This window comes from Suncus etruscus, chromosome X (assembly GCF_024139225.1).
Source record: "Suncus etruscus isolate mSunEtr1 chromosome X, mSunEtr1.pri.cur, whole genome shotgun sequence".
NCBI lineage: Eukaryota > Metazoa > Chordata > Mammalia > Eulipotyphla > Soricidae > Suncus > Suncus etruscus.
In genome coordinates, this window is record NC_064868.1 from 53,304,746 (window position 1) to 53,427,029 (window position 122,284).

General features: G+C 43.3%; 3 protein-coding genes and 1 non-coding gene across 5 annotated transcripts; 2 read left to right on the plus strand and 2 right to left on the minus strand.

Annotated features, from left to right (window-relative positions):
* Positions 1–19,729: 19,729 nt before the first annotated feature.
* PPP1R3F (protein phosphatase 1 regulatory subunit 3F) lies at positions 19,730–44,374 on the minus strand. The gene is made up of 4 exons (XM_049767218.1): positions 43,374–44,374; positions 29,778–29,833; positions 28,229–28,311; positions 19,730–22,244 (listed from the first exon to the last, which is right to left on the minus strand). Exons 1-4 carry the CDS (start codon positions 44,372–44,374, stop codon positions 20,913–20,915), a joined length of 2,472 nt encoding a protein of 823 aa, XP_049623175.1. The 3' UTR covers positions 19,730–20,912.
* On the minus strand, positions 37,076–101,148 carry CCDC22 (coiled-coil domain containing 22). 2 transcript variants are annotated; one of them, XM_049767236.1, is made up of 18 exons: positions 100,965–101,148; positions 99,595–99,772; positions 73,547–73,679; positions 72,660–72,766; positions 72,441–72,507; positions 72,169–72,347; positions 69,922–70,116; positions 69,257–69,319; positions 68,853–68,972; positions 67,730–67,849; positions 67,517–67,633; positions 67,311–67,412; positions 67,118–67,225; positions 66,769–66,864; positions 66,531–66,590; positions 66,359–66,433; positions 65,929–66,058; positions 37,076–37,595 (listed from the first exon to the last, which is right to left on the minus strand). In XM_049767236.1, the coding sequence occupies exons 1-17, from the start codon at positions 101,012–101,014 to the stop codon at positions 65,945–65,947; spliced, it is 1,884 nt and encodes a 627-aa protein (XP_049623193.1). In that variant the 5' UTR covers positions 101,015–101,148; the 3' UTR covers positions 37,076–37,595; positions 65,929–65,944. The 2 variants fall into 2 exon arrangements, with proteins under 2 accessions (XP_049623193.1, XP_049623192.1); XM_049767235.1 differs by lacking the exon at positions 37,076–37,595 and having other exon boundaries at positions 65,758–66,058.
* FOXP3 (forkhead box P3) lies at positions 57,726–64,867 on the plus strand. Its single transcript, XM_049767413.1, has 11 exons — positions 57,726–57,990; positions 58,485–58,589; positions 58,681–58,819; positions 59,204–59,290; positions 59,360–59,465; positions 60,443–60,527; positions 60,668–60,748; positions 62,017–62,167; positions 63,100–63,176; positions 64,268–64,369; positions 64,706–64,867. Exons 1-11 carry the CDS (start codon positions 57,781–57,783, stop codon positions 64,853–64,855), a joined length of 1,293 nt encoding a protein of 430 aa, XP_049623370.1. The 5' UTR covers positions 57,726–57,780; the 3' UTR covers positions 64,856–64,867.
* Positions 101,149–103,741: 2,593 nt separating the features above from the next.
* LOC126000346 (U6 spliceosomal RNA) lies at positions 103,742–103,843 on the plus strand. Its single transcript, XR_007492690.1, has one exon. It is a non-coding gene; the product is annotated as a U6 spliceosomal RNA (small nuclear RNA).
* Positions 103,844–122,284: the final 18,441 nt, after the last annotated feature.

Here is a 122,284-nt window from a genome sequence, read left to right on the forward strand (position 1 = left end):
AAATATCAATGGCAGGGCCGGAGAGATAGCACGGAGGTAGAGTGTTGACCTTGCATGCAGAAGGATGGTGGTTCGAATCCTGGCATCCCATATGGTCCCCCATGCCTGCCAGGGGCGATTTCTGAGCGTAGAGCCAGGAGTAACCCCTGAGTGGTGCTGGGTGTGACCCAAAAACAAAAAGAAAAGAAAATATCAATAGCAATGCAATAATAGTGGGAGACCTCAACACTTCTCTGTCATTCTTTGATAGGTCAACCAGGCTGAAACCCAACAAGAATATACTAGCTCTGAAAACAGAAATGGAAGAAAGTGGACTAGTAGATATAGAGTACTCCATCCCCAGAAAACTAGGTACACATTCTTCTCTAATGCATATGGGTCATTCTCCTGAATAGACTACATGGTGGCCCATAAAACTTATCTCCATAAAGTCAAGAAGATAGAAATTGTATAGACCTCTCAGATCATAAGGCACTGAAATTAGAAATGAACTAAAAAGGGACACAGAAGTAAAACTTTAACACCTGGACATTAAACAGCTCATTATTGAACATACAAGTGGCCAATAGGTATATGAAAAAATGCTTCACATCACTAAACATCGGGAAGATGCAAATCAAATCAACTATGAGGTAACATCTCATGCCACAGAGACTGGCACATATCACAAAGAACAAGAACAACCAGTGCTGGCGGGGATGTGGAGAGAAAGAACTCTCATTCACTACTGGTGGGAATGCCGTCTAATCCAGCATTAATGGAAAACAATATGGAGATTCCTCAAAAAAACCCTAGAATTTGAACTCCTATATGATCTAATTATACCACTCCTAGGGATATACCCTAAGAACACAAAAATGGAATTCAAAAATGCCTTCCTCAGACCGATATTCATTGAAGCACTTTTACTATAGTCAGACTCTGGAAACAACCAAGATGCCCTTCAACAGATGAATGGCTAAAGAAACTGTGCTACATATACACAATGGAATATTATGCAGCCATTAGGAGAGATGAAGTCACGAAATTTTCCTATATATGAATGTACATGTACAATTCTATTATGCTGGGCCTGGAGAGATAGCACAGCGGCGTTTGCCTTGCAAGCAGCCGATCCAGGACCAAAGGTGGTTGGTTCGAATCCCGGTGTCCCATATGGTCCCCCGTGCCTGCCAGGAGCTATTTCTGAGCAGACAGCCAGGAGTAACCCCTGAGCACCACCAGGTGTGGCCCAAAAACCAAAAAAAAAAACCACCAAAAAAACAACAACAACAACAATTCTATTATGCTGAGTGAAATAAGTCAGAAAGAGAGAGATAGACACAGAATGGGCTCACTCATCTATGGGTTTTAAGAAAAATAAAAGACACTATTGTAATAATGCTCAAAGACAAATAGAGATGATAGCTGGAAGGACCCGCTCATAATATGAAGCTCACTACAAAGAGTGGTGAGTGGTGAGTGTAGTCAGAGAAATAACTATACTGACAACTATCTCATAACAATGTTAATGAGTAAGTATAATGCCTGTCTTGAATACGGCAGGGGGAAGGATTGAGGGGCATTGGTGATGGGAATGTTGTACTGGTAAAGGGGGGGGATATTCCTTATATGACTGAAATCCAATTACAATCATGTCTGTAATCAAGGTGCTTAAATAAAGGTATTATTTTTATTTCTTAAAAGTGTTTAATAAAAACTAGGAATTGAGAGGACTAGAACAATAAAACAACAGGGAAGGTGCTTGTCTGGTACATACATCCAACTTGAGTTTAATGTCCAGCACCCTATACAGTTCCCTGAGCCCCATCAGAAGTGACTCTTGAGCAGGAGTAAGCCCTGAGCACTGCCAGATGTGGCCCCAAAACAAAACAAAACCCTAGGACCTGAGTTTCCAATATGCCCCAGTAATTCCACTTCTTGAAACACACCCTAGAAATCCTAAAAACACAATGCAGAAATGACATTTACATTACTTATTCACTGCAGCACTATTTATAATAGGTAAAATTGGGGGGAAAAGTGCCCACAGATAACTGGATAAAAATACCTATGGTAAATACACACAGTGGAATACTACTCAGTGATGACGTTAAATCATGTGTTTTTTGTTTTTTGTTTTTGCCACAATGATGACTCAAAAGAATATCAAGCTGAGTGAAGTTAGTCAGAGAGGACAGTAACGGAATGATCTCATTCATTTGTGGAATATAAAGAAGCAGAAATGAAGAACAAGATAATTAAATTTCAGCAGGAAGTGTGGGAGTTCAGGAAAGAGAACACTACAACAATGGTGGAGGAAATTGGTCACTGTGGAGGGGGTTGCTGGAAGGTGATAAAGTGTTATGTATGAAATCCTATCAGTAATAGTACTGGAAATCACATTGCATATAAGGAGGAAAAAGAGGACTGGAGTGGTGGCAAAAGCAGTAGGGTGTCTGCCTTGCACATGCTAACCTAAGACAGACTAAGGTTCGATCCCCTGGTGTCCCCAAGTCAGGAGCGATTTCTGAGCACATAGCCAGGAGTAACCCCTGAGCATCACTGGGTGTGACCCAAAAACCAAAAACCAAAAAAAAAAAAAAAGGACGATATTCCTACCATAAAGACTGCCTAGGAAGGAAACTGGGGGCATTGGTGGAGAGAAATGAGCACTGCTAAATGGATTGGTGTCGGAACATTGTATGACTGAAACCAAATTTTAACAAACTTTGTAATTCACAGTGCTTCAATAAAAGTAATAAATTTAAAATTCTAAAAAAAAATACTACTATAGGACCAAATAAGTTGCCCCGAGCACTATCAAAAATGATCCTTATGCAAAGAGCCAGAAGCCTTGACCACTGTCATGTGAGTTTCAAACAAAAATATAAAGCTGCAGTTTTCTTTTAACAAAGGAATAGAGATCATATTTGTACAGGTATTTCAATTGGAAAAGGACAGTTTTAGGCAAATGTTAGGACAACTGAATAGCTAAAATATTTATACCAGAGGGAAAAAAAACATTTTCACACACAAGTCTTTTAAAAATATTTATGGCAGCTCTTCATAACCACCAGAAACTGAAAGCAAACAAAATATCTTTCTATAACAAATTGTGATAAACTATACTATATACAGTTGAATGCTACTCAATGTATTTTTAAAATAAATTAAAATTTTTTAAATAAATAATTTTTTATTTTTAAAATAAATAAATAAAATGAACTAAAATATGCTCAAACTGGAAAAAACTCAATGGAATTCTGTTGAGTGATAATGCAGTCCCAGAGAGTACAGGTTATATTACTCCATTTATGTAATTAAAAGGTGGATGAGTTTGGGGCTCACATGCTATATCTGCACTCATGACTAACTTCTGGTGGACTCAGGAAACCATATACTGTGCTAGAAATTAAATAGGGGCCAACAAATACAAAACAAGCACCCTAGTCCTGTATATCTCCAGTCCTACATGATATTCTTGAAAAGTTAAAGTGTACTGATGAAGTGTTGCAGGGGGTTGGGTGGCAGAAAGGGGTGGGTGTAATTATGAAGGGAAAGCACAAGGCAATTCTATCTATACAGGGTAGAACAGTCCAATACTGAATATGGTGATAGTTACTGGATTGGTTATAATATAACCAGACAAGTGCTCTGCCAACTGTACTCTCTCTCTCAAGGCCCTGTGTAACAATTTTAAAATAAAATTGGAGCCTAGTAAGTGGTGCTCAGGGAACCATACAGTGAGAGATTAAACCCAAGCCTCCTGGGGCTGGAGAGATAGTACAGCGGGTAGGGCAACTGCCCTGAATGAAATCCATATAATCCTAACATCTCCAGGAGAATTCCTGAGTTCAGGGCCAGGTGTGACCTAAAATCAAACAAAAAATACTGCAACAGTGTGTGACAAAGTCATCAGGACATCAAAAAGAACAAAAAGGAACCAACCACAATTTAAAAAAAAAACCTAAAATGTGCCTATTAAGGAGTCAGTATATGGAATCAAAGGGAACCTAGGGACAGTCGATTGGAAGTGGAACACTGTGTGCCTTAAAACTTTGCTGTTGACAGTTTCATGCAAACAATTCATGTTCTCAGCCATTGGTGCCACCTCCCATGTCATATTTTTAAATTCCCAATCTAGCATATGAGAATCCTTGTTTTCTATAAAACTATTTAGACATCTGGGGCCAAGAGGTAGGTCACTTACCTTGCACATAGTTGCTCAGCTTCAATCCCTGGCATCCCATATGGTCTCCAGGTCCTACAGGAATGATCCCTGAGTGCAGAGCCAAGAGTCAGCCCTAAATACTACCAGGTGTGGTCCCAAAACCAAAACCAAACAAAAGTAATTAATCTATCTCCCTCCCTTCTTTGTTCTTTACTTTTTAAAATTTTAGGCACCATAATTTACAAACTGTCAACCGCAAAGTTTTAGGCACACAGTGTTTCAATTCCAATCCAATGTTCCTAGGTTCCCTCTGATTCCACATCCTGCCTCCTTAATAAGCACATTTTAGGTTTCTTTATTGTGGTCTGGGTTCTATTTTATTTTTGTTTTTTTCTGATGTCCTGATGACTGTCACACACACTCTGTTGCAGGGCTTACTATACAGTTGAATGCTACTCAGTGAATTAAAAATATTAACTACAAATAAATTCAAGTTGGAAAAACTCAAATTCTGTTGAGTGATGAGTCAATCTCAAGAGAGTACAGATTATATTACTATATAGGATTAGGAGTTGGATGGGTTAGGGGGCTCATACACTACAGTTGTGGTGCTAGGTATCGCAGACAGCAATTCTGCATTGTACCTCTGAGTAAAATCGGTCTAAAACCAATACATTTGCCAAAACTCTATCTTTTCTTTTAAGCTATATCCTGTCCTCTTCTGCATCTTGCTTCTTTCACTTAACACTTGTCCACACGTGGTTTTTTTTTTGTTTGTTTGGTTTCAGTTTTTCTTGTTTTTGCAAGGGCATGTCTCCCAAGTGGTATGCAGGAGTCCTAGGGTCTCTAGTAATTCTTGGAAAACTGGCCTTAGCAAGGGACTGAAGATACAGTGCTGCCCAGGTAGTGCAGTGCCAGGAATTACCCCTGACATGCTTGGGGCTTCCAGGACTGCGCCCAGCAAACTTGGAGGACCATTGCAAAGGACTAAACCTAAGTCTGCTGCATGCAAAGTATGCATCCAGGCACCTTAACCCCTGTGCTCTCTGATCCCCATGTGTGGCTTATACATGCCTCACAGCTGTCCAGTGTAGTGTGGTGTCAATATGACACTGCTTATATATTTTCTGTTCATGTAAAAATGGGTTTAGTTCTTATCTTACATGTAATGTTACTTTTTGGACTTTTCTGTATCCCTCCAAAAAGTTACACATATATACAATAATGTGTACCACAGCCAGTTTAGGATGGTATACAAGTAAATCCAAAGCTTCCTACCCAACTGGTAGGAAAACGACTGAATGCCTTAAATAAAAAGTGAGACCAAACCAGCTCAAGAAACTAGTAACTAAACTTTCATATTATCCAGCAATTTCACTTCTAAACTTCGTTTCTAAATCTCACTCTACTCCAAGGGTCCAAATACTCAACTTAGAAGACTTCTGCACTCATATGTTCATTGCATTCACAATAGCCAAATCTAGAAGCAACCCAAGTGCCCAAGAAAAGATGATTGGATAAACTATGGTGCATAGACACCATGGAGTATAGTATCTTTTGGCCATAAAATATAAAATTTGCTACCATATAGATGGATCTGGAGAATATCATGCTGACTAAAGTTAGTCATAAGGAGGACAAATATAAATCTTACTCATATGTGGGATATGAAGAAATAGGATAGCAAAGGCCCAAGGGCAACAGAAACTGAGAGCTTATCTAAAATAGGAAGCTTACTATAGGAGTAGGAAGGGTGAGGAAGACACTCTGGGACAATCATGAAGAAAGTGGCCCTATGGATAGAGGATGTTGTGGTAGAATAGTTCATGTATAAATTCCTATTAATAACTGCAAACCATGGTGATCAAAGTTAAACAAAGCATTTAGGTACATGGATAAACAACCATTTGGAAAAATGATACTAGTATTGACTGGGGCTCTTACACTGGTCACAGCTCTAATGGTCACAGATGGTCACAATGGAGCAGTGAGATCCTCCAGGGACTCCCCCTTGTCAGGTATGAGAACCAATAGTAAGGAGTTAGTTACACAGGTAACTGGCCATTCCCCCACCCAGAGTTCTAATCTCAGCACTGCCTACCAACCTGACTGCCTTCCAGAAAGGCAGCCTAGGACTCTCTGCAGCAGCCCAAGTCATCCTTTCCCACCAACTGACTTATTTCTCCTCCTGAGCCAAATCTGCTTCACCATTCATGAATATCCCGGCAGACTGGCAGTTAAATTCTGCACGAGAGGAGACTGAATAGGAATTGGACCTGCAAACCTGTGTGAGTAGGCAATGGGTAAATCAACCTTACCGAGTACTGCCTTACAGCCCCCAGACGATACCAAGCTCTCTTCACTCCTCTTTCCTCTCTTCTCCCCCTTCCCTCTCCTTTTCTCTCCCTCCCTCCCTCCCCCACCATGTTACCACAAGTTTCAGTTAGGTTTCTCTGGGTTGTGATTCTGGATTTTACATAAGGTCTTCAAGGGCTCTGAAATTAGGTTTTCTTGGTCATTATATGTGTGAACAGGAACTGGAGAGACAAAATAGCAGACCCTTTCCATCCTCTTAGGGTATTGTCCCCTTCTGTGGCCAGTGTCAGGGAACACAGGTTTCCATATACACAGATAAAATAACCTTTTGTAACATACAAGCAAACCTTATAGGAGTCAGGCCACCTACATTTAGTGTAGAAAGCCCAAATAGGCTCCAAGCCAGTGTCACAGAACATGTTACTCTACTTGACACTGTTTTGTTTGGGGGCCACACCTAATGATGCTCAGAGGCTAGTCCTAGCTCTAGATTCAATTATTCCCGGTGGGGCTTATGGAACTATATGGGTACTGGGGTTTAAACCTCGGTCAGCCACATAGAAGGCAAACATTCTACATGCTGTACTATCACTCTGGCCCCAGAACTGTTTTATTTATGGTCTCTATTTCTGCCTGAGAAATGTACAAGTTGATGAGATTAACAAATACACTTCTATGAGCAATTACCAAGGTCAAGTAGACTGTCAAGTAGACTTTCCAAATCACATTCTCCCTCTCCCTGACTTGTTGACTATGCTAATAATTCCCTTGCTTTTCTTTATAATCTTGCCATTAAATAATAGATTTTGTCTGTTTTGGATTTTTCTGCAAATGGATCCAACTGTTTAATCATATACACTTTACTTACCTCACAGTGTACCATAGTGGAACCCTTCCAAGCTATTCCATATCATTGTATCTTTCATTCTCATTGTACATGGTCCCATTCTTGAATGTTTAATGTATTTCTACTTACTGGTGCATCTGGTTTTTGTAACATATTCTGAATTTAAACTTGATGTTGTGATGACCAGAGGCAAAACACATGCTAGCTGTGGTACTCACAGATCAAGTTGCAGAATTTGCATACACACAACAGTTCTTAAGGTTTGCATTCCAGACGTTGTAGCACATATACATATGCTTGGCAGGGTGAACAATGTTAGTTGAGTCATTCAAGTTATGGTTGGGGGAGTCACAGCAGTACTTATCATAGGTTGCACTTCTTGGCCATGGCATATATTTCTAATTTCTGTGGCCTATCTTTTAGTACCACACCTGCCGTGGGGTTCACACACAGAGAATTGACAATGGTATAACCAGAAATTGCAGGGTGCACCAGGAATCACAGATGACAAAGCTGCTGGGGTCAGGATCACATTCAGTGCATGTGAAAAATCAGAAATTGAATTTGTGACCATATACTTGCAATCCATGTGTTCTATGCACTATTCCTTAGTGCCCTGAATAAGCATTCTATTTTTAAGGGGGGGTTCCAAGCAGTACTTAGAAAACCTAGAGGCAACTACCCATGTTTCTTGGTCATTCAGGTTTGGGGTTCAATGAGAGGGCATAGAGAAGCAGGCTGTTTATTCCCTGAAGTGCTAGGGAAATTAGGGCTACCCAAGCACTACTCAGAAGCCCCGAGGGCTTCTGGGGAGGACCACAAGGTGCCAGGGACTAAATATGGGTCACATGCATGGCATGTGTCTAAACCCTGTACTATTCAGCCCCTTAGTAAATATTGATTTTAATGCAATTAAATGTTTTATAATTATCATTTATGATTAGCATTTTTACTTATACAAATAAGTGATATTTTTCTACCTAGAGTATATAGGAAGAAATTCTATATTAAAATTTATAATTTGGGGAGCCAGAGCAATACCACAGCAGTGTGTTTGCCTTGCACGTGGCTGAGCCAGGATGGACCTCGGTTCAATCCCCGGTATCCCATATGGTCCCCCAAGCCAGGAGCGATTTCTGAGCCCATAGCCAGGAGCATTATCGGGTGTAGTCCAAGAACAAAAAAAAATATAATTTGGGGCAGGATAGTGCAGTGGCAAGGCCTTTCACATGACTGACCTCGGGTTTTATCCCTGGGACCTCATATGGTCCCCTGAGCTTATCAGGAATGATCTCAGGAATAAACCTTGATCACAGATCTGGGGGCTGGTTTCCCAGGCTACAGCCGCCTGCAGTCTACAATTCTCAGTATTCACCATGTCCATGCCTATCCTGGAATGAACGGGTCAGACAGCAGGGACATTGCACAAGAAACCAGATGGAGTCACAGGAGAAGGTACTTAAGAACCAGGGGTGTTGACTGTCTCTTGGATCTTACTAAGTCAGCATCTAGCTTCTGGCTGAGCTGCTTTCCCTGCCACTTTTCTTAGCCAGAGTTAACAAAAAAGGGTAATTCATCTGAGGGGCAGGACTGATGTAGTTATGTTATTAACTTATGTTATATAGTCATTAACTTATGTTAATTAAACCTAAGTGGGTCCCTAATCAAGTCTGGGTAGTTTTTTACAAATGGGAGGAAGGAAAAAGCAAGGAGTGATCTAAGAATCAAATACAGATGTCTACAAGTTCCCCTTTTCTATTTGTTTAGAAAGACCCATGTTTGAGGGGATATGAAATGGTAATCAGCTGATGAAGTAATCTGTCAGTGTAGAGCAGCCAGGGAGGCAATGGTCTCCTGCAGCTGCTAATCGAAGTCACAGGTCAAAGATCATTCCTTAAGCCAGGTCCCACTTGAATAAGTCGATTCATGTGGACAGTCTGGTTGCAAACAGCAGTTCTCTTGTTCTCGTAGCACAAATCTGAAAGGATACAGGATCGGGGGGGGGGGGGGCGGGGACACTCCAAAGCCAAAAAGGAAGGTGTTAGAGGGATATAGGCTTTGCTTACAATATAGACATACAGACATACACAGTTGACCAGTGCCCTAAATAGGCTGAAGCTAGCTGAAGGGCCAACACACTAAGTGCCTTCAGCAGAAGGGCAGTGGGCACTGGTGTCTAGGATGCTGCTCAGTCTTCAACTCACTCCCCTTCACTTCCTGGTTCTGTCCCACCAGAAGGGGGCCTCAGCTAGGTGAGGCTGGGGAATGAATTGGCAGATAATACATGGATTGGGAGCATAGTGGATGCCCTTCACTGGCACCTCCCCTGACCTGGTTACATTAGCAACTTCTGCAACTTTCTCTCATTTCACAGTATAAAACTCCAGTTTCCCCATCTCCAATGCTGAAAAAAAAACATCCTGGGGTTGTTTCCCTTAATAGCTGTCCAGTGAACAAAGATATCTTCCTTAGTTTCATTTCTGTTAATGAATCTGTAACCATTCTGAATATTGAACCATTTAACAGTAACCAGGACTTGGATTGCCAGCACTGGCTTATCTGTCTCCTCACTGCTCATACCGCCAGGTCCAGTACCAGCTCTGGGAAAGTCTTTTGGATAAGAAATCTTCACTACTGTATCCTGCACACACTTGTCAGACATCACTGATGCAATTTTGCTTATCCCACAGGGTTTAGTACCGGCCTTGGGAAAATCTTTTGAGTAAGGACTCTTTGCCACTGTAAAAATACTCTTCCCTTCTTGGGGCATTGCATGGGAGAATATTTAGCAGATATGCCATGTTCAGTTTATCTTGAAAAATGTTGGTAAATACCCCAGAGCAGCCTGATGCACTTCAGAAGGTTGCATATATGCTAATATTCCATTAAATAGCATGGACATTCAGCACAGCAAGAGGGGGCTTACATGGCAATACTGGTTGTTATTTACCCAGTACCCCAGAAAATGTTACCCCACTCACTGTTTTGAGGTCTCACGTTCAGATGCCATTCTGTGGGGGCTGGTTTCCCGGGGTGACAGCTGCCTGCAGCCTGCAGTTTGCAGTACTCACTGTGTTCATGCTGACCCTGGAATGGACGGGTCAGGCAGCAGGAACATTGCACAAGAAACCAGATGGAATCAAGGGATAATGTGCAAAATAATCAGGGGGTGTTAAGCAGCTTCTTGGATCTTACTGAGTCAGCATCTAGCTTCTGGCCGAGCTGCTTTCCTTGCCACTTTTATTAGCCAGATTTAACAAAAAAATAATAATTCACCTGAGGGGCAGGACTGATGTAGTTAAGGGTACTTATGTTAATTAAACCTAAGTGGGTCCCTAATCAAGCCCGGGTTGGTTTTACAAATCCAAGAGTATGAGAAGGGAGAAAAAGTAAGGAGTGATCTAAGATCAAATACAGGTGTCTACACTTGAGCACAGCTGAGTGTGACCCCACAAACAAAAGATAATAATGAACCAATTTTAAAGTTACTTGATTTTGCCATTTGTCTTTAGGTTTTTGATTAATCTAAAGTTATTTTTGTACTTCAATTTCTTTTCAATATAGGTAACCAATTATTTTATTTATCAGAAATCCAATCATTTCCCACTAGTCTCCATTATCTCCCTACTCATTTAATCTGTCTACATAAAGTGACCCTATTTCTATTTCTGCAACCACATATCTTTCACTTGTCTATTTGTCTACTTTTGCAGAAGTATCTTAATTGCGTTTCCTGGCTCTAATTTTGCTCATTAGTACTTCCACATAATTGTAAAATAAACTTACAAATACATCTATTGAAATCATTACTGGATTTGCATTGAACCTATAAAACAATGTATGACAGATTGATAATAGAGAAACCTTTGAGCATTGCTAGGTACAACCCAAAACCGTCTTCCAAAAAAAACAGCATAGATGAAACAACTTGAGACACCCTGTACATCCATTCATTTTTTTAAATGTCTTTCAATAAGATTCTATTGTTTTCCCAATAAGATATTTTCCCAATAAGAAATTTGTTGAATTCATAATCATGGAGTTTTTATTCTTTTTGTTTTGTTTTGTTTTGTTTTTGTATACACACAGGAGTAGTGTAGGTGGTTCCCTAGCAGTGCTCAAGAAACTATGTGATGCCTGGATTGAATACAGAGCTCTCATATGCAAAGCATACATTCAGCCCTAGGAATCAACTCCCTGGCCATCCATATCTTCTTTCCTGGGCCAGAGAACTAATACAGCAGGTAGGGTGCGTGCCTTGCACATGGCCAATTCAGGTTCGATCCTTGGCATCCTATATGGTCCCCTGAATCTACCAGGAGTAATTCCCAAGTGCAGAACCAGAAGTAATCCTTGAACAGCAGTGGGTGTAGCTAAAACCCATATTTTTCTCTCCCCTTGCTAGCAAATAAATTGATACTTTGGGAGGCTGGAGCAATAGTACAGAGAGTAGGATGCTTGCCATGCATGCAGCCAACCAAGGTTGGATCCCCAGTACCAAAATTGTCCTGAGATTATAAGGAAATTCCTTAGCACAGAGCCCAGAGTAATTCCCAAAGATAGCCAGATGTGGCCTAAAAAAACTAAAAAGGGAGAGTGTTTCATGGATTTTGCATCCAAAAATTACTTGAAATTTTTACTAATTCTAATAATTTATCTGTGGATTATCTTAGGTTATCTGCACACAAAATGACATCATCTACAAATGCTATACTTCTATTTTCAATTTTTCAATCTTTTTCTTTTTTTTCCTTTATTGTACTGACTCAGACCTGCAGTCCAGTGCTGAGGATAGATTGTGACAACAGGTATCTTCGATGTTTTTTTCGTTTTTGTTTTTGTGTCACATCCGGCTGTGCTCAAGGATTACTCCTGGTTCTGTGCTCAGAGATCGCTCCTGGCAGGCTCGGGGGACCATATGGGAAGCTGGGATTCGAACCGCAGTTCTTCTGCATGCAAGGCAAACACCTTACCTCCATGCTATCTCTCCGGCCCCAATCTTTGATGTATTTCCAATGTCAAAGTTTTTAACATTGCACCTTTAAGTATGGAGCTCACTGTAAATCTTTGTACTTATGACTTATGTTAAGTTTGCTAAGATTTTAAAAATCATGAATATTGAACATGTTAATTTTTTTCAGTTAGGGGGCCACATCCAACAATGATCACAGCTTACTCATTATATGCTTAGGAATTATTCCTAGTGATACTCCTGGAATCATGTGGTGCCAAGGATAAACTGGGTTTGGTAGCATGCAAGAGTAGGGCTTCCACCTCTGTATTATCTCTCTAGCCCCAGATGTCAAACTTTATCTAGCCCTTTGCCTGCATATTTAAATTATTGTGGTTTTTCTCCTTTAAACTACCAATGATGGGTGGAGTAAAATAAATAAATAAACTGTCAATAAGGGGTAAGAGGTACAGCAGGCAAGGCACTTGCCTTGACATAGCCAGCCTGGCTGGATCCCCAGCACTGCCAAGAGTGATTCCTGATTACCACAAGGTATGGCCCAAACTAAAAAAATAATTAAATTAAGCTATCAATGGGACTAATTATAATAAGCTATCAATGGGGCCAGTTATACTAACCATGCATATTTCAACAATGTAGATGCTGAAAAGGAAAAAACAACTTGATCATATTATACTTTCATAATATATGGGACTTAGGCAGTGGAATAGACCCCAGTTTATTAAAATATATCTTAAAATTTTTTAAGCGGCTGGAGGTAGAGTGCTTGCCTTGCATGCAGTCAGCCCAAGTTTAATCCCCAGTACCCCATATGGTCCTTCAAGAACTCTCAGTAGTGATGATTCCTTAGCACAGAGCATAGCTGGGTATGGACCAAAAGCAAAACAAAAATTTGCTTGAGAAAATATAGACAAAATACAGCAGAGAGGTTACTCACTTTGCATTCAGCTGATCCAACTCCAATCCTTGACACCCTATATTCTCTAAACCCTGTAAAGAGTAATCCCTGAGCTCAGAACCAGGAGTGAACCCTGACGACCCCCACCAGGTGAGGTCCCAAAGACAAAAATGTATATCTAAGGGGCAGTAGAGATAGTATAGTAGGTAAGGCGCTTGTCTTGTATGTAGCTGATTTAGGTTCAATCTCTGGCACCATATATGGTACCCTAAACATCACTAGGTGTGATCACTGATCACAGAGCCAAGAATAAACACTGAACACTGCCGAGTGTAATCCAAATTCCAATAATAATTTCTTCGTTTATATTGAGGTCACAAATGGTAAAAGCCTGACTATATACTGTAACCCCTCAAAATTCATACGTTGAAACCTACTCCCTAGTGTGAAATATTAAGAGATGGGCTTTGGGGAGGTCATCAGGTCAAGAGGGCAAAGTCCTAGTGAATGGGCTTAGTGTCCTTACAAGAAAGTCCAGAGAATTCCTGCCCCTTCCTTATGTGAGGACCAGCAAAAAGACAGCAGTCTATAAACTAGAAATATAGTCCTCCCCATACAATATATCTTTTTAATACCTTGATTTTTTTTGTTTGGTTGTTTTGGGGCCACACACCCAGAAATGCTCAGAGGATACTCCTAGCTCTGCACTCAGAAATTATTCCTGGCAGTACTCGGGAAATCAAATGAAATGTTGAGGACTGACCTGAGGTTGTTAGTATGTAAGGCAAGTGACCTACCTAATGTACTATTCTGGCCCAATACACTGATTTTGAACTACCCAGTTTCCAAAACTATAAGAAATACACTTTTGTTCTTTATTTACCTTTTAACCTATATTATTTTGTTATAGCATCACAAATGGACTAAACCAGGCAGTTTTACTTTGGTTTAGAATATGTGAATTTTCTTTTGATCTATAATCTTTTCTCATTCATCAAATTTTATTATAAAGATTTTTAATCTGAACTATAAAATTAGTAAGAAATGCCCATATCTCTTGACACTTTGAAATTGTACTGTTTTTGCAAAACTGAATTTGTCCTTTGAATGTTTCACCAGCAAAATCATCTGAGCCAGATTAAGTGTGGAAAAGTATTAAGATAGAGGTTCCTCTAAGGGTTATAAGACTACACAAGTTTGGGGCCAGAGTAATAACACAGTAGAAAGAATGTTTGCCTTGTATGTGTCCAATCTGGATTCATATGGTCCCTTGTGCATCGTATACAAAGATATTTTTCTTCCTATTTTTTGGATTTAGAGGTACACTCAGCAGTGCTTAACGGCCACACCTGGTAGTGATCAGAAGAGCATCTACAGTGCTAGGATTTAAACCTGGGTTACAGATGCTGCCACATGCTGGAAAACATCTTAACTTTTGTAACAACTATCTTCCCAACCCCAGGTTTTCCTTAGATTTTTTTTTTGTTTTAGGGGTACACCTGGTAGTACTCAGGGGCTACTCCCAGCTTATGCTTGGGGATAACTCCCTGAATTGCTGAGGGAACCATACAGTGTGAGGAACTGTTCTCATACATCCTGCATATAAAGCATGCACTCCAGTCCTTTAAGCTATCTCCCCAACTCAAGTTTTTCCCCTTTTCAAACCACTTTTTATGAGTTATATCTCTATAGTAATGTATCCATTTTGTTTTGGTTCCACACCCAAAAGTGCTCAGAGATTATTCCTGGCTCTGTGCTCAGGAATCACTCCTTGTGGTGCTTAGGGGATATTTGAGGTGCCAGGAATCAAACCTAGGTCAGACATGTACAAAACACTTTACCCACTATTCTATCTATCCCCAACTGGCCTGTTTTATCTAAAATTTCAACAGAACTGGCATAACGTTATTATTTGAAATAGTAATCAAATAATCACCATCAATGGAAGGCCACCAAGGTGTCTAGACTTTGTTATTTGACAAAATCAGAATCTATACTGAACGAATGGTATTATTAAAAAAATAAAACAATTCTTAACTTTGTATGGGACCACAAAGCCCCTGAATAGACAAAGGAATTCTGAGCAATAAGAACAAAGCAAATTTCATTTGCTTGTCTGTTTCTTTTCTCACTTATTTCCACTCTAGAGAAGCCTGTGTTCTTTCTTGAACACATTTCCTCTTTTTCTATCCACTCACATCTTTTTCAGAAAGTTTTATTCAACACAAACTACCTTGCTTGGCACAGTGGTAGGGCATTTGCCTTGCAAGCAGCTGACCTAGGACGGACCGTGGTTCGATTCCCCCAGTGTCCCATTCGGTCCCCCAAGCCAGGAGCAATTTCTGAGCACATAACCAGGAATAACCTCTGAGCATTACCAGGTGTGATCCAAGAAAAACATAAAAAAATCCTATCTTGCTTCACTTAAGAAAAAAAGACAACAAAACAGCAAGATCAACTAGCAACAAAAAGCTTAGTAAATCTTCTGACAATGATTTACTGACCTCACTGTGAGATAGTAATTTTCACAAATTTTCCTTTGCTGTAATTTAAAATATATTATTTTGTGCCCGCCAGGGGGCAGGCTTCAGAATGGGTGGGAATTTGGAGGCAATTTTACACTGGTAGTGGGACTGGTGTTGGAACATAGAGCAAAAGATACAAATGTATTATGACCAAATGTGTAAACCATGTTGTTTAAATGAAGTAATTTTTAGAAATGTAAAAAATGACCTCTTTGACCTCAAACCCTATTACAAAGCAGCACAAATAAAAATGATAAAATGGTATGAAGACCAATGAAGTAAAATGGAGAACCCAGAGTTTATACTCACACATATGTATAAATGTAATCTATGTATAAAGGAGTTAGACTATACAAAGGAGAAAAGAAAGCCTCTTCAATAAATGGTGCTGGAAAAATGGGGATGCCACAAACCAAATTATAAAAAAAAGAAAAGAAAAAGGAGGATTAAGGCCTTACACATAGCCAACCTTGGTTCAATCCCCAGCACAAAATTGCCCCAAGCACTGCCAGGACTGAGTCATATAAAGAATCAATGTTAAGCCCTTAAGCACTGCTATATTTAGCCCCAGGTTGCAACAATAAAGAAAAATTTAAATAAACATAATAAAGAAACTCGATTTCTATTTAACGTCATGAACAAAAAATGAACTAAAACAGATTAAAGACATACACCCAAAACTATAACATAGAATAGAATATAGGTTATATACTCCAGGCCTTCACCATTAGAGATGTATTTAGAAAACCAATTCCAATGGCAAGAGAAACAAAACATAACAATAAAATAAATGAAACTCTAAAATTTAAAAGCTTTTAGAGAGAAAAACAAGTTATAAGACAAAAAGGTAAACTATCAAATGAAAGATATTTTCATTAAGATACTCTAAAAAGTAGTTGATATTCAAAATATATAAAGAACACAACTCAATGACAAAAAATAATTCCAGTTTTAAAATAGGCAAAAGACCTGATTATACACTTCTGCAAAAAAATTAGGACATAAAAAATTCTGAACACCACTTCTAATTAGGTAAATAAAAAACACATAAAACATGGATGAAAACATCCTACTATCTTTTGATGTAGACTTTAAAAAACATCAAGAATGTGGAGATAGGGGCCAGAGAGATAGCACAGCAGCAGGGCTTTTGCCTTACACACAGCCGACCGAGAACAGACAGACATTCGAATCTTGGCATCCCATACGATCCCCCGACCCTGCCAGGAGTGATTTCTGAATGCAGAGCCAGGAGTAATCCCTGAGCTCCGCTGGGTGTGACACCCCCCCTCCAAAAGAATGTGGAGATAAACAATTTCCAGTACCTCTGTTTGAGGGACTGTAAATGGATACAGCCTCCACAGAAAAATGGTGGAGAATCATTTTAAAAGTAAAACTAGGGTCTGGAGAGATAGTATAGAGGATAGTGCACATGCTTTGCAAACAGACAATCTGGGTTCTATACCCCGAGCCCAATATGGTTGCCTATAACTCCACCAGGAGTCAGGAGTAAGTCCTGGTGTGGCTCAAAAGAAAAATAAAAGTGGACGGCCAGAGAGATAACTCAATGGGCTGAGTATACTCTTTGCATGAAGAAGACCCAGCTTCACTCTACAGCACCACACTGATCCCTGAACAGTTACAGGAGAGATTCCTCCAACCACAGAATTAAGGTAAGGCCCCCAATTTTTTAAATTTTAATTAAAACAATAAAAATGAAACCTAAAAAATTCTTACACAGTAGTACTGCTGCTAGGTTACTCACCCAAAGGATATGAAAACTCTAATTTGAAAAGTTATTATCCCTATATTCATAGCAGCATTATTTACAATAAACAAAGTATAGAATTAATTGAAATGCCCTCCAAAGCATGAACAAAGAATATACAAAGTAGTATATATACCCAATGTAATATTAATTTGAAATTAAAATTATGAAATATGAAACTGGAGGGGCCAGAATGATAGTACAAGAAGGAATCGAGCTTGCCTTACTGGCAGTTGACTCAAGTCCAATCCCCGGCACCCCCATGATTCTCAGAGCACTACCTGGAGTGAATCCTAAGCACAAAGCCATGAGTAAATCCTGAGTACCACCAGCTGGGGTCCAAAAAAACAAAAAGAGAGAAAATAGGAAAAAAGAAACTGGAGTAGATAATACAGCAGATATAGGGTGCTTGCCTTGAGCACAGCCACCCAGGTTCAATCCCAAGCACCCCATATCATCCCCCAAACACTACTAGGAGTGACCCATGAGTACTACCCCTGAGCACTACCAGATGTGGCCCAAACAAAACAAAGAAACTAGGAAAAAACATTAAGAGTGTATTAAACCACTAAATCTCTACTTAAAAAACAACAAAAATTAGGGGCCAGAGCAGTGGCACAAGCGGTAAGGCCTCTGCCTTGCCCGTGCTAACCTCTAGGACGGACCGTGGTTCAATTCCCGGGCATCCCATATGGTCCCCCAAGCCAGGAGCGATTTCTGAGCACATAGCCAGGAGTAACCCCTGAGCATCACTGGGTGTGCCCCCCCCAAAAAAAACCTTAACAAAATTAATATATGAAATTGTACCTTTTATCCACAAAACTGTTAACTCCTGAGATAATCATACCAAATGAAATAAGTTAGTAAAAAACAATTAACAAATGGTTTCACTCACATGTGGAATATGAATTACTAAAGCAAAAAAATTAAAAATAAACCACCAAAACTTAAACCCTAGCTAGACTTGGAAAATGAGGAAAATCATGGTGCTTCCCAGAGAAAAGTGAAGAGAGGTGGGAGAAATGAGAATATTTTGGTAGGGGAATGACACTGGAATTTTGGTGAAGTGGTAACTATCATACATAGATGTGACAGTAAACCCCCAACTAGCAAAATACTGTAATTCATTATTTGTGGGGAGAAACCTGATAAGTAAAATGTGGCTATGTTGATTTTTACTAGTTGTCTTCCATTTCCAGACTTCTGCAATGTTATCCCTTCTCTAAGTCGACTGCTCTCTCTTCCCCTTCATTACCTAGCAGACTCCTTCTCATTTTGCAAACCTTGGCTGAGAAGCCATCCCTCAAAGAGATGTCCAAAGTATAATCTGCATCTGTCCTGGTATTCCTACATCTATCAGTTCAGTGTCCTAACCACACTGCACAGAAATTCTGTGTGTCATATTATCCCCACTGCTTTGTGGGATTCTTTCACTGTGTCCCAAGAGAAGTTGTCAAATAGCACTTAGTAAACTGAACTAAGCTTCTAATCTTTGAATAACTAAGTTATCTAGTTGGGGAAGTAGCACAAGAAACTGAGCACACATTCTGCATGTAGGAAGCCCAGTTCAAGCACAGCACCATATGAGTAGTTCCCAAGCACTGCCAGGTGAGCCCCGCAAACAAAATCAAACTGAAAATCTCTAGCGGTTCTCAAAATATTCCCCCACATATGCTTCTTTGTTCTTCTGATTGGTTTGGAGGCCACACCCGACTATGCTTAGGGATCACACATAGCAGTCTCTGGGGGCCATACAGGGGTACTACAAATGAAACCCAAGTTGGCTTATTGCAAGACAGACACCTTATCCACTGTACTATCTCTTTGGCCCTCATTTTATATTTTAAGATGCTTATTGAGCAGCTATATTGAGGACAAGAAATTCTAGAAGCATAACCAGTAAGAGGGAAAATGAGGTTTTGCAAACCAAATGAAAAGATGTTGGGTCAAGATCATTATGTTAAGAGCCAATAAGTAAGATCTTGGGCTGTTTACTATTAGTATTACAATGTGAATATCATTAGTGACTTGAAGTAGTTAGGTAAAATATCTGAGACTATTTCATAAAAGCATTGGAACACTAGAGAACTTCCCATAGCTGGCACAGTCATTTCAAAAAGTTTTATAAAGTGAAGGAAATGTTTTATTTTGCTATGCAGTTTTCATTTGCATGTGGTAAATATATCTACTCTTTCAAATACCATGTTTGTGAACAACTGTGGTCTGAACTTTTCATAATGCATTAACTCCTTTCTTTTTTTAAGTAAAAACAGGCTTTATTTGAAGGTACTAAGGAAAGGGAGGGAGATGATAAGAAAGGGAGAGTAACACTCTCAAGGAAAAACACGTGCTTCTTCAAAGGGAGAGAGCTCCAGTACACATCTCAGTGTGAAAGTACAAAAGCATGAAAGTACACATCTCAAGAGGGGAGATGTGAGGGACATGTGCTCAGGCACCATGTGCACAGCACTGACACATGGGTTCAGGGAGCACCTGTGCCTCCTGTCTTTATGAGGTCTTTTCTTTCATAGGGGGAAAGGGATCATCCCTGTTGATAACAAGGCTGAGTTTTGGTTTTGTTTTTTTTCAGTAACCTCGAAACTTTATGGCTGATATGCCATCAACAGCCCCACATCCACAACTGACCATATCTACCACTACTGCCACATGTGTAACACCAAACCCTCGAGTGGTTACCACTCTTCCACATTCCCTGGAAGAATATGGAAAAGATCAAAAAACCTCTCCACACACACAATACCCTCCATAAAGGATCACAGACCAAATGGCTTAGGACCATTAAAGTGAGGTAACAGAGCCTCAAGGACATAGTGAAGCAGCAACAGCAGAATGGCCACATCCCACCCCCTACCATGGACCTCCCACAGCACATGACCATCCTGCACACGTGGGCCCACACAGGAGAACACTGCACAAGACATATCATTTCTCATAGAGCTCTATTGTGGCATATAATAATAGGTACTCTATATAAATTAAATTAAAAATAAAGCTCCAGTAGATTGCACAGGTTAGCTGTTAAGAAATATATCTCTGGGTAATTGTGCCCCAAGACCAGCTCATGACCACTCTCCCTCATCCAGAGAATTATACAAAAATAAATACAGGCTCGGGAGGGGGGCTGGAAGGGAGGGCATGCCCAGTTCCATTCTGGAAGTTCTTCTCACTTACACCATCCACCTGTACCCTGTTTCTCTCCAACAATGATGGCATAGGGAGCCCTGTACTGACTGGAGAGCTCAGGGACAGGCAGCCTCCTCTCCAGCTGAGCATTCTGGGAACAAAATATGCTGATCCCACTGTACAGGCCACAACACATATCTGATCACTCTGGGGGGTGTTACAAAGGCTGTTCCCTCCCCAGGTCCCAGAGAGGGGGAAGCCTATTATTGCTTGATCCCACAAGCAGCCCCTATGAGAACCAGGCCAGGAAGAGGCACAGTGCAAGCACCAGGAGAGACATACCACTGTTCAGAGCTACAGGGACCACCACCAGCCCAGCCAGGACCCCCAGAGTCTGGGTCAAGGGCCCTCGAAGCTGTGCTGGTACAATACACATAGATTCAGCAGAGGCTGCTGGGGTATGACTCTTGGAGGGTTCCAGGATTGGGCCAGAAGCCTCTTGATCCTGGGAGCTCCCATGGGGCCTGACCAGTCTTGAAGGACAGACTTCCAGCCCCAGAGGACCAAGGAGGGGAAGGTTTTGGCCCCATGGGACTGAAGTGATTGACTCCTTGCCAGGTTCCGGAACTATGATGCCTGCTCTCTCAGTTGCAAATCCCCTATGATCTTCAGTACCAGCCTCCCCTGGGAAGTTGGTCACCCCAACTATCATCCCAGTCATATTCAAGGAATCAGTGTCCTTGCCCGACCCCTTTTGTTGTGTCTCAGTGAAATGAACCTCTGTACCCAAAACCACAGGGCTATTGCATCTTGCACTCTCAGCCCACGGGAGCCAAACATCTCCCATAGTAGCTACCATAGGATGAGCCCCAGAGAGAATTTCTGGAGGTGATTCCTTGGGAGTGTCTCCTTCAGGGCTAGAAGGTATCAGGAAAAGTCCCTCTTCTCCCTCCCCCTCATCATCAGGATCTTCCGTGTCCTTGATGAGCTCCACACCGCGCCCCAGCCTGGCATAATGCAGGGTGATCTCCTCAGCCAGAGCACTGTTCAGGGCCCGCTCAGGGCCAGGCCACTTTAAGATCAGGTCGCGGTCTGTGAGGATGCCCAAGGGATGGCTGGGGGACAACCCCCCATCACTTAAGCCCTCCCCACCACCTCCTGCCACAGCAGCCCGCAGGCGGCTCAGGTGGGACAAGTAGAGCTGCTCCAGCTCCTGGTCAATGGTGTCCTCCCCAAGCAGCTCCTCCAGTCCACTCATGACTGCCAGACCTGCAGGGGGCTCCTCCAGAATGATCCCGGCTGGGCCATACTTCGGTCCCACTGTATTCTCACTGAAGACTTCCCACGTGGCTGCCACCTGTTGTTGGCAGGATTCCAGGAGAGGCCCGGCTGCCCCCTCACTTGCATCTGGCCCAGAAGCCTGGTCCCTGGGGGAACCACCCAGGCCACAGATAAAGGAGGAAGAGGAGGAGGAGGAGGAGGAGGAAGAGGAAGAGGAGGAAGAAGGGAGAATCCGGATGGCTGGTGTCTGGAGGACCTCTGTGAAAGTCACAGGAGGACTGCTTCTGGGGATGTCATCTTCCTCTTGTGGGTTGCTAGTAACCGGCACTACTTCAGACACCTGGAGCCATGGGGGGGGGTGGGAAAGGAATAAGCAGAGGAAGGGATGGGACAAGAAGAGACACTGAGAACAAGTTGACAGCCCCACCAAGCCCCACTGGCATTTCCAGATTAAAACTCCTTAAAGCACCTTCTTTTATTCTTGAAACTCCAAGGATTATGTTACCTGTATTACACACACAAAAAAAAAACAGATGGAATAAAAAGGAGATTTTAGCACCAGAACAATAGTACAATGGGGTAGAGAGCTTGCTTTGCACAGGTTAGCCTGGGTTCAATTCCCGGCACCCCCATATGGTCCCCTAAACCCTGCCAAGAGTGACTGATTCCTAAGTGTAGAGCCAGGAGTAAGCACTGCTAAGAGTGGTCCCAAAACAAAACTTTTTTAAAGTGGCTAGAGCAACAGCACAGTGGGGCTTGGTGCTTGCTTTGCATGCAGTTGGCCTATGTTCAATCCTCAGCAACCCATATGGTTCCCCAAGCACCACCAGAAGTAATTCCTCAATGCAGAACCAGGAGTGACTCCTGGGCATCGTTGAGTGTGGCGCCTCAAAACTCACATTTTTACACTTAAAAGGCGGGGGTGGGTGTTTCAGGAATTAACAAAGCTGAGGAATTTGGTTGGGCCAACTAAGGGTAAATGATCATCTGTAAATACTTTGTATTGTCTAGAAAACACATCCAGAAAAACCAGATGAATTCAGAAATTTTCTTTTCATTTCTCTGAGGAATATTAGTGTAATATTAATATGATGTGACTGCCCCACACCCACCACCAGAGTGTCAAAACCATCTACCACTGTCCTTATGTTTTTACTCATCCTTTTCCCTATTTTCTCTTTTAAAAAACTGATTTTTTGTCCTTCTCCCCCTCTTCATCTTTTTCCCTCTTCCTTCTTTCTTCCCCTTTCTTCCCTCCTTGCCTGTCTTTCCTTCATTCCTTCCTCTAGAGCAGTGGTCCTCAAACTATGGCCCACGGGCCACATATTGTATTTGTATCTGTTTTGTTTCTTCATTGCAAAATAAGATATATGCAGTGTGCATAAGAATTCGTTCATAAGTTTTGTTTTTACTATAGTCAGACCCTCCAATGGTCTGAGGGACAGTGAACTGGCCCCCTGTTTAAAAAGTCTGAAGACCCCTGCTAGAGTCTAGACCAGGGGTCTTCAAACTACGGCCCGTGGGCCACATATTGTATTTATTCCCATTTTGTTTCTTCACTTCTAAGTAAGATATATGCAGTGTGCATAGAAATTTGTTCATAATTTTTGTTTTTACTATAATCTGGCCCTCTAACAGTCTGAAGGACAGTGAACTGGCCCCCTGTTTAAAAAGTTTGAGGACCCCTGGTCTAGACCCTCTTTCTTCCTCCCCTCCATCTTTCCCTCCCTCATTTTCCTTTTTCTCTAGCTAGCATTCCTCCTCTCATCCTTATCTCCTTGTCTCCTTCCTTCCCTCCTTTCTTTTCTCTTTTAACAGAAAAAATTAAAGATAAATAAATAAATCCATTCTTTACAGAGGGAAAGGAGTTAGCTCAATAGGCTAAGTACAATCTTTGCAATAAGGAAGGCCAAGTTCCATCTCCAGCACCACATGGTCGCCAGAGTACTACCAAGAGCAAACATCTATCATCAAGCCAGAGTAGCCCCTGAGCACCACTAGGTATGGCCCTCAAAACAAAATCAGAAACAAAAAAAAATAAAATGAAAACTGTCTTTCCTGAGCACTGTCTTCTGATGAGGCCTAGAACCTATGAACAATATAATACCAATAAATATATCTAAAACCAAGAACTCCATTTTGAAATGTCATTCTCCACTAATAGGAACCAAAGGAATGTTCACTTCCAGGTTTGGGACAAGGAAAGTACAAGATAAGATCTTGAATACAGTGTCATAAAAGAATGTGAAGAAGTACCCAGAAAATAATGAATATGTGTCTATAAAGCTCTGGAGTACATGTAAAAAGGCTGCTACAGGTCAGAGGGAATTCAGTTTAAGCATAAAAATAGGGCTACCTTGAGGGCCCGAAGCTATAGCTCAGAGGGAGTGGCGTTTGCCTTGCACAAGGCCGACCCGGGTTCGATCCCGGCATCACAGAGATTCTCCAAGTACTATAAGGAGAGGTTCCTGAGCACAGAGCTGGGAGCACAGAGCCCCGAGCTCCACCATGTGTGGCCCCAATACAAAAAATAAAAGATGCAGCCCTGTTTTAAAAAAATAGGGCTACCAGTGTGACTCAACAGTATAACACTGGCCTTGCATGTCTGAAGTCCTGGATTTGGTCCCTGGCATAAAAATGCAGTAAATCTGTTTTTCCTCTCTTTCGTGCATACACATTCTAAGCACCAAAATAAATAAGTACAATATATTGAAACTCATCAAACAGATATAAAATTCAGGAGTTAATAAAATAAAAAATTCTCTAGTCACCTTTAAAGAAAGTCTTATCCTCTCAAAACTGGTGAATGAAAAAGTAAAAGAATTAAACTACATTACAAAAATAAAATTTCAATAGTCTTCTACAAATTATATCTCAGTGTAGCCAAAAGTTGATCTGAGAAAGTTTTTCTTCTAAGAATTCTAGCTAGGGGTTTGGATGTGGCTCACCAGGGGTACACCTAGTAGATGAGCCTTGTCATGTATGATCCTAGATTCCATCCCAGGCAAGAGAAAAATATAAAGTATTCCAGCTAATAAATGAGGAAGGAATAAGAATTAAGAGAATTCATTATATTTAAGATAACTGAATAATATATCATATTAAATTAATGTGATAGGTGGGAATGCCATCTTGTTCAGCTTTTATATAAAAACAATATGGAAAGTCCTCAAAAAACTAGAAATTGAGCAACATAGGATCCAGCTATACCACTCCTAGGGGTATACCCTATGAACACAAAAACACAATACATTAATGCCTTCTGCACACCTATATTCATTGCAGCGCTATTCACAATAGCCAGAATCTGGAAACAACCCAGATGCCCAACAAAAAACTATTGTAAAAATATTAAAAAAACTATTGTACATTTACAGAATGAAATACTATGCAGGCATCAGAAAAAAATGAAGTCATGAAATTTTCCTATACATGGATGGATATGGAAACTATTATGCTTAGTGAAATAAATCAGAAGGAGAGAGACACGCAGAATAGTCTCACTTATCTATGGATTTTAAGAAAAATAAAAGACATTATTGTAATAATACACAGAGACAACAGAGATGAGGGCTGGAAGCCCCAGCCCATGATATGAAGCTTACCACAAAAAGCGGTAAGTTCAGTTAGAGAAATAACTACACTGACAACTACCATGACAGTAGTAGTGAATGAGAAATAGAATGCCTGTCTTGAATAAAAGCAAGGAGTGGGAGAAGAGGGAGATGGAGGGCATTGTGGTGGGAACACTCTACTGGTGAAGGGGGGTGTTATTTTTTTATATATAACTGAAACCCAACTACAAACATGCTTGTAATCATGGTGCTTAAAGATATTTTTAAAAATATTGTGATAAAAGTGAAGGTGAATGAATAAATTAAACAACAGGTCAAATTTAATGGAATAAAACATTTAAAAAGAGTAAGAGAAGTCAGAGTGATATGATAGTACAAAGGCTAAAGCATTTGCCTTGCATGTGGCCAGCCCAGGTTCGATCCCAGTATCCCATATGGTCCCCTGAACTTACCAGAAGTAATTTCTGAGTGCACAAGTAATTTCTGAGTGTCCCAAAAAACAAAAAAATAAAAAATAAATAAAAGAGTAGGAGAGCCAGGAGAGATAGCATAGGGAATAGGGTATTTGCCTTGCATGTGGTTGACCCAGGTTTGATTTCCATCATCCCATATGACCCCCCAAATAAGAAACATGCATCCAAGTAGATATAATTAACCAAATCTAAAGTATGGGTAGTCTGGGATATGTAGGTTTCTTGAATAAATTGCATGCAGGTGTGAAGCCTCATCCCCCACCCATTCTTCCTAGGTAACTTGACCTTACCTGCAAGACCCTGCCCATTTCCTGGGAGGGGTCTTGCGAGGGGTCTTGCAGGTAAGGTCAAGTTACCTAGGAAGAATGGGTGGAGGATGAGGCTTCATAGGTGAAGTTTGGTTTTTTTGGAGGGGGGTTACCGGTGGTGCTCAGAATGTTACTCTAGGCTCTATGCTCAGAAATTATTCCTGACAGGCTTGGGGAGACATAAGGAGTGCCAGGGATCAAACCTGGGCAGCCTAGTGCAAGGCAAATGCCCTACTGGCTGTGCTACTGCGCTGTCCCCTGGGTAAAATATTTTAACTTCTTAAAAGACCCATCAACCAAATTGCTGCTTCCAATTGGATCCTGCATACTATAAAATAAGAATACCTGAGTGCTGACTCAATATTTTATACTACTAAAGAACAACTAATTTTAATTTTCTGAGGAATGATGGCACTATGGGGTTTGGGATTTTAGGAGGGGGGGCTACACCAGGTGGTATTCAGAGCTTACTCCTAGCTCTGAGTTTAGGGATTATTCCTGGCACTCAGGAGGCCATGTGAGGTGCTGGGGATCAAACCTGGGTTGTTCACATGCAAATGTTCTACCCACTGAGTACCCTCTGGTCCCAGCACTGTGGTGGTTTGTTTTAGTTGTTGCTATCTGTGTTGTCTTTTTAAATGGTTCTGAGATACAAATCCAAGTATAAGTGAAATGATAATATCTGGATTTTATTCCAAAAATTACTGCATGGGGAATTAGAAGGAGAAAGATGGAGGCAAAGCAAAAGCAGAAATTAATATGATAAAAATGCTTTAAAGCTTAGTGATGGAAAGATCTGGGTTCACTCTATCCATCTCCTTACTTTTGTATGTTTGAAAAGCTCTAATAAAATGTTAAAATCAGGAGGCCGGAGCAATAGCACAGCAGGTAGAGTGTTTGCCTTGTATGTGTCGGGTTCAATCCCTGGCATCCCATATAGTCCCCCAAGCACTGCCAGGGATTACTCCTGAGCACATAGCCGAGTAACCCGAGTGCTGCCAGGTGTGGCCAAAAAAAAGTTAAAACCTACAAATTACATCTCCAGAATCTCTATAACTCTCTAGCAACACTGGCACCCTGGTCTAGAAAATCACAGTAGCTGCCTCCTCAGGGTGAAACTTCTTACTTCCACCGTTACCTCTGACAGATTCTATTCTTCAGAGTAACCAGTGGAAGCCTGGCTACTGTGATCCTAAATCAGAAGCTGGTCATCCTCTTCTTACTATCCTTTCCCCCTGCCTCCTGTCACAAAAGGTAGTCTGTCCCTGACTCCTCTACCACCTCACCACCTGTAGTCCCTCCCCATTCCTAACTGCTCTTCTGTCCTCACACACCTTTATCATGGCCTTGCCCAGGAGAGTTTCTGCACCTGCCTGGATATTGTTTTCTGTAGTTTCCCATGTGACTCAATCTCTCTACTTTTTCATAGTTCAATCTTGTTTCTTCTAAGGCCTTCCTTCCCTTACTACCAGACACTAATTGTCTACCCTCCCATTCCTAGCCCTTTCTTTTTCCTTAGCATTCATATGTCATCACCTAAAAGACCATTAATTTTAACTATTTTTCTGCTGTAGTGTGTCTCTTGCTACACAAAAGTCAACTCCCTGAAGCAGGGCTCTAGGTCTATTCCCAAACAATCAAATGCAGGACTTCCAAATGCAAAGCATGTGACCCAGCCCTCTGAGCCATATCCCATCCAAGACTGCGTTTCTGGCCATGACTCACTCTTTTGACAAGCAGGGAACTTGACTCTCAGCATTCAAGTTCCTTGTGTGAAGCAATAGTTTAATAAATATTTGATATAGACAAATAACTTTTTTTATGTCCAGGTGGAAAATGTATTCTCTCCCTCATCCACCAGGTTATCCTTTGGGAAACTTCCCTCTGTCCTAGGGGGGGCCTAAAGCAAAAGTTCAGAAGAGTAACCCACACCCACCACCCAAGCAGATGGTGCCACGACCTACTTACCTGAAGTGTCATCTGTGGCCATGGACGGAGAGGGGTGGGGGCCACCAAGGGACCCACTGACTCCTGGATAACAGAACACACAGCTGGAGAGAAGAGAAGGGCAGCATTGGGGTGAGGAAATGGATACACATACCAAGTTTGCTTAAGAGTATCTGATCTTGGGATGGACTCATACATAGTATAGTGGATAGGTCACTTGCTCTGCATGCAGCCAATTCAGGTTCAATCCTCAGCACCCAATATGATCCTGAGACCCACCAGGAATGATCCCTGATCACAGAGCCAGGAGCAAGTTCTGAACACCACCAGATAAGGTTCAAAAATCAAAAACAAATGTTGGCCATGCCTCTAAAACCTCTATGAGTAAAAGGCGTACACCCTAAACACTTGTCATAGTGACTTGGCTTAGGCTTCAGATGATTGGACATTGGCCATTTACGCTGAACCTTGAATCCCATCTATGGAACCATCACGGTATTCTACACCAGCACCAGGAATCTGACTTCTAACAGGGAAGGACTTAATGCTGCCCTGGCATCGACTTGTTCCAGAGTGGGTTCATATGACACCCTGACTACTTGGTAACAGCAACAACCTGATTTCAGGGTAGGGCTCTCTGCATTGCCACCTAATGGTGAGGTGAAACCAAAAGACCTTCCATGTCACACTGACTTCAACATGGGATCTGGACAAAAACCAGGATCTCTAACTATAGAAACCTGACTGTGACAACTATGCTTGTGAAGAACTTTTACTGGGACCACAGAGAAAGACTTTTGGGTTAGACAACTTAGTATGCCCAGAGCCTGTAGTTGGTCTTATGCCAGGATGCTTCTTGGGTAAGAGCTCCCTCTTTTTAAGCTAAAGGTTTTTCCTATTTTCCCCATATTTTGCTTGTGCCTATGCAAAAAAAAACCTACCACACCTTTTTAATTGTATTTTATATCTCTTATCTTTTAAATTGGGGCTCCAGCTTTCTTCATAGAACCTTGGGATGCAAAGTCCTTTATTTTACGAAATATTCCTGCATTTTTCTTTAAAACCAAGAAGAAAGGAATAAAGAAAGTTTGGGGTCAAGGGCCAAGGGCCAAGTGGTATCGGATGCATTGGCAGGGAAATAAATAAGAACAGCACTAAATATCCAAGCCAAATCCAAAGATAATAAAATCAAGGGACTTAAACCTTAATAAAAAAAAACTTAAAGGGGCCTGTTATACTGGCAGTCCATGGGGCAGAGGGTGGTGATATAGGATGCACTCTGGGTCATTGGTGGAGGAAAACTGGCACTGATGATAGAAAGGGCCTTGGTTCGTTGTATATCTGAAATTCAACCATGAAAGACTCTGTAGATCACAATTGTTTCAGTAAAATAAAAAGTTTAATTTTTTTTAAAAAAGAGTCAAAGGCAAAGTTCCTCTTAATTTATAGGGAAGAAGAAATGAAAAAGAGGCTCATAAGCTACAGCATGTCAGGAGGCCCAGAAAAGAGAGTGTAAGAGAGTGAGAGATGATACATGTAAACAAGTACCCACAGCTTGTCAATTGCTTACCCACAGCAGGGGTATTATCATTCGAGCTCTTCATCCTCAGCTCTTCCTCTTGAGATCTGTGGGGCACAAGAGAGAAAGCTTGGATCTAATGTACTGAGGTCAGTTCTGGCACCCATTTGCGCCTTTCTTAGGCTCTGTGTTGACCCACACTTACCTACCAGTTGCTTTTTCTCTTCTGTTACCCCTTTCTATCCTGACTATATATGACTATATATTCATGGATCAAAATTGAGGAAATATAGGAAAGCCAAGAGAAGTCAGAAAATGTCACATATAAGTCAGGGGCAATACCCCTTTAACATTTTAGAAACTTTTATTATAGGCAGTCTATTAAACAGTTTAGATGCTACTAAGTTTCACAGATAGCATTGCATATTTCTCAATTAACAACCTCATTTCATTCATTTGTAAACTTTCTGTTTGTGGGTTTGGGGCCATAGCTGATGATGTCCAGGTCTTACCTGGTGGGCTCGAGGGTGCTGGAGATCGAACCTGTATTGACTGCATTCAAAGCAAGTGCCCTCCTGACAAGAACCCTCATTTGTAAACTTTGGAAAAGGTCGATTAACACTTGGAAGGCAGCATAAAGTATAGGTGCAGCATAAACTATGCAACTATCTGCTGCAATTTTGCAACAGTAAGGCAGCTCCCTTTTGGGGGTTTCTAAACAGTAAATTCAGCAGACCACACTAAGCACTATTTTCTGATGATTTTGGATCATTTATTTTGAGTATATGTCTGGCCTTGGAAGAAACTATCTCTCTTTTTTTTTTTTTTTTTTTTTTTTTTTTTGGTTTTTTGGCTCACACCCGGCAGCACTCAGGGATTACTCCTGACTCTATGCTCAGAAATCACTCCTGGCAGGCTCAGGGGACCATATGGGATGCCGGGATTCGAACCACTGTCCTTCGGCATGCAAGGCAAACGCACTACCTCCTTGCTATCTTTCCGGTCCCGGAAACTATCTTTTCTAAGAAAGGGAGGTGAGCATTGTGGAGCACAGGAAGTAACAACGGGAGGATGGAAGCAAATGGAGACTAGGAAGTCAGTAGAGAAAAGTAAGTAACCTGGGATCAGAAACCTGGTTCCACCACACATCCCCCAACCCCCACCATCAACATGGCAAGCCACTTAACCTCCCTGAACTTGCCTCCTCACCTGAAAATGAAGAACAAGAAACCAGATGTGCATACCATGAACAAATTAGTCAAGAGAAATGAGGTTATCAAGCCCAAACAGCAGAGGCCATCACACAGGTGAAACTGAATCAACTATCTATTTCTTGTTCTTCCTTTTCCAGGCAAGTCAAACCCCCATGTCTGTCTGAGAGGCCTAAGTACATTTTAGTCAGATACTTTCAGGGGCGTCAAATACTTTCAGGGGCAAGGTCAAGAGCCACCTGAAGAAATCCCTGTACTCACACTTACAAATGATTATTAAATGTTTACAGATTAAGGCAAATGAGAACACCATTAAGATGTTAAATCCTGAGTACATCTAAGGGCAACAGCCCAGAACTTTTCCTTCCTCACAGTTCACATTACTAGGAATGGTTGCAACTTTTAAAAGCACATCCACTTCCTTCACATAAACTAGCTGACCTGAATATAATATTTACTGCGGTGCCAGGAAGTATTCTAAGTGGGTCACATATATTAATTTAATCCTCATGACAACTTGTAATCCTCCAAAGCAGGCAGAATTTACTTTTAACCCTATCTTGCAGATGATGAAATCGAAGTCATGTAAATGGTTCACAGGCAGCAAGGATCAAAACCTCAGCCTTACTTCCAGTTCCTGTTTGTGCTCTCTTAACCTACAAGCTACAGTTTTTTTACAGGGAATCTGGCCCTTTCCCCAATCCCTATCTCAACTCCTGTTCAGAATAAAAGGCATTCGTAATAGACAAAATTCATTCCTCTGTTCTCACTCCTCCTGCACTAGGACTTATCTTTGGGACTCCCTTTTGCCACTTACTCCTTTCCAGTGTCCCTGCTAAAAATTATGGCTAAGGGGACACATGACTAGAACGCCATCAGACTAAGGAGTGGCTGGAGTTGTTTTTTATTAACACCCATAAGGAGAAAGTTTGAACCACATATAAGGATATAGAACCTGGAAGCTCTGGAAAGAACCTTCTATCTTGTTTCAGGAGCTAGACCTCAGACAACTCCAGAGGGATCTGAGTCCAAATACAATGGAACCTGGAATGGCTGACTCTGCTAGGTCCACCTCCATTCCTGTGAGTCAGGATTATGGGAATTCAGAACAAACCAGGTGGTCCTATACAAGACCCCTCAGAGAGGATCAAATCCTAGTCTTTGGATGCATGGACCAATTCAGTTTTGCTGATTTCTTCTGCTACTATCGTCCCTTATTAAAGAAATCATCCTTCATAAAGTGATAGGCATGATACCCCTCAGTACAACATTGTACACCAGTGTCTAAAAGAAGGTGAGAGGAAAAAAAAAGAGAATGACTTAGTAAAAGAAAAGGTTCTTGTAGTCGTCCTTGCACCCATGTCTACCCTAAAGGCAGACAGGTGAGGGCAAGAGAGAAGAGCTGGGGACATTGATAGTGGGAACTGTGCACTGGTGTTGTACAGAGCTGTACACTGTATGACTAAACTCATAAAACAACTGTGAATAAAACAACTGTATTTTTTAATTAACAACCTTGTAAGCATTGTATTTTAATAAAGCAAGTTAAAAAAGAGATCATCCTTGGGGCCAGAGTACAGTGGGGAGGGCACTTGCCTTATACATGATTGACCCAGGTTCAATACCCAATATCCCATATGGTCCCCTGAGCACTGCCAGGAGTAATTCCTAAGTGTAGAGTCAGGATAACCACTGAGTACCATTGAGTACGGCAAAAAGAAAAAAGAAAAAGAAAAATCCTCCTCTTCCTAAGAAGCCATTCTTTAAAAAGTCTCTTCACAATTGTCTCTTATTCTGCAAGTATTAGGCATTCTCCATTAATATAGTGGGAAAGTAGACAGCAGACAGTAGAATCAGGAAAACTTGAGTTCAAATATTAATGTTCTCTTTCCAGTGGTGTGCACTTAGTTAATTTTTATTGGTTGGATATCAATCTCTTTGTAAAATAGAATAACAATTGGGGGGGGTTGGGCCACACCCAGTGATACTCAAGAGTTACTCCTGGCTCTGCGCTCAGAAATCACTTCTGGCTCAGGAGATCATATGGGACACTGGGGATTGAACCCAGGTCAGTCCTGGATCAGCCGTGTGCAAGGCAAATGCCCTACCTCTGTGCTATCAATCAATCCGGCCCCACAACAATAACTTTTTTACAAAGCCTCTTCAATGGGGCCGGGAAGGTGGCGCTAGAGGTAAGGTGTCTGCCTTGCAAGCGCTAGCGTAGGACGGACCGAGGTTCGATCCCCCGGTGTCCCATATGGTCCCCCCAAGCCAGGAGCGATTTCTGAGCGCATAGCCAGGAAGTAACCCCTGAGCATCAAATGGGTGTGGCCCAAAAACCAAAAAACCAAAAAAAAAAAAAGAATTACAAAAAGCCTCTTCAAGAAGACCCCCAGAAAGGCCACTCTCTCCCAGGGACAGGCCTACCAAGCCGTCCCCTATCATTATGACCAATGCCAAAATATACAATGAGGCTTTCAGAAGCCACTGAGCTTTCACAAGCCACCTGAGTTCTAGGTAGAAGGGATGGAAAATCAGAAACAGCCACCCCAGCAGTAACAGAACACCACTGTTCAGTTGAGGGAAGAAAACCAAGTAGAGAATAAATCCCTTAACCTCCGAGCATCTTTTCTGTAGTCAAGAAGGGTACAAAGCAGAACATTTCAAAATTGGGTCAAGTAACTTGGCCAATTCCAAAATCAACAAAGTCAACATACAGAGACACACAGGTTACTCTCCCTAACACCTCTTCCCAAGTCAAGAGATGAAAGGAGGCAGCACACACTGTTCACCTCCTCCCCACAGGGGCCCTTTGGCTACAGAGCAAGCTTTTTGAAAACCTTCACAGATCCTTCAAAATAATTATCATTCCATTTTTACAAATAAGGAAACAATGTTTCAAGGAACAGGGTCTCTATGGCCACTATTTACCAAACTGAAAAACATTTCAAGGGCAGAGTTTTTTTGAATAGCATTCAACAGTTATGGTCTGTTAAGAGAAAATAAAGATAAAGGTCCTTAAACTGTCCCACAGAACACAATTCGGGGGCAGTTAAGACTTAAATCAGGAGCCTGTTTAGGGAAATAGAATACAAATGTATACTGACTCATTGATCAGTAACCGAGAAGAGAGGTTCTTAGAAAAATGAGATTAAGAACAAAACTGTTTCAAGTGAACTTTCTATTTTTCAAGAAGAAACCTGACATTTTGGCACCAATTTCAAAAATGTCATGTGGTTAATCTATTCAATGGTAATGTGCAGAAGCAGGCCAGAGAACACAGACCTGGAGAAGCTGGGGTGCACATCCTCTGGACGACTGCAAGAACTTAAGTTAGTGGTGGTGCCCAGAAAAGGCCAGGTCAGTACCATTTTCAGCCCCACCAACCCCATGCCCCCAACATCTTCAGGTGTGAAAATTCCTCCTTGTATCAGGGAAGTTCAATAGCTGCTGACTTCAGACAGCACTCATGAATAGTAGGGTGGGGAGTTCAGAAAGAGGGGTACTACCAAGAAAGATAAAGGTGACTCGCTTGTCAGTAAAGTCTGAAACTCTGCAAAGAACAAGGCCAACTGTCTGTGCATATACATCTACTTTTGGCAAGATTCCAACTCTGAGGCACCTTGTTTTATGAAGCATTACTCTATCTTCCTTGGGGAAGTAAGTCTCTGCTAGGGTAAATCTGGCAAACAAATTCCCCATTCCACCTCAGAGTGAAAGGTTTTCTGAGCTTTTCTAGCAATTATTTTATTAATTTAGCTATGATCTACAAGAAGGACACATGATATCAGAACACAGCACAACCATATTGGTGTCAATATATGTATTAAAACAGTAGCTCTTTGAATGAAGGGACATTTACCTTTACTATGTGTTGTGATATATTCTATTTTCTAGGCCCTTTTCTTTTCTTTGCAAAATGTTTGTTGGAATCCAGTCAATTGATTTCAAATCTCCATAAAAGGTCATGACACATAATTTCAGATAATTCTAACTCTGTTATTTATTAGGCTTGTGATCTAAGGCAAGTTAATCAATCAACCTCTCTAAGACTCAATATCCTTATCTGTCAAAAGGGTATAATGGTGATACCTACCTGAAATAGTGAGTAGGGAATATTTGAGAATCATGTATAGAGTGCTTAACAGAATTCCTCTTCAGATTTCAAATGGGAATATTAGGGCCTTGAAAAGGAAATCAGCTTGACATGTATCATCCAAAGTGGTAGGGCAGTAAAGAACCAGTCATAAGGACCAGAGATAGCACAGTAGGTAAGGCACTTGCATTGCACATGGCTGATCTGGGTTCAATCTCTGACACCATATATAGTGCCCTGAGCAATGTCAGGGATGATAAAGTGCAGTCAGGAATAAACCCTTATCTCTACCACGTGTGGCCCTCCAAAAAAAATAATCAAAAACAAAGAACCAGAGCATGAGAGCAGGATTACTCCGCTCAGATCCCACATGTCAGTTTCATAGCAGTTGGCTTTATGCCCCATGCTACCCTGACAGTCTTATGTGAAACAGATGATTCTCACACTATTTTCTTTCTCCAAAGATTACCCTTGACCCACCCTGTTTCTCCTTTGATAGTTCTTATTTTGCCTAACACTGTTAACCAAGAGAGCAAGCAGGGTCCCATCCATTCATTCAGCTACATATGCGCCTAAAGATCATGGAGGCCTTACTGCAAATGACCCCAGACACAACAGTGAGCAAACCCTACTAGGAAGCTAACAATTTAGTGCAGAGAAAAGACATTTTAAATAAACACTCATAATCATTCTTTCAATGAGTATTTATTGAGCACCCGTTAAATTCAGACTTGGTGGCAGTCCCTGCAGGAATACAGTAGTGAACACAAGCAGACCATGTCCCTACTCCTCATGGAGCTTACAATCTAAAGCAGAGTAGGGGTGCAGGGAAGCCGTATTTGATAATCTCCCAGTGAAATTCTAACTACAAACTGAAGTCAATGCCTTCAGAAGCATAAAGAATGGCCTGGGACAAGGGAGTCTGGCCCAGCCAGACTGCAAGGTCAAGGATGGTTTATAAAGCTTCAAAGGGAAATGAGTGAGAGAGGAATACAAGACTGCTCAGAACACTGTTGGGGCATGATGGATTTCATCTTTAACATAGATTTTTTGCAGCATCATTGGGACATACCCAAGTAGAGACTTCAAGTTTGGAATGAGACTGAAGGGAAGAATAAGGAGAGAGAAGGGCCAGGCATGGATACAAATAAAAAGGAACTCTTATTCACTGCAAGTGGGAATGTAGACTGGTTCAGCCTTTTTGGAAAACAATATGAATATTCCTTTAAAAACTAGAAACTGAGCTTCCATTTGACTCAGCAATAAAACTCCTAGGGACCCAAAAACACAATGAAGAAAAGGCCATCTGTACTCCTATTGCAGCACTATCCATAATATACAGAATCTGGAAACAGCCCGAGTGCCTGAGAACAAATAAGTGTATAAAGTAACTATGGTACATCTACAAGAGAATACTACACAGCTGTTAGGAAAATTGAAGTCATGAAATTGGCTTATAAATGGACGGATATGAAGAGAGTATTATGAGGAACAAAATCAGTCAGAATAAGACACAGAATGATTGCACTAATTTGTGGTATAGAAAAACAGCATAGTGGGGCCAGAGAGATAGCACGGTGGTAGGGCATTTGCCTGGCAAGCAGCCAATCTAGAACAGATGGTGATTCGAATCCCAGCATCCCATATGGTCCCCCAAGCCTGCGAAGAACGATTTCTGAGTGCAAAGCCAGGAGTAACCCCTGAGCACTGCCGGGTGTGATCCAAATGCCCCTCCCAAAACACATAAAAATTATTTAAGAAGAGAGAAGGGCCAGAACATAGTACAGCAGGTAGGACGTTTGCCTTTCACACGGCTAACCCAGGTTCAATCCCTGGCATACCATATGGTTTCCCCGACCCGGCCAGGAGTGATTCCTGAGTATAAAGCCCAGTACCCCTTGAGCGCCACCGAGTGTGGACCAGAAACCAAATTAAAGAGAGAGAAGGACCAGAAGACTAACAGGGTAAAAGGTAAAGCCTAAGAAAACAAAAACAAAACAAAACAAAAAACATCTATGAAGATTTAAGAGAGTACAGTGGGTAAGGCCCTTGTCTCACACCCTGCTAACCCACTTTATCCTTGGCACCCAATATGGCCAGGAATTATCCCTTAGCACTGCTGGGTATGACCCAACCCTAACTACAAAGAAACCCAGATACAGAATCTACGTGGTGGTGGATCAAAGCAAGGAGAGAAATTTCTTTGAGGATGGTTAGCAAAAAAGATAAAGAGGGAAATGAAGGGGTTTATAAGAGCAGAAGAGACAGATAGAAGGGTCAAAGGAGAGCATAGCCACTGGAGTGTATAAAGGTCAAGAGAGGATTCAGCAAGCAGAACCGTTAAAAGCTGCAAGAAGGGGAACTAATGGTATGCAACACTGGATCAACTAACCAAAAAATGACACCCAGAGCACAAGTGGGGGGAAATGGCCCAACAGAGAAGAGGGGCTCCCTCTTCCTTTGTAACAGGAGGGAGGGAAAGAGAGTCTGCAGACTTGAGGACTGCAAGCTGTGGGGAGTTCCATTCTTATGGCTTCTAGTTGGTCTTTTGAAACAGGAAGCCTGAAGATAAAGAACATTTGAGTCATATCAAGAAGACAAATGAGCAGGTCAAAAAAAAAAAGAATGGGGGTCAAATAAAATCTTCCCTTTGTAGCACCACACCTGTTTGACTTTGTGATGTTTTCACATGAACGGTACCTCTAAAGATCAGGGCTATAAGACCCCAGGGTCTGGGGCCAGAGTGATAGCACAGCAGTAGGGTGTTTGCCTTGCACGTGGCTGACTTGGGACAGGCTTAGGGTTCGATCCCCAGGATGGTCCCCTGAGCCTGCCAGGAGTAGTTTCTGAGTACAGAGCCAGAAGTAACCAGAGTGCCGCTAGTATGGCCCAAAAAGTATTAAAAAAAAGATCCCAGGGTCTGAAGAAGCTTGGGTCCAGACTACCTGAGAGTACTCAGAGAGCTGAAGATTCAAAATAAGGATACAGCAATGGGCATAGGTACCAACATTCCAGGTGAGGGAAACAATCACAAAGATCCTGAGGTGCCAAGAGGCAAAGCACTTTGCAAAGTCATAGATATAGGCAACCAGAAGGCAGAGAACAGAATGAAGGGTGATGGGAAAACTAGATTGGGAAGTAGGGAAGGTGTCTAAAGGCCATAGTGAAATTACCTTTGTCCTTACTTTCAGGAGGAAGTCTGAAAGATAAAGCCAAGGTATTATCAGAAGAGCCCCCCCCCCCCACCGACCCCTGGGACTTTGGACTCTCAGAATCTCCATTTATTCATCCAGGAGAAGGGATAAAAACTTTTCACAGGAAATGTCACAAAAACCAGATTTAGGCAGCAAATAATTGCCTTGCACAAAACGGTATGTTCCAGATCTCTTATAAGCAGCCCTCTGTACCTGCCTCTCCCAGCCTCTTCCACCTCATACCCCATAGTATTTTAGCACTAGTCCATGCTCGACCCTTTCCATGCTCGACTCTAGCACTGTGTCCTGTATAGTTTTACCCCCAATGAATGTCACTGGCAAACATCTTGAAACCTAAAGACTTCTCAAAAGGTTGTTTGAACCATCCAGCCTCTGTTATCCCTGAATCATAGTCAAGAGCTTCCAAAGACCTCTACCCTGCTTCCAGCTGATGTGGCTGCAGTCACCACAAAGTGTGCCCACAGTGGCAAATCCAGAATAGACTCCTTCTTTCTTTGGGCCTGAAGGTTAAGACTTAACTCCTGAAGGTCACCACTGTTTCTCCAGAGGGCTGGGTCCCAGGTGGTGGCTGTTCTTCAACAGCGCTCCCAACTCCCCAGAAGCACATAAGGTTTAAAATAAAAATAAGTTGAAATGTACTCGCCAAGAAAGCCACCGACTACAAAGAAAATCTTATCGCTGATCTTGTAATGAGCACCAACTTCCCCTTTACAAGAGCTGAGATCAAAAGATAAGGAAGCTATCAAAAAGCCATCTGCCCACTTAAAATAGTATCACAAATTATGTTAGGAACCACAGACCCAGGGCTAGATACCAAAACAATTGTCTGAAAAGGTTGCTTCAATTTCTCCTTAAAAACCGCCATGAGTTTTAAAAGAAAAACAACCTTTCCACCCACTTTGGCTCTGCAAGTTCTCTGATTTCTCTGTACCCTTCTTTTCGATCTCTTTAAAATGACCAAACTGTCATGTCTTATAGACAAACCCTCCCGAAACAGCCATCTGGGATGACAAGTGACAGAAACAAAGCCAATCAGGGACCCTGGAATTATTTGCTATCTTCCTTGGTTTGGGGTCATTATGGTCACACTAACAGCATACCTATGTAAAAATCTAATAAACCCCATATTTAAGATCCATATACTGTATGCAACTATGATACAGTGAGTGGAGATAAAAAGGAAAAAGGGTTGGAGTAATAACGATAGGGCGTTGCCTTGCATGTGCTGACCTGGGATGGACCCAGGCTTGATTCCCAGTATCACAGATGGCCCCCCAAGCTTGCCAGAAGTGATTTCTGAGCACAGAGCTAAGAGTAACCTCTGAGTGCCACCATGTGTGGTCCAAAAACAAACAAAAAAATAAAAAAGGTAAAAGGAGAGGGCCAGAGATAGTAGTGGGTATGGTGCTTGTCTTGCACAAGGCTTATGCAGGTTTGATCCCCAGCACAGACAGGAGTAAGTCCTGAGCACCTCTGGGTATCACTCAAAAAGCGAAAAAAGAAGTAAAAGAATAGGATAAACTGGAAACATTGGGAATGACATGTGGAATTTTCTCTAAATCCTGCTGGGCCTTCAAGAGGCAGAATAGTTTAAAAAAATTCCCAGGGTGGGGGACGGAGGTGTGGCTACAGGGAATGGCGTTTGCCTGGCACATGGCATTCCATATGGCCCCTGAGCCTGCCAGGAGCGATCGCAGAGCCAGGAGTAACCCAAGCACCACCAGGTATAGCCAAAAAATTTTTTTAATTCTCAGGGGACAGAGCAATAGCATAGTAGAGGTGTTTACCTTGTAAACACAGCTGACCTGGGTTGGATCCCCAGGATCCCATTTGGTCCCTTGAGCCCACCAAGAATGATTCCTGAGTGCAGAGCCAGGGCTCTTGAGTACCACTGGGTGTGGACCAAAAACCAAAATAAAAATTCCCTAGCCCTCAATCAACCCCAAAAAGACCCAGGCATTGTATCTTCTGGTCCTTGTATTGAACCCACAGTCCAACTGGCTGAGAATCACAAGTTCTTCTGAGTACTATCTGAGAGGTCCAGCAAAAATTTTTTGTTTTTGTTTTTGTTTTTGGGCCACACCCGGTAACGCTCAGGGGTTACTCCTGGCTATGTGCTCAGAAGTTGCTCCTGGCTTGGGGGACCATATGGGACACTGGGGGATCGAACCGCGGTCCATCCAAGGCTAGCGCAGGCAAGGCAGGCACCTTACCTTTAGCGCCACCGCCCGGCCCTGCAAAAATTTTTAATAAAAATAACTCCTGGGGTCAGGAGGCTGGAGAGATAATACAGCAGGAAAGGTGCTTGCCTTACATGCAACCAACCTAGGTTGGATCTATGACACTCCAAGCCACATCAAGAGTGATCCCTGAGCAAGGAGCCAGGAGTAAGCAATGGTTACCAGGTATGGCCCAAAATAAACAAAGCAATAGTTAGGACTGGAGCAATAGTATAGCTGGTAGGGGGCTTGCTTTACACACAGCCAACCTTGGTTTGTTGCTTGGCACCCTGTATGGTCTTTCAAAACCTACCAGAATTGATCTCAGAGTGCAGAATAATGAGTAAGTCTTAGGCACCACCAGGTGTGGCCCCAAAGCAAAAACAGGGCTGTACAGTGGGTAGAGTACTTGCTTACACACAGCTATCCCAGGTACAAAATTTTGCATCCCATATGGTCCCCAGAGCACCATCAGAGTAATTCCTAAGTGCAGTCTGGATCTAGGCATTGCTGGGTGTGGAAAAAAAATCAACTGGCTGAAGAGAATGCTTTACATGTAGAGGTGCAGGCTTTGATCCCTAGCACTTTGCACCACACGACTCCCCAAGAACCACCAGGAGCAAACCCCATGCACTGAGCTAAGTAGCCCCTACTAAAACTACCCCCAAACAAAACCTCTATGCAACATGTCCTCTGTAGCCTGACATTCTCTGGCTGAATGATCTTGGGCAAACTAGGGAACTTCTCAATTACCTCAGCCTCTCCAGTATTCAGCAGGCCTGACCATATATAGCACCTTATCACACACATACTCAGAAGCAAAACAATTTGAAGGTCTTAGCAGAGAGATTAGTAAATGCTGGCAACTGTTTCCTTTCACACCTGCCACCAAGCATCAGCTATCTCGCCCATGTTTGCAGCACTCAATCTCACAGTGACTATTTCCTTTTGGGAGGGTATTGGGCCACGCCAGGCAGCCCTCAGGGGTTACTCCTGGCTCTGTGCTCACAAATCACTCCTAGCAGACTCACCATAGAGGATGCTGGGGATCAAACCCAGGTTGACTGCGTACAAGGCAAACATCCTACCTGCTGTGCTGTTGCTCAGACACCACTATTATTTCCCTTTAGAGATGAGAAAACTTAGGCTGACAGGTCTGGTGATAAGCCAAGTAGCGGAGTTTGGAAAGGGAATTCATGGAACTGCTACTCAGGAGTCCCTGAAGAGTAATGCTAGCTATTGCTAGCTACAATTTCTATGACATAATTATGTGTCAGCCTGTGTGCTGAACATATCTACTTCTGAATGGGTTGAAATCACCTGTTTTTACAGATAAGGTACATAGGTACATTACAGTTAAGTACAGGCCAAAAGATGACCGGTCTGGAATTTGAACCTAGGTGCTCTAAGATCAGAATTCACATTATTGTTGGGGGGGGAGGGTGTCACACACAGAAGTGCTCAGAGATTGCTCCTGGCTCTATACTCAGGAATTACTCTCGACAGTGTTCAGGGGTGCTGGGGTCCAAACTCAGGTTTGCTGCAAGGTGAGAACTCTACCAGCTATACAATCTCTGGCCCAGAATCCACATTCTTAATGGTGTAAGGAAAGCTATGTTGTCTGCCTAAGTTTCTTACGCTGTTGTTCACAAATGGGTGCTTGCCTCTTTGCTCACTTGGCCAGGTATGTCTGGTACCACCACCACCCCATCCCATCCCACCCCACAAAGTCCCACCCACATCTCTTAAACCACTCAAAGCCTAAGGCCTTGCTAGGACCATAAACACCTTGTAGCAGAGGATTCTGATCAGGCATATACATAGTCCATTCCCAGTCCCGGACCTCCCAGGAGCAGGGAAATAGATGCATTTCCATTACGTGCACCAAGACTTGATTTCTTCCTGGAAAGAATGCAGTCTAGTCGCAATCTTGGGATAGCACAACTTGATAACAAAACCTTAGGAAAATAGCCTATGGTGAGATGACACAAAGGACCCAAGTCACAAGTGCTGGTGCAAAATAGTTTTCTCTGCCAGAATCACTGCTTGTCTTGGCACCCAAAGACTCAGACCCTTCCCTTCGCAGGCTGAAATTCCATGAGCACCTAACAGTAAACAGAGTGCAGACTTCAAAGGCAGACATGGCTGAATTGCCAAGCTAGGTGCCATCATTTCCTGAACTTGTTTCTTCCTTCTAAGTCCAGTGCCCTGCTCTCAAATGAGATTTCTCTGCCCTCTACTGGCCAGACCTTGGGTCGGCACTACCTGTATTGCTGCCTTTCTCTCTGATTTCAGCATATCAACCCATCAGTCACAGCAAGGTCATGAAACCTCAGAACTATTGCATTTGCAGTTCTGCCTAGAAAACCCTGGACCTCGTGATTATGAATAACTGCTCCACTTTATCATTCAAGGCTCAGTTTAAAAGGGGATCTCCTTCAAGAAGTCCTCCTGGGTTTCTTTTCCAACTCTCCCTCAAGCCCATATGTACATAATTCTTATCATCTAAAACGTCTCTCCTCAAAGACTTGCCTGAACAGCCTAATTCCAGCAGCTATTCGCTACTCAAATTATTGCCTTATTTTATTTCCCTTTCCTCTCTATCACTAACCTCTCATACCCAGAGATCACATCTGCTGGCTTGTTTCTGCAAACTGGCTCTGATATGGTACTGGAGGGCAGGGATGATATGTCTGTCTGGCTCAGGGCCTTACTGTGGAGCTCAGTCAAAGAACAAAGGCAGTAAGAGGCATTAAAAGATTCTAGCACAGGTCTGAGTTCTGTGACCAGACTGTGCCCTCCTCCCTAGCCTATTCACCAGGCCTGAGTGCTTTCTGAGTCGAGAAGCTTGGCCTCGCCCCTAGACACAGCCCTGCATTGACGGAGTTGGCGCTGGTAGACATTACCTGCGCCTCACAGGCTTCATGCAGCTCTTCAGCTGCCTGGCCTCAGCCTCCACTGGACCCTGGCACAAAGGCTGTGGCTCCAGCTGCGGCAGCTGCTGCTGCTGGGGCAGCCCTTCGGCATCAGTGGGTGTGGGAGCAGGTGCGATCCGAAGCAGGACTGTGTAGTTGCGGCCACAGTTGTTGGCCCAGAACGTACCCTCGGGGGTCTCATAGCGCACCACGAAGTCCAGGCGCGCCCCATCGCCCGCACCCTCAGCAAAGGGCAGCTGGAAGGCAAAGCGGTCCGTGCGGCCGCCGTCGTCAGGTGAGGAGGCGGCCGCCTGGCCGGGGCGCAGGCCAAGCCCCTGATCCAGCACGGGATCGCCCGCTCCAGGTCCTCCCACTCCTGCCCCCGGTGGGCTGTGCGGGACGTAGCGCGCCGGGTGGTCGTGGAACGAAGCCCAGCCGTCATGCGAGGCCCGCACGTGCACCGCCTTCTCAAAGGAGCGGTTCAGCACGCGCACCAAGCCGCGCAGCACCGGCGGCCGCCCCCCCGGCACCCACACCCCGGCAGCCCTGGGGACCGCGCCGGGGGGCGGCAGCAAGGCCTCCAGCTCCACCATGACGCGCCCCAAGCGCTCCAGACGGCCCGGGGCCGGGGGCAGCGAAAAGGTGGGCACCAGGTAAAAACCCCCGCCCGCGCTCAAGGGGCGTAGCGGCGAGGCCCCGGAGCCGGCCTCCTCCTCCTCCTCCCCTTCGTCCCCATCCTCGCCATCGTCGTCCTCATCCTCCCCGCCGCCATTCCCATCTGGCCCGGCCGCCGCCGCCATCTTGCCCGCCCCTGGCCCACCCCACGGCCGGTAGCAGCGCAGCTGCGCCAGCGGCAGCCCCAGGGCCTCGTCGGCGAACAGCACTCTCCGCGGGGCCGCCGCTGCCTCGACTGAGGTGCGGGACTCGCCGGCGGCTGGCGAGGGGGGCGCGGGCGGCCGCAGCGGAGGCTCCACAGGGGCCGTGCGCGCCATATCGGCGGCGGCGGCGGCGGCGGCGGCACCGACGGCACCGGCGGGACCGGCGGGGGCAGGGCTTGGAGGTGCCGCTAGCCAATGGGAAGAGCGGGACGAGGGGTCCAGCTCACGGGGGGCGTAGGCAGCGAAATGAAGAGAGATAGATCGGCGAGCCAGTGGAAGGCTGCGCACAGGTGACGTAGACACGGGTCGAGGACTGGAGAAGCTCGATCCTGTGCGGAGGCTCGAGAATGGGCGGCGCAGGAGGTGGGGTGATCGGGAATCAATGAGAGGCCTGCACGAGGAGAATTCGGGCTCGAATAGCTACAGCGGAAGCGTGAACGGGAGTGTTGTGCGGGCGGCAGAGCCCAAGGACTGGCTCGAGGGAATGGGGAGCACTGGGAGTTGACGGAAAAGCCCCAAAGGCGGGAGACCCGCGGGTGGCATTCTTGGTGGGATGGGCGAGAGAAACAGCAAACCTCCAATGGGGAATCACGCGCTCCAAAGAAGGGGTGACGGTAATGAACTGCCGCGAGCCAATGGGGCATCTACTGACTGTACTTGCCTTCAAGGGGAGGAGTGAGCACGGAGGAACTTCCCAGTATGGAAATTTAAAGACCAAATGGACCAGGAAGACTAGCCAAGGTGATTGTCCAATGGGGAAGCGAGAGTGAAAGCATCTGGGTCCAAAAGGGCAGGGCTGGAACTCGATGACCGAATCACAAGGCGAGAGAGCCGGAAGGAAGGACCTGGAGGCGGGATTGTAAAGGGTTTAGCCAATGGGGGCTTTTGGTCGTAGGAGGGCGGGGATGAATAGCCAATAAGGAGAGAAGGACAGTGGACCTTAGGATGCCAGAAGCCTATTAGTAGAGTACACGGTTCTTGGCTTCACTGGCTCCATAACCACCATTTCCCCAAGGCTCTCACTACCCAAATCACCTGACAATTTAGTCTATCTAAGAAAACAAAAAGATGCTCCTGTCCCATGCCAACCTTTGCTAGGGGGGATTATTGACTGTCACATCCTCTGCACTCTCCAGAATTGGCACTTTGAATGAATGACCAAATGAGAAGCTGCTTTTCTGGAAGATTACTGTTTCCTAACTTCAGATCATCAAAACAGGCCCTGACTGTACTCCTCTTGGAGCTGTTTGGCTTTTGGGTAGACATGACATAACCAGAAGTTAAAGCTGTGGCTTCCTAACACAACCCGGCATTCCATATCCCACAAGATTCTCATTTCCCTTCTTTCTGTTCCCCTGCTCTCTACTGTTTCCTCTCCCAGGTCCTCCTACTTCCTACATCTAGTAAACTCCTTTTATTCTTTTGAGATTTCACCTCCCATAGGAACCAAATTGTACCTTCTGCCCACTAAACATGTCCATTCACATACTCCCACTCCATCATGGAAGTATTTTCTGAGCACTTAGCATGTTCAAGCTTCTGACTCAGCATACTTAGGAGGTATCAGTATCCAGTATGGAGTAGGCATCATAAAGGAATGTTTTCATTAATTTCTTCCATACCTATTTGTTCTGTATTGGTGCTGGAGAAATATTACAGTGGATAAGATACTTGCCTTGCTTGCTGCCAACCCGGGTTCACTTCCCAGCACCCTATAAGGTCCTCCATGCCTTTCAAGACTGATCCCCAATGCAGAGTACAGCTAAGTGTACCCCACAATTTTTTGGGTTTTTTTTCAGCCACACCCAGTGACGTTCAGGGGTCACTCCTGGCTATGCGCTAAGAAATCACTCCTGGCCAGGGGGACCATATAGGATGCCAGGGGATCGAACCGCGGTTCATCCTAGGCTAGCACAGGCAAGGCAGACACCTTACTGCTTATGCAACCACTCTGGCCTCACCCCACAATTTTTTTAATTTAAATTGCTCTATTTTGACTTTTCAGTTGCATAGAACCCCAGCTATGTGAGAGAGAGAGAGAGTGAGTGAGTTTCAATTCAAGTGACGGGAAAAAATATAGCAGGAGCTTAAACAATATTGAACTGTATTTGTCTCACCTGAAAGTTCAAGCTGATTAAGTAGTTCAGGACTCCTTCCTGCCAGCTTACTTCAAACAGTCACTGTCCTTGTCTGGCCCCAAGACTTTGAGTCTCATCTTTCGATTCATGTCAATCTACATTCAAAATATTTTCCAAGCCTGCCTTCTCTTCACCCCCCTCCACCAACATTACTATCATCCATGCCTTGCACTAACTCCAATTATCTCTCTTCCATGTCTACTGCTTCCACCCTCAAGCCCCATATTCATCCTACTCAACCATTGGAGGGATCAGATTAAATCCTAAAATAGGTCACATCTTTCCTCTGTTCACAACCCAACTCAGGCCTCATCCTCCATTGCTACCTCATCACTCAGTGAAAAATACAAGACTGTGATGTGATCATACAAGACCCTGCTTAGTTAAATGCACCTAGTCCCCTCTGTGACCTCTCTCTGGCTCACATAGTGCTGCCTGTTAGGGTCCAGTATCTGAAAGATCACACAAAGCAATGAGCTTTGTCTTAAAAGATTTTGCACAAAGAAAAGATTATGCACAAATCAGAAGTCAAGAAAGTGTTGAGTCCTGAAACTGACCAGTCAGAGCCATCCCTTTAAGAAGAGAGGACACCAATCTTGGGTATAGGCTTCCTTTTATACTCTAAAACCACAATCCTACTATTTACTTATGTCTTTTACAATGATTGGTTAGATCCACCTGTAGGGTCTATCATTCATATTTCCTTGGGAACTGTCAAACTACCAATTTCTCTCTGCTTATTTGATAGATTGATACTTTGTTCTAGACATACTTGGGAAGTTTCAGAGTATGTTTTGGAGTAACTGCTAGGTCAGTCCACCCTGTCTGCTTGCACAAAGCCCCATTGCAGAAAGAAGGGGGGCAATGGGGGTGATTGAGAGATTAAAGATAAAGGTACTTCTGCTAAGATGGAGGAACTTATGTTAAGTCTTACCTAAGGGTGGTCTTACACAACCCACACCAAACTCTTGTCCTTGGTATATCTTGAGCAGATAAAGCACACTTCCACATTAAAGACTTTGCATTGACTATCTTTTTTTGTACCACTCCTGGCTCTGTGCTCAGGGATCACTCCTGGTGGGGGCTGAGGGGACCATATGGGGTTTTGGAAATCAAAGCTAGGTTGGCTGTGTGCAAGGCAAACACCCTACCCCTGTCACTCCATCCCTGGCAAAAGCCTTTTTTTCCAGCTGGAATCACACAAGTATCTATAATTCTTGCTTCCTCCTCTAAAGATTTTTCGAAATCAGTCTTATCTGCAGACTTTCACTGAACCCTGTCTATGTATATTCTTGCCTACTCTGCCCTGGAATACTTCTATGTTAGATAATACAGTTCAAAACCAGGAGGCAGTGATCTCTGCCCCTCTTTACACAACTTTCCTCCATCCCCTGCCAGACCTCCCTTTGCACAATTCCTGGTTCACAGAAGCAATAACATTTCCTGTCATCCACTCCAGCCCCACTCAGGTGGGGTCTACTGAGATTCTTTGGACCACCACTGCCACATAGTTTCCTTCCTCCTCTGACCACCCCTCACATGAATCAAGTGACTAGAAGAGAGATAATTTGGAAAAAGTATAAGATATAGCCCATCTCTCTGAGCCTCCCAAGAGGGAACAATGCCTGAGATAGTGAAGGAAGGATCTAGTTTCTAGTTACACACAAAAAAGGAAATATCTAGGGCCATAGACATAGTATAGTGAGTAGGACCCTGCATTCAATCCCTGCAGCACCTCATATAGAACCCCAAGCCACAGCAGACTAAGCACAAGCCTAAGCACAGAGCCAACAGTAAGTCCTGCTGTAGATGTGGCCCAAAAACAAAACTCAAAGTATAGGAAATGTTCAGACTAAAGACTACAGGCACAAGGGAATTAACCTTGTTACCATTGATAATGCCCCTAAAGTTGGCTCTCCAGGGCTCCATCCAAACAGGTACCCCCTTCCTCCCAGCCACATGCTACTACATTGGTGAAACCTTTGCTATTCACAAAGAGCCCTTTGGGCCCCAAGTTGAGGTCCTCTTTTCAACTCACTGTCTCTCCAGGCCAGTTTTAGGTCTCAGCTTTGTCCCACCCTCAAAAGCCTCAACCAGTGAAAGTTTTGTTTTGAACTGTGTAGGAAGGGTTGGGTCTTCTTTTATTGTTGTTGGCTGATTTTTGAAATGTCTTTTTTTGTTTCTATTTTTTTATATAGTCTTCACAAAGCCAAGGTCATCATGCCCACTCCCAACCTGGGCTTTTCCAGACAGGTGAGTCTGAGCTGAGGAAAAAGGTTCTTTTTTGGAGGATTTTTTAAGAGGGAAGGAAAGGAAATGAAAGGGGTGAAGGAGTGGGGGTACTGATCATTCTGTTTGTTCCCTGTAAATTTAAAACTGTTTCCAACTTCTTTCCCCAGGCCAAAGCTAGTCTTGAGGAGATGCTGGCACAGACAATAGATCATAGAACTTGGATTAGCAGGACATGGGGAAACCAGGACTTGATGTTTTCTCTCTCTTTTTTTTGTTTTTGGGCCACACCCGGCATTGCTTAGGGGTTACTCCTGGCTGTCTGCTCAGAAACAGCTCCTGGCAGGCACGGGGGACCATATGGGACACCGGGATTCGAACCAACCACCTTTGGTCCTGGATTGGCTGCTTGCAAGGCAAACGCCGCTGTGCTATCTCTCCAGGCCCTCTTTCTCTCTTTTTCTCTCTCTCTCTCCTATCTCTCTCAGTTTTAGACTATCAGAAGTCCTTGAGGTTGATCTTTCCCACCGAGCTCACCTCCTAAGGTGAAATAATCCAAGGCCAATGCTTGGACACTGTAAAAATCTCACAAAGTATCAAGTCCTCAGATGCTCCAAATCTCATAACTCCCTAGTCATTGCATCTTTGATTTTGAAATCCTAGACTAAACTGGGGAGAACCTGGAGAGTTCATGACCTGGCACCAAAGAAGACAGGACTGCCACTCACCAGCTCTGAATTTGGAGAAGTTGTCAAATTCTTCTACTTCTCCATTTTTTTTCCACCTGTCAAACAGCGAAAGGGTGGCAGCAAGGCTTGGAGAAGACTAATGATCAAATGTGTTCAGTGCCATGTCAGGCACATGGAATACTTGATATCAGTGTCAGCCATAAGAGATTATGGTGGACATCTGGAAACCCAAATGTGTGGAAACTAGAACGTTTTTGGGTGGGTCACACCTGGCGATGTTCAGGGGTTACTTCTAGCTCTGCACTCAGAAATCTCTCCTGGTAGGTTCAGGGGACCATATGGAATGCCAGGAATCGAACCACCATCGGTCGGGTTGATGCCCTACCTCTGTGCTATCTCTCTGGCCCCAAACTGGAACTTATTGAGGTAAAAAGTAATCAAGGCTGAAGGTCTCAGAAGCATCAGTCCATGGTGACCCTGATTATGCCAGGATTGGTGTCTCTGTGGACTTCTGGAGTTCCTCAAGAAACGGTACATCCATACTAGTTGCCTGATAAGGACCTTTCTATGGGGGGGAGGGCTTTGGCTAAGAGCTCTGGGGCCATAAGACATGATATAGCAGGAATTGTCCCCCTTTTCTCACTAATATTTAGTGAATTCTGGGAGCCAGCAATTTTCAAACTCATGGATTCTGTGAACTGCAGAGAATATAGGGGTCTTCCTGACTTTTTCATTCATACCTCAAAATGTCTGCAGGAAAAGGATCACTGAAATTTCTAGCACCACCCTCTATAGGCAATAAGAGTGGTGCTGAACATGTCAGGGTTTTTTTGTTTTGTTTTGTTTGGGGGCACATCCAGTGACGCTCGGAGGTTATTCCTGGCTCTGGGGTCAGAAATCACTCCTGGCTCGGGGGACCATATGGGATGCTGGGGGATCAAACCGCTGTCCATCCTAGGTCAGCCGCATGTAAGGCAAATGTCCTACTGATGCGCCACCGCTCTAGCCCTGAACATGTCAGTTAACAAAGGGAAAAGCAAGGCCTGACATAGCACAGACTTGGGAAAGGCAGCCCCAGTCTATTGCCCTAGTATTTTTCTTTAGAACAAAAGGCCTCTTCATCTCTGCTTCTTGCACCTGAGACCCCCATTCACCTTTCACTCAGAGTAGTGTTTCTGCCTGCCTGGGGTGCCCCCTGTGATTTGTTTGTACTCTTTTCCCTTTTTTTCAACTGTGGTTTCTCATAAGCTTGTTATCTCATTGATTGGTACCTTAACTTACCTCTGTGGTGAGGGGAAGAAATCATATTTTCAGATGACTCGTAAAGGGCAAAGAAAAAACCCAAAATTTCAAAATTTCCGTTTAAGTCTCATAATCAAGAAGCAAAGAAAGAGAGAACATGCTATGAGAACCCCACACCCCACAGTTATCAGTGCACACACTCATCAAAAAGAGTTGGATTATTAGAAGAGAAAAGTCTGTGGCTTCCACAATGTGGTTTTTCTTCTCGGTATAAAAGCATAGTTGTTTTTGATTTGTGACAGTTTCCCACAAGCCAGGCTGATCCTTTTCTCTCGGTCCAGTTCCCTAAGGTGAGTGACCTCATTCTCCACAACCCGATGCACGTGCAGTGAAGAAACAGATTTAAGGTAAGCACTGAGGGATCAGGGGTAAGCAAGACTCCTGAGACAACTGGGGTCCTAAGCTGGTAAGATCTCATAAAAATATTCATTTCGTAAGAATTTTCAGCTAGCCCAAAGATAAGTTACTTCTTCAATGCTTAGGCAGATGCTAAGATACAGACATGGATTGATATGTTGAATAACATGTTGATTGCAAGTCTGCATGAATCTAGAGCTTTGGCCAACCAGAAAATTCAAACTGTACCTCTGGAAATTTCAGCTGTGTCTCTGGAAGTTCAACCATATCTCTGAATATTTTCTTTCCATCCCTCTCTATCTCTGATCATCCTCTCTTGGTCTCGCTGTGTTTTTTCCCCCTCTCTTCCCTTCACTAACATGCAAACTCCATCCAGCTTCACCATCTTTCTCTGGCTCTGACCATCTCCAACTTTTTTTTTTGGTCTCCAACCTGCAGTGCTCTGCTTACTCTTGGCTCTGTGCTCAGGGGTCACTTCTGGTGGGGAGTAAGGTGATTATATGGGGTAGCAGGGATCAAACATGGGTCAGTTGCATACAAAACAAGCACTCTACCTTATCCACTGTTTCTCTGGTCCTTCCAGCTTTCTCCTTTCCTTTATCTCCCAGTATGTCTCCTGACCTCTCATCTTATCTCCTCCACCTGCCTGCTAAGCTAGCATAGAACTTTGTATGCCATTGGTGTTTAGTAATAGTGTGTGGTGTAACCTTGATAACAACATAGACATTTACAAGCCCAGGCATCAGTTCTGTTTGGCTCTATTGAAGGAAGATGTGAGCTTTGCCAGATGAGCACTTTGTACTTGGAAACACTTGAGAGGATATTCTGGGAGCAGGGATGGCGGCGTTTCACTTCATTGTCAACTGTAGTTTTGCCTGGTAGTCCAACTTGAGGCCTGTAGGTCCCATATTAGGGACCAGGGCGGGGAACAGAGCAAACTGTTCTTGGCTAGGGTGAGCTGATCTCTGGAGGTTTAGCATAGCACTTGGTTCATAGCAACTGCTTCCTAAATCGTAACTGTTAGTGTGTGTGTGTTTGGGTTTTGGGCCACACCTGGCAACTCAGGGGTTTCTCCTGGCTCTGCACTCAGAAATCACTCCTGGCAGGCTCAGGGGACCATATGGGATGCGGGAATAGAATCCAGGTCTGTCCTGGATCAGCTGCATGCAAGGCAAATGCCCTACCGCTGTGCTCTCTCCAGCCCCGTTAGTGTTTTTTTTAACCAACTTGAATTATACTGTGGTTGTTCCTGCCTTATTTAATGAGCATTGGGGGGGTTTTCTGCACAACTAGCAGTGTTCAAGAGTTACTCTTGGATCTGCACCCAGGAATAACTTCTGGTGGTGCATGGGTGACCATATGAGATACCAGAGATTAGCTGCATGCAAGGCAAATGCCCTATCTGCTATACTATTACTTCAGTGAGTATTTTGTGGACAACTAAGTTGTTTCAGTGTATAAGTTTGCATTGGCTGTCACCTGTTCCAATTGGTGGAACATTCGGTCTTGCTCTACCTCAGAATCATCCATAATAAGTCGCTTGGATTCCTGAGAACGAAGGTGTTGGGGCAAATGACATGCACATTTTAAAGTTTCTGACCCTCCCTGCAACTCCTTCCAAAATGTTGACCTGGGGTCAGGAATTAGTTCAGCAGGTAGGGCATTTGCCTTACATGTGACCAACCCAGTTTGGATCCCCAGCACTCCATATGGTCCCGCAAGTCAACCAGAGTGATTACTGAGTGCAGAGCCAGAACAAGCCCTGAGCACAGCCAGGTGTGGCTCAAAAACAAACCAAATAGAGGTTGTCTTAATTTCCCCTACTCAAACTAATCCTGAGTGAGAATTACCAATTTAAATATTTTCTGCACAAAACTCATAAGAAAAGAATTACCACGTGATTGACTTTAATATTCTTCAATTCTTTAATATTCAATTCTTCAATATTTAAAATGTCTCTTGGTCATCATGGCTTTTTTTCTTAGTAGCTGGGTTATGTCCTTATTAAAGCATTCATTGTCTGTGTTGATGTGTCACGGATCTTTATTTCAAAAGAATATTAACTTTTTATCAGCTACACATACTGAAGAAATATTTCTCCCCAGTTCTTCCTTTGTTCTATTTTTGTATTATTTTACAGTATCGGTGATGCTTATGATGTTTTATGTAGTCAAATAGGATAGTCTTTCTGTGGTTACTGACTCTGGTTTTGTGCTTAGAAAGTCCTTTCCTATTTGAAAATGAGATCGAGTGTTAGCCTCTAGTCCCCTTTATGGCTTCATTTTTTCCATTTACTTTAAAGGTCGAGTATGGATACTGGAGCCAGATTGTCTGGGATAGACTCAGCCTCACCCTAAGACCTCTGTGTGATATTTTTAAGCTGGACATTGAAAATCTCTGTGTCCTCCATGCTGTTGCATGTATACAATGATGAGAATAGAATTGACTTCAAAGGGTCATTGGGAGAATCAAATCTATTAATCATCCTAAATGCTTAGCACAGTGCCTAGCATACAGTAAACCCAAGATAAAGATTAAATATTATTATTTTAATAATATCTTTAGTGGAGCTGAAGTTTATTTTAGGGCATGTGATGATGTCAACTTTTGAGACTGTACAGGGAGAGTTTAGTGAAAAATATAGACTAATTATTCAGTAATTTTATTACCATCTCCAAGTGATCCCAGAAGCACGTTATTCCATCCATCCGTCACATTTCCTGGTGTAAAATGTCATATTCAGATTCCCTTTTTTAAATGCTTAAGCTTTCTCTTCTTTTCTGTTCCTCAGTGTCTGCTCTTATACCAGGGCCACACTGCTTTGCTGATTCTTGTTTTATAATCCAGCACATGACCCAACCATAGAACCCCAGCCTGCATCTTCCCCTTTGTTAATCCTTTTGTATTTTAGGCAGTGTCCATTTCTCCAGCCATAAACCAGCAACTGTTCTTGTTTTGTTATTGTTGTTTTATTTCTGGATCATATCATTTGGTTTTATTTCTGGTGGTACTCATGGCTTACTCCTGGTTCTGTGTTCAGGGACCACTCCTGTAGGCTCAAGGTGCTGCAAGTTCAAGGTGCCAACAGCTGTTCTTGATTAGTCTCTCTCTTTATCTCTCTCTTTTTCTCTTCTCTCTCTCTCCCCCTCAACTTTGTCTCCCTCCCAGTGTTTTTGTTTTTTTGTTTTATTTTGTTGTTATTTTGGGGTCACACCCGGCAGTGCTCAGGGGTTACTCCCTGGCTCTCACTCCTGGCAGGCTCGGGGGGACCATATGGGACACTGTGACCCACCACCTACCTCCATTCTATCTCTCTGGCCCCCTCCCAGTGTTTTTTTTACTCTTTTTCTCTCTCCCCTGGCTCTCTGCTCCTATGGTTCCTCTCTCCTACCTTTGTCTCTTTCCTGTCAGCCCCTCTCAGTTTGTATCTGTCCATTGCATGTCTCTCCCGTCTCTCTCTGTGTATCTCTGATGCTCTACATCTGTTTATTTCCTTCTTCATCTTTATGTGACCCTGTCTCTTAGCCAGAAGTAGCTATCAACTCAAAACCCTGCACACCCATAACATCTTGCACAGACAGAGCTCAAGGGTCCTGAACTATTCTTCACCTCATCTCCAGAGAAAACTGGAAATTCAAGATGGGCAGCAGGGCCTCTCCCAAGGCTCTGTAGAGATGCAGAAGCAGACGCAAAATCCAAGCTCAGAAATCTCATTGGGACTTTGGTTCTATCTCTTAACTGCAGGCCTCAGTTTCCTTATCATCCCTCATGATGTGAGCAGGGGGGAAAAAGGACTTGAGCTCAACCAACCCATTTCTCAGCAGTTGGACCCATGGACCCAAAACAAGACCCAGCCTCATGAAAATTAGGCTGGGAGGGGTTCCAGGGCTCATAAGTCAGAAAACCAACCTAAGTCAGTCTGTCTATATATCTTGTTATGTACAGAGCCTAACTGGCCTCTATACTCTATTTGGGATCTCCTTCAGAGAGCTTTGGAGGAATATCTACAAGTAATGGCCAAAGGCTTCTGCTTCCCACTGATACCCTCGCCAATTCTGGTGTCCCCTCTTCTATCTCTTGTCTTTAGTACAGTGCTATGAGATTGGTAGCATTGTGCCCAACTGAACAGGAAGGTTTGAAGCTATCTATTTACCAGTCACAGCATTTGGCTAAGTGTTTCCAGTGACTTTAGGAAATGGGCATTATCACTGCCCTAACTGTTAACAAGTAGAGGTAGAGCTAGGTAACAACAAAAACTTAGCTCCAGGCCCTTGGGGAACAGAGAAGGTAGCTATGCTCACCACTATACTACAATGCGGCAGGGAGGGCTGAAGAAAATGGAGTGATCCTCCTGCCTGCCCGAAGCTTAGAAGGGAAGCTTGATGCTATTACAGAACTGGTAGGCTGAAAGCCCTATAGTGCGCTTCTTGGCCATTTGGGAGTCTCTGGGAGCTCCTATAGACCCATTTGACCTTTGTGCACTAAGAAGATAGACCTATGAACTCAATGAAATTGATGGATTTGGGAGTCTGAGAGTCTGGGATCCTTTGAATATAAGGAATTATTCTGACATAGTATCGTTTGAAGACTGACCCCAAAGATCCAGGTTACTTTGGGGTCTGAATAGCACTCAAGCGCCAAACTATGAACCTCTCTAGATCCCAAGATCTGGGCCCCTAGATTTGTCATGGTAGCCAAATGGACGTCATCCACCACATCCGCCGCACCAACCGTATGATGGGCTACCCGATTCTCGGAATTAAACCCATGGGGTGAGGTATCTACCCCCTTCTCTTCCTCCTTGGTGCTGAGGAAGCCAAGAACATCCGGTTGCCATGACGTCAATGGCGGAAAAATGTGGGGAAGTCAGGGCTGTATGACAAGAGGTCTCGGATGCAGACCCCGATATAAAAATAGTCTGTGTCCCAGATACATTTGTCAGGCAGATTCTGAGAAATAGTCAGAAAGGGACACCCCAACAGACAGTGCAGGAAGCCAGATGCCCAGCCTGGCTCTCCAGGTCCCCCACCTCCAAACAGCCCATAGCACATCCCTTTCTGAGAATGTTACTCTGCTTCCAAGAGTCAAGCTATTCCAGACATGCTGGAGTGACTTCCTAAGAGTTCTTCCACATATCAGGCAGCTTCAGAAACAATCAGAGGTCAGTTGCACGGGACAGGCCAGGGTGGTGGGAAATAGCCACTCACCAAGATCATTGTTCATGGGCTCAGTGAGCTTACTAGAACAAAGAACCTCAGAAAGTTCCTATAGACAGGCTTTGTCTCAGGTCTGAAAGCTTAAAGTCCAAGATCAAGGTACTGAGAAAATTGCCTCCTCTTAGGACTGTAAGGGACAATCTGGAAGTTCTGGCTTCTGGTGGCTTCCTGGTATTCCTTGGCTTGTAGACACATCACCCTGATCTCCACTTTCACCAATTGAGTCATTTGTCCATTCAAACATAAACCATTTTAGTGTCTTATTGTCATCTTACTTACATTGTCTCAGTCCTTTAGTCTCCACAGACCCAGATCCAGGTTTCTGATGATCCCACTGTAACATTCCCACCACACACACACACACACACACACACACACACACACACACACACACACCACCACCACCACCACCACCACCACCACCACCACCACCATCACCTCCCTCAGTACCACAACTCTAACAATTCCCAGGAGCTGACAACAGAGAAAAGAAGGATCAAATGTTCTCCCCAGATCTTCCCTGGACTGCTTCACTTGTCTCTCTACAGAGTGTACAATGGCTAATGCTGCGGGTCAGTGGAAAACTTGTGAGATGTGCTCACATACACACACACTCCATGGAGACAAGAAAGCTTACAAGACACCATGAGAATAGAATGCTTACCCCTTCAGTCAAATAGGATTCGCATTGGGTAGCCCCAGACAACTTTGGGGCCCAGAGCTTTTGTGCAGGGACTCCTAGATAAGGCCTGGCTAGGGGAAGAGAAGGAAGTGTAGGCATAACCACACAGCAGGGATAGGGGATTAGGGTTGGACAGCGAAAGTTACCCTTGGACAAAGGTTTGGGAGAAAGGATTTTATCATTAACTTAGGTAATGAGAGAACTGTGTCAAGGGATGTTGAAAGGCCCTTGATTTCTTACCTCCTTACTGGCCCCAACATGCCAGCTCTGTATAAGGCAGTTCTGAGATGACTTGCCTTTGCCAGTCCTTCAAACACCTCCTACTTGCTGCCCCCTCTCACATCTAATGCCAGATTCTTCAAGTACATCTATCCCTGAATCTTTACCCCAAAATCTTGCAGCCCCCCCATCTCAGCTTGGTCTTTCCAGAAACCCAGATCCAAGTCTCATGGACCTTCTGTCCCACCCACGCCAAGCAGGCAGCCAGAAGATTTTCCCAGATCTAACCCACAGCACCCTCAGAACCCACCTACTTGTGATCAGCTTTCACATCTGCTCTTTGCCTCTATCATCTCTTGCCTCTCGCATGGCATTCACCACTAGTCCCCCTGCATCCATCCTCACCTTCCTCATGAAGAGCATGACCTAATTGGGAGGATCAACAGCATGTACAGGTGTAGAGCCCCTGTGGAAAGCCAGGCATACCTGTGGCTCTCTCTGTAACTGGGGGTAGGGTGGTGAATACAGTCATGAGTGCAAGCCCTCTGGGTCAAAACCAAGCCAAGGCCTGCTGGAACCAGGGAGAAAGCACATGGGATCAGGTATTTTATTAATGCACAAACATATCTGGTACACATGTAACTCCTTCCCCCTTTGTCTCAACAGCCAACTCTCAGATAAAGGCCCAATGCCCAACCCTAGGCCCACCAAGCCCGCAACCCCATCAGTGGTGCTCAGCCCATCCCAAGGAGCTTCGCCAACCTGGAGGGCTGCAGCCAAGACCTCTGAATTGCTAGGGTCCACGGGCCTGGGAGCAACCTCCCAGGACCAGGACCTTCGAGGGGAAGCCCATGCCACCACCTCCTCCTTGAACCCTATGCTACCATCACAGCTCCAGGTAAGGCCCAGGGCCCAGGATGGGACAGGCAGGGTGGGGTACCTGGGTCTACAGGTGTCAACCTTTATTGTGGCACTGGGGCGGGGGGGGGCCCAGCTAGGGCACAGGAAGTGGTTTTCTGGGTCCCAGGCAAGTCTGTGACTTATGCAGATGTCTCAGGGCCAAGGAAGTCCCCACTTTGCAGGTCTCAGAGAGTCGAGGTGCTCAACCTTCCCATCCTTGTCTCAGGAGAGAAGACCATGTAGTAATCCTGGGGGTGTCGGGGACAGGACTCTGTCTCCTGACCCACATGTGGCAGAAGGGGAGGACTGGGGCCCCCCAAAAATAGGTGAGGCCAGAGGTTTAAATACCACATGGTCCATAAGCCTTATTGTTCATCTTGGCAAAATGGGGATGGCCTCAGGCCTAGGAGGTGTGATCAGGAGAACAGGAATTAGACACATTGAATTGTGTGGAGCAGGGTGGTGTGTCATCCTCATGCCTTCTCCCTGTAGCTGCCTGCAGTGCCCCTCGTCATGGTGGCCCCATCCAGAACACCTTTTGATGCTTCACCACACTTACAGGCCCTCCTCCAAGAGAGCCCACACTTTGTACACCAGGTATGAAGCAAAAACAGGCAGAGAGGAGTGAAGGAGTAAATGGTAGAGTGGGGAATGGGCCCATCTGATCCAAGTCTGTTTGCGCTATCAGATGTCCACGGTGGAAGCCCATGCCCGGTCCCCAGTACTGCAAGTACGCCCCCTGGACACCCCAACTATGATCAGCTTCCCATCGCCCTCCACTGCTACAGGCGTCTTCTCCCTCAAGGCCCGGCCTGGCCTGCCACCTGGTAATACCTTGTCTTGCAACTCTCCAGAGTCCCCCAAGTCCCTCTGGGTATTAGCACAAGGTGCTGCCCTACGACCCTATGAAGAGATCAGGGGTGCTGACTCTGATCATCCAGGAAACTCCAACCTACCCAAATGTCAGGCTCAAAACCTTAGAATGGCATGTAGAATGTCAAAGTCCCAAAACCGCAGCTCGTTGCAAAGGGAGTCCAAATGTCAACCTCAGTGAATGACAGTCTATGGGCTACTACCAGTGCCCAAGGCGTAAATGACCACAAAGACCACCAGGAGTCAAGGCTAGTGAGATTCAGAGGGCTGTTTGCTCAAAAGGAGAGGCTAGAGGGCTGAGCTCCCAAGATTGGCCTGTTGCTCCTCCCTTCCTATAGGAATCAATGTGGCCAGCCTGGAGTGGTTGTCCAGGGAACCAACATTGCTCTGCACCTTCCCAGGCTCCAGTATACCAAGGAAAGACAGGTCAGTGGGTGTGGCAGGTAAGGACCCTCTTCTGCCATTCCCCTATCCCTGATATCTCTGTTCCCTCGGTACCCTCTCAGCTAGGTCCCAGGGCTCCTACTCATTGTTGGCCAATGGCATCTGCAAATGGCCTGGATGTGAGGATGTCTTTGAGAAGTCTGAAGACTTGCTCAAGTGACTTAGTCCATTCCAGTCCAGGGCTTTGTGAGAGGGGTTCTGAAGTACAGTCCTCATCTCCACAGATCATAAGATGCAAAAGATCAGACTGAGAGTGTGAGTTCTAGTCCTAGTCCTCTCTACACTAGCTATGTGTATTTGTGCAATGATTACACTTCCCTAGGCCTCAATTGCCTCATCTGTATGATGGGGCAAAATTAACAGAAGTGGATAGTAGCATTTCTCTCCATTGTATTCAGAATCTGAGGCAAGAAAGCTGAAATATCAAGGTGATCCAGTTCCTCTATGATGGAACAGGGATATTGATCCTGGGAGCCAGTCTCTAAAATCTGCTTTGCCAACAACTTTGCCCTGCCAACACTCAAGCTGATTTTATTTAGCTCTAAAGTCTAAGTATCTCTTGCTCCCTCTTACACACAGACTCTCAATAACACATATACTTATATACTCTAACACACACATATACTCTCACATTCTCCCATATGCACTCATATACTCTAATACTCTCTCATATATTCTCACATTCATACATTCACACCACTCACATTCTTACACACACGCTCTAACCCACTCCCACATATTCACTCACTCATATACTCTAGCACTCTCACACATTCTCAAACACACTCACACAGTCTCACATTCACTCATCCTCTAATACTCTCATACACATTCACACACACGCATATATTCTCACTCACACTCTCACAAACACATTTTGTTCTCACCACAGTCAGCCCTAGGCACAACAAGGCTATAGAATTGCCTTTCCTGTGCTCACCTCCTCAGACTCCCTCTCAGTTCACCCTCTCAGGCCTGGCACCTGATACATACAGGTGTGGAGACTGGAATAGAGAGAAGGGAGGGTAAGACTCTGAAGGGAAACTTCCTGGAACCCTGAATGCCCCCCTACCTTAAATACTGAGTTTGGAACCTGCTCCACCATGATCACCCCCTGAATCACCCCTCTCCAGACACTGCCAGGTAGACCATCTGGATGAGAAGGGCCAGGCACAGTGTCTCCTTCAGCAGGAGGTGGTCCAGTCCCTGGAGCAAAAGGTGATGTGTAATAGAGTTGGTGGGAGGGGGCAACACTGGGTATACCCTGGGCCAGGAGTCAAGCCCCCAAAAGATTAGCCTTGGGGAAGAGGGGGACAGACGCTCACAGGCTAAGGCTTTACTCTCTATGCCCCTCACAGCTGGTGTTAGAGAAGGAGAAACTGGGAGCAATGCAGGCCCAACTGGCCAGGAAGATGACTCTGACCAAAGCAGCCTCTGTGGTAAGCTATTCCTAGCCCCAAAGGACCCTTATGCAACTGACCTTTGAACCCAGCCCTGGGCTCACTAGTCCCCTGTCTCTGGCTTCAAATGTACCTAGACCCACAGCTATAACCCCTCCTTTCACAATTGGTTTGACCCTAAAACCCCATGATCTATTCCAAGGACTGAGAACATGCTCTACACTCAGGAGGACTAGGTTCCACCCCTGGCACAAGGTCCCAAGGCTACTGCGAGGTGGATGTGACCTCGCTGAGCACCACCAGGAGTAGTACCTGAGCAAACCAAACCAAAAAACGTCCCAAAAAAGAAAGATGATGCCCAAATCTCCTGGTCTACAGTGTTCTAAGCAATCAACCCTTCCTGCAGACAGATGCAACTGGGAGGAATGGCTCTGGAATTACAGTGCAGAATGAAATTGTAGGGCTCAGATGCCAAGTAGGTAACCGTAGCACAAGAAAAGGGAGTCCGGGGATATGGCCAAGTCACATTTCCATGAAGCTGGCTCTAAGTATTTTGTGAGTTTCAACTCTGAGTTTTCATGATGATTCTTTGAGGTTGGCCTTACTGTTCTTCCCATTTCACAAAGGAGGAAAATGGAGGCCACAGGCTTAGATGAAATCCCTCCCTCACATCACTGCTAGGGGCTGCAAAAAGGAGTACAATCCAGTCTTTATTCAGAGACCTAGCAGCCATGTGCCATGCACACACAGTGTTCACAGCCATATCCTTGTGTTGTTCTGCGGGACTCTGCAGCAGCACGGAATTGAGCCAAGGGTGCCCTTGCTTTGTGAAATACTCATTGTAGTACCAGAGTTGTAGCTCAGCATTTCCCTTGCATGTGTGAAAGACCTTAAGTTCCATCCCAGCTCTAGCTAAAAGTTAAGCAGCACTTGAAATTCAAGTGGAGGCACTGGAGCAATAGTATAGCCAGTAAAGCACTGGCTTTGCATGTAACCAGCCTGGGATCTATCCTGGCTTTCCCAGGAATGCCTCAGAGCCCAGAGTCGGGAGTAAGTTCTGAGCATCACCAAATGTGGTCAAACCACCACTACCCCCAAGTAAAAATTAAAGTAGAAGACTGAAGAGATAGTACAGTAGGCTGAGCATTTGTCTTGCATAAACCTACCCAGGTTCAGTCCCCAGCACCCAAAGCCTGTCAAGAGTAAGCCCTGCTTGAGTATCACCTACTATGGCCTCCAAAAAATTTTCAAAAGAAAAGTTGAAGTCTCTGGGTCACCAACCTTTCCTTCCCCACTCCAAACCCCAGGCTTCAGTCGACAAGGGCTCCTGCTGCATCGTAGCTGCAGGACCCCACGGCACCGCCATCCCGAACTGGTCTGGCCCCCAGGAGGCCCCTGATGGCCTATTTGCTGTGCAGAGGCATCTCTGGGGGAGTCATGGAAGTAATACGTTCCCAGGTAAGGATGATCTGGGCCCTCCATTGTGCCCATCACTGGTTACATGTCAGGAAGGCATGCTCTCCTATGCCTTTTTTTTGGAGGAGGTATTTTGGGGGCCACACCCAGAGGCGATCAGAGGTTACTCCTGGCTCAGCTCTCAAAATTGCTCCAGGCTCAGGGGATCATATAGGATGCCAGGGATTGAACCTGTGTCCGTCCTGGATCAGCCGTATGTACCGCTGTGCTACCACTCTGGCCTCTCCTATACCTTTTTGGAGAGTGCATCAGTGGCATATGGCTTCTTCTCAGTCCTTCCATGGTTGGCAGGGCATCTATATGAGGATTTCTTGGTCTTACCCTGTATCCTGTGAACTGCAGGCTGACTCACTAGGTACTTATAACCCCCTCATTTGGTTATCAGAAAGAAGTGAAGTGAAGGCCAGAGGGCAGGATGGGTTGGTTGCACATGTCTGACTGGGTTTGATCCCCTACCCTTCTATAAGTGAGCAGAGCCAGGAATAAGCACTGAGAACCACTATACATAGCCCCCAAACCAAAAAGCAAAGAGAAAGAAACTCAAAAAGAGTAGCACAGGGTGTTTGCCTTGCACACGGCTGACCCAGGACGGACCCAGGTTCGATCCCCAGCATCCTATATGGTCCCCTAAGCCTGCCAGGAGCAATTTCTTAGCACATAGCCAGGAGTAACCCCTTAGTACTACCAGGTGTGGCCCAAAAGCAGAAACAAAAAAAGAAAAGAAAAGAAGAGTAACACATATTTTGCAGAACAGTGCAGGGAGTCAATGATCCCATTTATGTCAAGCACTCAGCAAACAGTAACTGGGACCATACCTAGGTGTTCATATGCAGTCTGAAATTTGGAAAGAGGGAATCAGTGGAAGTGAGAAGTTCCTGGAAAGTCCCTGATTCTCTTGCCTTCCCTCTCCCCAGAGTTCTTCCACAACATGGACTACTTCAAGTTCCACAATATGCGGCCACCTTTCACCTATGCCACCCTCATTCGCTGGGTAAGCAAGCAGCTCAGTCCCAGGAGAAGTAAGAGAAAGGATGTTGGGCATATGACTTAGCACCCCCCCAAAATGCCCCAGAGTGGGTTCTTGCAATAAGTCATGTCTTAGCATTGATTCTCCTACTGGCTTCACCACAGCCCCCAATCCAGGCTCCAATGCAAGCCAAATTCTGGCTCAAAAACCATCCTTTTCCTTGTGGGCCCTTCTACCATATAAAAATCCTGTTTGCATATCCCCCCAACTAACCTCTATACTATGTCTCTTGGTTTGATTCTTCTCTGCTCACATACCTAACTCCTTCCCCAGCTAGGACAGCCCTGCCAGATCAATATCTTCCCACTGTCCCCCTTCCTCACCTCACCCCATCCCAACCCCTTCATCAGAATCCTCCTCAGGATTTCCTAGAAACTTCTCCAGAACCCATGCAGATTTACATCCAAGACCCCTTCACACCATCATACATTCCATCCATCCTAACCTGACCCCTCACTGTGGTTGTCACCAATCATCATCATCATCATTACTTAGTCCCCCTCATAAATCCAAACAGAGCAAATCCCCTGAGCCTCATGCTACTAATCTCAGTGTCCTAACTCCAACCTTGCTCATGACCAGGAACCTAACTACAAGCCTGACATGGGAAAGAGCTATAATACAGGCCCCACTCTGGAGCCCTGACCTAACACCATGCAGTAGCCACCCTTCCCTCCTTGACTCACCCCAATCACTCCTTGACTCACCCCTTAACTAACCCTTTAACTTTGCCTTTAACTACTTGGCTTTTGACCACCACTACCAACCCTTCACCACTAACTGCCCCCCACTAACTATACCACTAACCTGCCCCCCAGACTTTAACCATCCTAAACCCTGAAGTCTCCCCCATAAGAATCCCAACTTTATCACAGACCCAGACCCCCTAACAAGCTCAGTGTTTCTCCTTGACCAAATTTTATCCCAGTCCTACCCTCCACCCCTCTCCAAATCTTGTCTCTGTCCTCCATACTATATCTCCTTTCCCTTCCCACACCAGACAACTCCCTCTAGGCTTCATCCCCACCTTTCTTTCCACAACTCTTAACCTCCAGGCCATCCTGGAGTCTCCAGAGAAACAACGGACACTCAACGAGATCTATCACTGGTTCACACACATGTTTGCCTTCTTTAGGAATCATCCAGCTACGTGGAAGGTGAGTGGCCTCTGGAGGTGGCAGTGGGCAGGAGTGGTATCTAGTGATACAGGGCTGGGAAAAGCATGGGAGCAAGTAGGTCCAGGGCGGAGCTTGGTTTTTAGTTTGTTTTGGGGTCACACCCGGCAGTGCTCAGGGTTTACTCCTTGCTCTATACTCAGAGGTCACTCCTGATAATGCTCAGAGGACCATATGAGGCACCAAGGATTGAACCTGGTTGCCACTTTACTATGTCTCCAGCCTCAAGGGCTAAGAAGTTTTGAAGGAAGAGCCAATAGGTAGGATTCAGTGACCTAAAAGGATGACCTACCCATTGGAGGGGTTGTCTCCCCACAGAATGCCATACGCCACAATTTGAGCCTGCACAAGTGCTTTGTGCGGGTAGAGAGTGAGAAGGGTGCTGTGTGGACTGTGGATGAATTGGAGTTCCGCAAGAAGAGGAGCCAGCGGTCCAGCAGGTGTTCCAACCCTGCCCCTGGCCCCTGACCTCAATTTCAAGAAAAGCAGAATTCCCAGGGGCCAAAACAGGGTCAAAGAGCAAAAACAGCTAGAGGTAGGGGCAATGGGCCCTGGATATGTCCACCAGGAGCAAAAAATGAGGTGTGCCTGTCAGGGATCCAGCACCCAGCTGACTGCCCACCACAGCTGGTCCACTGGGTCCCCCGTTCTCCCTTCAACACATACAAGCTCTCTCCAGTCACACATGGCCTGGCTCAGTCACTCCCACTCTTCAAATCAGGACCCAAAAAGTCCAGGCATGTTCCCCAGTTGCCATGCAATCTCCAAACATGAGGATACAGTCTTGGACAGAGACCCCTCCAAACCACCCCTGCACCAGCAAACCCAATCCCAGTCCCAGTCATCCACATGGCCTGGAGCACACCTCCACAGCCTAGTTCCACCTACATTCCAAGGGCTCTATGAGGTACACACCCACACACTATCAGAGTTGTAGCCTCAGGCCTTCAGAATCTCAGGCTGGGTTGAACCATGCAGATACTTACTGATTCCCCCAGACAATCTCTTTTGTCATTCAGCTCACGAAGGTCCCAGCACTGGTCCCCTGCATCCCTCACTGACAATCATGGCTATAAGCCCTGACTAAACAAAATGGACCTTACCTCTCACCTGCCAGCTGCCCCCTTCCTCCACCCTGAGCCCTGTGCCCACTTAATGTCTTGGTAGACTACAGATATATTCCCTATTTTATTTGAGGTTCCAACCCTGTGCCCTCTCCAATAAACTGCGTCAGGCTACCAAATTCTTTTTTTTTTTTTTTTCCGTTTTTGGGTCACACTCGGCAGCACTCAGGGATTACTCCTGGCTCTACACTCAGAAATCGCTCCTGGCAGGCTCGGGGGACCGCCTTACCTCCATGCTATCTCTCCGCCCCACTACCAAATTCTTGACTGTTATCCGAGATAGGGGAAGGGAGCAGGTGGGCATGGATTTGGGTCTAAGGCCTCAGCTAGAGGAATTAGACAATACAGGGATCTGCCCGGACAAATGCATAGCCACCACCTCCAACATCCCTAGATCTGGAACATAGCGTGCTGAACCTCTGCTGGGGACTCCTCAGGCTTCATGGCTCCGGCCTAGCAGGCCAGCATTCTCCTGGCGAAGGGCCCTGTAGTCCTCACGGATCTTCTCTAGGTTGCTGAGGGTTTTCTTGCCCATCTCTGTCTCAATCTGTGATGACATGAACACGCCTTTAGCACATGAGGCCCCATTCCCAATTCCTACTTGCTATCCCTTCCATGATACATGCACCCATGTGTGTCCCCTTACTGGCCTCCTATCCAACCTTTTGCAACATGGGAGATTGACCTCCCCATCTTATTCTAGTTCAGGTCTCTTCACACTAGGAATCTGAGGAGGTAGGAGTTGAGACCAGCCACCTTCCTGTCACACATCACATGCATGGCTACTAAAGGAAGGCATTGAAATTCCAGACTCCCTTAATTGTCCCTAGGCTAGCAGGGACTTTACCTGCTCCTCGAGGTCTCGAACCTCACGCATAATGGTGCCAGTGTCCTCAATGGTCTGGATGAGCTGGCTGCAATTCTAGGGACAGCAGAGCAGAAAGGCTTGCGTCCCACCTCAATCCTTGGCTAGCCAGCACATTGGCCCTGTCTCCCATGGTTCCACCTCCCCCACTCACCTCATGCAGAGCAGCTAAGTACTTGTAGGCCTTCCGTACTGCATCATCCTTCTTGGCATCCTGAGTAGCAAAGGAGACATTGAAAATCTTAAGGGAGATGCCTCACCACCCCTCCTCCAATACCTCCCACCATCTCCAGGACTCTACAAAGCCACTATTTCCCACTCCCTCCTAAAATGCCAGCCTCCATGGGGCATGGCTCTCTCAGGGCCCCAGCCCCAGCTACGCAGCCCCTCACCTTGAAAACCAGCTCATCAGTCACAGCAAATGTCCGGTCCAGCTTCCCAGAGAGGGAATTGATTTCCTTCTGAAGTGCCTTTGTGTCGGACAAGATCTGACAGAGAGCAGGTTGGTCATGAGCCCATGGTTGAAGCATGCCAATAGGCTATTGAAAAACACTTGACATCACACAGTCCCTTTCAGAGAGGGCCTGGATTGCTGCTGCTGCAAGAGCTAGGGTAGATTCCAGTAGACTGTTCTGGGACTCTCAGAGAAAAGGGATTGTTTCCAAGTGGCCACACTACAGATTTTTGGGCCCAAGGCACACCTACACCTATGGCCCATACTCCCCAGGCCCAAGGGCTCACCTTTGTGATTTCTTCCTTCTGCTTCCGAATGTTGCCCACAATTTCCAGGATACGCTGGGTATAAGCCAACCGGGACACATCTCTGGGCAAGCTCTCCAGCTCTGACACCTAGGCAGGGACATAACAGGCACTACCCTAGAACCTAAACCCAACCAACTCTTAATGTCCCCAGAGTCTCCTGCCTGGGCCTTACTAGTTGCTTATAGATGTCCTCCTTCCTCCGGGCCTCTTCAGCAGCTGCCCGGACACTCTGGTGCAGTTCTTGAATCTCACTGAGCTGTCGAGAAGATTCCAGCTGCCAGCACACCATTAGCAGAGGGCAGTGAGCAAAGATGGGAAATGGTCCCATAGAGAGGGCCCAAGTGTCCCTTCCCACCTCATCCCAGTCCAAAAGCCCACCTCTCTGCAATCCTGGAGCTGACGTAGATGGCGATATTCATCAAGGAGGGGAACCCGGTGCTTCTCCCATTGGCCTGCCAAGTGGATGACCCGCTGGGCACTGCTCTCTACCAGGAGCTGAAGGTGGCAATGTGAGGCAGGGACTTACCACAACAGATAGGTCCTTCCCACTATGTGCCCCCCCCATGCCTGCCAATCCAACCCCAATCCCACCTGGAGCTTGGTGAGGTTGGCAGCCCCATCAGGCAGCAGCTCCACAGCCCGGCTCTTGAGGCGTAGCACCTGCTCCTGCTCGGCCATGCTCAGCTCATTCTGTTGACACTCTGTCTCCACCTGGCACCAATGAACCCCACTCCCAGTCAGCATGGAAGCATTTTCATGTACCTCAGGTTGTCAACAAGCACTGAGTCTGCAAAGGGCTGGCCTCACACTAGTACCCACAGGTGATGACACCCTCTTCTAGCCCCTAAAGCTCCCTATGCCCCTCTTGGGCTCATACAGATCCCTGTGCCTCCAGTGATGCCCAGGAGCCCTGAGGAACCCATGAACCCCCACTCATATAGACGTGACTTGCTTCCAGGGACCCAAAGATATTCCCACCCATTCTTGTTTCTCAGATACCTCAACACCTCAAAGGCACCATGGATGCCCACAGGCTCCTTTACTCTTCTAGGCCTACCTAACCAACTGTCCCCCTTTTCTAGCCCCCCACACTAGTTCTTCATGTTTTGTAGGGGAGGGTCACACCCAGAAGTGCTCAGGGTTTATTCCTGAGGGTTTATTCTATGCTCAGGGAGCACTCCTGATGGACTTGGGATACTCTACGGGTCTGCTGCATGCAAAGTAAGCTCCCTATCCACTGTGCTTGTCTCTCAGGTTTTCCATTGGTGGTTTGTATTATCCAACTATTAAAGCAAAACAAAGGCTTTCCTTCATCTTCTCCTCCATAGCCTTTGTATTGTGTTAATTGCTATGTGTCATCTTACCATGGTTATTTTTTTTCTATTTGGACCATACCCAGTGCTGCTCAGGACTCACTCCTGGCTCTACACTCAGGAATCACTCTTGGTGGTGCTCAAAGGCCCATATGGGGTGCTAGAGATTAAAGCCTGGATCAGCTGTGTACAAGGCAAGTACCCTACCTGTTGTACTATCACCCCAGACCACCACTGGTTTTCCTTAACCTCCCAGAACTTTACATGACCTCAGTGCCCATGCCTCTCCCATTCTTGTATCCTTGCAACATCTTCAGGACTTTTAGCTTTCTCTTGGCTCCCTCAGATCCTGCTAAATTCACTGAGACCAACCCAGCCTGGATAGTGACCTCCCTGTGTACCTGTGCAAGGTTGAGGCCCAGTGTCTTCATGCTGGTTTCAAATTCATCAATGCTACGTTCCACATTGTCTAGCTCCTCCTGAAGTGACACTAGCTCCTGCTCTTGAGATGCCTGTATGTCCTAGGGGCACAGATGGAGGAAGGGGTCAGGTCTACACATAGACAAAGGTCTGCAGTCATCCCTACCAATGCCCTGCTCAGTGTCAGAGTGATAGTACAGCAGGTAGGGCACTTGCCTTGTTCACGGCCAATCCAAGTTCAGTCCCTAGCATCCCAGATGATCCCCACAACTACCACCAGGTTTGATTCCTGGGTGCAGAGCCTGGAGTAAGCCCTAAGTACCACTGGGTATAGCACAAAAACTGAAAGAAAAAATAAGAGCAAACAAACCAATGTTCTGCTCACCTGTTGAGGCCTCTGGGAGGGGATAGGCATATCTGACACCAGGGCTACCTGTGCCTTAGGCTCCTAAAGGAGAGAGAAGAAGGCATGCTACCCTTCAGAGTCCCACCTCCTCTGCTCCCCAATGCCCTCCCAGAAGCAACTGGCACTGCCCAGGACTTTGGCACCCTCAGTGACCTCAGACTCCAATTCTGACTTTTTTTTGGTTTTGGGGCCACATCCAGCATTGCTCAGGGGTTACTCCTGGCTGTCTGCTCAGAAATAGCTCCTGGTAGGCATGGGGGACCATATGGGACACCGGGATTCGAACCAACCACCTTTGGTCCTGGATAGGCTGCTTGCAAGGCAACCGCCACTGTGCTATCTCTCCGGGCCCTCCAATTCTGACTTTGACCCACTTCTAAGTCCCCCTTCCCGCACTGCCCATGGGAAGGCCCAGAGCCCCCAAGGGTAGCCATCCAAGGGGCAAAACCATGGCCAGGGGACACTGCTGATAATAAGCTACAGTCTGCATACATAATGCTCCGCTGAATGCCCTAAGAACCAGGGGACCCCTCCCAGTGGGGAAGAGATCAACCTCAGTGGGGATTCGAATGCAGAGGTGACCTTTGTGACAGCCTAGACACCTCCCACCTCCCTGTCCCCAACACATCCCTAGGCCAACCCACCCCATGGAAGGTGAACTTCTCTGAGTGCATGAAGCGGGAGCCCTTGGGAGTATCGGCCCTGGCCCCAGAACCCCAGGCCTGCAGCATTTCACCCAAGTCTCGAGTGGGCACGGGAACCCCCAGCTGGCTGTAGGTCTGGTGCAGTTGCTCTGCCAGGTGCTTCTTCAGTCGCTGCCACTGTGTCTGTGTGTCCTCCTGGAATCAGAGAGTGGCCAATGGCAAGGTGGGGAGGCCTGCTGGGGTTCCATCACTTCCTCAGAGTTTGGGCCATTAAGAGTCTTGGCTAAGCCATACTCAGCAGTTCGTATTACCTACTGAGGGTCTAGGGCTCACAGCAGACACCAGCAGACAGCTCTCCAGTGCCTGGGATCTTGTGTCCCACGCTATGGGAGGCTGGGGGAAAGAAGAGGCACATGCAATACCCAAGCCAGGAAGCAATTCCCAAAAGGCCTTGTAGAGACAGAATAGAGACAGTGTCTGAGGCTGCTAGGCACAGCAACAGTAGCACTGAGACCCAAATGCAGAGAGATAAGAGCAGAGGCAGTGCTGAGACAACTAAGTGTCAAAAAGTATCAAGAGCCATCACAGCTTCTTATTTTTTCAGGTACAAAAATGGCTTTGCCTTGCATATATGATGTGGTTCATCCCTAGCACTACCAAAACACACAAACAACAAAAAAACTGAAGTCAGAGATAGTACAGCAGGTTAGGTGTTTGTCTTGCACATAGTCAATATAGGTTTGATCCCAAATACCATATAGATTGCCTGAAGCCTAGCCAGGAGTGATCCCTGAGCACAGAGCAAGGATTAAGCCCTGAGAACAGCTGGGTGTGGCTCATAAATCTCAAAACAAAACACAAAAAGGTTATATTCAAAAGTGAATGAATGCCCCTGTAAATTATGAGATATATGTTTTAAGTCTGTAGAGTTGAACTGGTCCGAGATTAGCTTTTAAATAATATAGTGGAAACCAGAGAGATAATACAATGTGTTGGGCACTTGCCTTGCACACAAATGAGCCAGGAGTGTGATCTTTGACACCCTATATGATACCCTCAACCCCACCCCACTAGAAATGATCCCTGAGCACAGAGGCCTAAGCACTGCTGGGAGTGGCCCAAAAGTAAAAATGAAAACAAAAAAAAAGAATAAATAGCAGTAAAGGAGTTAGGAACAGATAGAAAGAGATAGACATATCAGAGGGGAAGCAATATAAACAGAGGTAAGGGAATGGAGGCAGAAGAACAAAGGGAAGGAAGACAGATACCAAGAAAGAGGAAGAGAGACAAAGTAAAAAATGAGGAGGCAGGACCAGGGATGGTCTTCAGGTGGCAGGTGGGAGAGAATATGCCTTGCATGGAAGTGGTCAAGGGTTCCATCTCTGACACTGCCAGGTATAGGAGCCTGAATAATTCCAATACCACTGAATGTGACCTCCATAAGATCTATTTCTAATGAGGGGGCTGAGAGAGGGGTAAGAGCAATCACAAAATGACAGAACAGGACAGAAAACAGAAGAGACTGTGTGGAGATCCAGAGATAGAAAATTGGAGTGAGCACAATAGTGGCACAGACAGAAACAAAAACAGTGCAATGCATGGGAGCAGGAAGGAACAGAAAATAGCACAGGGAGGGCCAGAGCAATATGACAGTAGGTATGGCATTTGCCTTGCATTCAGCCTACCCAAGTTTTATCCCCAGAATCCCATAGCCCCCCTCAGGCACTGCCAAGAGTGAAAAAAAAACTAGGAGTAACCCCTGAGCATTGCCAGGTGTGGCCCCAAAATAAAAAAATGAAAGTATAGTAAAATAGCACAAGGAAGGCCATAGCATTAGTACAGAAAGTAAGGTGCTTGCTTTGTACATGCTGATGCAAGTTCTATCACCATTACCCTGTATAGTTCCTTGAGCACCACCAGTAGTACAGAGTGAGGGATAACCATGGGGTGTGGCCCCAAAACAAAAAAAACTACACAGACAGAGCCATCCTAAGGCTGTTGGCAACTTTCAGTCTATTATCTGAAGACCAAGAGCCTGTGTCTCAGAGATGAGCTCTCCTATCCCCATGTGAGGGACAATATTATTTGCATGTTATTTTGGGTGCAGGACTGTGTGGGTATACAAAGAGGGAAGAACATGGAAGAGAGGGGCACCACGGGGGAACAGAGGATCAACAAGATACATAAGCAAATAGCTGTTTGTAAGAGGGTCAGACCAGAAGCCAGGAGCTGGGCATGGGAGCATACCTGGATGGGGAGACGGGTTGCACGGGGAACCCAAACTTCATCTCCAGGCTGGTCCTGGCCTATGTGCTCACAGAGCTGGAGGGCATGGTGTTCCAGCAGAGATGCTGCCCTCCCTGCAGTCTTGAGCACCTGGGCAGGTGCTGGGAGCAGCTGGGCACTTGCCTGGAACTCCCGGAATTCTGGGACAGGAACAGAGGCAGCCATGAACTGCTACCTGGCCCCAAAGGCAGGCCCAGCTCTACCTTCCTGCTCTCTTTTTGGTTCCTGCTCACCTTCTCTGCTGTCTACCTCAGGCATGAGTATCCTGCTGGCATGGAAAGGATTCTTGGGGGCTTGGCCCTGGGAAGGAAAAGTAGAACAGAAGCTCCAGTATGCAGTAACAACAAAATTATCTCAGTAGCAAAATATCTGCACTCCTCCCTGGAAACAGAAGAGTCCAGGCAGGGACAAGCCAAGATAGACAGTAGTTATCACAAGGGCAGGAGTCCCACCTGGAGGGATTGCAGTTTGGGAGTACGAAGGAAGGGTGTAACCCACGGCACAGCCAGCTGCTGCCTGATTTCACTGCCAATTGCATGGAAGAGGATAGCTGAGTCACCTATGGACACAGAAGAGGGAGGGTCAAGAAGATGACAGTGACAGATCCAAAAATATAGAACCTGAGAGAGCAGCTGACACTCCCAGACCATTTACTGGTTACCACCCCAACCCCTATCTAAAGCAGACATCCTTATATCCTATAGCCATAGCTATTACCCCAGGCATTTACTTGACTGGTCAGGGTCACGGCTCAGACTTCTCAAGGGCACACCCCTCCCAGATCTATCAGAGCAACCTGAGACTAAGGTCAGGAGGGAAAAAAGAGGGAGAAAACAGTATGAGAGGATCATCCCTTAGAAGTGACAGGAAACAGGGAGGAGAGAAGAGAGGTTCTCAGGGCAAGAACAGCCCAGTGAATATAAATGCCATGAAGCTAAAGTATGCCCGGTGCATCTGAAGGGCACAGAGTGGGCTAATATGAGAAGAATGGAGTGGGCATGAAAAGGGAGCAGGGGGTAAGCTCAGCCCCACACCCATCCCTTCTATCACCTTTCCATCTGTGGCAGCCTTCCCAGGCATCTCTCTCCCAGACCATTCCCGAAGCCTTGCTCTACTTTATTAGGGGTAATGGATTGGGTAACCACACCTGGCAATGCTCAGGGGTTACTCCTGGTTCCACAATCAGGGATTAACTCCTGCCAGGGATCGGGGGACCATATGGGATGCTGGAGACTGAACCTGGGTCAACCTGCTATACTATCCCTTTTCCCCCTACCTAGTTTTCCTGAGGACCCATATAACCCTGCACTTACAACACCACACCCCAAGACCCTGGTACCTGCAGGCTGGTCTATATCCTCAGAGGCATCAGTGGGCAGACGTTCGACCAAGAAGAGCAGCAGGTCCCGGAGGTCAGGCTCACTGGGGTACAGAAAGTTCTGGTAGCCCAGCTCCAGAGGGTATCCCACATCCTGTATGGGGCAGAAGGGGGCAGGGAAGCCTCTCAGCTGGACTCGCAGGACTCTCCTGTCTGGAAGAGACCTGGACCTAGACCATAAATATGCTCGTTCTCGGGTCTGGAGTGATAGCGTAGCGGTAGGGCATTTGCCTTGTACGCAGCTAACCCAAGGCAGACCTGTGTTTGATCCCATATGGTCCCCCAAAGCCAGGAGCGATTTCTGAACACATAGCCAGGACTAACCCCTAAGCATCACCGGGTATGGCCGAAAAAACAAAAAAATGCTTGCTCTCACCAACCACCATTCTCTGAACCACCTTGGGTCTTTGCAAGGCTTCTGGGGAAGGCACAATGTGATACAAGTAACAGTTCCCGAGAGGAAAAAATAAGAGGAAAGCATGGGTTTTTCTAGAGATGATTCAGAATCCAGAAGCCTCCAATAGAACACTGGGTATTTGTGAATGAAGATAAAACCGAGTAAGTCGAAAGAGTGATTACAAATTGAGAGTAACATTCAAAGCTTGGACCAGAAGCAAGAGCAAATCTACCAGGTATAAAATCATCACTGTAAATCATGGCACTGGAGAAACAGTACAGAAGGTAAAGTACTTGCCTTGCATACAGCCAACATGTTTTTTTCTCCAGCACCCCATGTGGTCCCCCAATCCTCACCAGGAACAATCCCTGAGCACTACTGAGTGTGGCCCTAAGCCAAATATATAATACTGATGTAACAGTAAAATTAAACTGTATGGTCCTTGTTTGAACTCCAGTTCCAAAATAAACTATAGGGGTCAGAGTGATACCACAGTGGGTTGGACATTTGCCCTGCATGCGGCCAACCCAGATTTGATCCCCAGCATTTCCTGTGGCCCCCTGAACCTGCCAGGAGTGATTTCTGAACTCAGAGCCAGGAGTAACCCCTGAGTGCCACTGGGTGTGGCCCAAAAACCAAAAATAAGCTACAAGGGATAATTTTGTGACAGAAAGGGAAGCTTGTGCACTAGATATTAGATACTATTAAATGTTCTAGATATGATTGCGATGTTAGTATTTGGGTATGATAAATATCCCTGACCTTTTATTTTGGTATTTTGATGCTGCCCAGCAGTGCTCAGGCTTACTCCTTGGCTCTTCTCTTAGGGATCATGCCTGGTAGACTCATGGTATAGGGCAACTGAATCCAGATCAGCCATATGTAAGGCAAGAATCTTGCCTCCTGTACTATCTATCTCTCAAGCACTTTACCTGCTGTACTATCTATCTGGCCCCTAGAATATCTGTTGACTTAGGAGAGGCACATTAAAAATTTGTTTCATAAAGTCTGATAGTTTTAAGTGATTATTCAGTAAAAAATGTATGTTTGTGCATATATATTTACAGAGGGAAAAAGATGGTTAACAATGTAGAAGCTAGAAAGATAACGTATTAGGTGTTTATTGGTCTAGTTTATTTTTATTTTTGTTGTCTATTGAGAGGGAACATAGCCAGTGGTGCTCAGGGCTAACTCCTGGCTCTGTGCTCAGGAATTAAGCCCGGGAATGTTAAGGGAACCAGATGTGTTGCTGGGAACTAAATACAGGTCAACCACGTGCAAGCCCTACCAGTTGTTCTCTTTATTTGGTCCTCAATGGTCTACTTTCATTTTTCTTTACATTTGAACATTTTTGTTTTGGGGTCACACCCAGCAGTGCTGAGGGCTTACTCCTGACTCTGTGCTCAAAGATTATTCCTGATGGTGTTTGGAGAACCATATACAGTGTCAGGAATTGAACTGAGGTCATGCATGGGCAAGGTAAGTGTCTGGACCATCTCTCTGGCCCTACATTTGAATTTTTTGTTTGATTTTGGGCCACACTGGTGATACTCAGGGGTTACTCCTTACTCTGCACTCAGGTATTACTCCTGATGGTGCTCAGAGGACCACATAGGATGCTGGAGATTGAACCCAGGTCAGCCACATGCAAGGCAAGAGCCCTACCCACTGTAATATGGTTCTGACCTAATATATTTTTTTATGAGGACTATACCCAGCCTGGTGGTTTGGTGCATGAAATAAATAAATCACTGACTTTTGTTGAAATCCAGCCCATGCTACTAACTGGTTAATATAAGGCCCTGGGTGGATTATTTAAGTGCCCAGCAGAAAACTATAAAAAACTATTTTCCAAGTATGAAAAAGCACGAAGAATAATTTTCTTATGCTGCTTTATGGGGGATGTGGGGAGAGCCCAGCAGAGTTCTGGGTAGAGAGAAAGTAAACCTATTTTTGTCCAAGTTGCTGCTGGTCCAAGGCTATGGAAGACTCCAAAAGCAGACTCTTTAAATTCAAATCCCTGGTCTGTCTCTTACCAATTAAGTCCTTCCTTGAGTCCAGCCTTCTGTATATCTATTACCTAATTGCAAAAGGGGCTTCCAGAAGTACCTACCTTAGACAGTTGTCAAGAGAATTAACCAAGTTAATATCAGGTTAACACAGGGCTCAGCCCAGAGTACACAATCATCCAGTATCATGATTATAGTATGAGTGTGCCAGGTCACAACATGAGACATATTTATTTGACAGTGTTACAGACCAAAGCACACACATACCTGTGTGTGAAAACCACTGACTTTTGGGGTAGTTTCTGATACCTGAAATCAAACAGTTGTGACTGATTCAGAAACTCATTCCAGGAGTGGGGGTTGGGGACCATTTGTGAAGTGATAAACATCAAAATAAGGAGGTGGCTGAGAGGCAGAAATGCCAGGAGTGGGGCCTATACAGACAGATGCCACAAAGCGGCAGTGTTGAGCTGAGGTGCACTGCATTGATAGCAGCCAGCAGAGTTAGGAAACAGCCTCTTCCACAGGCTGCATCAAAAGCACCTCCTGGCCACAGAAAAGGTAATTCCAGGCTAGAGTTAGAATGAGTACAGTTAACACCAAATCCAGTGTGAGACAGCATGAATAAGAGAGAAACAGATACGTAGCAAATTCTGACCCACTCCCATGCCCTCCTGAACACCTTCACTGTGTCCGCTTTTTGACCAAACAGAGAAGACATACCTTCCCCCTTAGAAACTGCCATCTTTACAAGGTAAATAAGAAAAATAACTTTTTATTTTAGTCTATTAATTCATTTTTGGGAACAGTTTTGCTGTTGTATTGAGTTATTTATAAATATTATCATGTCAAGTTGATGATCGTATTTTCCAATTTTTTTGCTATGTCTTTGGTATAAATACAGTTGCCTGTATTTATTCTATAAATTGTTGACAGAGAAGTTGACTTATCTGACTGTAGCATATCAATCATACTATTTTAATATTTTTTAAATTTTTTAAATATCTATTTAAGCACCATGATTATAGACATGTTTGTAGTTGGGTTCTAGTTCTGAAAAAATAAAACACCCCCTTACAGTGTAACATTCCTACCACCAATGCCTTCCATCTCCTTCCTCCCCCACCCCTTGCCTTTGCCTGTATTCGAGACAGGCATTCTATTTCTCTCACTCACTACCATTGTCATGATAGTTGTCAGTGTAGTTATTTTTCTATCTGCACTCACCAATATTTGTGGTAAGTTTTATATCATGGGCTGGTCCTTTCAAGTCTCATCTCTATTATCTCTGGGTATTGTTATCATACTAACTTTTATTTTTCTTAAATCTCAAAGATAAGTGAGATTATTCTGTGTCTATCTCTCTCCCTCTGACTTTTTACATTCAGCATAATAGTTCCAATGTCCATCAATATAGGAAAATTGCATGATTTAATTTTTCCTGATGTCTGCATAGTATTCATTTGTATATACATACTACAGTTTCTTTATTTTTTAATTAATATCTTTATTTAAACACCTTGATTACAAACATGATTGTGGTTGGGTTTCAGTCATGTAAAGAACACACCCCCTTCACCAGTGCAACATTCCCATCACCAATGTCCCAAATCTCCTTCCTCCCCACCCAACCCCCGCCTGTACTTTAGACAGGCTTTCCACTTCTCTTATTCATTCACATTGTTATGACAGTTCTCAATGTAGTTATTTCTCTAACTGCACTCATCACTCTGTGGTGAGTTTCATGCCGTGAGCTGGAACTTCCAGCCCTCATCTCTTTTGTCTCTAAAAATTATTGCAAGAATGTCTTTTCTTTTTCTTTTTTTATTTATTTTTATATCTTTATTTAAACACCTTGATTACATTGGTATGTAAATATTTGAAAATAAATTATTGTGGGAACATAGCCAACCTCATTCATTCACATGCAGTCTATGATTATTTCCACACTAAAATGACAGTTTGAGAAATGGCACAGAAACATATTACAGCCTATAGCCATACCACCCTGAATGTGTCCTGTCTCATCAGAATACTTATGATCCATAACACCTGAACATTTTGCTTTGCTTTTACCAATCCTCCCCATAGAGCAGACATGTCTTTCTGTATTTTTTTTTTTTTTTGGTTTTGGGTCACACCCGGTGGTGCTCAGGGGTTACTCCTGGCTATCTGCTCAGAAATAGCTCCCGGCAGGCACGGGGGACCATATGGGATACCGGGATTCGACCCAATCACCTTTGGTCCTGGATTGGCCGCTTGCAAGGCAAACACCGCTGTGCTATCTCTCCGGGCCCGTCTTTCTGTATTTTTATAAATTCCAATTTTGATTGACATAGGGTTAATTATAGACAACTTTTGAGTCTTTTGACTTATATGTTCTGATAATTGAATCTCAGTAAGTCTTGGTTCTCCCTCATCTGTGACACACTAATAAGTCCCTTTGGGCGCACAAATCTGACCACACTTCAGGTATGTAGGTTTTGGAACTGATATTACCAGGGCTTTTTGAAAAGAATGCAGGCACCCTCTCCCAATTTTCATTCTTCTGGGAAGCCTGTTAACTTTAATCACATCCACAAACTCAGTCTCCATATTCACACTGGGCCAACACCATAGACTCACTCTTTTCTCGACAAGAAATAAACCAAGCCATGATTATGGCTATACAGGCCCATGCAGCAGAAAGCTGGCCAACTCAGGAGGATAGGAGGTCTGACATCTGAGTACATGGCTCTAAAAGTCATAGTATCAGTAATAGTGCTTTAAATTTCTGGGCAACTTCATTTGTTTGATACTGTCATCCCTAAAGGAACACCCTAATTTAACATAATATATAGCTAATCACAAGAGCTTACTAAACCTCCTGTGATTGTATTCATGACTTAATTAGAGATACAATGATTTTCAAAACATGCTTACTGCTGTACTTTTTCTTTCTTTCTCTTTTTTCTCTTTCATTCATTTTTTATAATTTCACAACTTTGCTTTCACTTATCTAGAGACAAATGTATTGTGATCAACAAGTCAAATATCTGATGCATTTTCTTTAATAAAATAAAATACAATCTTAGTAAGTCAGATAAATAAGTTAAACACAATAGCTCTTTGAATTAATTACCATTTCCCAAGGATAGGAAAGTCATTGATTAAAAAGAAAGCAGAAAAATTGTACATCAAAAATGATGTTTTTAATTACACATGCTTTTACTTACCTGAAGTGTATAGGGCAAACAAGGAATATACTAAATAAAATGAAAATATCTTTGGACCATAAGAACAACTAATTACCAGAATCTAAAGGAGATTTAGGGTATACACGAATTGGTTAAATGATGCATTAATGGTATGGTGAAGGACAGAATTCTAGTGGTAAACAATGTAATATATATGCACATTGATTTAAAATTATGAGCACCAAAGACATAATCCAATGTTTATTCAATTAAAAAAACCAATAAACTATTTTGCAGAGAGAAAAATACCACATTGATTAAAAGCATGCTTGTAGTTGGGTTTCAATCATGTAAAGAACACACACCCCTTCACCAGTGCAACATTCCCATCACCAATATCCCAAATCTCACTCCTCCCCAACCCACACCTCCCTGTACTCTAGACAGGCTTTCTACTTCTGTCATTCATTCACATTGTTATGATAGTTCTCAATGTAGTAATTTCTTTTTTGTTTATTTGTTTTTGTTTTTGTTTTTGTGTCACACCTGGCAGCACTCAGGGATTACTCCTGGCTCTATTGCTCCTGGCAGGCTCAGGCTCAGGGGACCATATGGGATGGGATGCTGGGATTCGAATCACGGACCTTCTGCATGCAAGGCAAACTCCCTACCTCCATGCTATCTCTCCAGCCCTCAATGTAGTAATTTCTCTAACTGCACTGATCACTCTTTGTGATGAGCTTCATGTAGTGAGCTGGAACTTCCAGCCCTCCTCTCTTTTATCTCTGAAAATTATTGCAAGAATGTCTTTCATTTTTCTTAAAAATCCATAGATGAGTGAGACTATTCTGTGTCTATCACTCTCCCTCTAACTTATTTCACTCAGCATAATAGATTCCATGTACATCCATGTATAGGAAAATTTCATGACTTCATCTCTCCTGACAGCTGCATAATATTCCATTGTGTATATGTACCACAGTTTCTTTAGCTATTCATCTTTTGAAAGGCATCTTGGTTGTTTCCAGAGTCTGACTATTTTAAATAGTGCTGCAATGAATATAGGTGTGAGGAAGAGATTTTTGTATTGTATTTTTGTGTTCCTAAGGTATATCCCTAGGAGTGGTATAGCTGGATCGTATGGAAGCTCAATTTCCAGATTTGGGAGGAATCTCCATATCGCTTGGGAGGAATCTCCATATCGCTTTCCGTAAAGGTTGGATTAGACCTCATCCCCCCCACCCCTCCACCCCCCCCCCCCCGGCAATGGATAAGAGTTCCTTTCTCTCCACATCCCCTCCAGCACTTCCAGCACTGATCATTCTCATTCTTTGTGATGTGTGCCAATCTCTGTGGTGTGAGATGGAACCTCATAGTTGTTTTAATTTGCATCTCCCTGATGATTAGTGATGTTGAGCATTTTTCATGTGCCTTTTGGCCATTTGTATTTCTTTTTTGGCAAAGTATCTGTCCATATCTTCTCCCCATTTTTGATGGGATTAGATGTTTTTTTCTTTTAAAGTTCTGTCAGTGCCTTGTATATTTTGGATATTAGCCCTTTATGTCATGGGTATTGGGTGAATAGTTTCTCCCACTCAGTGGGTGGCTCTTGTATCCTGGGCACTGTTTCCTTTGAGGTGAAAAACCTTCTCAGATGCTATATTCCCATCTGTTTATCTCTGCTTCCACTTGTTTGGAGAGTGCAGTTTCCTCCTTGAAGATGCTGTTTGTCTCAATGTCATGGAGTGTTTTACCTACATGTTTTTCTATATACCGTATAGTATCAGGTCTAATAACAAAGTCTTTAATCCATTTGGATTTTACCTTCGTACATGATGTTAGCTGGGGGTCTAAGTTAGCTTTTTGCAAGTAGCTAGCCAGTTGTGCCAACACCCCTTGTTGAAGAGGCTTTCTTTGCTCCATTTAGGATTTCTTGCTCCTTTATCAAAGATTAGGTGATTGTATGTCTGGGGAACATTCTCTGAGTACTCAAGCCAATTCCACTGATCTGAGGGTCTGTCTTTATTCCAATACCATGCTGATTTGATAGCTATTGCTTTGTAATACAGTTTAAAGTTAAGGAAAGTATTTTTTTGTTGTTGATGTTCTGTATTATGTTGATAGATTTACAGATGTTAAACCAGCCTTACATTCCTGGGATAAAACCTACTTGATTGTAGTGAATGGTCTTCTTGATAAGGCATTGGATCCTATCTGCCAGGATTTTGTTGAGGATCTTTGCATCTGTGTTCATCAGGGATATTGGTCTGTGATTTTTCTTTTTTGGCAGCACATCTGTCTGGTTTTGGTATCAAGGTAATTTTGGCTTCATAAAAACTGTTCAGAAGTGTTCCTGTTTTTCAATTTCATGAAATAGTCTGGCTAGGATTTCATCTTGAAAGGTTTGAAAGAATTCATTAGTAAATTCATCTGGGCCTGGGCTTCTGTTTTTGGACAGACAATTGATTACTATTTTAATTTCCTCAATAGTGATAGGGATGTTTAGATATGCTACATCCTCCTTATTCAACCATGGAAGGTTATAAGAGTCTAAGAACTTATCCATTTCTTCCAGATTCTCATGTTTAGTGGCATTGAGTTTCTCAATGTAGTCTCTGATTACCCTTTGAATCTCTGTAACACCTGTAGTGATCTCCACCCTTTTCATTTCTAATACGAGTTCTCAAGTTTCTCTATCTCTTTCTTTGTGAGTTTTGCCAATGGTCTAGCAATCTAGTTGATTTTTTTCAAAAAACCAACTTCTACTTTTGTTGATCTTTCAGATTATTTTTGGGGTTTCCACTTCATTAATTTCTGTTCTAAGCATTGTTATTTCCTTCTGTCTCCCTATTTTTTGTTCCTTTTATTGATCATTTTCTAATTTTATAAGCTGAGTCATTAAGCTGTTCAGGTATGCCCCTTCTTCCTTCTTGATGTGTGCTTGCAAAGATATAAATTTTCCTCTCAGTATCAATTTTGCTGTGTCCCATATGTTCTGATAGTTTGTGTCTTCATTGTTATTTGTTTCCAGAAAAGTTTTGATTTCCTCTTTGATTTCATCTCGGAACCACTGGTTGTTCAGTAGCAGGCTGATTAATTTCTGGTTATTAGTTTTTCTTCTGTGTCCCTTTGTAGTTCACATCTAATTTCAGAGTCTTGTGGTCAGCAAAGGTAGCCTGAAAAATTTCTATCCTCTTGATTTTATGGAGATATGTTTTATGTGCCAGCATGTGGTCTATCCTGGAAAATGATCCATGTACATTTGAGAGGAATATATATCCAGGTTTCTGGAAATCGAGTGTCCTATATATATTTACTAGGCCTCTTTCTTCAATTTCTCTTTTCAGGGCTCGTTTATTTTTGTTGGGTTTCAGTCTAGTTGACCTAGCAAGTGTTGACAAGGCCATGTTGAGGTCTCCCACAATTATTGTTTTATTATTGATGTCTTCTTTCAAATTTGCCAATAATTGTATTAGATTATTTGCTGGTCTCTCATTGGGTGCATATATGTGTAATTTAGTAGTGTGATTTTTTTCCTATTGCACATATCCCTTGATTAGTCCAAAGTGTCCATCTTTGTCCTTTACGACTTTCCAGAGTCTAAAGGTGATGTCATCAGATATTAATATGGCCACGCCAGCTTTTTTAAGTGTGTTGTGTGCTTGGATGATTTTCCTCCAGCCTTTGATTTTGAGTCTATGTTTCTTCTGACTATTCCAGTGCGTTTCTTGTAGGCAGCAGAAGGTTTGATCCATTTCACCACTCTGTGTCTCTCTCTTTTCTTTTTTTTTTTTGGTTTTTGGGTCACACCCCGCGGTGCTCAGGGGTTACTCCTGGCTGTCTGCTCAGAAATAGCTCCTGGTAGTCATGGGGGACCATAAGGGACACCGGGATTCGAACCAACCACCTTTGGTCCTGGATCAGCTGCTTGCAAGGCAAACACCACTGTACTATCTCTCCGACACTCTGTGTCTCTTAATTGGTGCACTGAGTCCATTGACATTGAGGGAAATGATTGTCATAGAATTTAATGTCATCTTTATGTATAAGTTTGGTGTGTTTGTTGGTCTGCCTTGTCTTAAAGTAGACCTTTCAGTTTTTCTTTGTGTGTGTGTGTGTGTGTGTGTGTGTGTGTGTGTGTGTGTGTGGTTTTTTTGGGGTCACACCCAGCAGTGCTCAGGGGTTACTCCTGGCTCCATGCTCAGAAATTGCTCCTGGCAGGCACGGGGGACCATATGGGATGCCGGGATTCGAACCGATGACCTCCTGCATGAAAGGCAAACGCCTTACCTCCATGCTATCTCTCCAGCCCCTCAGTTTTTCTTTTAAGGCTGGTTTTGCATCTGTGAAGCTTCTGAGTTGTTGCTTATTCATGAAGCTATGTATCCTTTCTTCAAACCTGAATGTGAGTCAGGCTGGGTGCGATATTTTAGGTGAGGCATCCATTTCATTCAGTCTTGTCACAATATCCCACCACTGTCTTCTGGCCTTGAGTATTTCTTGTGACATGTCTGCTGTAAATCTTAAGGATGCTCCTTTGAAGGTAATTTCCCTTTTGGATCCTGCTGCTTTCAGTATTCTATCTCTATCTGTGAGATTCGTCATTGTAACTAGGATGTGTCTTGGAGTGTTTTTCTTTGGGTCTCTTTTAGATGGTACTCTTCAGGCATACAGGATTTGATTGCATGCAGTCTTTATTTCTGCAAGTTTCTCTGTGATGATGTCTTTGACTGTTGATTCTTCCTGAGGATTTACTTCCTGGGCCTCTGGGACTCCAATGATTCTTATGTTGCTTCTGTTGAGTTTATCAAAGACTTCTATTTTCATCTTTTCACATTCCTTGAGTACTTTTCCATTGTCTGATCGTTCGACTTAAGGTTCTTTTCCAATCTCTTCTGCTGTATGGAGTCGTTCTGCATTTGATCTTCCAGTTCACTGATTCTGTCCTCAGCTGCTGTTACCATGTTGGAGAAGCTTTCCTTTGAGTTTTTCAGTTGAGCTACTGTGTTTTTCAGATCTGTTATTTCAGTTTGGAGTTTTCTGATTTCTGTCTTTGTGTTCTGTTCAGCTAGAGCTATGTTTCCTTTGATTTCTATTTCTATTCTAAACTCCTTATCTGAGAGGTTAATCAGATGGTTGGTATTTTTTGGATCATCTGAGCTATCATCTTCATTCTCTGTGCATGGTGTTTGCCTGCGAGGTTTCCCCATTGTCACACATGTAGTTTGATTTTTTTTTCTGCATTTGTTGGTGGGGTTCATTAGTTAGAAAGTGTGGGTGCCCTCAAAGCGAAGCAGAGTGGTCGTGCCCTTCTGGGGCCTCCAGGAGACAGTTTTTGGGCCCTTCCTAGACCTCTGAGGAGAGCTTCAGGAGACCAGAGAAGAGAAACATGCAAAGCCAACATGTTGCTTCACCTTCTTCCAGTTGCCAATCTCACAGCAGGGCAGACTCCTTTCTATTTTTTAATTTAATTACTATTTCCTTCCTATATACTACAGGTATATTATTAGGTATATAGCATTTTGATTATGAAGGGAACATTTTATTTTTGGTTTTTCAGGCCACACCCGTTTGATGCTCAGGGGTTACTCCTGGCTAAGCACTCAGAAATCGCCCCTGGCTTGGGGGGATTATATGGGACACTGGGGTATCGAACCACAGTCCTTCCTTGGCTAGCGGTTGCAAGGCAGACACCTTTCCTCTAGCGCCACCTCGCCGGCCCCGAAGGGAACATTTTTACTGTGAAAACCTCTTTCAAACAAAAAATAACAAATTTCATCCTTTCACTTTTCACTATTGCTTTATTTATATTTAAAGTGTTATTTCTTTTATATTTAAATGTGGTTTTGTGGACTGCATATATTCATTAGTCCTTTTTTTTAATTTTTATTGTGGCCAAGTGAATTACAAATCTTTCACAGTGATATTTAAGGTACATTGTGACAATAAATGAGCGGCAATCCCATCACCAGTGTTGTCCTCCCTCCACCCCTGTTCCCAGCATGCATCCTATATCTCCCTCCTTTATCCCCCAGAATGCTAGTGTAACGGGTCCCCACTTGTACAGCTTGTTGAGATTGAGTATTGCTTCTCCTGTCGTCGACTTTGGGTTTAGTATTCAAGTCTGATCATTTTTTATTTCCACTAAATGTTCATATGACTGTCTGGTCCTGGTACCATCCATTTCCCCCTTCAATTTATGAGGCTGAATAAGATGATTTAAGTTATGTGGTTCTGTTGGAGATAAAAGGAAAAGAAGAAAAAAACTGGGAGGAGTCCATATAGGTGTTATAAATATCAATTTAGAAGAAAAAAAGAAAAAAGAAGAAATATGTAACAAATCAAAACAAAACAAAAACCAACAAAGCAATAACAAAACAAAAAATAAAAACAAAAAAGCCAAAACCAGCAACTACAAAAAAAACAAGCAACAAACAAAAACAAAACAAAAAACCAAACCAGCAACTACATAAAATTTTGTGTTTCTTCTTCTTCTTCTTCTTCTTCTTCTTCTTCTTCTTCTTCTTCTTCTTCTTCTTCTTCTTCTTCTTCTTCTTCTTCTTCTTCTTCTTCTTCTTCTTCTTCTTCTTCTTCTTCTTCTTCTTCTTCTTCTTCTTCTTCTTCTTCTTCTTCTTCTTCTTCTTCTTCTTCTTCTTCTTCTTCTTCTTCTTCTTCTTCTTCTTCTTCTTTGAAAAGGCACAGTAAGTATTGGGGAAATTAGAACAGGAATTCCCTTGGTCTAAGAGATACTGGGTTTCTCCGCCCTTGAAGCATACTGTCATAGAACCAACTACAGGCTCCATACACACTCATTTTCACACGCCAAGGTCTTTTTATGGTGCCAGGCAACTTTCCACTCAGTTATGGATGGTGAAATCAGGCCTCTCCAACTAGAGATCTTGGTATTTACACAGGTCATAGGATGAAGGCTAGGATAGAGTCTTTCTTTACAGTTCTAGAAGTTCTATTCCATCACTGTTGTTATAAGTCTTTTATAAATGGTGGTCTTGATTTTTGCACCAATCCTAGGTTGAAGCCTGAGATAGTTTTTTCATTATGTTTCCATAAGTTCTGTTCTGTTGCAATTGTCAAAATCAGACCTCTGGGATTGGAGATCTTGGTTGTTGTACAGATCCTAGGCCAAGGCCTAGGCTAGGGTCTTTTTTATTAGTCCCAGGGTAAGTCTGCCCAGTCTTGGCTGTCAGTCAGTCTTCTGTAGTTGGCGATCTTGGTTTTTGCACAGATCAAAGGGCGATGTGTCTTCTGATTTCATCTTACCATTAGATCAAGTTATTGCCATTTCCTCTTTGTCAGGGTGTCATATCAAAACTGGCACAAGTTGGTGCAAGAGCAGTATCAGGAATTTCCCAGGGGGAATTTGGTTCATGGTGCTGTTGCAGGGAACTGTGTCAGTCTGGGGTCTAGGTCTCCGGATTGAACAGTTGCTGCCTGATCACATGCAGTCTAATTTGGATCCACATGACACATGTTCAGGGTGGGAAGCACCCCTGTACTATAAAATGTATGGGTTCACGGGCCCGGAGAGATAGCACAGTGGGCGTTTGCCTTGCAAGCAGCCGATCCAAAGACCAAAGATGGTTGGTTCGAATCCCGGTGTCCCATATGGTCCCCCGTGCCTGCCAGGAGCTATTTCTGAGCAGACAGCCAGGAGTAACCCCTGAACAATGCCGGGTGTGGCCCAAAAACCAAAAAAAATGTATGGGTTCTTATCCCTAGTAGATAAGAGCTTGTTTCTATACGTGAAATTTCCCTATTTTTATTATGTCTTTTCAAAAAAGGAGTTGTGCCATTTTATATTGCTGGTGCATTTGGAGGTAAGAATGTCAGGCTACACAATCTCTGTGCCCTGCTTTTGACCTGAGCATTTATCACAGGCAAGACATTTTCTTGTAGATTTTTGTACCAAGCAGAACCAAACTAGGTGAAGTTAAAGGGAATATATATATATATATATATATGTATATATAATAGAAGAAATAAATAAAAATAAATTTAAAAAAGGAATTAAGTTATTTAAGAGGCTACCTTATGTTTGGAAATAAACAGACTAGGAGGAATTATTATAGAGGTATTTAACATATAAAGGACATATAGGTTTCCCCATTAAGTCTTTTGAGATATTCTTGTGGAGGGTAAAATCCAGGGCACATTTTCATCACACACCTTGGTCTTGTTTAGTTTGAAAAATGATTTGCAGCCATAAGGGGTCAGGTAGTCTCCTTGGGCTGGGGGTCCTTCTGGGGCTGAATCGGTAGTATATTTAGCACATATTTAGTAGTTCTTTTAACCAAAACTGAGATAAGCTTAGAGAGTTAAATTCAAAAACCCTATGAAAAAATGGAGAGAGGAAATGAACACCTCACAGCAAGACCATTAGGCACATGAAAAAGTGCTCAGCATCACTTATCATTAAAGAAATCCAAACCAAGATGACATTGGGATACCATCTTACACCAGTGAGAATGGCATATATCAAAATAGTAGGAATAATCTGTGCTAATAGGGAAGTAGTGAAAAAGAAAACTCTCATCCATTTCTTTCTTTGGGGGGGGGGTTGGGCCACACCCATCAGCACTCAGGGGTTACTCCTGGCTCTCTGCTCAGAAATCACTCCTGGCAGGCACGGGGGACCATATGAGATGCCGGAATTCAAAACAAAAACACCATTGGTCCTGGGTTGGCTGCTTGCAAGGAAAATGTGCAACCACTATGCTATCTCTCTGGCCCCTCTCATCTACTTCTGTTGGGAATGTGTCTCATTAAACCCCTGTGTAAAAAGAGATGGAGAATCCTCAGTACACTTACTTCAAATTCAGCTGCCACGTGACCTACCAAGTCCACCTTTGGGTATCTATCCCCAGAACTTATAAATGTTCATTCAAAAGTACATATAGAAAAAAAGGTACTTATGGAGAACGCTGAGACCAGCAAGAAGATCCTTATACCCAGTGACCCTTGAGCCTGGCCCAGACCCAGAGACTGCTCACCACCATTGCTTAGTGTGCCCATGACCACAAGAGTGAGTGATGCAGAGACCAGCTCAAAAAGACAAGTGATAACACAGCGGTAGGGTGTTTGCCTTGATTGCTAACACAGGACGGACCTGGGTTTGATCCCTGGCATCCCATTTGGTCCCCCAAGCCTGCCAGGAGCTATTTCTGAGCATAGTGCTGGGAGTAACACCTACACGCTGCTGAGTGTGACCCTCCCCCAAAATAACAAGTGTAGCCACTCTGCTCCTGTTCCACAGCCACACATTTCTCCTAGACAAGGAACCCCAGCACAGCATGTAAAAAACAACACACTGCAAGAAAATGGGGAAACAATACAGCCCTCCATCTTACTTGGAGAATGAAGATGGTAGCTCTGAAGACCCAAGTACTAACCATCTACAAAGCCTCTCAAATAAGGACTTTAAGAAGAAATATGGAGGATATTCAAAGAACTCAAAGGAAGCCTGGAACTGTTAGATTAACTGGTATTTATATTCATCTAAGATGAATTCTGGGCCAGAGTGGTAGTGCAGTGGTTGGGTGCTTGCCTTGCAAGTGGCTGACCCAGGACAGACCTTGGTTCAAACCCCAGCATCCCATATGGTCCCCCAAGTCAGGAGCAATTTCTGAGCGCAGAGCCAGGAGTAACCCCTGAGCATCACCGGTGTGGCCCAAAAACAAAACAAAGAAATAAAAAAAGAATGACTTCTTCTTTACATATATAAATCCCACCTAGGCGGGAAGAACCTCTGGCTATATTCTCTCCCCCAACCTGTTCTCCATCCATGAAGGTGGTCCTATTCTTCCCAATAAAAACTGCAGCTCCAGTAGATCTCTCTTCTCTCTCTCTCTCTCTCTCTCTCTCTCTCTCTCTCTCTCTCTCTCTCTCTCTCTCTCTCTCTCTCTCTCTCTCTCTCTCTCTCTCTCTCTCTCTCTCTCTCTCTCTCTCTCTCTCTCTCTCTCTCTCTCTCTCTCTCTCTCTCTCTCTCTCTCTCTCTCTCTCTCTCTCTCTCTCTCTCTCTCTCTCGTCCCCAGACCTGTTTGTTTCATCAACCAGCTTGGTTTGGATTATTTCCTGCAGCAGCCCTATTCTAGACCTGCTTCCCCTTTCCTCTAGAAATTGGGGTGTGAGGAATTATATATACGGAACGAACTGAACAAGTCATAAGTAAGACTCAAGAAGATATGAGTGTAAAAATGAGAAAAATTCAGACTGAAATAGCAGGACTAAAAAACTTGGTAGGTAAAATTGAAAAATTCACTGGAAGGCTTCATCAGCAGAGTAACATCAGCTAAGGACAGAATCAGTGAGCTCGAAGATGAGCTGCATAGCAACTCCATACAACAGAAGAGGTTGGAAAAGAGCCTTAAAATAAATGAACAGATGATGGAAAAATAATCCTTAAATAATGTTAACAGATGACAATAAAAATCTGAGATAAACTCAATAGAAACAATGTAAGAATCATTGGAGTCCCAAAGACCCAGAAAGAAAATCCTTATGAAGGATCAACAGTCAAAGGCATCATTGTAGCTCCCAGAGCTAAAGAGTGCATGCAACCACATTCTGGATGCCCAAAGAGTACCACCTAAAAGAGATCCAAATAAAAGCACCCCAAGACACATCTTAGTCACAATGATAAATACTACAGACAGGTATAGAATACTGATGGCAGCAAGATCAAAAAGAGAAATTACATACATATAGAAATGTCCTTAAGACTTACAGCAGATTTATCACAAGCAACCCTCAAAACCAGGAGGCAATAGTAGGATATATTAACAAAGCTCAATGAAATCAATGCTTTGCCAAGAATACTTCACCCAGCCAAACTTTCATTTGGATTTGAAGGAAGGACATAACATTTCAGTAACTTTACACTTTACAGATTCAAAACCAATCTTAAAAGAAGTACTAAAGTATATTCTTTAAGGCAAGATAGATCCCACAAATGCACCAAATTTTCACAAAGATATGGCACCAAATCCCATGAAAATCATTTCTCTAAATGTCAATAGTCTAAATGCACCACTTAAGAGACACAGAGTGGCAAAATGGATCCAAACATTGCACCCAACATTTTGCTACCTGCAAGAAACATATCTGAATATCAGAGCAAACATAGACTCAAAGTCAAAGGTTGGAGGACCATCCTTCATGCAATACTCCATTAGAAATGCTGGGGTGGTTGGGACCAAAGAGATAGCACAGTGGTAGGGTATTTGCCTTGCATGCAGACCCAGGAGGGACCCGGTTCGATTCCCAGCACACCATATGGTCCTCTGGCCTGAGGTGATATCTGAGTACAGAGCCAAGAGTAACCCCTTAGCACCACTGGGTGTGACCCAACAACCAATCAATACATTTTAAAAAAAGAAATGCTGGGGTGGTTATACTAATATCAGATGACATAGGTTAGTCTAACAAAGGTTAGAAGAGACAGAGATAGGCGTTTCTTTTTCTTTTCTTTTTTTTTTGTTTTTGGGCCACACCCGGTGATGCTCAGTGGTTACTACTGGTTATGCACTCAAACATTGCTCCTTGCTTGGGGAACCATATGGGATGCCAGGGATCAAACCAAAATCCATCCTGGGTCAGCTGCATGCAAGGCAAATGCCCTACCACTGTGCCATCACTCTGGCCTCAGAGATGGGCGTTTCTTTTTTTTCTTTTTCTTTTTCTTTTTTTTTTTGTTTTTGGGTCACACCCAGCAGTGCTCAGGGGTTACTCCTGGCTATGAGCTCAGAAATCACTCCTGGCAGACTTGGGGGAATCATATGGGATGCCAGGATTTGAACCACCATCCTTCTGCACGCAAGGCAAACATCTTACCTCCATGCTATCTCTCCAGCCCCAGAGAGATGGGCATTTCTTAGTAATCAAGGGACATGTACATTAAGAAGACATCACACTCCTAGATATATATATATATATACCCAATGAGCGGCCTCAAAATATTTAAAACAACTGCTAATAGATTTGATGGAAGACATCAATACCAACACAACAATGGTGAGAGACCTCAATCACCCCTTGATAGGTCAACCAGGCTAAAATTTAACAAGATGTACTGGTTCTGAAGAAATGGAAGACAGTGGTTTAGCAGGTTTATATAAAGCTTTCCATCCCCAAGAACCTGAATACATATTCTTCTCCAATGCACATGGGACATTCTCCAAGATAGACCACACACTGGGCCATAAAATATACCTCCATAAAATTAAGAGGATAGAAATTATATCAACTATCTTCTCAGGGGCCCGGAGAGATAGCACAGCGGCGTTTGCCTTGCAAGCAGCCGGTCCAGGACCAAAGGTGATTGGTTCGAATCCCAGTGTCCCATATGGTCCCCCGTGCCTGCCAGGAGCTATTTCTGAGCAGACAGCTAGGAGTGACCCCTGAGCACTGCCGGGTGTGACCCAAAAACCAAAAAAAAAAAAAAAACTATCTTCTCAGATCATGATGCACTGAAAATAGAAATGAATTACAAACAGACACAGAAAAACACCTTAACACCTGGAAATTAAACAGCTCACTACTAAACAACCAGTGGGTCGGGCCTTCCAGAGATGAAAGCAAAAGATTCCTGGAAACAACGGTGAATGTAGACATGAATTATCAGAATTTGTGGAACACAGCAAAGGCGGTATCAAGAGAGAACACTATAGCTTTGCAAGCATTCATCAGGAAGGAAGAAGGGGCCTACATAAATAACTTAATGGCACAGCTTAAAAAATTGGAAAATTACCAAAAAAAATGAACCACAAGTAGGCAGACAGAAGGAAATAACAAAGCTTAGAACAGAAATTAATGAAGTAGAAACCCATAAAAACAACCCAAAAGATCAATGAAAGCAAGAGTTGGTTCTTTGAAAAGCAAGGTTGTAAACCATTAGCAAGACTCACAGAGTAAGAGAGTGAAATTTAATGAACAGAATTAGAAATGAAAAGAGAGTAGTACAGACACTATGGAAAATCAAAGGGTAATCAGAGATCACTTTGAGAAACTTTATGCCACAAAGCAAGAGAACCTGGAAGAAATGGATAAATTCTTGGACTCAGGGCCGGAGAGAGAGCGTGGAGGTAAGGCGTTTGCCTTTCATGCAGAAGGTCATCAGTTCAAATCCCGGGTCCCATATGGTCCCCCGTGCCTGCCAGGAGCAATTTCTGAGCCTGGAGCCAGGGATAACCCCTGAGCACTGCCGGGTGTGACCCAAAAACCACAAAAAAAAATTCTTGGACTCTTATAACCCTCCAAGTTTGGACCAAGATGATCTGGAATATATGAACAGACCTATCACTATTGAGGAAACTGAAATGGTAAACAAAAGACTTCCCAAAATCAAAACCCCAGGCCCAGATGGGTTTACTAGCGAAGTCTTTCAAACGTTTAAAGAGGACCTTCTGCCAAACCTTTTCAAGATCTTCCAGGAAATTAAAGAAACAGAAATACTCCCAAATTGTTTCTATGAAGCTAACATCACACTGATAACAAAAGTAAAGAGAGATACCACAAAAAAGAGTACAGGCCAATATCCTTAATGAACACAGATGCAGATATCATATCCTCCAAAAAATTCTAGCAAATAGGATCCAACAGCTCATCAAGAATGTCATACACCATGACCAAGTAGGACTCATTCCACAAATGTAAAGATGGCGTGTAACATACACAAGTCAATCAATTTAATATACCATATCAACAAAAGGACAAATAAAAATTATATGATATCAATATATGCAGAGAAAGCATTTGGCAAGGTCTAACACCCATTCATGTTAAAAACTCTCAAGATGGAATGGAAGAAATGTTTCTCAGTATAGTCAAGGCCATTGATCACAAGCCCACAGCAAATATACTCAAAGGGGAAAAACTAAAAGGCTTTCCTCTAAGAAATAGCACTAGACAAGGCGGCCTCCTCTCACCACTTCTATTCAACATAATACTGGAAGTACTTGCCATAGCAATTAGGCAAAAAAAGATATCAAAGGCATCCAGATAGGAAAGGAAGAAGTCAAGTTCTCAATGCAGATGACATGATACTATATTTAGAAAATCCTAAAGACTCTCCCAAAAGCTTCTAGAAACAATAGATTTGTATAGTAATGTGGCAGGCTACAAAATTAACATGCAAAAATCCATGGCCTTTTTATATACAAATAATGAAAAAGAATAAATAGACATTGAAAAATAATCATTCACAATTGTGAATGTCACAGAATATCAAGTACCTCAGAGTCAACATAATTAAAGAGGTGAAAGAAAACTACAAAACACTGCTTCAAGAAATAAAAGAAGGGGACCAGAGTGGTGGCACAAGTGGTAAGGCCTTGCCTGCGCTAGCCTAGGATGAACTGCAGTTCCATCACCCGGTGTCCCATATGGTCCCCCAAGCAAGAAGCGATTTCTGAACTTATAGCCAAGAGTAACCCTTGAGTGTCACCGGGTGTGGCCCAAAAACTAAAAAAAAAAGAAAAGAAAAGAAATAAAAGAGGACACAAGGAAATGAAAACACATACCCTGCTCATGGCTTGGGAGGATTAACATTAGAATGGCAATACTCCCAAAGCAATGTACATATTTTTTTTTGGTTTTCTCGGGCCACACCCATTTGATGCTCAGGGGTTACTCCTGGCTAAGCGCTCAGAAATTGCCCCTGGCTTGGGGGAACCATATGGGATGCCAGGGTACCGAACCTCGATCCTTCCTTCGCTAGTGCTTGCAAGGCAGACACCTTACCTCTAGCGCAACCTTGCCAGCCCGGCAATGTACATATTTAATACAATTCTTCAAAGAATCAATATGGGCCGGAGAGATAGTATGGAGGCAGGGTGTTTACCTTGCATGCAGAAGGATGGTGGTTTGAATTCCAGCATCCCATATGGTCCTTCGAGCCTACCAGGAGTGATTTATGAGCATAGAGCCAGGAGTAACCCCTAAGCACAGCCAGGTGTGACCCAAAAATCAAAAAAAGAATAAACATGACAAGAGGCCGGAAAGATAGCACAGTGGTTGGGCATTTACCTTGCACACAGCTGATCCAGGACAGATGGTGGTTTGAATCCTGGCATCCCATATGGTCCTCCGAGCCTGCCAGGAGCGATTTTGAGCTCAGAACCAGGAGTAACCCCTGAGTGCCGCCAGGTCTGACACTCCCCCCCAACAAAAAATTTAAAAAGTAAGAAAAGAATACACATGACATTCTTCAAAGAAGTGGATCAAATACTGCTGAAATTCATTTGGAACAATAAATGTCGAGAATAGCTGGGGCCAGAGAGATAGCATGGAGGTAAGGCATTTGCCTTTCATGCAGAAGGCCGGTGGTTCGAATCCCGGCATCCCATATGATCCCCCGAGCCTGCCAGGAGCGATTTCTGAACATAGAGCCATGAGGAACCCCTGAGAACTGCCGGGTATGACCCAAAAATCAAAAACCAAAAAAAAAGAATAGCTAAAAAATAATTTAGGGAAAAGAAAATAGGAGACATCACTTTCCCCAACTTTAAATTGTACTATAAAGCAATAGTCATTAAAACACATGGTACTGGAATAACAACAGACTCTCAGATCAATGGAATAGACTTTGAGTATTCAGAAACTGACCCCTAGATATGCAATCAATTAATCTTTGATAAGGGGACAAAAATATAAAGTAGAGCAAGGAAAGCCTCTTCAACAAGTGGTGTTGGGATAACTGGTCAACCACATGCAAAAAAGCAAACTCAGACCTCTTTACTACCATGGACAAAGGTCAAATCAAAAGGAATTAAAGACCTTTTTTTTTTTTTTTTTTGGTTTTTGGGCCACACCCGGCGATGGTCAGGGGTTACTCCTGGCTGTCTGCTCAGAAATAGCTCCTGGCAGGCACGGGGGACCATATGGGACACTGGGATTCGAACCAACCACCTTTGGTCCTGGATCGGCTGCTTGCAAGGCAAACACCGCTGTGCTATCTCTCCGGGCCCTGGAATTAAAGACCTTGATATCAGACCTGAAAATATACCTCATAGAAGAAAACATAGGCAAAAAACTCTATGACATTAAGACTAAAGGCATCTTCAAAGAAGAAACACCATTGTCCAAGCAAGTGAAAGCAAAGATAAACAAGCTGAACTATATTAAACTAAGAAGCTTCTGCACTTGAAAGGAAAAAATGGGGCAACCCTGGTATCCTATATGGTCCCCCAACCCCGCCAGGAGTAATTTCTGAGCACAGAGCCAGGAGTAACTCTTGAGCACCACCTGGTATGGCCCCAAATCCAAAAAATAAAAAACATCTAACCCCATTCAAAAATGGAGAGAAAAAAATGAACAGACATTTCCTCAAAGATGAAATACATATAGCCAAAAGGCACATGAAAAATGCCGGGCCCGGAGAGATAGCACAGCGGCGTTTGCCTTGCAAACAGCCAATCCTGGACCAAAGTTGGTTGGTTCGAATCCCGGTGTCCCATATGGTCCCCCGAGCCTGCCAGGAGCTATTTCTGAGCAGACAGCCAGGAGTAACCCCTGAGCACCGCCGGGTGTGGCCCAAAAACCAAAAAAAAAAAAAAAAAAAAAAAAAAAAAAAAAAAAAAAAAAAGAAAAATGTTCCACATAATTAATCATTAGGGAAATGCATATCAAAACTACAATGAAATATCATCTCATACCACAGAGACTGGTACATACCACAAAGAATAAGAACAACTAACCAGTGCTGTCCTGGATGCAGAAAGAAAGGGATTCTCCTTCACTGGTGGTGAGAATGCCATCTAGTCCAGCCTTTCTAGGAAACAATATGGATATTCCTCAAAAAACTGGAAATTGAACTCCCATATAATCTAAGAATACCATGCCTAGGAATATACCCTAGGAACATAAAAACACAACACAAGGGGCCGGAGAGATAGCATGGAGGTAAAGTGTTTGCCTTTCATGCAGAAGGTCAGTGGTTTGAATCCCAGCATCCTATATGGTCCCCTGAGTGTGCCAGGAGCGATTTCTGAATATAGAGCCAGGAGTAACTGTAGTGCTGCCGGGTGTGACCCAAAAACCAAAAACCAAACCAAAACAAAACAAAACCACAACACAAAAATGCCCTATGTTCATCGCAGCACTATTTACAATAGCTAGAATCTAGAAACAACCCAGGTGCCCAACAACAGATGAGTGGCTAAAGAACTGCACTACACTATGAAATACTACTCAGCTATTAGAAAAAATGAAGTCAGGACGGGTGGAAAAAAATGAAGTCATGAAATTTGCCTATACATGTATGGACATGGAGAGTATTATACTGAGTGAAATAAGTCAGAGAAAGATGGACAGACATAGAATAGTCTCACTCATCTGTGGGATATAAGAAAAATAAAAGATAGTATGGTAATAATACCCAGAGACAATAGATATGAGGTCCTAGAGGACCAGTCCATGATATGAAGTTTTCTACAAAGAATGGTGAGAGCAATTAGAGAGAGAAGGTCTACCATGACAATGATAGCTGGAACTGATCACTCTGGACAAGAACTGAAAGGGAATAAAGTGATATGCATGGTACCTCCTCATTAACAATAGTGCAAACTACAGTGTCAGAAAGGAAAGAGAGAGATAAGCAATATGCCTGCCCCAAAGACAGAGGATTGTGGGGTGGGAAGGAAATGAGGGACTTGGTAGTGGGAAAGTTGCACTGGTGAAGAGCGGTGTACATTCTATGACTGAAACCCAACTATAAACATTTCTGTATCCATGGTGCTTAAATAAAGAAACAATAATATGGGGCCAGTGAGATAGCACAGTGATAGGAAATTTGTCTTGCATGCGGCCAACCTGGGAACTCAGGTTCAATTCCTGGCATACCATATGGTCCCTGAGCCTGCCAGGAGCAATTTCTGAGCACAGAGCTAGAAGTAACCCCTGAGTGCCAGGTGTGGCCCAAACACCAAATCAATAAACTACTTTAAAAAAAAGAAATGATAATGATAAGGACATATACACATCATTATTCATTGCTGCAATTAGTACAATAGCTAAGTATGGAATCAACCTAGGTGTCCAATGACAGATGAATTGATTATGAAGATGTGGTACATATGCACAATAAAATGCTATGTAGCTATAAGGAATGATGAAATCATGTTTGCTGCAACCTGGCTAGAAATGGAAGATATAATGGAGAGTGAAGCAATCCAAAAGGAAAAAGACAAACACAGGGTAATCTCACACATCTATAGTACATAGAATAACTGGATGAAGAAATGGAATATAGTAAAGGGGAATGCCAAGATCAACCTTGAGCTCAGAGCCTAGGGAGGAGAAAGATAGAGAAGAGAAGGAATCAAGGCAGGAAGGAAGATAAGAAAGGGAAGTAATGGGAAAACAGAGGACTGGGCTTTGTTTATACTGGGGATATGGGAGAATGGTATAGCTATACATCCAAAGCAAAGACTAAACAACACTGAAAACATGAGAGAGATATCTAAGCTGAATCCAACAAACTTTTTTTTTTGGTTTTTGGGCCACACTTAATGACATTCAGGGGTTACTCCTGGCTATGCACTCAGAAATCGCTTCTGGCTTGGGGGAACATATGGGACACCAGGGGATTGAACTAAGGTCTGTCCTAGGTTAGCGCATGCAAGGCAAACGCCCTACCACTTGTGCCACCGCTCCAGCCCCAGAAACCACCAAACTTTACTGTGACTACCAAAGTGGCAGGCAAGGGGTAGGGGAGGTTTTTTTTGGGGGGGGGGGGATAACAGAATATTTGGTGATGGGAACTGACACTGGTGATGGGATTGGTGTTGAAATATTATATGCCTAAAAGTCAATGATCAAATAATTTTGTAAAGCAAGGTTCTTTAATTTAAAAAAATTCTTTTTGGTTTTAAGGCCACATTAGGCAACACTCAGGGGTTACTCTGGCTCTACACTCAGGAATCACTCCTGGCAGACTTTGGGATCATATGGGAGGTCAGGGATCCAACATGGGTCAGCAGCGTGCAAGGCAAATGCCCTTCCTGCTATACTATTGATCCAGCCATTCTTTAAAATAAAAAAAAATTAAGTGCAAGGGTTGAAGCCATAGCACAACAGGGAAGACATTTTCCTTGCACACAGCTGACACGAGTTTGATCCCCAGCATCCCATATGGTCCCCCAAGCCAGCTAGAGTAATTCCTGAGCACAAAGCCAGGAGTAATCCCTGAGAGCTACCAGATGTGGCCCTAAAATTAAAAAATTAAGTTTAGAGCTATAAAATGAAGAAAAATGCCATTACTCAGAGGGGCCAGAGCAATAGTATAGTGGGTAGGGCACTTGCCTTGCACGTGGCCAACCTGGATTCGATTTCCAGTATCATATATGGTCCCCCAAGTACTGCCAACAGTACTGAGTTCAGTACTGAGTTCAACTGAGTTCAGAGTAAGGAGTAAGCCCTGAGCAGAACCGAATGTGGTCTCAAAACAAAATGCTATTACTCAGAGCCTTTAGGTGGACATGACTGTACTGGGGAGGCATGTACACTTCACCAGAACAAACTGTATGCATGATAGAGACTGTTTGAGGAACAGTCTCCAGAGACATACAATGCCAGTAACTGCCTCAGGAGCAATATGGGTTTAGGTGCAGATATGGTGCAGATATGGGTTTAGTGACCAGTAAGCTTCCTCTGGGTAACCATTCCTCTCTGCAACCCCATGTGGCCCACAAGGAGAGGCCAATCACAGGGTCCCCTGGCTCAAAGGTGATCCTAGCTGGGCTAACTGAAGCAAATAACTGAGTTATTCATTGAGGAGGAACCAAAAAAAAGCAGCCTTTCCTGAAACTAGGAAACAAACACACAAAGGGAACCTACTGAGTGCTAGACTTAAATGTAGCAATCAGATACAAACTGAACCCAACTTGTATCCTTCAATCTCCTTCGAGCAGTTTCACTTTATAGCCAGCAACTTTCTTTCTGTTTTTGTTGTTACTGTTGCTTCTTAGGCCACATTTGGTTTATGACTGGCTTTGCACTCAATGATTCCTCCTGGGAGGAAGACCACATGGGTTACCAGCAATCAAGCCCAGCCCAGCTGTGTGCAAAGTAATCAAGCACCTTACCCACTCTTGTGCCCCGGGCAGCAATTTTCAACCACTAATACATAAGTCACTTAATCTTCATCCACAGGAGTAACTTGGCAGGACAAAAATTTCAAATTAGTTTGGTGGGAGTAGAACAGTAGTATAGTATGTAGGGTGCTTGTCTTAAATGCAGCTGACCTAGGTTCAATCCCCAGCACCCCATAAGGCCCCATGATCTCTGAGCACAGATCTAGGAGTAAGCCTTGAGCACCACTGTGTGTGGCCCCAAGACAAAAACAAATCAAAAAAGCTTGGTGATTCTGTAAAAGAGGAAGGAAAAGGATGTGTGTCTTGGGAGGGGGTCACTCACCATACAAGCCTGAGCCAGATTCATAGCCAGACGGAAGCGAGCAGACATGGCGAGAGGCAATATGTGGCTGAGACCAGAGGCCAGGGTAGGGTTGATCACATGCAGGCACCGTACCACAGCTTCTATAACAAGCTCTGTACTGAAGGCTCTGAGAGTCTGCACATCTGAAGGAATTTCCCTGAAGAAGAAAAGAGCAGGTGTGATTGGGTCAAGGGGTGTGGGGAAGCAGTTAGGAAAGAAGAATTACACGTCACTGCCTTCTAGAAGCCCTAGCACTCAAGTGCAAGTGGGGAAGACAACCACAGTAGTGCTCCGTGTTCAGGGTGATTGTATTTTATGAGGGAGAGGAGACTGGGCCACATCAGCGGTGCACAAGGCTTACTCTTGGCTCTCTGCTCAGAATCACTCTTGGTGGTGCTCAGGGGACCCTATGCAGTACTGAAGACCAAACCCAGGGCCTCACCCGCACTGTAGCCTCACTTTAGGTCAAAATAAAAACTTTCATTTGGGAAACCATGAAAAAAAAAAAAAACAGAGGAATTGATCAGTATTTGATCTAAGAAAAGGCTGGAAGAGATCTGAGTTCCTGAAAATCTCCATAGCTTTCCCTATGCTTAAAGTCACCACATTCTAAACTGTGGAAAGAGTGAAAAGGAATCATCTCTGGATTTCTGGGTCTTCAACTCCTATGTTCTCGGCATGTCGGAGTGTCCTGGATATTTAGCTGCTAGGATTTTTAAACTAGAGCTGGGAATGTTGAGGTTTGGGGAAGTTCCAAATGTCAGGATCCCTGCTGTCAAGTGCCTTTGAAATTAGAACCCTTAGTTTCAAACAATAAGCATGTTGGCACTCTGGGTTTTTAGGATTCTTGAAAGTAGTTCTGGTGTACCAGATCACCAAGCACCTCAGGATGGCAAATTTTAGGAACCTGGGAGTTGCAAAGTCCCAGGTGTTGGGAAACAGATTTGAAGTATCCAATCTCTTAGGGTTTAGGGGCTCCTGAGAGCCAGAGCCTTGGAATTTGAAGTCCCTTGATTCTCAAGATACTAGTGTCTCAGGAATTCCAGATATCAAGTTCCCAGGGTACTGGAATTAATATCCACAGGTTTCAGGGTCCCATGCTAGAAGATCCAAGACTTTAAGATCTCCAGGAGGTTGTGGAGGGCTACCAGTTGGGGCCAACGGGTTTGAAAAATCCTGAAGTGAGGGGTGTGGAATAAGAGCGAGAGAGGAGGAGAGTTAAGACTGCAGAAGATGGAGCCTTTGGGTATCAAGGCGGGGGGAGGGAGGGCTGTTCCCGGGTAATATGGAGTCTCAGTTTTCCAGATCCGGAAACAGGCATTGCAGTCTGGGTGGGGGCTAATCCTTACGTGCCAGCTTGGCGCAGGGAATGGATGAGGATTCGGTCAGCCTCCTCCATGACGGTGCCGTATCCAACTATGGCGCCGGGTCCAGAGCCAGTCCAAGACAGAGAAATGCAGCTGCAAGAACACCCACTTTGCAGTTTGGGTCCTAGGAGTGTCACGGGGTGAGGCAGGAAAAAGAGGACGTGTAGTTCCGGGAGCCGCCACAGAAAGTAAAAATTTCAGGCTAAAGGGTGCCCCCTGGAAAGAACTTGCTCGCGCTCTTGTCTCCGCAGTGGCTGCTGGAAGTTGTAGTTCTTCCGCCTTTTTTAAATACACTTTTTAAAAAATATTTTTAAATATACGCTTTTAAAGGGGGCATTCAAAAGTATGCAAATTAAGAGCAGAGGCTTTAGCGCAAGCGGATAGGTTTGAGTCTCAGCTCTGCAACTTGCTAATTCTGTAAATATGGGCAATAGCACAACTTCCCTGTTTCTTTGTTTCCTCTATAAAATGGAATACATTAGGGTGGGGGGGGAGGTTTCCACATCCACTGATTGGATGATCAAAATATGTATTTGGGGGGCGGAGCGATGGTACTGCAGGTAGGGCGTTTATCTTGCACACGACCGATCTGAGATCTATCCCTGGCACCCCATATTGTCCCCAGAACCTCGCCTGGAGTAATTCCTGAACAGAGAACGAGGAGCAATCCCTGAGCACCGCCGTGTGTGGACCCAAAACAAACAAATATGTGTATTTTATAGCTAATTAAGATCTTGCCTTGAGGGCCCGGAGAGATAGCACAGCGGCGTTTGCCTAGCAAGCAGCCAATCCAGGACCAAAGGTGGTTGGTTCGAATCCCGGTGTCCCATATGGTCCCCCGTGCCTGCCAGGAGCTATTTCTGAGCACACAGCCAGGAGTAACCCTTTGAGCACCGCCGGGTGTGGCCCAAAAACCAAAAAAAAAAAAAAAAAAAGATATTGCCTTGAGGGGAGGAGAGATAGCATGGAGGTAAGGTGTTTGCCTTGCATGCAGAAGGTCAGTGGTTCGAATCCCGGCATCTCATATGGTCCCCCCGAGCCTGTCAGGAGCGATTTCTGAGCGTAGAGCCAGGAGTAACCCCTGAGCGCTGCTGGGTGTGACCCCCAAAAAAAAAACCAAAAAAAAAAATACCTTGCCTTGCATGGTGCTCAGGTATTAGAATTATTCTTGGCAGTGCTCCGTAGACTATATAGGGTGCTATGAATCAAACTTCAGCTGGCTGCATGAAAGGTAAGCGCCCTACCCAGCTCCAATGCCTAAAGTCCTTAAGAGGCTATCTAAAACAAAACATTATGAAAACACATCAGTAGCTTATGGTGGTTCCATTTTTTTTGGGGGGGGGGCCACACCCCAGCGGTGCTCAAGGGTTACTCCTGGCTATCTGCTCAGAAATAGCTCCTGGCAGGCACAGGGGGACCATATGGGACGCAGGGATTCAAACCAACCACCTTAGATCCTGGATCAGCTGCTTGCAAGGCAAACGCAGCTGTGCTATCTCTCCGGCCCCGGTTCCATGTATTCTAAGAGTGTCCAAGACAGGATCAAAGATGCTTTCCTTGGAGAGGAGCAAAAATCATTGTCAACATGTTAAGTGCAGAAAGCAACCATTTAAAAATGAAATTTTTTAAAATAAAATGAGGGTCAAATCAATGGTACAGCAGGGAGGAGATTTGCATTGAACACTCCTTACCCTGATTCAATCATCAGCACCACATATCTAACAAAAGTGCCCACACGCTCAGAAAACCTGAGATCATGTAAAAAGCTATATAGTACAGGTGTAGGGTACTTACCTTGCATCCTGCCAATCCAGGTTCTATCCCTGGCACCCCAGAGAGTCCCCCAGTACATGCCAGGAGTGATCCTTGAGGGCAGAGCTAGAAGTAAACCCTGATCACTCCCAGGTGTGCCCCATACCCCCCAAAAAAATCCCAGCTCACTCTGTTTCCATTGCTTACATTGTTATCAATCATGTATATATATGTGCAACTCATTTTCTGAATTCTCTTCAATTCCTTAATTCACTTTACTTCTTCCTTGTTGCAATTACTAGATGGTACACACATACATGTGGTGCTTATACATGGTACATATCAGGGGTCCCATACTGCCTTTGCAGTGCTTGAACACTTGCCTGCCAGGGTTGAGACTCATTTCCTTGTAGTGTTCTCACATATTCTGATTGTTGTATTCATCAGGACTTACACCCATGGCTGAAGTGTTTACACATATTTAGTGCACACAGGAGTCACAGACTTTAGTTGTGGTGCTTGCACATACCTGGCTATAGTGTCTGGAGATATCATGTTCTGTAGTAGTGTTGGGGAGGTGCCATACTGCAGCACAACAGAGACACTACACATGTGGGTGTCACTAGGAATTGAACTTACCATTTCACACGTGAAAGGCTTTTAAAAATATCTCTAAATTGTCGCATCTGAGGAAACAAGTTTTACAGTTGCAAATAGCTGTTCAAAATTTTATTTGAAATCAACAAGTGAATTTAAATCTGTGGATTTAATAAAATATAAGTAATGGTAAGGTCCCAGTTATATAGGGGCTGGGTTCTGTCTACTATAACAAAATAACTTAAAGACAGCAAATAACAATATTGGACATTTTATTTGAAAAATTAAAATTTAAGGTAAATTTAACCTTGAAAAACTTACTGAAAAAATATCTTTAAGACCGCACTACTCTGTTCTTAATTATTGAATTTTATAATACGCATAGATGCCTGATATAAGAAAGGTCTGCAGTGCTCGCTTCAGCAGCACATATACTAAAATTGGAACAATACAGAGATTTGTATGGCCCCTGCGCAAGGATGACACAAATTTGTGAAGCATTCCATTTTTAAAAAAAAGGTAAAAAAAAAAGTCTGCAATTTTGTGCATTTTCAAAGGATGTTAACTTTTTCGTATCCTGTTTATAGCTACATACATTTTCCAATCAGTGTCAAATTTCATAACAAAATTGAGGGCAGCCCTGAGCAGACAGGGGTGTTGGCCTAAAATAAAAACTAAATAAAAGGGGCTGGAGCAATAGCACAGTAGATAGGGCATTTGCCTTGAATGTGGCTGATCTGGGTTTGATTCCTGGCATCTCATGTGGTCCCCTGAACCTCCCAAGAGTGATTTATGAATGCAGAGCCAGGAGAAACCGCTGCTGGGTGTGGCCCAAAAACAAACTAACTAAACTAAATAAAATTTTTAAATGGAAGTGAATTTTGTGCTATCTTTCTAACCCAAGATCTATTCAAATATTTAAGGCCACTCAAATCAATTGATAAAATTTAATTTTTCCTAGAGATACATTGCATATTTAGGATGTGGGGTCTATTCCTAAGTACTCCAATTTTTACATACTTGGAGAAAAATACCAGTTTTTCTAGTTTAGTTTCTGACTTTTGGTGAGCTATTGAGTTGGGGGGGTTATTTTTTGTTTGGTTTGGTTGGTTAGTAGGTTGGTTGGTTTTGGGGCCACACCTGGTGTGCTCAGTGGTTACTCCTGGCTCTGCACTCAGAAATCTCTTCAGGCAGACTCAGGGGCCATATGGGATGCTGAGACTCAAACCAGGGTCCGTATTGGATCAGTCACATGCAAGGCAAATGTCCTGCTGCTGTGCTATCTCTCCAGCCCTAATTGAGTATATTTTTAAAAGAAAATTGTGGGAGTCAAAGAAATAGTACTTGTCTTGCATGGAGCTGATCTAAGTTTGATGCCCAGAATCTAATGTGTCTCTCTGAACTATGCCAGGAATGATTCCTGAGCACAGATCCAGGAGAAATTTCTGAGCATCACTGACAATGGCCCAAACATTCCCCTCCTCCAAATAAAAAATGCAAAGAAATGTAGTTTACTTATTGCCACCATGAAACTGGCCTGGAACTCAGAAGAATATTTTGGTTTTCTGTTGACCTTAACTAATTTCATAAGGCCTGGTTTCTGATGTGTGCTCTGGCAAATGGCAGATATTGTGACATCTCACTTCTCTGCTGTGTCCTGGAACTTGAACCACCCCACCCAGATCCTTCCCTGAGGGCAATTCTTCAGAGGTGAGTTGCACCCACCCATGAAGGGTGGAGCCAGCAGAGCACAGCCACTCTGCTTTGCTTCAAGGCAGCGCACATTTCTGAGGCAATGAGCCCCAGCATATTAAGTAGAAAACGGGCTTGGCAGACATTTTGGGGCTTCCCCGGGCTCGCATCAACCTGGGAACTTTGATCTTCTCTGGCATTCATCCCCTGACAGCTTGCCTCGGCTGAGGTGAGTGTTTGGGGGCCAGAGTTGTGGATAAAGCTGACTCTGCTGGCCCCCTTAAGCCCACCTATAAGGGGTAGAAGCAGAGAAGTGCGGCCGCTTTGCTTCGCAGCCGTGCACTCCACCTAGCCAATGAGTACCACCACAACACGGAGAAAAACCCACAGCGTAAGTGTGACAATGGGGAGACTACGCAGACCAACTTCAACCATAGAGAATGAAGATGGAAACTCTGATGACCCAACAATGGCCAATTACCTAAGCAGTCTTTCAGAAATGGAGTTTAGAGAAGAAATATGGAGGTTGCTCACAGAAATCAAAGAAAGTATAAATCAGAACACTAAAAAAATCAAGAGAATATGAAGATAGAAATCAGAAAACTCCAAACGGAAATATCAGGTCAGATAACAGGTCTGAAAAACTCAGTAGACGAATTGAAGAGCATAATGGATGAGCTTTCCAACAGGTTAAAAGCAGCTGAGGATAGAATTAGTGCTTTAGAAGACGAGATGCATAACAACTTTACACAGCAGAAGAGATTGGAAAAAAGCCTTAAATCAAAAGATCAGACAATGGAAAAGTTACTCAAAGAATATGAGCAGATGAAAATAGAAGTCTTTGATAAGCTCAACAGAAACAACTTTAGAATCATTGGAGTCCCAGAGACCCAAGAAGAAAATCTTCAGGAAGTATCAATGGTCAAGAACATCATCACAGAGAAACTACCAGAGCTAAAGAAAACATGTGACCAAATCCTGCATGCCCAAAGAGCTAAAAAAGACCCCAGGAGAAACACCCCAAGACACATCCTAGTCACCATGATGAAACCCACAGATAAAGATAGAATACTGCAAGCAGCAAGATCGAAAAGGGAAATTACATTCCAGGGAGCATCCTTGAAATTTACAGCAGACCTGTCACCAGAAACACTCAAGGCCAGAAGGCAGTGGTGGGATATAGTGGCAAAACTCAATGAAATAAATGCTTCGCCAAGAGTACTGCACCCAGCAAAACTCACTTTCAGGTTTGAAGGATGTATACATGGCTTCACAGATAAACAACAGCTCAAAAACTTTGCAGACTCAAAACCAGCCTTAAAAGAAAAACTGAAAGATCTAGTCTAAAGACAAGACAGAACAAAAAACACACCAAACTTCTACACAAAGATGGCAATAAATCCCATGACAATTATTTCTCTCAATGTCAATGGACTAAATGCACCAGTTAAGAGGCACAGAGTGGCGAAATGGATCAAAAAACTGAAGCCAACCTTCTGCTGTCTACAAGAAACACACCTGAATAGTCAGAATAAACATAGACTCAAAATCAAAGGCTGGAGGAAAATCATTCAAGCAAACAACACCCTTAAAAAAGCGGGGGTGGCCATACTAATATCAAATGACACAAACTTTATACTCAGAAAAGTTGTAAGGGACAAAGATGGATATTATGTACTAATCAAGGGATTTGTACAGCAAGAAGAAATCACTCTCCTAAACATATACGCACCCAATGAGGGACCAGCAAAGTATTTAATACAATTGTTGACAAATCTGAAGGATATCAATAATAACACAATAATTGTGGGAGACCTCCACACAGGCTTGTCAACACTTGATAGGTCAACCAAATGGAAACCCAACAAAAATATACTAGACCTGAAAAGAGAAATGGAAGAAAGAGGCCTAGTAGATATATATAGGGCACTCCATCCTCAGAAACCTGGATACACATTCTTTTCCAATGTACATGGATCATTCTCCAGGATAGATCATGTGCTGGCACATAAAACATACCTCCATAAAATAAAAAAGATAGACATTTTGCAGGCTACCTTTGCTGACCACAAGGCTCTGAAGTTAGATGTGAACTGCAAAGGGACACAGAAGAAAAAATTTAACACCTGGAAGTTAAACAGCCTCATACTGAATAACCAGTGGGTCCGAGATGAAATCAAGGAGGAAATCAAAAGGCTCCTGGAAACAAATGACAATAAAGACACAAACTATCAGAACTTATGGGACACAGCAAAAGCAGTACTAAGAGGAAAATTTATAGCTTTGCAAGCACACATCAGGAAGGAAAAAGGAGCTTACCTGAGTAGCTTAATGACACAGCTAATAGAACTAGAAAGTGCTCAACAAAAGGACCCAAAAATAGGGAGACAGAAGGAAATAACAAAGCTGAGAGTAGAAATCAACGAAGTGGAACCCAAAAAACAATCCGAAAGATCAACGAAAGCAGAAATTGGTTCTTTGAAAAAATAAACAAGATAGATAGACCATTGGCAAAACTCACAAAACAAAAGAGAGAAACTTTATAACGCGTATTAGAAATGAAAAGGGGGAGATCACTACAGATACTGCAGAGATTCAAAGGGTATTCAGAGAATACTTTGAGAAACTCTATGCCACTAAATATGAGAACCTGGAAGAAATGAATAAATTTCTGAACTCATATAACCTTCCACGGTTGAATAAAGAAGATGTAGCATATCTAAACACCCCCATCACTATTGAGGAAATTAAAACTGTGATCAAAAATTTGCCCAAAAACAAATGCCCAGGCCCTGATGGATTCATGAATGAATTCTTTCAAACCTTTCAAGAGGAACTACTACCAATCCTGGCCAGGCTCTTTTATGAAATCGAAAAAACAGGAACACTTCCAAATAGCTTTTATGAAGCCAACATCACCTTAATACCAAAACCTGATAGAGATGCTGCCAAACAAAAAAAATTACAGACCAATATCCCTGATGAACAGAGATGCAAAGATCCTCAACAAAATCCTGGCGAACAGGATCCAGTGCCTTATCAAGAAGATCATTCACTTTGATCATGTAGGTTTCATCCCAGGAATGCAAGGCTGGTTTAACATCCATAAATCTATCAATATAATACACAACATAAACAATAACAAAAAATGAAAATCACATGGTCATATCAATAGACGCAGAAAATGCATTTGATAAGGTTCAACACCCATTCTTGATGAAAACTCTCAGCAAGATAGGAATAAAAGAAACCTTTCTCAATATAGTCAAAGCCATCTACCAGAAGCCAGTGGCAAATATTATCCTCAATGGAGATAAACTAAAATTCTTCCCTCTAAATTCTGGTACAAGACAAGACTGTCCTCTCTCACCACTCCTATTCAACATAGTACTGGAAGTACTTGCTATAGCGATTAGGCAAGAAAAAGATATCAAGGGAATCCAGATAGGAAAGGAAGTTGTCAAGCTCCATTGTTTGCAGATGATATGATACTCTACTTAGAAAACCCTAAAGACTCTACCAAAAAGCTTCTAGAAATAATAGATTCATATAGCAAAGTGGCAGGCTACAAAATTAACACACAAAAATCAATGGCCTTTTTATACACTAATAATTATAGGGAAGAAATGGACATTAAGAGAACAATCCCATTCACATTAGTGCCACACAAACTCAAATATCTTGGAGTCAACCTGACTAAAAATGTGAAGGATCTATACAAAGAAAACTACAAAACACTGCTCCAAGAAATAAGAGAGGACACGCGGAAATGGAAACACATACCTTGCTCATGGATTGGCATGATCAACATAATTAAAATGGCAATACTTCCAAAAGCATTGTACAGATTTAACGCGATTCCTCTGAAGATACCCATGACATTCTTCAAAGAAGTGGATCAAATACTTCTGAAATTCATCTGGAACAACAAACAACCTCGAATAGCTAAAGCACTCCTTGGGAAAAGGAATATGGGAGGCATTACTTTCCCCAATTTTAAGCTGTATTACAAAGCAATAGTTATAAAAACAGCATGGTATTGAAATAAAGATAGACCCTAGATCAGTGGAATAGGCTTGAGTACTCAGAGAAGGTTCCTCAGACATATAGCCACCTAGTTTTTGATAAAGGAGCAAGAAATCCTAAATGGAGCAAGGAAAGCCTATTCAACAAGTGGTGTTGGCACAACTGGTTAGCCACTTGCAAAAAAGCGAATTCAGACCCCCAGCTAACACGATGTACAAAGGTAAAATCCAAATGGATTAAAGACCTTGATATCAGAGCTGAAACTATAAGGTATATAGAACAACATGTAGGTGAAACACTCCAGGACATTGAGACTAAATGCATCTTTAAGGAGGAGACAGCACTTTCCAAACAAGTGGAAGCAGAGATAAACAGATGGGACTATATTAAGTTGAGAAGCTTCTGCATCTCAAAGGAAATAGTGCCCAGAATACAAAGGCCACTCACTGAGTGGGAGAAATTATTCACCCAATACTCATCAGATAAAGGGCTAATATCCAAAATTTACAAGGTACTGACAGAACTATACAAGAAAAAAACAACTAACCCCATCAAAAAATGGAGAGAAGAAATGAACAGACACTTTGAAAAAGAAGAAAGGCAAATGGCCAAAAGGCACATGAAAAGATGCTCAACATCACTAATCGTCAGGGAGATGCAAATCAAAACTACTATGAGGTACCACCTCATGCCACTGAGATTGGCACACATCACAAAAAAGGAAAAGAAGCAGTGCTGGCGGGGATGTGGAGAGAAAGGAACTCTTTTTCACTGCTGGTGGGAATGCCGTCTAGTCCAACCTTTATGGACTTCACAAACTGGAAATTGAGCTTCCATATGATCCAGCTATACCACTCCTAGGAATATACCCAAGGAACACAAAAATACAATACAAAAATCCCTTCCTTACTCATATATTCATTGCAGCACTATTTATAATAGCCAGACTCTGGAAACAACCAAGATGCCCTTCAACAGATGAGTGGCTGAAGAAACTGTGGTACATATACAGAATGGAATACTATGCAGCCATCAGGAGAGATGAAGTCATGAAATTTTCCTATACATGGATGTACATGGAATCTATTATGCTGAGTGAAGTAAGTCAGAGGGAGAGAGAAGGATGCAGAATGGTTTCACTCATCTATGGGCTTTAAGAAAAATGAAAGACATTTTTAACAGTATCTCAGAGACAAGAGAGATGAGGGCTGGTAGGTGCAGCTCAGGACATGAAGCTCATCACATAGAGTGATGAGTGCAGTTGGAGAGATGACTACACTGAAAAATATCATAACAATGTGAATGAATGAGGGAAGTTGAAAGCCTGTTTCAAGTACAGGTGTAGGAGGGTGGGGAGGAGGGAGATCTGGGAAATTGGTGGTGGGAATGTTGCACTGGTGAAGGGGGGTGTTCTTTACATGACTGTAATCATACAACTATAATCATATTTGTAATCACAGTGTTTAAATAAAGATTAAAAAAATAAGTAGAAAACACCATACTACTAGTGTGATAATGGGAAAACAATGCTGGCCAACATCATCTATATATACAATTGTAGTTATCTTCATTTATAAAGATTGCTAACTACCTATTTAGACTCTCAGATAAGGAGTTTAGAGATGAAATATGGAAGATGTTCATAGAACTCAAAGAAAATATGGATTGAGCTGAAGGAACCACAAATAAAAATAAAGAGGATATGAAGATAGAAATCAGAAAACTCTAAACTTAAATAACAGGACTTAAAACTCAGTAGATGAAAGCCTCTACAAAAGAGTAACAGCAGCTGAGGACAGAATCAGTGAGCTGGAAAATGAGATATATAACAACTTCATATAACAGAAGAGATTGGAAAAGAGCCTTAAAGCAAATGATCAGACAATGGAAAAATTACTCAAAGAATGTGAACAGATAAAAATAAAAGTCTTTCATTTTTGTAATAATTCTTAGAGGCAATAGAGATGAGGGATGGAAGGTCCAGCTCACGATATGAAGCTCACCACAAAGAGTAGTGAGTGCAGTTACAGAAATAACTACACTAACAACTATCATGACAATGTTAATGAGTGAGAGAAGGGGCCGGAGCTATGGTGCAGCAGTAGGGTGTTTTCCTTGCACAGGGCTGACCTAGGACAGACTGAGGTTCAATCCCCTGGAGTCCCATATGGTCCCCCAAGCCAGGAGTGATTTCTGAGCGCAGAGCCAGGAGTAACCCCTGAGCGTCATCAGGTATGGCCCAAAACCAAAAAAAAAATGAGTGAGAGAAGTAGAACGCCTATCTTGAATACAGGCTGGGGGTGGGGGAGGAAGAAATGGAGGTTATCGATGATAGGAATGTTGCACTGGTGAAGTGGGGTGTTCTTTTTATGACTAAATGCCATCTATAAACATGTTTGTTATGGTACTTAAATAAAGATATTATTTTAAAAAATAATTTCACGGTTTTATCCCTGAGAAATAGCAGACATCTTGGGTCTTTTCTCTGCTGTCCTGCAGCCTGAGATTTTGATCCTCTCTGAAATTCTTCCCTGAGGATTCCTCCTCTTCAGAGGTGAGCTGTTTTGCCCACAGACAGTAAAGCTAGTATTTGCTGTTTGCCCTGTGATATGGCACACATCTTGAGTCTTCTCTGCTGTCCTGTGGCCTGAGATTGTGATTTTCTCTGCCATTCTTCCCTGAGGGCTTGTCTTCTTCAGAGGTGAGCCATCCCACCCACAAAGGGTGGAGCCAGAGTAGCGCAGCCACTCTGCTTTGTGGCCATGTACATCTTCTAACCAATAAATACCATCACAAAATGTAGAAAAATCCACAATCCAAGCATGGCAATGGGAAAACAAAGCAGGCCAACACCAGGCATTGAGAATGAAGATGGCAACTCTGATGACGCGAAATTGACCAACCACCTAGTTAGTCTCTCAGATATGAAGTTTAGAGAAGAAATATGGAGGATGTTTATAGAACTCAAAGAAAGCATAGATAGAGTTGAATGAAACACAAATAAGAATCAAAAGAGGGGGGGCGGAGAGATAACATGGAGGTAAGGCGTTTGCCTTTCATGCAGAAGGTCATCGGTTCGAATCCCGGCGTCCCATATGGTCCCCCGAGCCTGCCAGGAGCGATTTCTGAGCATGAAGCCAGGAGTAACCCCTGAGCGCTGCCGGGTATGACCCAAAAAAAAAAAAAAAAAAAAAAGAATCAAGAGAGGGCCCGGAGAGATAGCACAGCGGTGTTTGCCTTGCAAGCAGCCAATCCAGGACCAAAGGTGGTTGGTTCAAATCCCGGTGTCCCATATGGTCCCCCGTGCCTGCTAGGAGCTATTTCTGAGCAGACAGCCAGGAGTAACCCCTGAGCACCACCAGGTGTGGCCCCCCAAAAAAAAAGAATCAAGAGAATATGAAGATAGAAATCAGAAAACTCGGGGCCGGAGAGATAGCATGGAGGTAAGGTCTTTGTCTTTCATACAGGAGGTCTTCAGTTCGAATCCCGGCATCCCATATGGTCCCCCGTGCCTGCCAGGAGCAATTTCTGATCCTGGAGCCAGTAATAACCACTGAGTACTGCCGGGTGTAACCCAAAAACCACAAAAAAAGAAATCAGAAAACTCCAAACTGAAATAACAGGACTGAAAAACTTAGTAGACTAATTGAAAACCTTAATGGAAAACCTCTCCAACAGGGTAACAGCAGCTAAGGATAGAATCAGTGAGCTGGAAGATGAGATGCATAACAACTCCATACAGCAGAAGAAATTTGGGGCGGGGGGGGGGGAAGCCTTAAAGCAAATGATCAGACAATGGAAAAATTACTAAAGAATATAAACAGATGAAAATAGAAATTTTTGATAAGCTCAACAAAAACAACATAAGAATTACTAGAGTCCCATAGACCCAGGAAGAAAATCCCTAGGAAGAATCAACAGTCATGGACATTATTACAGAGAAACTACCAGAGCTAAAGACTACATGCAACCAAATCCTGCCCACCAAAGGAATACAAGTTAAAAGAAACACAAGGAAAAGCACCCAAGACACATTCTAGTCAGAATGATGGATCCCACAGATAGGGATAGCATACTGAAAGCAGCAAGATCAAAAAGGGAAATTATATTTAAGGAAGAATCCTTAAGATTTACAGCAGACCTGTCACAAGAAACCCTCTAGACCAGAAGGCTGTGATGGGACATAGTGACAAAACTCAATGAAATTAATGCTTCACCTAGAACATTGCACCCAGCAAGACTCACTTTCAGGTTTGAAGGAAGTATACATAGCTTCACGGATAAACAATATCTCAGAAACTTTGCAGACTCAAAACAAGCCTTAAAAGAAAAATGGAAGGGCCAGAGCAGTGGCTCAAGAGGTAAGGCGTTTGCCTTACACGTGACTGACATAGGATGGATCTCGGTTTGATCCCCCAGCATCCCATATGGTCTTACAAGACAGGAGCGATTTCTGAGTGCATAGCCAGGAGTACCCCCTGATCATCACTGGGTGTGACCCAAACAAAAAACAAAACACAAGAAAAAGAAAAATTGAAAGTTCTATTTTTTAATATCTTTATTTAAACAACTTGATTGCAAACATGATTGTAATTGGGTTTCAGTCATGTAAAGAACACCACCCTTCACCGGTGCAACATTCACACCACCTATGTCCCAAATCTCCCTCCTCCCCACCCCACCCCACCTGTACTTTAGACAGGCTTTCCACATCCCTCATTCATTCACATTGTTATAATAGTTCTCAGTGTAATTATTTCTCTAACTGAGCTCACCACTCTTTGTGGTGAGCTTCATGTCGTGAACTGGAACTTTCAGCCCTTTTTTAGTCTCGGAGGATCATTGCAAAAATGTCTTTTATTTTTCTTAAAACCCATAGATGAGGGAGACTATTCTGTCTCTATCTCTCTCCCTATGACTTATTTCACTCAGTATAATAGATTCCATGTGTAGGAAAATTTCAAGACTTCATCTCTCCTGATGGCTGCATAATATTCCATTGTATATATGTACCACAGTTTCTTTAGCTATTCATCTGTTGAAGGGCATCTTGATTGTTTCCAGAGTCTGGCTATTGTAAAGAGTACTGCAATGAATATAGGTGTGAGGAAGGGAGGGTATATCCCTAGGAGTGGTATAGCTGGATCATATGGGAGCTCAATTTCCAGGTTTTGGATGAATCTCCATATCGCTTTCCATAAAGGTTGGACTAGACGGCATTCCCACAAGCAGTGTAAAAGAGTCCCTTTCTCTCCACATCCACACCAGCACTGTTGTTTTCATTTCTTTCTTTTTTTTTTTTTTTTTTGGTTTTTGGGCCACACCCGTTTGACGCTCAGGGGTTACTCCTGGCTATGTGCTCAGAAATCGCCCCTGGCTTGGGGGGACCATATGGGATGCCGGGGGATCAAACCACCGTCCGTCCTATGCTAGCGCTTGCAAGGCAGACACCTTACCTCTAACGCCACCTTCCCAGCCCCTTGTTTTCATTTCTTGCGATGTGCACCAATCTGTGTAGGGTGAGATGGTACCTCATTGTTGTTTTGATTTGCATCTCCCTGATGATTAGTGATGTGGAGCATTTTTTTCATGTACCTTTTAGCCATTTGTATTTTTTTTTTGTCAAAGTGTCTGTTCATTTTTTCTCCCCATTTTTTGATGGGGTTAGATGGTTTTTTTCTTGTAAAGTTCTGTCAGTGCCTTGTATATTTTGGAGATTAGCCCCTTATCTGATGGGTATTGGTGAATGGTTTTTCCCCACTCAGTGGGGGCTTTTGTATTCTGGGCACTATTTCCTTTGAGGTGCAGAAGCTTCTCAGCATAATATATTCCCATCTGTTTATCTCTGCTTCCACTTATTTGGAGAGTGCAGTTTCCTCCTTGAAGATGACTTTAGTCTCAATGTCATGGAGTATTTTAGCTACATGTTGTTCTTTATATCTTATGGTTTCAGGTCTGATATCAAGGTCTTTAATCCATTTGTATTTTACCTTCATACATGTTGTTAGCTGCAGGTCCAAGTTCGCTTGTTTGCAAGTGGCTAACAAGTTGTGCCAACACTACTTATTGAAGAGGATTTCCCTGCTCCATTTAGGATTTCTTGCTTCTTTATCAAAAATTAGGCGAGTGAATTAGAGAATGCTCTGCACCATCCTGACTTCAAAGTAGGATATACAGATTCCAGGATCTTCAATACAGAAACATGATACCAACAACAGAGACTGTGTGAAAAATAAAACTGTATTGGCACTACAGACAATGACCTGGATTGGAGAAACTAGTTTTCCTGGAGCCTAGAGTTGGTCTTATGTCAGGAATCTTCAGGGGTAGGGTCTCCTTGTATTTAGGGCAAGGTTTTTCCTTTCCATGTCCCCCATACTTTGTTGGGCCTATGCAAATGATAATTGCCACTCTAACACCGTTTCTACTGTGCTCCTTTGCTCTAAACCTTAAAAAAACCACTTAAACATTTGAGGTTAACTTAAACTAATATGCATGTGCATGTAAATGTAAAAAAATACTATGCCTTCAAGTTTAAGGAGTTACATAATTTTTTAATTTTTATTTTGATCATAGTGGCTTACATATCTTTCACATTAGTATTTTAGGTACATAAGGAGTTACATAAATTTTATGGCTTTAGATTGCTTTGTGTGCCACTAAGAAATGTTATAATAGGGCCCGGAGAGATAGCACAGCGGTGTTTGCCTTGCAAGCAGCCGATCCAGGACCAAAGGTGATTGGTTCGAATCCCGGTGTCCCATATGGTCCCCCGTGCCTGCCAGGAGCTATTTCTGAGCAGACAGCCAGGAGTAACCCCTGAGCACCGCCGGGTGTGACCCAAAAACCAAAAAAAAAAAAGAAATGTTATAATGTACTACAATCTGGGCTCTTGAGGGAAAAAGTAATTGTTCATAGGTTCTGTTTTATTTTTCTTAATGTTATTTAACTGTAAATTCAAAATTAAGGTGTCAGCAGGGGGATTTCTTTTGAGAACTCTGTTTTTGGGTGATTATCCTTCCACTGTAATTTTACTTTGTCCTCTTTCTTTGCATCATTTTTCACATAATTAAAAATAAAAAAAATAAAAAATAAAAAAATTAGGCGAGTGTATGTCTGGGGAACATTCTCCTCTTAGTACTCATGCCTATTCCACTGATCTGAGGGTCTGTCTATTTCAATACTATGCTGTTTTGATAACTACTGCTTTGTAATACAGTTTAAAGTTGAGGAAAGTAATGCCTCCCATATTTCTTTTCCCAATGAGTGCTTTAGCTATTCGAGGGTATTTATTGTTCTACTTTAAGCTAAAATTGACCAAAAGATACTCCAAACTTCTACACAAAGATAGCACTAACTTCCATGACATATATCTCTCTCAATGTCAATGGACTAAATGCACCAATTAAAGACACAGAGTGGCTAAGCGGATCAAAAAACTGAATCCAACCTTCTGCTGCCTACAAGAAACACATCTGAATACTCAGAACAAACATAGACTCAAAATTAAAGGTGGAAGGATAATCATTCAAGTAAACAATACTCTTAAAGAAGTTGGAGTGGGGGCCGGGCGGTGGCGCTGGAGGTAAGGTGCCTGCCTTGCCTGCGCTAGCCTAGGACGGACCACGGTTCGATCCCCCGGCATCCCATATGGTCCCCCAAGAAGCCAGGAGCAACTTCTGAGCGCATAGCCAGGAGTAACCCCTGAGCGTCACAGGGTGTGGCCCAAAAACCAAAAAAAAAAAAAAAAAGAAGTTGAAGTAGCCATACTAATATCAGATGACACCAACTTTTGAATCAGAAAAGTTGTAAGGGACAGAGATGAACATTTCATACTAATCAAGGGATATATACAACAGGACGAATTGCACTCCTAAACATATATGCACCCAATGAGGAACCAGAAAAATACTTAATACAATTGTTGACAAATATGAAAAAATGATATCAATAGCAACACAATAATTGTGGGAGACATCAACACTTCCCTGTCACCCTTTGATAGGTCAACCAGAGTGAAACCCAACAAAAATATACTAGCTCTGAAAAGAGAAATAGAAGAGAGTGTACTAGTATATATAGGGCACTCCATCCCCAGAAACCTGTGTACACATTTTTCTCCAATGCACATGGGTCATTCTCCAGGATAGACAACACGCTGGCCCATAAAACATATCTTCATAAAATCAAGAGGATAGAAACCGTGCAGACTACCTTTGGTGATCACAAAGCACTGAAATTAGATGGGAACTACAAAGGGACACAGAAGAAAAACAACTTAACACCTGGAACTTAAAAAGTTTACTACTGAACAACCAGTGGGTCAGAGATAAAATCAAAGAGGAAATCAAAGCATTACTGGAAACAAATGACAATAAAGACACAAATTATCAGACTTTATGGGACACAGCAAAAGTGATACTGAGAGAAAAATTTATAGCATTGCAACCACACATCAAGAAGGAAGAAGGGGCCTACATGAGTAGCTTAATGACACAGTTTATAAAATTAGAAAAATGATCAACATATGGAACCAAAATAGGTATGCAGGAGGAAATAACAAAACTTAGAGCAGAAATCAATGAAATGGAAATAAAAAAAGTCCGAAAGATCAAATAAAGCAAAAGTTGGTTCTTTGAAAAAATAAATCACTGGCAAAACACACATGAAAGGGGAGAGATCACTATAGATCTTGCAGAGATTCAAAGGGTAATCAGACTACTTCGAGAGATTCTATGCAACGAAACATGAGAACCTGGAAGAAATGAATAAATTCTTGGACTCACATATCTAAACAACTCATCACTATTGAGGAAATTAAAATGGTGATCAAAAATCTTCCCCCAAACAAAGCCCAGGCCCATATGTGTTCACTAATTAATTCTTTCAAACCTTTCAAGAGGAATTATTATCAATTCTTTTCAGGCTCTTTCATAAAATTGAAGAAACAGGAACACTTACAAATAGTTTCTATGAAGCTAACATCACCTTGATACCAAAACCAGATAGAGATGCTGTCAAAAAACGAGATTACAGACCAATATACCTGTTGAACACAGATGCCAAGAACCTCAACAAAATTCTGGCAAATAGAATTCAATGCCTCATCAACAAGCTCATTCACACCAACCAAGTAGGTTTCATCCCAGGAATGCAAGGATAGTTTAACCTCCATAAATCAATCAACATAATACACCATATCAACAAAAATAAAAATAAAAGTCACATGATTATATCAATAGATGCAGAGAAAGCATTCGATGAAGTCCAACACCCATTCTTGATAAAAAAAAAACTTATCAACATGGCAATGAAAGGAACTTTCCTCAATATAGTCAAGGTCATCTACCACAAAACAATGGCAAATATTATTATCAATGGAAACAAACTAAAAGACTTTTCCATAAAATCTGGTACAAGACAAGGCTGCCCTCCCTCACCACTCCTATTCACCATAGTACTGGCAGTCCTTTCCATAGCGATTACGCAAGGAAAAGATATCAAGGGCAGTCAAATAGGTAAGGAAGAAGTCAAGCTCTCACTATTTGCAGATGACATGGTACTATATTTAGAAAACCCTAAAGACTCTGCCAAAAAGCTTCTAGAAACAATAGGTTCATATAGCAAAGTGGCAGGCTACAAAATTAACACTCAAAAGACAATGGCCTTTTTATACATCAATAATGATAGAGAAGAAATGGACATTAAAAACACTGTCTCATTCACATTAATGCCCCACAAACTCAAATATATTTGAGTCAGCTTAACTAAAGATGTGAAGGACCTATACAAAGGAAACTAGAAAATCCTGCTTCAAGAAATAAGAGAGCTTCTGGCACAGAAACCAGAATCTTTAACTACAGAAACTGGACAACAACAACAGCTAATGTATGAAAAAAATTTCACCACAGAAAACGACTAAGGGGTTAGACAAACTAGTATGCCTGGAGCCCAGAGTCGGTCTTATGCCAGAGAGCTTCAGGGATAAGGTTTCTTTGTATTTAGGACAAGGCTTTTTTTCCATTTACCCATATTTTGCTGGGCCTATGCAAAAAACAGCACTTGCCACTCTTACACCGTTATTGCTGTATTTTTTTAGCTCTTATCCTTAAAAAAAACTTACTAAACTTTCTGCTGGTGCTGCATTGAATTCAATGTAAGTCAATAGTTTTTAAAAATACTCTCCTTTCTCTTCCATTTCTTTAGTTTCTCTTTCAACTTCCTATTTTTTAAAGAAAAACATGTTGCTTTTGGTCTTCCTAAAATGTATTATTATAAGCAATGTCAACAATGTAATGCATTTTCTTTAAATAAATAAATAACAAAAAAAGAAGTAAGAGAGGAAACAAGGGAATGGAGACACATACCCTGCTCATGGATTGGCAGGATTAATATCATTAAAAGGGCAATACTCCCCAAAGCATTGTAGAGATTTAATACAATCCCTCTAAAGATACACATGACATTCTTCAAAGAAGTGGATCAAACACTCCTGAAATTCATTTGGAACAATAAACAACCACAAATAGCTAAAGCAGTCCTTGGGAAAAAGAATATGGGAGGCATTATTTTCCCTAATTTTAAACTGTATTACAAAGCAATAGTTATCAAAATTGCATGTTATTGGAATAAAGACAGATCCTCTGATCAGTGAACTTGATTTGAATATTCAGAGAATGTTCCCCAGACAATCAGCAACCAACTTATCTTTGATAAAGGGGCAAGAAATTCAAAATGAAACATTGAAAGCCTCTTCAATAAGTGGTGTTGGCACAACTGGTTAGCCATTTGCAAAAAAGCGAACTCAGACCCCCATCTAACACCATGCACAAAGATCAAATCCAAATGAATTAAAGACCTTGATATCAGGCTTGAAACCATAAAATATATAGAACAACATGTAGGTAAAACACTCCATGACATTAAGACTAACGGCATCTTCAAGCAGAAAACTGCACTCTCCAAACAAGTGGAAGCAGAGATAAACAGATGGGAATATATTACGCTGAGAAGCTTCTGCACCTCAAAGGAAAGAGTGCCTAGGATACAAAAGCTACCCACAGAATGGGAGAAACTATTCACCCAATACCCATCAGACAAGGGGCTAATATCAAACATATACAAGTTACTGGCAGAACTTAATAAGAAAAAAATATATAACTCATCAAAAATGGGGAGAAGAAATGAACAGACAATTCCTCAAAGAAGAAATACAAATGGCTGGGCCCTGAGAGATAGCACAGCAGCGTTTGCCTTGCAAGCAGCCGATCCAGGACCTAAGGTGGTTGGTTCAAATCCCGGTGTCCCATATGGTCCCCCGTGCCTGCCAGGAGCTATTTCTGAGCAGACAGCCAGGAGTAACCCCTGAGCACCACTGGGTGTGGCCCAAAACAAAACAAAACAAACCCCCCCCAAAAAGAAAGAAATACAAATGGCCAAAAGACACATGAAAAGATGCTACATATCACTAATCATCAGGGAGATGCAAATCAAAACAACAATGAGCTACCATCTCACAATACAGAGACTGGCACACATCACAAAGACCAAGAACAATCAGTGCTGGTGGAAATGTGGAGAAAAAGAACTTTGATTCACTGCTGGTAGGAATGCTGTCTAGTCCAGCCTTTATGGGAAACAATATGAAGATTCCTCAGAAAACTGGAAATTGAGCTCCCAGATGATCCAGCTATACCACTCCTAGGGAGATACCCTAGGAACACAAAAATACAATACAAAAATCCCTTCCTCACACCTATATTCATTGCAGCACTATTTACTATAGCCAGTCTCTGGAAACAATCAAGATGCCCTTCAACGAATGAATGGCTAAAGAAACTATGGTACATATACATAATGGAATATTATGCAGCTGTCAGGAGAGATGAAGTCATGAAATTTTTCTATACATGGATGTACATGGAATTTATTATGCTGAGTGAAATAAGTCATGGGACAGATATAGGGACAGAATAGTCTTCCTCATCTATGGTTTTTAAGAAAAATTAAAGACATAATTATAATAAGGCCCAGAGACAATAGAATTAAGTCTGGAAGGGTTGGAAAGACCAGCTCACAATTTGAAGCTCCCCACAAAGAGTGGTGAATGCTTTTAGGAAAATATCTACACTAACAAGTAGCATGACAATGTTAAAGAATGAGGAAAGTAAAATGCCAGTCTGGAATACAGGTAGGGGTTTGGGAGGAGGGTGACGTTGGTGGTGGGAATGTTGCACTGGTGAAGAGAGATATTCTGTTTAAGTCTGAAATCCAAATACAATCATGCTTATAATCATGGTGCTTAAATAAAGATTTTGTATATTAAAATAAAATAATATAAAATAATTTTATTGTGGAAAAATAATTTCACTATCACCAAAATTAGACAGGGCACTATCTTGAGGCTGAAGGCATCTTCAAGGAAGAAGACTGAACAAGCAAGTGGAATAAAAAACAAAGGCAACCCAAGGAATGGGAGAACTTATTTATTTAATACTCATCTGATAATGTGTTAATATCAAAGATCTATAAGGTACTGATAGAACTGTATAAGAAAAAATTCAGCCCCATCAAAAATAGGGAGAAAAGATGAACAGAAACTTACTCAAAGAAGAAATACAAATGGCCAAAAGACACATAAAAATAATATGCATCATTAATTATCAGGAATATACAAATAAAAATAAGAATGATATATCATTGCACACCACAAAGACTGGCACACATCAAAAAGAAAAACCAGTGCTTTGTGAATGCGGGGAGAAAAGTGGAAATAAGTATAATCAGAACTGATGGTCAGCAGAAACATGCCACTTGAGGGAGCTGGGATAATAGGACAGAGAAGTAGCAACATCTATGGTGGAGGAAAGCATTCACCTAGGATGAGACAATGCAGAAAGGTGGTAAAGTGTTATGTATGAAACCCTATCAGCAACAGTACTGTAAAACACTGTGCAGATGGGGCCGGAGAAATAGCATGGAGGTAAGGTGTTTGCCTTGCATGCAGAAGGACAGTGGTTCAAATGCCGGCATCTTATATGGTCCCCCGAGGCTCAGGAGCGATTTCTGAGCATAGAGCCAGGAGTAACCCCTGAGCACTGCCAGGTGTGACCAAAAAAAAACAAAAACAAAAACAAAAACAAAAAACACTGTGCAGAAACATATTTAAAAAGTGCCTCCCAGAGCCAGAGTGATAGCACTGAGGTAAGGCATTTGCCTTGCACTTGGCCAACCTG

Excerpts from the sequence above, each read along its gene's own strand:
- PPP1R3F (XM_049767218.1), bottom strand. The coding sequence starts at position 44,374 with ATGGCGCGCACGGCCCCTGTGGAGCCTCCGCTGCGGCCGCCCGCGCCC. Across the intron at positions 29,834-43,373 it reads ATGAAGCCTGTGAGGCGCAG|ATCTCAAGAGGAAGAGCTGA; the intron begins GTAATGTCTACC and ends TGTGCCCCACAG. Across the intron at positions 28,312-29,777 it reads TGATAATACCCCTGCTGTGG|CTGTGTGTTCTGTTATCCAG; the intron begins GTAAGCAATTGA and ends TCTTCTCTCCAG.
- FOXP3 (XM_049767413.1), top strand. The coding sequence starts at position 57,781 with ATGCCCAACCCTAGGCCCACCAAGCCCGCAACCCCATCAGTGGTGCTC. Across the intron at positions 60,528-60,667 it reads TCCAGTCCCTGGAGCAAAAG|CTGGTGTTAGAGAAGGAGAA; the intron begins GTGATGTGTAAT and ends TGCCCCTCACAG. Across the intron at positions 60,749-62,016 it reads TGACCAAAGCAGCCTCTGTG|GCTTCAGTCGACAAGGGCTC; the intron begins GTAAGCTATTCC and ends TCCAAACCCCAG.
- CCDC22 (XM_049767236.1), bottom strand. The coding sequence starts at position 101,014 with ATGGAGGAGGCTGACCGAATCCTCATCCATTCCCTGCGCCAAGCTGGC. Across the intron at positions 70,117-72,168 it reads CAACCCGTCTCCCCATCCAG|GAGGACACACAGACACAGTG; the intron begins GTATGCTCCCAT and ends CTCTGATTCCAG. Across the intron at positions 69,320-69,921 it reads AGAAGTTCACCTTCCATGGG|GAGCCTAAGGCACAGGTAGC; the intron begins GTGGGTTGGCCT and ends TCTCTCCTTTAG.